This window comes from Carettochelys insculpta, chromosome 27, assembly GCF_033958435.1.
Source record: "Carettochelys insculpta isolate YL-2023 chromosome 27, ASM3395843v1, whole genome shotgun sequence".
NCBI classification, from domain to species: Eukaryota; Metazoa; Chordata; order Testudines; family Carettochelyidae; genus Carettochelys; species Carettochelys insculpta.
Genome location: NC_134163.1, coordinates 8,162,229 through 8,306,407, shown reverse-complemented (window position 1 = coordinate 8,306,407; position 144,179 = coordinate 8,162,229). Strand labels below are relative to the sequence as shown.

General features: G+C 48.7%; 3 protein-coding genes across 4 annotated transcripts; 2 read left to right on the top strand and 1 right to left on the bottom strand.

Moving 5' to 3' along the window:
- Positions 1-3,226: 3,226 nt before the first annotated feature.
- LOC142002330 (3-galactosyl-N-acetylglucosaminide 4-alpha-L-fucosyltransferase FUT3-like) lies at positions 3,227-4,415 on the top strand. Its single transcript, XM_074978347.1, is given in 1 exon segment — positions 3,227-4,415. A coding segment is annotated over 1 exon segment (1,089 nt). The 3' UTR covers positions 4,316-4,415.
- A 6,435-nt stretch (positions 4,416-10,850) lies between these two features.
- On the top strand, positions 10,851-11,939 carry LOC142002328 (3-galactosyl-N-acetylglucosaminide 4-alpha-L-fucosyltransferase FUT3-like). The gene has a single exon (XM_074978343.1). It carries the CDS (start codon positions 10,851-10,853, stop codon positions 11,937-11,939), a length of 1,089 nt encoding a protein of 362 aa, XP_074834444.1.
- A 32,484-nt stretch (positions 11,940-44,423) lies between these two features.
- On the bottom strand, positions 44,424-141,974 carry NRTN (neurturin). Of its 2 annotated transcripts, none has more exons than XM_074978435.1 (3): positions 141,352-141,974; positions 63,282-63,516; positions 44,424-53,410 (listed from the first exon to the last, which is right to left on the bottom strand). In XM_074978435.1, the coding sequence occupies exons 2-3, from the start codon at positions 63,487-63,489 to the stop codon at positions 52,962-52,964; spliced, it is 657 nt and encodes a 218-aa protein (XP_074834536.1). In that variant the 5' UTR covers positions 63,490-63,516; positions 141,352-141,974; the 3' UTR covers positions 44,424-52,961. The 2 variants fall into 2 exon arrangements, with proteins under 2 accessions (XP_074834536.1, XP_074834537.1); XM_074978436.1 differs by having other exon boundaries at positions 63,282-63,425; positions 141,352-141,371.
- Positions 141,975-144,179: the final 2,205 nt, after the last annotated feature.

The window sequence follows — 144,179 nt, the reverse complement described above, 5'->3', positions numbered from 1 at the left end:
CCTGATGTCTTCCCCAAGCACAGCTGGTATTGCTCCGGGTGCCTGCCCAGCTCATCTCCCAAGTGCTATCATGGTGGGTGGGCAAGGGAGTCAGACGGAAGGAGCTTGAAGGCCTGAGTGACCATGTTTCAGTTTTCAGGGAGGACTTGGCTGCCAACTGGAATCGACAAGGGTCGTGAGGCTAAATCTGCTCTTTAGCTTCGAAACTTGTTGTGATTAACAATGTCCCTGCCAGTCTTGGCAAGGGCTCCTCGGCAAAGGGGGGTTGTGGAGAATTGAGGGGAGGAGAATGGTAGCTCTGCAGATCACATGGGCCAACCTGAGTGGAGCTCCAAGGCCCGTCCCGTCCATCTCCGCTCTCTTGCTCTGCACAGAGCACGCAGGTACTCTAGAGGCCCTGGGGACCCAGCACAAACGTCATGCTCTGCCTGCCTCCTTCAAAGGGAAAACTGCTCTGATGTGAAGTAATTGGCAGAGCTGGTAGGTTTCTATTTTACATTGCTCCTCTTTGGAGGATGTCTTCAGGCCAATGCTTCTTTGCTGTGGATGCTTGGTTATCTCCAAACAGTTCAGTCATTGACACAGTTGTTATGAAGGGCTTGGAGTGGAGATGTTCAAAGCGAGCAGGACTGTTCAAGCTGCAGACACTTGAAATTAAATAAACAATTGGCCAGGAGGCGGGTAAAGTCCACTCCCCGTAGCTTTCCATTCCTTATTCTGTTTGCGTCACAGGCTTTCCCTTTCGCAGCCAGCCACTGGCACACATTTTCGCAGAGCCCTTATCATCGTCTCAGGAGTTGGTCAGGACAAAGCTGGAGGTGAGTTGCTTTTTTTCCATGGCTCTCTCGACAGAGTTGGGTGGCAAATTCTTTAACACTAGGCGGTCTGGAGCTGTGGTGGACAGGTTCTAGTCCCACTTCTGCCTGCAGTCTGGTCAATGGCCTTATAAAAGTGGTTTCCCCTCCGTCTCTGGTTAGTTGTGGTGTGAGTGCTTCAGAGAGGAGACTTTGGCTGTGTCAAAGAAATCCTGCACTCATTGCTGGGTGTGTTGTTATGCAAATGAATTTCTAAAAAGGGACTGGGTGAAAGGTGGAGTAAAGGGTGAGTAAAAAGTGGAAACGGGAGGTGCAGAAAGGAACTTTGAGGACTTTGGAGATCCTGTGTAACCCACTGACCAGCGTGTGTTACAGCCACATCCCTGGGGTTCTTCGGCGCCTGCTGTTTGCTCGGGAAGTTTCTGGTGTGTCAGTCAAAGGGGTGACAGTCACATCTAATCTGTTGGCTGCTCTCATTGCATTTAGTGTCAGGAGCCAGGCAAAACTGCAACCGGGAATTACCTGTGTCACCTGAAATCTTATTTCTACCAGCTGGAAATGGTTATTTCCTTTGTCTGTTTTTTTCAGCTGCACCATGGAATCATAGACACTTAGGGCTGGAAAAGACCTCAAGAGGTCATCGAATCCAGCCCCCTGCTTAAAGCAGAATCAACCCTAACTAAATTATCCAAGTCTGGATTTTGTCCAGTTGGGACTTAAAAACCTCTAGGGATGGAGATTCCACCACCACTCTAGGCAACTCATTCCAGTGCTTTACCACCCTCCAGGTGAAACAGTTCTTCCTAATATCCAACCTAGATCTCTCCCTCTGTAACTTGAGACCATTGGTCCTTGTTCTGCTGTCCATCACTACCGAGAACAATCTCTCTCCATCCTCTTTAGAGTCCCCCTTCAGGAAGTTGAAGGATGCTGTCAAATCAACTCTCCCTCTTGTCTTTTGCAAATGAAATATGTCCAGCTCCCTCAGCATCTTCTCATAGGTGATGAACTCCAGCCCCCTAATCGTTTTTGTTGCCCTCTGCTGGACTGTCTCCAATGCACACACATCTTTCTCTACTGGGAGCCCCAGAACTGGACACAATACTCCAGATGTAGCCTCACCAGTGCTGAATAAATGGGACTAGTCACTTCTCTAGCCACTGTAGTGTTTGGGGGGGAGACACCAAAACAGGCAGGAGAGAGCTGCATAGCTCCCCTTGTCCCCTCTCTGAATGGTGGGAACTACGTCGTTAGCAGTGCTGGGGTCAGAGTAACACACGTCACTCCTGGAGGTGAATTGCTCGTGCCCATGAGAGATGGGGCTGAGGGGTTGGAAAAGAGCAGGTATTTCAGTTTTTGCCAGGCAACCCAGTTTGCTCTGGGTAATTTCTAACTACCTGGGCAGTTTTATCCCCAGATGAAGTGATTACAGCATAGGCAAGTTGGGAGGTAACACCAAAGAACTGGTCTGCCCTTGGGTGTGAGTCCGTGCGTGATTCTGCTTCACATTGCCTCATTTGCGGTCTCAGATCTGTGGGGACACTTTCTATCCCACTTGCCCACTCCTGTCATTGTTCCCTACCCACCTCACGCTCACATTCAGTTATTGCTAATTACTAATGTGACAAGTGCAGTCACAGAAGACCCCTTGGGATGTTCCCGGGTGTCCACTCATGCCACTACCACCCACCTTCTTGCCTTCTTGGGCTCCCCGCTCTCCTGTCCTGCTGAGCCAGATCCTCTGGTCTCACTCAGCCAAGGCACAGAGTTCTGGTTATGGCCCACTGCAATGCAATGCAGACGCTGTTTAACCTGACCAAACTACGCAACTAAGCACTGGCCTGCTAACCCCAGGGTTGTGAGCTCAATCCTTGAGGGGGCCTTTTAGGAATCTGGGGAAAGTAAGATTAAAAAAAGAAGTGTCACGGATCCTGATAGGTCCCTCTGCAAGTGCAGGAGACTAGATTCGATGACCTCCCAAGGTCCCTTCCCGTTCTATGAGAAAGGTACATCTCCATACGATTATTACTCACTGCTCTAAATTTAGGCAGCCAGGTTCTTCAGATGTGAATTGACACCCATTAAAGGCCCTTCATTGGCTAAGCAGTGCTGTCTTCTCACAAGCCACACAATAGGGCAGTCCAACCTTCTGCTGGGCTTCACAGAGACAAACAATTGGAACACAAAGACAGTATTTACAACCTCAGCTACAATAATGATACATGCAGAAAAATAGGATGTACCAATCCAGCAGGTTATACAATTAAATACGATAGGGTACAAGGCACATTTTGTCCAAAGCATGTCCCAAATTTGAATTTTTGTATTCATGCCAACTTTTCCATTAAGCAAAAGGGTTCCTCACAACTAATCACTCCATCATTAGTGTTTCCTGCAGCTCCTGGCCAACGATGCTGCTTAAAGAGCAGAAGAAAAGCCCAGCCTGCCAGTACTTCCTCATCTTTATCCTCTCCCAATTTATAAGTGCATTCTGGTTTTTTTCCTACATTCGGCTCTCCACGGACCCAGGCCCACAGCTCCTCTCTGGCCAGTCCTCGGAACAAACAGCCCACAATGGAGACAACCCCAGTCATCCACAGGCTGGTTCGCAGCTGACCATCCTACTGTGGACCTGGCCCTTTCAGCAGCCTACTGCCCTGAGGAAATGCTCCGAGCTCCTTGGCATCCAGGACTGTCACATCACAATCAACCGCAGCTGGTACAGCAAATCTGATGCTGTGATTGTACATCACCGGGATGTGTGCTCCAGCCCAAAGAACCTACCCCAGGGCCCACGGCCCCCTTCCCAGCACTGGATCTGGTTCAACTTGGAGTCCCCAACCCATAGCCCTAACCTGGGCTCGATGGATAACCTCTTCAACCTCACCATGTCTTACCGAAGGGACTCGGATATCTTCACCCCCTACGGGGGGCTGGAGGTCCTCAGCCAGCCCCAGAACTTCAGCATCCCTGCCAAGTCCAAGCTGGTGGCCTGGGCGGTGAGTAACTGGAACCCAGCCTCCCACCGGGTGCAGTACTACGAGGAGCTGAAGAAGTACCTCCACGTGGATATATACGGCAAACATCACATGCCTCTGCCCCAGGACAAATAAGTCTCCACCCTGTCCCAGTACAAGTTCTACCTGGCCTTTGAGAACTCGCTTCATGAGGACTACATCACCGAGAAGCTCTGGAGCAATGCCCTGGGCTCATGGGCTGTTCCCGTTGTGTGCGGCCCCCCGCGAGAAAACTATGAGCGCTTTCTGCCTCCTGATGCCTTTATTCACATCAACGACTTTCCCAGTGCTCAAGGGCTGGCCCAGCACCTTCTGGAGCTGGACAAGGACCCTGTGCGCTACCAGCGCTACTTCCAGTGGCGAACATGGCTAAAACCATCAGAGCGACCTTTCTGGGCCCTCCACTTCTGCAAAGCCTGCCGGGTCTTGCAAGTGACAGAGACCTACCAGACACTTCCTGGTCTGTCCAAGTGGTTCCGCTAGGCCAGGAATACATGCTCCACCTGATGCGTTCAGGGCAGATCATTTCCTGATGCTTCACTTGCAGTTGGCAAAGACTGCTAGTTTGCTTTGTATAGGCAGATGCCCACATTTACTGCAAGCTGAGTACACTATGCACCAGGGAGTGGCTGCTCCACCCATCCTGGCTGACTAGCTTCAGAAATGCAAAACAAGGAAGCAATTACAGAACAAAAGGCAGGTTGTGGGAGTTAGGGGAGGGGACCATTTTGGGGGAGGTTTGGTTATAGCAAATCTAGAATGCTGGTAGTAAATCAGCTTCCGTGTGAAAGAACCAGGAAAGGTCTGCTTCACTTGTGAGACTCCAATAAGCTTACCAACTTTCTACTCCCAGAAAACTGAAATACTCCTCCCTACCCTTTGCCTCACCTCTCTGCTGAAGCCCTACCCTTTCTTTGGGGCCCCACCCCACCACTCACTCCATCCCACCTCCTTCTGCCGATCAATCTACCCACCTTCACTCACTCATTCACTTTCACTGGGTTGCGGTAGGGGGGTTGGGGATGGGGGTGAGGGTTTCAACTTGGTGTGCAGACTCTGGTGTGGAGCCAAGGATGAGGGGACTTTGGTGCAAAAGGAATCCCGTTTTGAACAGGCTTTCCTGCTGAAAACTAAACTCCTGGCACCCAGAGTGTCTGAAAAGCTACAAAGGTATTGTAAGAACCAGAGAGCAGGCGATAGGCTGATGTGGGGTCTCAATAAGAACCTTGGGTATTGCCTGGTGGGGGAAGTAGTAACGTAGCGATCAGAAGGCTGAGAGGCATAGATGACATTATGGCTTTGGCATGCCAAGCTACGCAATTTATGGGTCTGGTCAAACTACTCAGGGGCAGCTGGATGATCGATAAGTACAAGGATCAGAGTCAGTTCTCGGGTCCTGTTATGGTTGGGCAGGAAGCAAGTGGTATTATGGGTCCTGTGGCTATTGCAATTTAAATAAAAATAGTCTGAAGTCCAGAGGCTAGTTAGATGCTTGGAGACACTTGGAGCTGAAGAGTTTAAAAAGGCAAAAATAGGTGAGCGTGTCAATAGTGCACTGCAATCTGGAGTTTAATTAAAGAATGAAGACACTGCAATCTGTGGCTGTTCCCCAGCTTAATGCTGGAAAAAGTTACTTATTTGGGCGGTCCTGACAATAGTTCGGGGCCCTTTGAAGTTGTTTTTCAGAGGCGGGGAATTCCTTTTTGCCTATCTGGCTGTGCTGAGCCCCAAATAAACCAAACCATTTTGGCTCATCTACAACTTCGCTTGGAGGTCATTTTTTGCAGCAGGTGACCCTAGGTTAGAGGTAATAGCGGTGCAAGCCCAGAATACACGAAGGGCAGATGGAACATGCCATGCAGTGGTACTGTCCATATTACCAACAGCCCCTTTCATGCCAAAGTTTGCAACTCTAACATCAACACACTTTACTAAGTGAAAACAAGCTGCATTCAGCGCCCAGAGACCAGCTTGCCCAGCTGTCAAATACAGCCACTTGTAGGGTGTAAATTGACAGCAATAGAACTGTGCAAAGCAGACTTTAACAAGGCACAACACTGAATACATCTTATTGCCGTGCTAGTGGCTTTCAGGCTGGCCGAATGGAACGCCACAATTGTAAAGTGCCCAGCGCCTAAAAAATCAAACCAAACCAAATCGAAAAAGCCAAAACACTGGGGGCCTTGATTTTACCTCCAGGCAGGAAGCAGCGTGCAGGGGGGAGCAGACCTCAGCTCTACTGAATCATGTCCAAATTCGCAGTCCTAATCCAGAAAGCCCTTCACAGTCAGCTATACACATGCCCCCTACTGGTCTGTTTTTGGAGCTGCAAAGCCAGGTGGTAGCACATTTTTATGAGCAAGCCACACTGTCAAGGGAGCCGAGCCTGCACTAACTGCTTACCTGAACCAGGGTAGCTCACAGAGGCTGTGTCTACACTGGAGGGTTTTGTGACCAGAAGGGGTTTCTGTTGACATAACTGAGGGAGCGTCTGCACACAGAAGCTGTGTCTACACTTGTATTCCTCTTTCAAAAGAGGCATGCAAATGAGGGAAATTGAAAATGCAAAAATGAGCTGTAGATTTACATATCTGGTGCCTCATTTGCATATCTTCTTTCAAAAGAGCTTATTTCAAAAGAAGAAGAGCAGTGTAGACGCGGGTCTTTCGAAAGTAAACCCCGTCTTCAAAAGAACCCTTATTCCCATTGTTTTATGGGAGAAGTGTTCTTTTGAAAATACAGTTTCCTTTCGAACGAGCCATGTCGATATTGCTTTTCTTCCTTCAAAATAAGCTCTTTTGAAAGAATATGCAAATGAGGTGCCAGATATGTAAATCTACAGCTCATTTTTGCATTTTCAATTTCCCTCATTTGCATGCCTCTTTCAAAAGAGGAATGCACGTATAGACTCAGTGGCCGTTTCTACATGCTAATACACGGAGCAAAAGATGCTAATGAGGCGCGGATGCAAATTCCCTGTGCCTCATTAGCATAACGTCACGTGATTTGGAGTCTGGAAGACACTTCTTCCAGACTCCAAAACACCGTGCAGAAGCGCAGCCCCACGGGGGCTTCCGGAAGGAAGTCCTCCTTCCGGAGGCCCCTTCTTCCCAAAAATTTTCAGGAAGAAGAGGCCTCTGGAAGAAGGACTTCCTTCTGGAAGCACCCCCCCACCCCCGGGGGCTATGCTTCTGCACGGCATTTTGTAGTCTGGAAGAACGGTCTTCTGGACTCCAAGTCACATGATGTTATGCTAATGAGACATGCGGAATTTGCATCCCCGCCTCATTAGCATCTTTCGCTCCGTGTATAAGCATGTGTAGAAACGGCCAGCCAGAAAGCGTTCTGTCTCGACAGACCTCTGCATTCGTCTCGACAGTGTTATCCCTTGAAAATGTGAGGAATAATGCTTCAGCTGACAGAAACGCAGTGTATGCACTACTATCAACAGAGAGGGCTTCCGGCTCACCGGGCAGCCCTGCTTGCAGACCTTGAGGTCAGCCATTCTGTCGACAGGGAGGCAGGGCAGTCTGGCTGCTCTCTGGCAACACAGCAGATTGCTGTGTTGATCTGCTTTTGTGTGTCAGTGTACTCTGTCGACAGACCTTACTGTCGACAGATGCTTCTAGTGTAGACGTAGCCTGACTCTGCTGAACTGTTGTGGTGTTTCCCTGCCTGGGAGGGGGCAAAACCTAACACCCAGCTCTACAGGCAGGGACTCTCTCATCTCTATTTGTCCAGGGTTTAGCACCGTGGGACCCTGATCTCAAATGCTCTCATAATAAACATACACCTGATGTCTTCCCCAAGCACAGCTGGTATTGCTCCGGGTGCCTGCCCAGCTCATCTCCCACGTGCTATCATGGTGGGTGGGCAAGGGAGTCAGACGGAAGGAGCTTGAAGGCCTGAGTGACCATGTTTCAGTTTTCAGGGAGGACTTGGCTGCCAACTGGAATCGACAAGGGTCGTGAGGCTAAATCTGCTCTTTAGCTTCGAAACTTGTTGTGATTAACAATGTCCCTGCCAGTCTTGGCAAGGGCTCCTCGGCAAAGGGGGGTTGTGGAGAATTGAGGGGAGGAGAATGGTAGCTCTGCAGATCACATGGGCCAACCTGAGTGGAGCTCCAAGGCCCGTCCCGTCCATCTCCGCTCTCTTGCTCTGCACAGAGCACGCAGGTACTCTAGAGGCCCTGGGGACCCAGCACAAACGTCATGCTCTGCCTGCCTCCTTCAAAGGGAAAACTGCTCTGATGTGAAGTAATTGGCAGAGCTGGTAGGTTTCTATTTTACATTGCTCCTCTTTGGAGGATGTCTTCAGGCCAATGCTTCTTTGCTGTGGATGCTTGGTTATCTCCAAACAGTTCAGTCATTGACACAGTTGTTATGAAGGGCTTGGAGTGGAGATGTTCAAAGCGAGCAGGACTGTTCAAGCTGCAGACACTTGAAATTAAATAAACAATTGGCCAGGAGGCGGGTAAAGTCCACTCCCCGTAGCTTTCCATTCCTTATTCTGTTTGCGTCACAGGCTTTCCCTTTCGCAGCCAGCCACTGGCGCACATTTTCGCAGAGCCCTTATCATCGTCTCAGGAGTTGGTCAGGACAAAGCTGGAGGTGAGTTGCTTTTTTTCCATGGCTCTCTCGACAGAGTTGGGTGGCAAATTCTTTAACACTAGGCGGTCTGGAGCTGTGGTGGACAGGTTCTAGTCCCACTTCTGCCTGCAGTCTGGTCAATGGCCTTATAAAAGTGGTTTCCCCTCCGTCTCTGGTTAGTTGTGGTGTGAGTGCTTCAGAGAGGAGACTTTGGCTGTGTCAAAGAAATCCTGCACTCATTGCTGGGTGTGTTGTTATGCAAATGAATTTCTAAAAAGGGACTGGGTGAAAGGTGGAGTAAAGGGTGAGTAAAAAGTGGAAACGGGAGGTGCAGAAAGGAACTTTGAGGACTTTGGAGATCCTGTGTAACCCACTGACCAGCGTGTGTTACAGCCACATCCCTGGGGTTCTTCGGCGCCTGCTGTTTGCTCGGGAAGTTTCTGGTGTGTCAGTCAAAGGGGTGACAGTCACATCTAATCTGTTGGCTGCTCTCATTGCATTTAGTGTCAGGAGCCAGGCAAAACTGCAACCGGGAATTACCTGTGTCACCTGAAATCTTATTTCTACCAGCTGGAAATGGTTATTTCCTTTGTCTGTTTTTTTCAGCTGCACCATGGAATCATAGACACTTAGGGCTGGAAAAGACCTCAAGAGGTCATCGAATCCAGCCCCCTGCTTAAAGCAGAATCAACCCTAACTAAATTATCTAAGTCTGGATTTTGTCCAGTTGGGACTTAAAAACCTCTAGGGATGGAGATTCCACCACCACTCTAGGCAACTCATTCCAGTGCTTTACCACCCTCCAGGTGAAACAGTTCTTCCTAATATCCAACCTAGATCTCTCCCTCTGTAACTTGAGACCATTGGTCCTTGTTCTGCTGTCCATCACTACCGAGAACAATCTCTCTCCATCCTCTTTAGAGTCCCCCTTCAGGAAGTTGAAGGATGCTGTCAAATCAACTCTCCCTCTTGTCTTTTGCAAATGAAATATGTCCAGCTCCCTCAGCATCTTCTCATAGGTGATGAACTCCAGCCCCCTAATCGTTTTTGTTGCCCTCTGCTGGACTGTCTCCAATGCACACACATCTTTCTCTACTGGGAGCCCCAGAACTGGACACAATACTCCAGATGTAGCCTCACCAGTGCTGAATAAATGGGACTAGTCACTTCTCTAGCCACTGTAGTGTTTGGGGGGGAGACACCAAAACAGGCAGGAGAGAGCTGCATAGCTCCCCTTGTCCCCTCTCTGAATGGTGGGAACTACGTCGTTAGCAGTGCTGGGGTCAGAGTAACACACGTCACTCCTGGAGGTGAATTGCTCGTGCCCATGAGAGATGGGGCTGAGGGGTTGGAAAAGAGCAGGTATTTCAGTTTTTGCCAGGCAACCCAGTTTGCTCTGGGTAATTTCTAACTACCTGGGCAGTTTTATCCCCAGATGAAGTGATTACAGCATAGGCAAGTTGGGAGGTAACACCAAAGAACTGGTCTGCCCTTGGGTGTGAGTCCGTGCGTGATTCTGCTTCACATTGCCTCATTTGCGGTCTCAGATCTGTGGGGACACTTTCTATCCCACTTGCCCACTCCTGTCATTGTTCCCTACCCACCTCACGCTCACATTCAGTTATTGCTAATTACTAATGTGACAAGTGCAGTCACAGAAGACCCCTTGGGATGTTCCCGGGTGTCCACTCATGCCACTACCACCCACCTTCTTGCCTTCTTGGGCTCCCCGCTCTCCTGTCCTGCTGAGCCAGATCCTCTGGTCTCACCCAGCCGAGGCACAGAGTTCTGGTTATGGCCCACTGCAATGCAATGCAGACGCTGTTTAACCTGACCAAACTACGCAACTAAGCACTGGCCTGCTAACCCCAGGGTTGTGAGCTCAATCCTTGAGGGGGCCTTTTAGGAATCTGGGGAAAGTAAGTTTAAAAAAAGAAGTGTCACGGATCCTGATAGGTCCCTCTGCAAGTGCAGGAGACTAGATTCGATGACCTCCCAAGGTCCCTTCCCGTTCTATGAGAAAGGTACATCTCCATACGATTATTACTCACTGCTCTAAATTTAGGCAGCCAGGTTCTTCAGATGTGAATTGACACCCATTAAAGGCCCTTCATTGGCTAAGCAGTGCTGTCTTCTCACAAGCCACACAATAGGGCAGTCCAACCTTCTGCTGGGCTTCACAGAGACAGACAATTGGAACACAAAGACAGTATTTACAACCTCAGCTACAATAATGATACATGCAGAAAAATAGGATGTACCAATCCAGCAGGTTATACAATTAAATAGGATAGGGTACAAGGCACATTTTGTCCAAAGCATGTCCCAAATTTGAATTTTTGTATTCATGCCAACTTTTCCATTAAGCAAAAGGGTTCCTCACAACTAATCACTCCATCATTAGTGTTTCCTGCAGCTCCTGGCCAACGATGCTGCTTAAAGAGCAGAAGAAAAGCCCAGCCTGCCAGTACTTCCTCATCTTTATCCTCTCCCAATTCATAAGTGCATTCTGGTTTTTTTCCTACATTCGGCTCTCCACGGACCCAGGCCCACAGCTCCTCTCTGGCCAGTCCTCGGAACAAACAGCCCACAATGGAGACAACCCCAGTCATCCACAGGCTGGTTCGCAGCTGACCATCCTACTGTGGACCTGGCCCTTTCAGCAGCCTACTGCCCTGAGGAAATGCTCCGAGCTCCTTGGCATCCAGGACTGTCACATCACAGTCAACCGCAGCTGGTACAGCAAATCTGATGCTGTGATTATACATCACTGGGATGTGTGCTCCAGCCCAAAGAATCTACCCCAGGGCCCACGGCCCCCTTCCCAGCACTGGATCTGGTTCAACTTGGAGTCCCCAACCCATAGCTCTAACCTGGGCTTGATGGATAACCTCTTCAACCTCACCATGTCTTACCGAAGGGACTCGGATATCTTCACCCCCTACGGGGGGCTGGAGGTCCTCAGCCAGCCCCAGAACTTCAGCATCCCTGCCAAGTCCAAGCTGGTGGCCTGGGCGGTGAGTAACTGGAACCCAGCCTCCCGCCGGGTGCAGTACTACGAGGAGCTGAAGAAGTACCTCCACGTGGATATATACGGCAAACATCACATGCCTCTGCCCCAGAACAAACAAGTCTCCACCCTGTCCCAGTACAAGTTCTACCTGGCCTTTGAGAACTCACTTCATGAGGACTACATCACCGAGAAGCTCTGGAGCAATGCCCTGGGCTCATGGGCTGTTCCCGTTGTGTGCGGCCCCCCGCGAGAAAACTATGAGCGCTTTCTGCCTCCTGATGCCTTTATTCACATCAACGACTTTCCCAGTGCTCAAGGGCTGGCCCAGCACCTTCTGGAGCTGGACAAGGACCCTGTGCGCTACCAGCGCTACTTCCAGTGGCGAACATGGCTAAAACCATCAGAGCAACCTTTCTGGGCCCTCCACTTCTGCAAAGCCTGCCGGGTCTTGCAAGTGACAGAGACCTACCAGACACTTCCTGGTCTGTCCAAGTGGTTCCGCTAGGCCAGGAATACATGCTCCACCTGATGCGTTCAGGGCAGATCATTTCCTGATGCTTCACTTGCAGTTGGCAAAGACTGCTAGTTTGCTTTGTATAGGCAGATGCCCACATTTACTGCAAGCTGAGTACGCTATGCACCAGGGAGTGGCTGCTCTTCCCGTCTTGGCTGGTTAGCTTCAGGAATCTGGAATTGTGACATGCAGAACAAGGCAGAGACAACAGAGCAAAAGGCAGCTTGTGGGAGTGTGGGGGGAGGTCTGGTTTTAGCCAATCTAGAATGCTGGTAATAAATCAACCTCAGTGTGAAACCATGAGGAAAGATCTGCTTCACTCCTGGAGACTCCATTAGTGTTGCCAACATTTTACTCACACAAACTGAAACTCCCATATCCCACCCGCTGCCCTATCCCTCTTCAGACGGCCTACCCCTTCTGTAGGGCCCCACCCCACAGCTGACTCCATCCTCCCTCCCTCTACCAATTGCCCCACCTTCACTCACATGCTCATTTCCCCTGGGTTGGGGTAGGGGGTTGGGGAGTGAGGGCACCAAGTGAGGGGGTAGGCTGTGATGTTGGGCCAGTGATGTGAGATTTGGGGTCCAGGAGGGGGCTGAGGATTTTGGTGTGGAGGTGTTAGGGAAGGAGTATGGGGCCAATGTTCTCGGTTAGCCTTCCATCCACATTCAGATGTTCTCCATCTATGTGTGGGGTAATTTTATGTGAACTGAGGCATGTGCGAATGTGCACCACCCATCGAAACACAAAAGCCAGCTGTGGGTGCTCTGCCAATCAGCTGGGCAGCAGCTGAATGTCTCTTGAGGGGGAACACAAGTGCATAGTTAACAGGGAACACTGGCCAGCGTGTGTGGGTGAGAATTCCACCTGAGGCTGCAGCTTCAGGTGTGGGGCCATGGATGAGGGATTAGGGTTGCAGGAGGGGGGCTCCAGACTGGGGTTGAGGGATTCCAAGTTCAGGAGTCCCTGCACTCTGACTGGGACAGAGGGGTCAGAGTATGGGAGGGGGATCGGGGCTGCGGCGTGGAGTCAGGGCACAGGATGGGGGCCAAAGGTGCAGGATCCAGGCAGCACTTAAATCAAGCAATGCCCATAAGCAGCGGCATGTCCCACCTCTGGCTCTTAGGTGGCAGAGCAGACAGGAGGCCCTGCACACTGTCCCATCTGCAGGAGATGTAGCCACAGCTCCCATTGGCTGCAGTTCCTGGCCAATGAGACCTGCAGAACCAGTGCCCCAGTGGGGGTAGCTTGCAGTGCCCCTGGCTGCCCCTACACATAGTAGCTGGAGGGTGACATCTGGTAGATGCACAGAAGCACTGCAGGCTGGGAGCTGGCCTTAGTCCCACTGTGCAGCCAGCAAGATTTGTTAATCTTGTGGACTGAAGCTACCAGGGCCCCTTTTCAACTGGGTGTTTCTGTTAAAAACCAAACACCTGGGAACCCTCCACTCCAACCTGGAGAGCAGGCAATGTGCTGGTGAGGGGTAGCAGTGGGAACCTTTGGGGGTTGCCCGGAGGGGGAGATAATAGAGTAGTGAATAGATAGATGAGATGCACATGGGACAGTATGGCTTCCCCATGCACAGATAGGCACTTAATAGGCCTGGTGGAACCATAAAAGGGCAGGTGGATGAGAGACAGATGCAAAGATAAGGCTAGTTGCAGGGTTGCTTTCTGCTGGGATGGGGGCAAGTGGGTTTTCTGAATACTCCTACTATAAAAACAATCAGAAGTCCAAGGGCTGGTTTGATTTTGCGTTAACACTTGGGTTTTAAGAGTTTAAGGAAATGAAAAATGAGACAAGTGTCTCAATATTTTGTGGCGGTATCTGTAATTTAAATAAAGAATGAAGACTCCAATCTGAGACTGTTCCATTGCTCACCACTGAATTAGATTACATATTTTGGCCTTCCTTACGAGAGTCTGGGGGCTTTTGAAGGTTTTGGGGGCAGCAAATTTCCTTTTTGTCCACATACCCAGTTGTGCTGGGCATGAGATAGATCAAATCACTTTGGGTCATCTAGGACCTCAGATGAAGGTCCTGCTTTGCAGAAGGTGACTCTCAGGTTAGGACTCATTTGGGTGCAAGCCCAGGTCTTCAGCTGGTCTTTTGTCAATCCACAGGCGACATGGATTCGAGCAAGCTCCCAGCTGCATGTGGGGGAGGAGGGGCGAGGCTGAGCTCTCACCTCGCGTGCTGATGAAAACTAGCTCACATAACACTTTTGGCACCTGTGCCGGGGATTGGTGACCCCTGCTGTAGTAGCATTTCCAGAGTAGACCTAACATCAGCCCACCCCGCACACATACTACCAAAACCAGCCACTGCCTGGCTTTTCTTGTGAGAAAGAACACCCACACAGCATTGGGCCATCATGTCATCATCACATGGCTTAATGCCCATGGAAAAGTGCTCAGATACAATGAAAACCAACAAAGAATATAGCCTGCAATAGGAGCAAATTGCACCTGTGCAAACATGGCAGCTTTATCAGTCTGACTCAACCTCTCCTCAGCACTGCCTCTAGCATATATCACCAATTGAACTTCCACTCGTGGGCGGCAGCTGGAGTTTATTCTGTGGCAAAGTTCGAAAGTGGTTCAAACCTTCCTGCCAGGAGTCTGTGGACACCTTCCGACTCTCAGCGCCTTGTGCTGCCCCTCCCCGACCCCGCAGCAGGCAGCTTCCACTGGACAGACCCAGGAGGCAGAGTGAGAGGGGAGTCCTTAGACGCACAGCTCCTCCAGCGCAGCTGGGAGGAGCAAAGCGGAGGGAACCCTTGAGAGGTGCAGGCAGCTCTGTGACTTGCGTAGGTGAAGGGAGCTAGAGGAGGCAGTATGAAGGTCAGGGTTGATACCCCTTGCATAGCCCCATGAGTGATAGAGGCCATTTAAAATCCTGTGAGCGGTAGATCCTGTTACCTCCCCTCCATAGGGGTATCTGACCGTATTTTCACAAAGGGCCTCTCATATCAACTCCTGCCATACCTTCCCCTCCCCCTCACCTCCACTCCCAGCACCAGCAAAAGGCCTCTGGGTGTGTCACTCAGCTTCTCAAAGGTCTCCATTGCACACACACAAACACACGCTGGCAAATCAGGCAGGGCGGGAGCTGGCTTGAACGTGCCACTTGCCCAGAAAGGGTGTGTGATGGCACTCTCCAGGGCTCGCCCACAAAAAGGGTAGAGGCAGAGTCCTGCTGCCAGGGAATGGAGTTACTCTGTCAGCTTGTCGGGGAGAAGCTGAGCTATGGAGGCCAAGGGCCTGGAGTCCAGCCCTGTGGGAGTGGGGTTGCCATGGGAGTGTACTGGCCAGGAAGGTTGAAATGCAGCAATCCAGTCTTGCTCCATGAATCCCCTGGGATTCTCTCTCTGCAGGGTCTCCCTGCTAGCCGGGAGGGAGAAAGCCATCCCTGGGCTGTTCCCTGAAGAGTCTAGGAATCCCTCCTGCCCTGCATGGGTTACATCAGCCCCACCTCTGATGGGATTCTCAACCTCACACTAGGCGGTATGCTGGTGACAGGGGGAGGCAAAGCTGGGGCTAAAGGAAACTGGCATGTAGGTAACAGTTTCTGCTGGAGGTCTATGCACAGGGCTTACTCTGCAAAGCCGGAGTAGCACAAACCACTTCTAGTTCCAGAGACTGGCTGTCCTATCTCCTCTCAGCCATGGTCTTGGGTGGTGCCTTCACCTTGTTCCCTTGTGGCTGCCACTACTGAGCTCTGTTGGTATTTCTATCCTATTAGGACTTAGCCAGTGAGACAGACAAAGATCAGAGAAGCTGCTTCCTGCTTCGTAGCAACAGAGAGCCCCAGCCCCAGCCCCAAAAGGTGGCAGTCTAATTAGACAGTGCAGCTAATAGCAATGCAGCTTTTCCAAGGAGGGGTGACTCCTTATTCGGAAACTGAGGCACAGAGAAGGAAAGCAACAAGTTGGTGGCAGAGCCCAGAAAGGAAGTCCTGTTTCCTGGATTCACATCAACATAGGGCAGGAAGGGACCTGAGTGAGGAGTCATGGAGTTCATTGCCCCTTTTCCTCCACCCATAGACCTGAGTTCCATTCCTGTACCTTATCCACTGGGCAGGTCCTTGCAGAGTGGCCACAATCCCTCCCTGGACCTGAGGAGTCATTTTCAGTTGCAACTGTTTGACTCACTGGCAACTCCCCATCTAGCTCTACAACCACACTGCACATCCCAGGCAGGGCACAGGGATAAAATTAAATAAAGTGAGAGACCTGCAAGGACATCTGTCGCACGGGGCTATTTCGATTACCAGACAGCTGGATGGGCAGTTACCAGGGAGAAATGGCGGGTTTCCTCTATGAAAGCTCCCTTTGCGGCAAACCCTTGGGCTAGTATTGAAAATGACTGTTTATGGCCAGCTGTACATGCTTGATAGGAAAAACCCCACACTCTGTTGAGCTTCTGGGTGTCTCAGCCAGGATGGTCAACCAAGTTGCAGCAGGACTCTGGTTCCACCCCCACACTTCCTGGAGGGACCTAAGACCTGGGTCCTGCATGTGTAGATGGAAAAGGGACGCAAATGTGAGTCAGAGCCTGGGCTTAGTGAGCAGTGGAGACATACCGTTATCTTACAGTACGTCTAGCTAACAAACAACCCATGTGCCAATAAATCTCAGTGCCCACGCCTACTGTCTGTGGCTCGTGCTATGGCCTTAAACCTAGCCCTGTGGGCATTGCAGCCTGGACCAGCACTCTGGATTTCAATGCCCAACTCTACCACAAGCTGGAATGTCTATACATGGCACCTTCTAACACCATAGCACGAAACCACAGGAGCTTGAGTCTGTTGCCTTGGGCTCTGCCATTCGCTGCCCTAAGAGAGGGTTGTTTGCATTTTTTTAAGTGTAAACAAATGCGGCAGCCCCGACACATTTTGCCTCTGATACTTGGAAGGAAGCTCCCCAAAAGGAGTTAGATGCTACCTCCTAGAAGGTGACACCTTCATCTGAGCAAAAAAAAAAACGTCCAAGTGAATGGGGCATTTCTTGCGAGGGCTTGGCCAACAGTCTGCTTCAGTGGGAATGGTGATACAAGGATAACAAGGAGCAGTGAAAAGATCACAAAGGCTTCAGGGCACAGAGGGGCCCATTTCTCCTGTTCCACATCACTGTGCCAGATCTTCAGGGACCTGATTTCAGGAAAATGACACCAATTTATACCACCTGATCTGGCCCACTGAGCTATGTACACCATTTCAAATGGGTAGAAACCACCACTGTGACGGGGATACTTCAGTGCACAGAGTGAGCGTTACAGGAGCTGTCTCGTTGGCAAAAGTGGGCAAAAAGCCTGAGCTCATTTCTCGTGCTGAGACCTGCTGCAAACACCGTGACCTGATTCTCTGTTGCCAGCAACTCATTCAACACCTCTGTAACGTGAGTGTAGGATGCTGCTGTTCTCATTTGGTGGCACTTCACATCCACTTGGGTCCAATGTAAACAGCAGCACAAGGTGCGAAACAATGGAGCATCCTGCCAATGATAGCTCATTTCGCTCCTGACCGGGAGTTATTTTTAAAGGGTGAGACAGGCTCTCTGTGCAGATGTGGAGCTGTGATTCTTGCTGCAAACTCCAGATCAGCTTCTGCATAGGCACCAGCCAGCAGGTTTTTAACAGCTTCATGTACATCCATCCAATTCAGCCTATAGACACGGAGTCGAGATGCACTCACCAAGCCATTCCAGTGTGTATTTGGCCGAGGCTCTGGACCGTATTTGGCTGTGGAGTCCAAAGCGGCCAGACTAGACAAACTGCCAAACCCGCGTTTCAATCAGCGGCAACACATAGATGCAAAAGACAATCTATTTTTCCCAAGTGAAATTCTTTATAGCCTCCCATAAATCCAGTGCTGTGCAGTTCAACAGCAACTCTATAAATAGGCTCGGCAGAATTTGATTTTCCCTTTTTATCATTTCAACGAATTAACGTGCTTATTTTTAAGCATTTTTGACTGGTGACAGTTTTGCAGAAACACGTTTTGTTTTTTTTTAAAAAATCTATCAAGTTACATTTTCACAGTTACAAGAAACAAAGAGAGAGGGGGTCAGACAATAATTACTGAATGACAGCAGCCCTTAAGATTTGAAAAACTAACACCTTATAACTGTTGAAAAACAAACCGCCAACCTCACATGCCAACATTTAAGCTGTGAATCAAACACCCAATAAATTCTCAAGCACCATTTTTCTTACTTTGCTTATCTGTACGTTTCTATTATGTTTGACGGAAATATTTTCCCCCCATGGGTTCGTGTGTACAGGGAAACCAAAGTTTTGTTTATAGTCATTTACAGCTAAAAACCCCACATCCTGCCAAGGCTATATGTATAAAAATACCCTGAAACAAGAAACGAACGAATGGGATAGCTCAGAACTGCCTGTCAGTGTTTGCTTTCAACACTTCAGTGCACATCAGGCCTCTCCAAGTTGCTTTGCCTTTAAAGCCCCCTCATTTCCGAGGAGACTACGATTTGCAGGGCACGTTCAGCTGACCGGGTAACTATATTTTTTATACCGGGGTAGTGGCTGTAGGCCCCACAGCTCAAGGCAGGCATGCGGTGTGCAAAGGGCAAGTGCTTGGGATAGGGACCGTGTGTTCTCCCATGTCTGTACATCACCAAGCACTGCCCATGGGGCTGGCGACACACTCGGGGACTCGGAGAGAAGGGGGGAGACCTGGGCTAATCTCCCATTCAGTGCTGCCCAGATTGCGCCTCTCAGCGCTGCAGTGGTTTTTTAAAGGGGCTGGGGCTCTGGCCACCGCTGCTGTGGTGGTGGCAGTGCAGCCAGGAGCCCTGGGCTCTTTAAAATTGCGATGTCCCAAGGCAAAGCCCCTTTCTGCTCCCCTCCCCATCAGCAGCCCTGACTAGGGTGTCTGAGTGCACGGTGCAGCCCTGGCTCTAAATCAGTCAGGCCCCAAAGACTTGCTTACCAGAAAATATTGGTCCCATTGATTTCAACTGGGCTAGTGCCAGGAGGCAAGTCCGCATATACAAGCTCACTCACCACTGAGGTGCCTCCTGCTGGTTGTCCCGTGGAGCAGCTCTGGTCGCCAGCGCTCCCTTCTGTGGTGATGCCTCACCACCTTCACTTCTGTTCTAGGGTTCATGCCGGTCCTGGGACTGCGGTGTCCTCCTCGTAACATGGCCCCCCAGCTGGGCCATCTTCTGTGTTCCCTCCTGGTAGGGGACCTGCAATCTCTGTCCAGCTGCTTCCCTCAGTGCCAGGTGCAGTCCTTTAGCCTAGGGCCACTTCCCACGTGGCTCTAACACGTTCGTCTGACCTTACCTCAGGGCCCCAGCCTGGAGGCCCTAGCAGCCCGGCAGGACCTCTCCTTAGCCTCGCACACACACACACAAACCCTCCCTGTTTGCAACACTGCTTTGTCCCAGGGGCAGGCTCTCCTTCCTCCTGCTGCTACATCTACACTCGAAAATGAAGCTGCAATTTATTAAAGTTGATTTTCTACCCCTAGGGCTGCATCTGTACTATGAGATGAACTTGACATTGACGAAATTTGAATTTTTAACCTTGTTCTTATGAATTCGCATGTAAGTGTCTATAAACCTCCTGGAAATTCGAGCTGCCCTTTCTCCTGTCAAGTTTCTGCATCCCCCTTGCCTTAGCCAAGTTCAGCTGCTTGAGCGTTGCCCTGTAGGCAACTATCCCACAGTGCCTGAGCCCCAGTCGCTTGTGGGCATTTCATGTCAAAATCCCAGAATGCAAAGCCATGTCCCAGAATTCAGAGCACCCGTAATTGCATGAAAACAAACTGGAGATCGTGCTATTTTCTCCAGCATTGTCTACGGCACAGGACTACGGCAAGCGTGGATCCCCAGTTGTTTCAAATCATTGCACACACTGTTGTGGCAACTTCCCAGACAGTCACGCAATTTTAAGAGGCACAGTGATGGTTCAGGATGATGATGTAGTAGTAGTAGTAGTGGCATTCTTCAGTCCACGTAGACTATGGATCACGCCTAACACCTAGGTCCTGCGTGTGTGGATAAAAGAGGGTCTAGGGCTCAAATGTGAGTCAAAGCCTGGGCTTAGTGGGCAGTGGAGACATACCTTTGGCTTCGGGTTTAGCTAGACAGAAGACAAACAACCCACATGCCAATGTGTCTCAGGGCCCAGATCTACAGACAATGGCTTATGTTATAGCTCTAAAACTACCTGAGTAGACACTCTAGCCTGAACCGGCACTCTGGGTCTGATGTCCAGTGAAATGGTGCGTCAAGACTGTTCCCCACTCCGGCACTTCGAATGCAGAAGGAGGGGACCTGCAAGAGGTATTAAAAGTACCTTGCCACTGAAGGCTTGTGTTAAAACTCCCCCAGGTCCCAGCTGCCCTGTCCTTGAATTGGTAATGCGGCTACCCCCGGAATGCAAAAACCCCTTTGAGAATCCAGGAAGGTGCACATGGGAATTCCTTCCTGTGGGGTGTCTTGTGTTCTTTCCCCATCCCTCTGGTAGGACCTTGAAAATGTAATTTCTCTCAGTAGTTTGGCTTTGCAGTCTTAGGCACATGTACACAGAACGCCCTGCCCTTTAGGACGCAGGAATTAGATCATGGTCTTAAAAAGCAGTGGTGGGAAAAGTACCCAAAAAAGTCACTGTGGTAAAAGTACTGCTACTTTGAAAAAAATGCAGCTAAGTGAAAGTGTCCTTCCGGAAAACTACTCAAGTAAAAGTACATGTTGTGTCTTAATTGCACTCAAGTATTCAGAAGTAAAAAGTATGTCCTATGAAAATCTATGGTTAACCACCTGATTTATGATAGGGAATCATTATTTGTCACATGTGTGTGTGTATACACACACACACACACACACACACACGCTGATGTGAACAGATATTGTTTTGGAGTATAAGCTTTCGTGGACAAAGACCCATTTCATTAGATGCATCTGACAAAGTGGGTCTCTGCCCATGAAAAGTCATGCTAGAAAAAATCTGTTAGTCTATAAGGTGCCCCGGGACTTCTTGTTGTTTGTGTGGATACTAACACAGCTACAACTCTGTGTGTATATTATAGAATCATAGAACACTAGAACTGGAAGGGACCTGCCCTCACAGTAGGATCAAGCACCATCTAGATCATCCCTGTTGGATATTTATCCAACCTATTCTTAACTGTTTCCAATGATGGAGTTTCTACAACCACCATAGTCAATTTATTCCGGTACTTAATCACACTGACTGTTGGGAAACGTTTCCTAATGTCCAACCTAAACCTCCCTCGCTGCAGTATAAGCCCATTGTGTCTTGTCCTATCTTAAGAGGCTAAGGAGAAAATGTTTACAGAGCTCTTCTTCAGTCCTGGCAGCTACTCCTCAGAAGTGCAGGAATCCAGAAGTTTTACTTGATTGAATTTCTTCATGGCATAATTTTTAGGCTGCGGTGTCAGTTTTCCCATCCAATGACGAACTCTAACCCTATGGCTCAGCGTTGCAGGCTCAGTTCTCTTTTTATTTCAATTCAGCAAACTGGGACATGCCAGTTCTGGGAGCTTCAGGTTAACAAAACAGTGTTTTGCTGTTTGAAAGCACATGGACAATGTCAGCTACTCTGTGCATGGGATATTAGAATACTCTGCTTTAGTCGTGGGTTCTATTGCTTCTAGTGTCACTCAAATAAGAGGCTTCAGTTGAGCCTTTGATGATTGTATTATAATTTAGGGCACCGTTGCTGGGTGCTGAATTGCTGTTGGATCACCTAAGCTAATGTTCATAAATCATAACCACCTATTTTGCCAGTGGTCCTGAAGCCTGGGTGGCCGATGGCCCTTCAAATTAGGTTTTCCAAATAATTCACTGTGCAGTTTCCTGACCACTTCTAAGGAAAGACGGAGATGTTTCTAGCTTCAGGGAAAAGGAAGAAGTCCACACTTAGCAGGACCCCAATAACGAACAATAACACAAACTGCCCTCTTTACAGCTCTCTCCATTATGATCCATCCAAAAAGCTTGACAATGGCTAAGCTGCTGATGACCTGTGACTGTTGTTTATACCATGGCTCACTGTTACCTGTTCTCCCACCCCTGTCTGTCTGTCTGTCTGTTCTCCCTCCCCTGTCCATATTTCTTGACACAACTCGCAGTCAACCTGTAGAACTCACTGCCAGACAATGTTGTGAAGGCTATAACTTTAAGAGAGTTCAAAAAAGAGCTACATAAATGCATGGTGGTTTGGCCCATCAATGACTATTAGCCAGGATGGGCAGGAATGGTGTCTCGAGCCTCTGTCAGGGATGAAAAAAGGCAACAGGATGGATCACTTGATTATCTGATCTGTTCATTCCTTTGGGACCTCAAGCATTGGCCACTGTCGGAAGATAGGATATCGGGCTAGATGGACTTTTATTCTGACACAGTGTAGCCAGACATGAACCCCCCATATGGCCTTTTCTTCTTCTCCCCCGCACTGGGAGAGACAGAGAGAGAAACAAAGAGGGAGACAGGCGGCCTTTGATGTCCTGGGAACGCAGGTGTGCTGTCTCGCCCAGCCTCTCTACTATACACAAAAACCAGACAGTGAATGGGCTAGCTAATGGCCACCCTTCTGGCTGATCTCGGTGATTGACATGCCTGATCACTGCCCCAGGAAGAACGGGGAATCTCCGCCCATCACTTCCAAAGGTGCCCAATTGTCCACAATTCACAGGTGCAAATTGAGCCTTGCACCTTCCCTGGGAAACCTGGGGTTCAAACACATTCCTCCCGATTGGCCACTTGAGACCAGGAAGAAGCCTACGTGACAAAAGGGGTATAAGAGAGGTTTGGCAGCCCACCCCCTTTGAGTTCCAATCACCTACACCTGCTGGCCAGGTCTGGAATTCATAGAATCATAGAATAGTAGGACTGGAAGGGACCTCGAGAGGCCATCGAGTCCAGCCCTCTGCCCCTACGGCAGGACCAAGCACTTTCTAGACCATCCCTGAAAGCCATCTATCTAACCTCTTCTTAAATATCTCCAGTGATGGAGATTCTACCACCTCCCTTGGCAATTCGTTCCAGTGTTTGATCACCCTGACAGTTAGGAACTTTTTCCTAATGGCCAACCTGAACCTCCCCTGCTGCAATTTAAGTCCATTGCCTCTTGTTCTATCCTCAGAGGCAAGGAAGAACAAGTTCCCTCCCTCTGCCTTATGACACCCTTTTAGATACCTGAAAACTGCTATCATGTCCCCCCTCAATCTTCTCTTTTCCAAACTAAACAAGCCCAATTCTCTCAGCCTTCCTTCATAGGTCATGTTCTCTAGACCTTTGATCATTCTTGTTGCTCTTCTCTGGACCCTCTCCAATTTCTCCACATCCTCCCTGAACTGCGGTGCCCAGAACTGGACACAATACTCCAGCTGAGGCCTAACCAGCGCAGAGTAGAGCAGGAGAAAGACTTCTCATGTTGTGTTCACAACACACCTGTTTGTGCATCCTAGAATCATGTTTGCTTTTTTTGCAACAGCATCACACTGTTGACTCATATTTAACTTGTGGTCCACTATAACCCCTAGATCCCTTTCTGCTGTACTCATTCCTAGGCAGTCCTTTCCCATTCTGTATGTGTGACATTGATTGTTCCTTCCTAAGCGGAGCACTTTGCATTTGTCCTTATTAAACTTCATCCTGTTTACCTCAGCCCATTTCTCCAGTTTATCCAGATCCTTTTGAATTATGACCCTATCCTCCAAAGAAGTTGCAACCCCTCCCAGCTTGGTATCATCTGCAAACTTAATGAGTGTACTTTCTATGTCAATATCTAAATCGTTCATGAAGATATTGAACAGAACCGGTTCTAAAACAGACCCCTGTGGAACCCCACTAGTTATACTTTTCCAGCAGGATTGAAAGCCATTAATAACTACTCTCTGGGTACGGTTATCCAGCCAGTTGTTCACCCACCTTATAGCAGCCCCATCTAAGCTGTATTTCAGTAGTTTATTGATAAGTATGTTATGTGAGACCGTGTCAAATGCTTTACTGAAGTCTAGGTATATCACATCCACCGCTTCTCCCTTATCCACAAGGCTTGTTATTCTATCAAAGAAAGCTATTAGATTGGTTTGACATGATCTGTTTTTAACAAAACCATGCTGGCTGTTCCCTATCACCTTACCACCTTCCAATTGCTTGCAGATGATTTCTTTAATGACCTGCTCCATTATCTTTCCTGGCACAAAAGTTAAGCTGACTGGCCTGTAGTTTCCCGGGTTATTCTTGTTCCCCTTTTTATAAATGGGTACTATATTTGCCTTTTTCCAGTCTTCTGGAATCTTTCCTGTCTCCCATGATTTTCCAAAAATGATTGCTAAAGGCTCAGATACCTCTTCTATCAGCTCCTTGAGGATTCTAGGATGCATTTCATCAGGCCCTGGTGACTTGCAGGCATCTAATCTTTCTAAGTAAATTTTAATTTGTTCTTTTTGTATTTCAACTTCTAAACCTACCCCTTTTTCACTAGCATTCTCTATGTCAGGCATTCCTTCAGATTTCTCAGTGAAGACCGAAACAAATAAATCATTAAACATCTCTGCCATTTCCAAATTCCCTGTTACTGTTTCTCCCTCGTCACTGACCAATGGCCCTACCCTCTCCTTGGTCTTCCTCTTGTTACCAATGTATTTGTAAAAAGCCTTCTTGTTTCCCTTTATGCTTGTAGCTAGCTTGAGCTCGTTTTGTGCCTTAGCCTTTCTAATCTTGGTCCTGCACGCTCGTGTTGTTTGCCTATATTCATCCTTTGTAATTTGTCCTAGTTTCCATTTCTTATACGATTCCTTTTTTAGTTTGAGATCATACAAGATCTCCTGGTTAAGCCAAGGCAGTCTTTTGCCATGTTTTCTATCTTTCCTACGCAGCAGGATAGCTTGCTTTTGAGCCTTTAATAATGTCCCTTTGAAAACGTGCCATCTCTCCTCAGCCGTTTTTCCCCTCAGTTTAGCTTCCCATGGGACCTTACCTACCAGCTGCCTGAGTTTACCAAAATCTGCTTTCCTGAAATCCATTATCTCTATTATACTGTTTTCCCTTCTACCCTTCCTTAGCATTGTGAACTCTATGATTTCATGATTGCTTTCACCCAAGCATCCTTCCACTTTCAAATTCTCAATAATTTCCTCCCTATTTGTTAAAATTAAATCTAGAACAGCTTCCCCCCGGTAGCTTTTTCAACCTTTTGGAATAAAAAGTTGTCTGCAATGCAATCCAAGAATTTATTGGACAGTCTGTTCCCTGCTGTATTGGTTTCCCAACATATACCTGGATAGTTGAAGTCCCCCATCACCACCAAATTCTGGGCCCTGGATGATTTTGTTAGCTGTTTAAAGAAAGCCTCATCCACCTCTTCCACCTGGCTAGGGGGCCTGTAGTAGACGCCTAGTAGGACCTCATCCTTGTTTTTAACTCCTCTGAGTCTAACCCAGAGACTTTCAACCCATCCATCTCCTACGTCCATCTCCACCTCTGTCCAGGTGTGTACATTTTTCATATACAAGGCAACACCTCCTCCCTTCTTTCCCTGCCTGTCCTTCCTAAGCAGGCTGTACCCTTCAATACCAATATTCCAATCATGAGTATTATCCCACCAAGTTTCTGTGATGCCAATGATATCATAGCTGTATTCATTTATTAGTACTTCCAATTCTTCTTGTTTATTTCCCATACTTCTAGCATTTGTATATAGGCATCTCAGACATTGATTTGGTCTTGCCTCCCAGTTTTGCCCTGAGCCTCTTTTTACTCTCCCAGTGTATCCCATACTCCCTCCCATTTCAAGTTCATCTCCCAGGTATCCATGCTCTCCACTTACCTGCAGGCTTTGCTCCCCTGCCCCCGTCGAACCTAGTTTAAAGCCCTCCTCACAAGGTTAGCCAGCCTGTGTCCGAATATGGTCTTCCCCCTTCTCGAAAGGTGAATGCCATCTCTGCCTAGCAGTCCTTCCTGGGAAAGGATCCCATGGTCAAAGAAACCAAAGCCTTCCTGGCAACACCATCTACGCAACCAAGCATTCACCTCCAGGATACACCTGTCTCTGCCTGGGCCCCTATCTCTGACAGGCAGGACTGAAGAGAATACCACCTGCGGCCCAAACTCCCTGACCCTGCCCCCAGAGCCCTGAAGTCACTCTTGACCTGCTCAGCGTCACACCTCGCAGTATCATTAGTGCCCACATGGATGAGAAGCATGGGATAGTAGTCAGAGGGCCGGATAATCCTCGACAATGCCTGCGTAACGTCTCGGATACGGGCCCCCGGCAGGCAGCACACCTCCCGAGCGGAAATGTCAGGGCGACAGATGGGCGCCTCCGCCCCCTTCAGAAGAGAGTCTCCAACCACCACTACTCTACGTTTCCTTCTTGCACGGGTGGCAGTAGACTTCCCAGCCTTGGGGGTACGAGGCTTCTCCTCGTCTGTATGGGGTAATTCTTGGTCTCCTGTATCGAGTACAGCATAACGGTTTTCCAGTACCACAGTGGGAGGGTTCTGAGCAGGGGTGGAACACTGCCTGCTGCAAGAAGTAACCAGCTGCCAGTGTCCACCCTGGTCCACCTCCTCCAGTGGTTTATCAGCCGTCCTGTGCACTGGGACAGTTACCTCCACAGTCTCCACCTGAATACTATCCAGGAACTGCTCATGGACTCGGATACTCCTCAACCTGGCCACCTCCTCCTGTAGCTCCCCCACCTGCCGCCTGAGAGATTCCACCAGCAGGCACCTTCCACACTGAATATTCCCCTCAGCCTGGGTATCGGTAAGTGGGAACGGCAAACCACAGTCCTTGCAGAACCACACCAGGATCTGGGTAGAAACATCCATGGTCAGGCAGCCTGTCTGGCTACAGGCACACGTGGAGGAGACAGCAGTAGCGCTGGCACAGGTGTTGCGGGTCTTCCTAACCATTATAGTCCTCTCTGTCACACTCCCTCTTAAACTGCCCTGTCTGCAGCTCCCTGTCTGCTTCGCTCCCCTGGTCGCTCCTGCCTCTGGTTTTTAAGCCTGCTGGCCTCTCTCAGGCCCTCCCCCTATGAGTCACACAGGGGAAGGCCGATCGAGGGAGCAAAGGTGATGCAGGCCGTCCCAGCTGCCACTGAAACTGAAACTCCCCCCACCTGCAATCCAAGGGGCAGTTCAAATGCCAGCAGGTAAAGCACACGCTCACTCACCCAGGTGGAATTGGAACTGACTCCCGAGCCTGGGGATGCCTGGTTCGTATCTACTTCTTCCCGAGGGACTGAGAGAGAGATTCTGGGCCACACCAGATCTATGAGGCAGGGGTAAAAATTACACCTGTATCACACTTCTTTCTTATAGGAATTGAGGGAAAGACTCTGGTTCCACCAGGTCTAAGAGGCAGGGGTGAAAATCACACCTGCAACGTGCCTTTCTTGTGTACACACTAGTTGTATTAGTTTAAGCTAGTTAGTTTTTCTAGAACTTTTCTTAAGTTAAATTGTATTGTTTCCCCTTTAAAAACCACGGGTGCTAACTTGTACTTTAATCATTTGTCTTAGTTAAATTGTTTCTATCTTTGTATAAATAAAAAGTAATTGTTAAAGCCTCTAATAAGTGTAATTTTCCTCCTGCTGCTGTACCCGAACTAAACACAAACCAAAGAACCCAGCCTGCCCTGGCTGCTTAGCGTAGCTGCTGGTGAGGCATCACCCCCTTTTGCCCCACCAGACCTGTAGCTGGCACCTGGGCATCGGCTCACACACAGTATGCTTGAACTTGAAAAACTGTAATTTCTCCTATAATAATAATAATAATAGCTAGTGAGCTATTTCAAGCATCCCATAAAATAATCTGTGGGTATCAGGGCTGCCTCCCCACTTGAACGCTCCAAATACCTTGCCTGTAAAAGCTCCACAAGGTCACAGATTCCCTGACCATAGGGAGTAGCTGCCGCCACCACTCAAGTGAAAAACAAATATTTTCTTCAGGAAGCCACATCTGTGAGTTCTCCTGGGAGGTACCCTAAACTCTTAAGAGCTTAGAAACAAAGAGCTGATAGCTGCCCTTTCAGTCTAAGGCATGAGTATACACAGACCCTTCTCAGGGCACAAGAATTAGATCACTTGCTTTAAAAAAAGGTAATTTAGTCACAAAATAAGAGAAAATAACTCAATCATCTTGGGTACAGCAAAGAGAATTTCTTCCCTGGGATTCATCTTAAAAGTTACAGAGTACAGGGGAAAAATCAAGTCATTAACCAAAGCAACTGAAAAGCAAGGTCCACACCAGTTTCAGAATAATTATAACCTGTTTAGGAGCAATCATTTCTCTCTGCATCAGCCACACAGACAAAAGCCCCTCAGACTGCAATTGCTCCTGGTTTAAAAAAAAAAAAGGCAGAAAAAAAAGCAGTAAAGTAGCACTTTAAAGACTAACAAAATAATTTATTAGGTGAGGGTTTGTGGGACAGACCCACTTCTTCAGACCATAGCCAGACCAGAACAGACTCAATATTTAAGGCATAGAGAACCAAAAATATTAATCAAGGTTGACAAATCAGAAAAAATTATCAAGGTGAGCAAATCAGAGATTAGAGGGGCCGGGGGCAGGAGTCAAGAAATAGATTAAGCCAAGTGTGCGAAAGAGCCCCTATAATGACCCAGAAAATTCACATCCTGGTTCAAACCACGTGTTAATGTGTCGAATTTGAATATAAAAGAGAGTTCAGCAGCCTCTCTTTCCAAAGTGTTGTGAAAATTCCTCTTCAGTAAGACGCAGACTCTTAAGTCATTAACAGAATGGCCCACTCCATTAAAACGTCGGCTGACCAGTTTGTGGATCAGGAGTGATTTTATGTCTGTTTTGTGTCCATTAACTCTCTGTCTAAGAGGGTTTGAAGTCTGTCCTGTGCCAGCAATGCCCAGATGCAAGAGAGGCTGCTCAATGAGAGGCTGCTGAACTCCCTTTTATATTCAACTTTGACACATTGACATGTGGTTTGAACCGGGATGCGAATTTTCTGGGTCATTATAGGGGCTCTTTTGCATACTTGGTTTAATCTAATTCTTAACACACACACACACACCCCACCTCCACTCTCTGATTTGCTCACCTTGATATTTTTTTTTTTCTGATTTGTCAACCTTGATTACTATTTTTGGTTCTCTATGGCCGTGTCTACACGTGCACGCTACTTCGAAGTAGCGGCGCCAACTTCGAAATAGCACCTGTCACGGCTACACGTGTTGGACGCTATTTCTAAATTGAAATCGACGTTAGGCAGCGAGACGTCGAAGTCGCTAACCCCATGAGGGGATGGGAATAGCGCCCTACTTCGAAGTTGAACGTCAAAGTAGGGCACGTGTAGACGAGCCGCGTCCTGCAACATCGAAATAGCGGGGTCCGCCATGGTGGCCATCAGCTGAGGGGTTGAGAGACGCTCTCTCTCCAGCCCCTGCGGGGCTCTATGGTCACCATGTGCAGCAGCCCTTAGCCCAGGGCTTCTGGCTGCTGCTGCTGCAGCTGGGGATCCATGCTGCATGCACAGTGCCTTCAACCAGTTGTCGGCTCTGTGGATCTGGTGTTGTTTAGTGCAACTGTGTCTGGGAGGGGCCCTTTAAGGGAGCGGCTTGCTGTTGAGTCCGCCCTGTGACCCTGTCTGCAGCTGTTCCTGGCACCCTTATTTCGATGTGTGCTACTTTGGCGTGTAGACGTTCCCTCGCAGTGCCTATTTCGATGTGGTGCTGCCCAACGTCGAAGTTGAACGTCGACGTTGCCAGCCCTGGAGGACGTGTAGACGTTATTCATCGAAAGTCTAGTTCGATGTCGCTACATCGAAATAAGCTATTTCGATGTAGCGTGCACGTGTAGACGTAGCCATAGCCTTAAATATTGAGTCTGTTCTGGTATGGCTATGGTCTGAAGAAGTGGGTCTGTCCCACGAAAGCTCATCACCTAATAAATTATTTTGTTAGTTTTTAAATTGCTACTTTACTGCTTTTTTGTTTTGATAGTATATAGCCTAGCACGGCTTTCTCTCCGTTGGTTCAAAAAAAGTCTCTCTTCCTCCCTTTGTCTTACCTGACCATCTCATGTTAACCCTTTACAGGTAGTCATTTCATGTCAGTGCAATATGGGGCCCTCTGCAGCCCTGATTAGTGGGGATTGGTAGGTGCTGCAGAATCATACCACATGTTCCTGATGCTGGTGGGCAAGGACTCAAGGGGTTGAGAGCCAAGCAATTTCTTCCAAGTAGGGAAATGGCCTCACTGGGGCCTTATCTAAAGAGATAAGGAGAGACCAAAGTACAGAACTGATACTGCGTTCTTATCAGGGATTACATCACCCTGCTGGGTGGAACCTAGTAGGAGGGGCAAGGGGAGGAACAGTAACTTCCATGAATGTTGTCACAGACAATCCCCATCCTCTGGGAGATGGAAGCAGCAGTCATATGCAAGGTGGCCTGGTGGGGGGGAACTAGCAGCTTGTGAAATGTTTGAACTGATACTTTTTTGGGGATGGGTGAACAGTACCGATTTGGCACCATCAAAATATTTCATTCATTTGTGGAGGGGGTCATGAAATTCTTTTGATTGTTTAAAAACCCCAACACATTTACTTCAACGTTTTTCAATTAAACATTTTGATTTTTTTAGTTCAAAAACTTCTAAGTTTTTTCAAAAATTGTAAATCTTTAAAAATTCACCCAAATTTTCTTTTTTATTATTTTTCAAAATTGACAGTGAAATAAATTAAAAAAAAACCTATGCTTTGCACAGTTCTAGTAATGCTGCAAACCAGGCAGAGTTCGGGGTTTCTCTGGGGAACCCAAGCCTTGATCCCACACAGCCTGGGACACTTGTGCAGAAAGCCGGACACTCTGTCCTAGGATATAGGGAGTCAACCAATTTCACCCAAGGAAATCAACCAGCAGCAGAGTTAAAACAATCCTAAGGAAGTGCTTTACACAACACACAGTCAACCAGTGGAACTCATTGCCAGGGGATATTGTGAAAGATGAAAGTATAACTGAGTTAAAAAGAGAATGTGATAAGCTCTATAAGAACAAATCCATCAGTGGCTGTTTACTAAGACAATTAGAGATGCAGCCTCATGCACTGGGTGTCCTTAAATCTCTGACAACAGAAGCTAGATGTGAATGATGGGGTTATGAGCTGGTCACTGCTCATTGGAAGCATTACCTCATGGTTAGGGGGCTAGGCCCTCCTTAATGTGGAAGGGAGTTGGTGGGGGAGCCCAGGCCCTCCTAGTCTGCTCGGATCTGACCCAGAACCCTGTAATGGTTAGCAAAGGTCCAACACCCAGGAGAACCCTCAGACTCTCCTAGCATCCTTTCCTACAACCTACTCTCTTGTCCAAGTTTTGCAATCTCTTGAGACAAAATAACCACCAAAGGTACTCACTGTGCCTGCAGTCTGCCTGGGCAGGTGCCTGTTCTCCAAAGGAAGGATCCTGCAGTACCCATCTTCAGGAGCTAGCTGGCAGGGCAGGTCCATCTCCCCGCCTTCTAAGTCCCCTTTGAGTAGTCTGGCTTCTGTTTAGGCTTCCCCTGCATCTGGAGCATGCTTTGCAGGTGTGTTTTGGTGGGAGGTGTATTGTTTGGGTCCAGAGTTGTCCTTCAAACTCTTTACACCAAGTCACAGAGGGGTCACTGGATAATTGCTCTCTTCCTTTCATTCCCTCTGCAGCATCTGGCACTGACTATGTCTGAAGATAGGATGCTAGCTTAGTTGGCCCATTGGTCTGACCCAATATGGCCTGTCTTATGTTCTTGCCTGCCAATGCAACTGGCTTGTTAGGTGTCCTGTCACTGCATCTCCACTTCTGGTTTCTAGTTTGTGATCCTTCCTCAGAGGTGCCATTTGCAGGGCTCCCCCACTCCCCGAGTCTCATCCCTGAGGTCTGCTCACAGCGCACACCCTAGCCCCAGACATAGCTCAGGTATGGATCTGGCATCTCTTAAAGCTCCTCACCCAGCCCCTCTTCCAGGCACGCATCTCTGCTTATGCTCTTGCTGTTGCCAGGAGACACTGGTAACGTCACCCCCTCTCATTCTCCAGCCTTCAGCTCTCTTGGGGGTCCCTGGCGTAAGTGCTCTCTCCCACTTCAGCTTCACCCCTCTCTGGCCTAGAGGCCCCCCCTCCATAGAATTGGACAAGACCTCAGAAGGTCACTGAATCCAACCCCCTCCTGAAAGCTGGACCAGTCCTAACTAAATCGTCTCTAGCTGGGACTTAAAGCCCTCTAGGAATGGAGATCCCACCACCTGCCTAGGTAACCCACTCCAGAGCTTCACCCGTTCTCCTCATGAAATAGTTTTCCCTAATATCCAAACTAGACCTCCTCCACTGCAGCTTGAGACCATCTGTGATCTGTCACCACAGAGAACAGCCTCCTTCCACCCTTTTTGAAACCCCCTTTCAGGAAGTGGAAGGCTGCTGTCAAATTGCCCCTCCTTCTTCTATTCTGCAAACTAAACAAGCCCACATCTCTCAGCCTCCCCTCATTAAGTCACGTGCTCCAGCCCCTGAATCATTTTTGCCACCCTCCAGTGGACTCTTTCCACTGCATCCATGTTCATTTTGTAATGGGGGACCTTGACTAGTAGAGGATGGTTTCAATCCATTGACCCCTGGGTTATGGGTTTAGCATGCGCCTGCCTACCACTTTCACCAGCCCAATCTGGCTCCACTGCTTGCTAGGGAGCTCCGGCTGCTCCTTTCCTCCAAGAGCATCTTCTCCCTAAAGCACTCAGCCCAACTTTGCTGAGCTCTTTCTGCCTGTCAAGCCACCCTCTGCTCTTGACTCTCCCTCACCATCGGGCTGTCTCTCACATGAAACTCCCACGTGCAGCCACACCTGCTCGTTACAACCAACGAGAGCGCACCTGGCTGAGCAGAGGTGAGGAGGGCCTGGTTTCATTTCCCACAGTACACCACAGATTGGAGGGCTCAGCGCTCAGATCCTGGAATGGAGGACACCTGGGTTCTTTTTGTGTGTGTGTGTGTATGTGTGTGTGTGTGTTGCTGTTTTCTCCCGCCTACCTTTGTCTTGTTTGCCTATTTAAGCTGTAGGCTCTGTGGGGTAAGGACTCTCTCATCTGTATTTATTCAAGATTTAGCAACCCTGCTCTAGGATGAAGGTGGGTGCTCTCTTAATGGACTTACACCTGGCATGTTCAGCACCACTGATACGACTAGGGAGACAATAAACCAAGAGGTGTCCGAGATTCACTGCAAGTTTAACTAATCCCAGAAATCTGATGCCAACTAAGTGAACTAGACAACAGCAGCTTTTTAGTGACAGACACTAGCCTAAGTAGCAGACAGACTAAATAGCATCCATGTTTCTGTCTGAGAAGCAAGCGTGAGGCAATAAATGGCTTTCGCAGTTGGTTAAATGCCAAAGCAAAGATGAGCCTCCAGTGCTGGAAGAGAATCTACATGGTGCAAAAGAGGAGGAAAGTCCAGCAAAACGTCACATGCAAAAGAAAAACAAGGTGTCCTGGGCCTGGTGGAAATAGCAAATATGTGCTTGTTTGTGCTTTCAAATTTTCTACTTGCACCTCTTTGGGGTTGGGCTCAATTGATTTAATTTGCCTCTGTGTTTAAGGCTGGAAGGACCAGCACAATCGTCCAGTCTCAATGCCGCAAGACTGGAGTGTTTAAAACCCATAAAGCAGGCCAGGGCAAATCCTGACATTGACTTGAACATTGCGACATTTTTCAAAATACACTCTGGAAGACTTTTAATTTATTGCCCGGTGGCAAAGCTCAAGTTCAACATTTCAAGCTTTTCTCTGCAACCTGGAGGGTTAAAAACCTACTTTGTTTTTAAATGACAGCTGAAATGCTCAACTAAGACTCACATGCTGCTAGTAGGGGCTTTAAGAAAATCACCGAATGTCAAGTGGCTCCCAAGAAAATTGCAAGCACTGGTGAAACTGCAGTGCAGCTTCCTGCGTAATGCAGGCCAGACAATTTCACCCAGCTAGAGCTGTCCAACCTGAAGCGAATGACTTACTGTGATGGTGAATCTGCCACATCCTTTTGTGGCTTCACCATTTCTAATGGCTAATTACAATCCCTTTGCACAGCATTTGCGTTTTTCTGCCTTCAACTTCCAGCCATTGGCTCTTTGCCTGTTAGCTTAGAGCACCTTCTAGCGTTGGATAGTTTTAGTTGGCTCATTTTTATTTATCGGCTGGGATAGGGCACAGGAGCGAGACGGGTGTTTTTTAAAAGTGCCTTCGGTGGGCGTTTTGGAGGTTGAAAAATGAGGCCTAAGGACAAGGTAACATCACTGCCAAATAAGCCTGTCGGCGAGAAAAATGTGCCAGAAACAAAAAGCTAGTGAAGAAAGGGTGGTGCCCAGTGATCGAAACTCTCATGACATGACTAGAAGGCTGGGTGAGACCTGCCTCGGAACTCCAGCTGAATGTCTTTGGGCAGGATTCTGTGGGCTGAGAAACCCAAACACAACGGCTCTTCTGCCTAGCTTTTATCTAACTTTGGCTGTTAGCACTAACCTTGGATGAGTGTAGGATGGTGTGCCTTGGGTAGAGAGTAGCACTTGGTAATAAGGAGGCATTATTACTAATAACGGTAGGCACATTAGTAAGAAGAAGGTGGTCAGGGTGGGTGTGGTGCTTTTAGTGAATGAGGGAGGTAACCTAGTGAGAGATGATGTAGGAAAAGCTGACATATTCAATGCCTTTTTTGCCATTGTCTTACTAGAGAAGGTCAGCTGCCAGAGGGCTGCACGATGTAGCATAGTGTGGGAAGGAGAGGAACAGTGGGGAAAGAGCAGGTTAAGACAAGAGCCATTTAGGAGAGCTGTACACACACAAGCCCATGGGGCCAGATCAAATGCATACAAGGGTGCTGATGTGCCTACAAAGCCATTGACCATTATCTTTGAAAACTCGTGGTGATCTGGAGAGGTCCTGGACGAATGAAAAGAGGCAAATGTGATGCCCATCTTTAAAAAAGGGAATTATGTGAATGGGGTTCTAAAAAGGATGGAGAGAGGCCGTTGAAAACGGTGACAAATGACAGGAAGCACAACGCTTTCAAGCTGCAGTGTGGGAGGTCTAAGCTGGATATTAGAAAAAGCTGCTTTGCAGTGGGGTGGCGAAGCACAGGAAAGGGTTACCTAGGGAGGTGACAGAATCTCTGTCCCTACAGGTTTTTAAATCCCTGCTTGGCAAAGCCCTGGCTGGGATGATTTAGTTGGGACTGGTCCTGCCTTCAGTGGAGGGTTGGACGCGGTTATCTCCTGAGGCCTCTTCCAACTCTATGATTCTATGACAATTAAAAGTGAATGACCCCTCTCTTTCCCATTTTAAGACAGTGCTCCCAAGTAGGGCGGCTGACATCTCCATCTAAATACATTTTGGGTGGAAAAATTGGGGTTCTTTTTCTTCCTGAGAAGTATCCAGTTTCCAAACAAAATCAGGAGTTTTTCCATCTACAAACAGAATGCCTGAAAATGGAAATATTTTAATGTAAAAATACTGCTGCATTGCCTCATGGGAAATGTAGGCTGGTTGTCCCATGTCCCCATTTCCCTTGATGGGCTGGGTGCTCCTATGGGACTACATCTGCCATAATGTACCACCTTCCTTCTGTAAGGTGGGAAATTGTGGTGCACCCTGGGAAATGAAGTCCAACCATTGAGCAGGGTCTGTAGAAGCAAAATGGATGCATGGGGCAATCCCACTACAACTCCCAGGAGGCACCACAGCAGCATTTCCAAATCAAAATATTGTGGTATTCAAATTTTTGGTGAGAAAAAACAACATTTTCTGCAATACCCCCACCTCTGCCAATTCTCCCCATCAGTTCAACACTTGTAGTGGAGTTCAGTGCAGGCTAAAACCTTGTGTTGTGGTGAAGAAGGACAATCCCCAGCTTTGCAGCCTCTGGCTCCTTATTGGAAGGCGATGGGGAAAAGGGTTGTACGTCTGAGGGGCGGGGGCTGTCCAGATCTCCATCATCTTTCTTACCTTCAACAGGAGCAGAGCCTCTTGCCCCTCAGAAAGTGGCTCCATGAGCCCTGACAGCCCAGAGGTGGTGCAGAGGCCTCTGCCCTCCAGGTCAGCTCCCACAGCCCATAGATGGCGTTGCAGTCTGGGACGTCCTGCCTGAGCCACTCACATCAGCGGTGATTTCTTGACGCTATTGTGCACATCAGCTTTTTCCAGCCAGCCTGTTCCAATTTGATCATTGAAAATCAAATCCCGCCTCCCCTCCTGTTTTTCACGCAGGCTGGCAGGGAGATTGCAGCCTTCTCCTGTATCCAGCACGCGCACACACACACACACCGCCCCCCCAAGAGATTTATGAGTCTCCGAAGATGGTTCATAAAATATTTACAAAGTGTAGCTCACATGTGAATGATGAAATCCCCCACAAGCCAGCAGCCGCTGTCAAGAATCTGGGTGGCAAGTGGGGAAATGTAAACAGACCTTTTTCCATTCCCCAAAAATGCTATAAATCCTCTGGCTTTACAGCTTTTCTTATTTTTCATCTAAAATCCATTCTCCCACCTCCTGGCCAAGTATCACAGATTAGCTGCAAAGTGGGGGGGTGGCTCAGTCTCCACCGTTTAGATTGGGGGTATTGGGCAAACAGATTCTTATCTACCCTCACCCAGGTCCTGGCCGTTTTTAGATCAGCCGTTAATTAAATCACCTTTGCAGGGGCGAGTTAGGCCATATCTAGGCTAGAAATTCTTTTTGTGGAGGAGCTACTCCAGCAACCTCTCCTAGTATAAGTGCATTTGATACCAACAGAAAAGTACTTCTGGCAGCCTGGTTTACTCCAGTGCCCCAAGAGACATCAGTTGTGACTACACTTTCAATGTTACTGTCACCCACGTTGTACATTCACCTCCCCGAAGAGGAGGAGGTAGGCTGCTGGAAGAATTCTCTCATTGACCTAACTCCAGCTATATAGGGACTTACCTCAGCTTATCTAGGTTCTCATGGACTGTGAAAAGCCCAGTCTTGAGTGACAGAGAAGGGATCAATCTAATTTTCTGGTGTTGACCAGCCCACATGCGGTAACATACAGTTATACCAGTATAACTACACGTGCATTAGGGTTTTAGCAGCATGAACATAAGAATGGCCATTACTGGGTCAGACCAAAGGTCCATCTAGCCCAGCATCCTGCCTGCCAACAGTGGCCAGTGCCAGGTGCCAAGAGGGGGTGGACTGAAGACAGTGATCAAGAGACTTGTCTCCTGCCATCCATCTCCAGCCTCTGACAAACAGAGGCCAGGGACACCATTCCTACCCCCTGGCTAACAGCCTTTTATGGACTTAACCACCATGAATTTATCTAGCTCTTCTTTGAACTCTCTTATAGCCCTAGCCTGCACTGCCTCCTCTGGCGAGGAGTTCTACAGGTTGACTGTGAGCTCTGTGAAAAAGAACTGTCTTTTATTAGTTTTAAACCTGTTACCGATGGCTATGTCAGGGCGTGGCTACGCTACAAAAGTAAATCAATATAACCTAGGTCAGCTGCTTGGGTATGTCAACCCTTTACTCCGTGGGTCAGCAGCGTACATCCCCCACCAGGACACTTGCACCATTTGAACCATGGGGCATTGTGGATTAACATCTGTCAACCAGCAACAATCGACATGAGCAGCACAGTGCCTGCATTGATCCTGCACTGACCTGACTACATTGCCATCACCTCTGTCCCTCTTAGGAGGAGGAAGTTATGATATTTCTGTAGTGGGCAAAGCTACGCCAGTGGGCAGGACATTTGAGCAGAGATACGTTCCCAGTTAGGTTGACGTAAATGGCCTTGCATCCATCTGACGCTGTACTGTACCCAGTGCTCACTAATGCAAATCACATGACTGGCCAGCACAGTTGTCTTGGTTTAAGAATAAGCCAGGCCTAAGATGGGCTGTTGAGTCCTGCAGGGTAACAGACAACAGATAACATTTTCAAATGCACCTTAATTACTTAGGCCTGGGCTATGCACAGATATTGACTTAAACCCTTGTACTCTGAGTGGAGCACAGGTCATTTACAAGCATCCTCCACTTCACTCTGTCTTGGGATAAAACTTCTAGCTCCTCCCAGGAGTACCCCAGTTGTTGTCCTTCCATCTCAGGAGATCTTCTCCACATCGTCCAAGGTCTTCCTCTTTTGCATCTTCCTTGCGGTTTCCATTGGACTATACTGGATGAAAGTTTTCTGAGAGTGTGGCCTAGCCAGGTCCACTTTCTTCCCTTGATTTGAAACGCACAGATATTGCATTGGACTAAGTAATTAATATAGCGCTGGAGGTGAGTTTTACTGATCCGCAGGGACAACCTCTAGTGTAGATGTAGTTGCAGTGTTATAAAGGTATCTGATACCAATGTATAATATTGCTCTTTCCACACCATAAACTATAGTGGGCTAAACTTCCTTATACTGGTATAACTTCATCTGTACTACTGAGTGTTGTACTACGTTAACTATACTGGTGTAGTTAAAATGATTTGAGGTTTGTATGCAGACAAGGCTTTTCACAGGGCTTAAGCCTGGGTTGCATTGCAAAGTCCTCCCACCACAGCTCCAGCAGCACCCAGTAGGTGACAAAGCTCTACTAGCAAAATGCCCAGTGTAGACACGACCAGGCCGCAAGAGGAGGACTCCTGCTGATTTAGTTCATGCCACTGGGGGAGGAAGTGGTACGATGTCAGCAGAAAAACACCTTGTGATACAACACTCTCTAGTACAGATGCAGTTCTACCAGTATAAGAGCTTGTCTACACTAGCCCCATCCTTCAAAGGGAGCATGTAAACCAGCCCAAGCGGTGAATAGCAATGAGGTGCTGTGCTGCATATGCAGCACCTCATTAGCATAATTCTCACCTCACAAACTTCAAAGCTGCTAACTTCCAAGCGCTGTACCCATGCATGCTTTGGTTAAATCCCTGGAGACGACCCAGCTGGGGGATGTCAATACAGGGAGGGGAACCAGAAAAATCAGAAAATCTCCAATCCCGTTAGCCTGTTTTGGAGACCAGTTCCAGGCAGCGGGTGATGTCCCTGCCCTGCGTGATGCCTCATGCAGCTGACAAGGGCCTGCTGGGTGTTAACAAAAGAGGTGGAGTCAAAGCCCTAGTTTGGAGCAGTGGTTTCCCAGGGAGGTGTCCACACACTGCGGGGAAATGCACCCCAAAGCAAGGCCCAGGCACTATGGAAACCCTCTCAGCTGGGACAAAGTGATGCACAGGGATCGGACTGGCCCTAAGCACTTAGGTAAATCACCCCCAGCAGCACAGAGACATGGATGACCCTGGTGGCCTGTTCTTCACAAAGTGTTGGTTAGCAGAGGGACATGGGCTTGTTCAGTGTGGGGGCAACAGGGCATTATTACGCCCGAGCACTGAGTGGTGAAGAGGGAAGGAAAAACATGATGATGAGGAACCACCTCCTTGAAAAGGGGAGGGGCATTGCTTTTTCGGCTCTGAACGATCAGGCACATCCAACCTTGGCTACCTTGCACCTGGGGCAGCTGTTTAATGCAAAATACTACTCACCTGGGAGCATCTGACACCCACTTTCACACTTGCTCTGCCAAGGTGGAAATGGTGGCACTGGGTGCAGAGGGACAGAGAGGCAGAGGCATGCTTGCTGTAGGGTCCTCTGATGGCCACAAGGCAACACTGGCTTACAGGCGGCTTTCGTTGGTTCTTAACCACAGTACTAGCCCAGCCGCCTGAGTGATGTGCACCAGGGCTCCCCGTGAGTTTGTACAGTACCTAGCTCCGTGGCACCTCGCTACAGCTCTACACACCCCCACCCCTAGATAGGACCCCATCCTACTTAGCCATGTGAGAAGGGAAAGGTGATCGACACTTGTTCATATCCCTTTTGGGGTCAGGGCCCCCAGGCCAAGACTCCTTCATCGAACTAATAGAGAACACAATGCTATCAGCAGCTGTCTGAGGGGTTCAGAGCTATTTTCTGTCAGTTTGGCCTCTGCAGGACTATGTTTTACAGAACTGAAGTTTTCCGTCTTGTTTCCAGCTGTTACTTCGGTCGATCTGGACACCACACGCAGGCAGTAGGGCATGATCTTTGGCCAGCAGCTTGTTCGTCTAGCCTAGCAAAGCGTGCATCAGGAGAAGAAAACCGTGTAGCATGCAAGCTGGATACACTGGAATAGAAAGAAGTGCTTTTTCTCACTCAGAAGCATCTTGAACTTCTTTAAAAAGAACAACTCACGCACAAACGGGGACTCTGTCAGTTGGTCAACATTTGCCCGGGGCAAAAAGCTTCAAAGATATCCTGCCCCTCGCAGCTGCCATGAGGTCAGTTCTCAACTGGTTGCTAATTTCGTCTGTGTAATAGCTTGTGTGATGAATCACATTCAACCCACAGATTTTTACAAGAGCTGAGCCCTCGTGTATCCTCTTGCCTTCAGCGAGTGCTGCAGCTGCTCAGCACCTTGGCAAACCAGGCCAATTCTATTTAGGTTCCCAAGTGCGGCTTCAGGAGCCTGTTTGAAATACGGAGAACTTGGCTCCAGATTTCATCCGACAACTAAGAGCTCAGCAAAACATTTTGGATGGAGAACTGCAGCACTGGGACTGGCCGGCACGATTTGTGAATTCATGTCCAATTTCTGTCCAAAACTAAGGGGGTGGATGAGAAGAGATTCATAAGGGGCCTTAAGGTATCATGGGCTATAACACTAGAGGAGATGCACCCTTTATATCACTTGCCCAGTGGTTAGGGCACTCCCTTGAGATGCCAGAGACCCAAGTTCAAGACCACATCCTGGAGCTGGAGTGCAGCCCTGCCCCCTCCCAGGAGGCTGATTGTTAGAGTTTGGGTACAGGAGGAACCCTCTCAATCTTGCTTGTTGAAGTTTGAGTTTGTATAAAATACTTGACTATAGAGATTTGGCCAGAAAGCAAGGGTAAGAATCACTCACTAGCCTGCTAGCCAGTGGGGGACCTCACCCGTGGCACGGATCTTTGGCCCATCCCCACTGTAGGAACTAGTTAATTATCTATACTCAGTGGAACAGCCTCAACAGGAAAGTCTGACAGCAACCCAACTTGGATTAGACTAGTGGTGAGCACCGCCTCCTCAGAGGAGAGACATCTTGATGCCAAGTCCCTGCTCAAAGGAAGTGTTCATGTCTTAGGACTTCCACACCCCATGGTAGTGCTGTAGCTATTGAGTAGAAAGGCATCGCCCCCTCCCCCTCCTTGGTTGTGTGACCTAACCCTTCACTTCCTTTGCTTTTAGTTCAGAGAAGATTAAAATGCATGAAAATGAAACAAAGGGTTTCATCCAGAGTTGTATGAAATGCACCATTTGATCCTCAAACAAAACTGTACTGACTTTTTCTATTTGCTAAAAATGCTGAAAAATGTTGGCTTTGAGTAGACCAGAATCAATTTTCTCTCATCTCGGTTGAACCTCTCCTGTCCAGCACCCTTGGGACCTGGCTGATGCCAGGCGAGAGAATTTGCCAGGCAACAGGAGGTCAGTATTTTCTAGCACGACTAACACTTCCAGTGTTTACTGGGCTCTTAGAAGATTTTAGATAACAGCTAAATAAGAACACTGAGAGCCACGACCGGTGGCTGTAAAGAAACTTTATGGGACTGTGTAAAACTTGGCCACACCCATGATAAGTGGTCATCCGGCTAACTAAAATCATGCCAAATTACAGAGAGTTTGCCAGACGAGAGTTACAGATTACGGAGGTTCAACCTGTATTTCAAAACTGCCAGCAAACTGAGAAATCAGTTATTTCTCCAGCTCTTTAACCAACAACTCCAAAACTCTTGGTTTTCCAGTACTTCCAAAGAGTGAAGCCAACTTTTTTCAATATTTACTGAAAAGTATCCTGAATAACACCAGTGCATGGTAATTTTCATGCATATATCTCCAAGACCTTTCTGCAGAATGGTCAGTATTATTATCCTCATTTTACAGATGGAAAAAAGGCAGGGCAGAAATTTTAAATGACTGGACACGTTGGGTAACCTTAGGCAAGTCAGTAGCAGAGTCAGAAGTGAAACCCAAAAGTTTTAGTTTCTGTACTTTGTACTTGTACTGCTGCTCAGCCACAGCATAGACAATTCCTACACTGATGGAAGGGATATTTTCTGTCGACATAATTAATTCATCTCTCTGAAAGGTGGCAGCTAGTTCAATAGAAGAATTCTTCCATCAATGTTCCTGCCCCTGCAGAGCTAGGTGACCCTATGCATGGCACTCACAGCAAAAGATTTTTACAGCCCTGAGCAATGAGGCTAGAAAGATCTAATTTTTAATTGCAGAACAGCCTCAGTTCTGTACGCTGTCCACTGGACGATGCAGCCAGAGAGAGAGAAGAGAGAGAACTACTTGCGGCACCGAGACTGAACAAATGAAAGAACTCCTTAAACACTATTACAAACTAGGACCCGGGTTCTCTCCTTCTTTGAAACCTTTGCCCTCTGGGCCAAGTGAGGTTCTTGGGCACAAAGCCTACAAATATCTAGAGGCCATGCTACCACAAAGGCAGCCTTGGTTGGCTTTTTACCGGCTACAGAAGTTTTAATGCGCCATTGATTAGACAGAGACAAAATCTGAAATAAAATAACTGGACAGAAATCAATACAATCCTCACTTTATTTTCACCTTGTCTTGAGTATGTAACAGCATCACACCTGGCTTTAGGTTTGTCTTTTTATTAAAAAAAAATTCATACTGCATTTTACTCAATGTTCAGAATAAATGGTAAAATGTAATAAACGTAAACTGCACTGGCACCATTTTTGCTCAATAAATAAAAAAATGCATTATGTAGACTGCACACTACAGCATCTAAATAAATAACATAAGTTACTTCGAATAAATAGAGATCATCTCAAATACAGATGCATTGCATCAACTTCTTGCAGTTGGTCATTCAAGCCCAACAATGCGGGAATGGAAGTAGCTGAACAGATGAAATTGACCAGTGCTGGAGAATGGACCATAGTTGCTAGGAAGACCCCACAAAAATAACTTGCTCTTATGTAATTTACAAAAGGGAATGAAATACTGTTTCCCATTCCAATTGTGTTTCTTTTGATTAACTTGAAACTACACTCCTATTTCAAATTGGGACCAGGCCATAACTGTGTTCCTCGTCCAACCAATAGTGAAAGTATTCAATAACCCTGTTTATTAAGAAAACAGATTTTTTTCCTCCCTAAAAATAATTTGTCGTCATAAATTAGGCAAACGATTTAACATAAAGTTTCTGGAGCTATTCAAACAAGGAATGGTGTGTTTGCCAAGGTTTTACTCAGATGAAAATAATGAAATTCGTAGAATCCTAGGGCTGGAAGGGACTTCAGGAGGTCACTGACTCCAGCCCCCTGCCTAAAGCAGGACCAACTTTAGCTCTGCCTTCTTGCACGTTACACCACTGCAAATCAGACATGACTCCATCTCAGCCAGTAGTGTGACCGCCACTCTATGTGACAGAAAGCCTCACTTCCTAACCACCTCTGTACTTCACAGTCCTTGCACTGGCCAATGCTATGGATGTCTCGTGAAAGCACACCAAATTCTTCTGTAGCTCATTATCAGACAGAAGAGGATAAAATCATCCACCAATTCTTATGCTTGATCACAACTGCCAGAAAAAAAATATATACATATACATATATATATTTTCATGTGTCATTGTGTCTGGAAAGCTCGTCATTTTTCAAACGCTACCCAGTATCTTTGCTGCCCTTTACTGATGGCTAATAGTTAAAGCAAATGGCCAATCTGCAGCATACAGATAGGCAAGTGGCAGGAGAAAAACATAACAGATGTTGCCCATCGCTTATTGTTATGAGCAATAATAATTCATGGGGTGGTGAGGAAATAGCCAGACGACAGATTTGGGTGTCACATTCAAGCAGAGAATTTTCCATCCTTTTGCCCTTTCTGCGTTTTAGACATTCTTTGGGAGAGCGAAATCTCTTATTGCAGCCGAGGAGCTGCAGAAGCATTTGTCAAATATGAGGCAGAGAGCCTATTAAAAACAGATTGCAGTGAATAAGCAATGGAGGAGCACCCAGAACGTGCCTGATTGAGCAACATTATTATGCAACACAAACAGGACTTACAGTTCTCTGTGTAATGATCCCAAATACAGCACTGAAGAGACACACACAGATTAAAATCCTTGGGCAAGAGGCTCAATCTACACAGGGAGGGAGCTTGCATTCCGAAATCCAAACCTGAACACTCACAGTCAAAAACGAAATCAAATCAAACCCAGTCAGCAGGCTGCACTGGAGGTACGCCACCACAGAGACCTGGCATTTGAGTGCCCTCTGCTGTGCTACTGAATCATTGTCTTAGTTCTTCTCTAGCAACCGGGCTGTGATTTGTGGAAAGAGGATTTATTAACACACATCCTGCCTGCAAACATCTGGCCAAAGCGCCAGAGGTTGATAGCCAGAAGGACGCGGCAGTCAGCAAGGCTTTCAAAGGCTTTATTGGGCATTCGCATGTATCAGAACATTTTCGTCAGCTTCAAGATGAGAAAACGCAGCCTCGGCCACTGGCTACAAAACCGAGGTGAAAAGCACAGCTGTAGCACTAAGTTAATGGATAGCATCAGCACCCTCTTCGTTTTCTTTTGGTGACCCCTCCTGTCCCAGTGATTCCACGCCAGCCATTCAGAGAGATTTCAAACCACTTCATTGCCCTGTAGTACAAACTATGGACAAATCCTGCCCTTGGACACATAAGTGACATGCAGATATCTGAGGAGGGAACTTGATCCAATGTATAGAAAGATTTGCTCCCATACCACCTCCAGAATGCAGCCTCCTCTGGGGTGAAGCACACCAGCTGTTTAGCAACACCACAGACAGAAAATGCAAAGTGTGTTTCCAGAGGAGACTGCAGGGGGGAGAGTATTTTTGAGGCTGGAACCATATTAACCACCCTTTATGTTAGCAAGGAGACCAGAGGTGCTCTGCTACAGCTCTGGTCCCAAAGAAACTGAGCTAGGCTCAGGAAAAGTGACTCCAAGCTGCTGCTTCCCTGTTTCTTTGCAACAACAGTGCCAAAGCCCAACCAGGGGGAGCCATTTCTTTCTCACTGCACCTGCAACTTTCACCGGGTCCCATCCATCACCTCCCCTTCTGGAGTTATGTGAGATCTGCCACCTTGGCTGGCACACTGGGGGCTGAACTGTGGAACCTGCAGAGCTGAAGCTCTGTAGCTGGGTCTGGAACAGACACATTCTCTGTGGATCAAACCCAGAGCAGGACTTGTTGCTCTTACTGGGCAGGGAGTTTGTCACAGCTCTACATTAGTGGCAGCAAGAGCTCCGTGCACAAAGGGAGAAGAGCTGTATCACCATATAGGAAACAAAGTCGTACTCCAGGAATAAACTCAACAGGTCCAAATCCGATCTCACTCAGAGTGTCTACACTGTGTAGAAGATCAGCCCAGCCAAGGTCGGTCTTCTGGGGTTCAATTTCACACACCTGGTAGGGACGTGCGAATTGAAGTTTCTGGCGTCTGCAGTCGACCCGGTACTCCTCGATATATATGCGAGGATGGCCAGGTAAGTCGATTGTAGACAAGTCGATTCTAACTACACAATTGCTGTAGCTGGAACTGCGTATCTACGATCGCCTTCAATGCCTAGTGTAGACCTGGACTCAGACAGGTTATAACACTGGGTTTACATTGCCCACACTGTTTTACACTCCTGTTTTACACACGGGTTGCCAGCCCTCCTCCAGGACTGTCCTGGAGTCTTTGGGAACTAAAGATGAATCTTTCATGAAAGATGATGTCACAGGATGAAACTGCCAGGAAGATTTCCAACCAAAACTGGTTTTACACCAGCAGAAGCGATTTCAGAATCCAGCTTGAAAGGTTATGTCGTAACTAGCCAGCCCCAGTGCTCTGCTAGAAACACCGCAAAGGGAGGATCTCATTGGTAAAGGGGGTGGGGGAAGAGATAGCAGGTCAGGCCCATTCAAGGTGGCGCAGGACAGGCCCCTACAATTACTAGGGATTTCTAAAAGTCTTGGCCTTTGAGTCTGATTCACAACTCCCTTAAAACATGTGTCACTCTATAGCCGTGTCTACACGTGCACGCTACTTCGAAGTAGCGGCACTAACTTCGAAATAGCGCCCGTCACGGCTACACGTGTTGGGCGCTATTTCGATGTTAACATCGACGTTAGGCGGCGAGACGTCAAAGCCGCTAATCCCATGAGGGGATGGGAATAGCGCCCTACTTCGAAGTTGAACATCGAAGAAGGGCACGTGTAGACGATCCGCATCCCGCAACATCGAAATAGCGGGGTCCGCCATGGTGGCCATCAGCTGAGGGGTTGAGAGATGCTCTCTCTCCAGCCTCTGCGGGGCTCTATGGTCACCGTGTGCAGCAGCCCTTAGCCCAGGGCTTCTGGCTGCTGCTGCGGCAGCTGGGGATCCATGCTGCATGCACAGGGTCTGCAACCAGTTGTCGGCTCTGTGGATCTTGTGTTGTTTAGTGCAACTGTGTCTGGGAGGGGCCCTTTAAGGGAGCGGCTTGCTGTTGAGTCCGCCCTGTGACCCTGTCTGCAGCTGTGCCTGGCACCCTTATTTCGATGTGTGCTACTTTGGCATGTAGACGTTCCCTCGCAGCGCCTATTTCGATGTGGTGCTGCGCAACGTCGATGTTGAATGTCGACGTTGCCAGCCCTGGAGGACATGTAGACGTTATTCATCGAAATAGACTATGTCGATGTCGCTACATCAAAATAAGCTACTTCGATGTAGGCTTCACGTGTAGACGTAGCTTATTGGTGTCAATGTAATCCAGACTCTTCCCCCACAGGTCCCCTGACTTCAATGAGAACTCAGCATGAGCAATTCCCACAGGAGCAGACTGGAAGAGCCTTCCCTGCACAAAGAACTCAAGCTTTGCCCCTAACTTGAGTCCCATTCACACACAAACCGCTTTCCCTGGAGTACGGCGGTGCATTTTGCTGCTGTTGGCTGCTTATTGGTTACCTCTCAAGAGCGCACAGCTCACCAGTTGCTAATGCTGCGGCCATTATGGTCACTCTCCTCTCCTCCAGCGCCTTCCCATAATTCCCCATATGTGCAGCTGGAAGTTCTCCCAGAATGCACTAGGAAATTGTTCTTAGAGCGGCTTAAGGCATTGCAGGATAAACTGCTGAGACATCTCACTGTGAGTACAGTGCCCGTGGGGACACAGCTGCCCAAGTGTTACCTTACAGTGTGGCTGGGCTCACTTAAGCCTGGCTAACACAAACGGAGCTAATTGGAACGTAGGTCACAAGTGGAGTTGTTTGGGGATTTTTTGAGGCAGGAGGCTCTCTGAGGTGATGTTTTCATTCAGGCCAGTTGCTGTGGCACAATAGCAATTGTCTGGGTAGTGCTGGTCAGACTGTTTGCTGGGAATAAACCTACTGAATGTTTGTTAGATTTAGCACTCCTTGCCAAGGAATTAATCCAGATCTCTGCACCTCCAGTCATCACTTACAAACATGTACCTTTCACAAGACTTAGCTCTGTAATAGCACTTTGCACGCCCAACCAAACACCCACTGAATCCAGGGGAAAACTCCCACTGGTCACAAGGGAATGCATGTTGATGCATGAAGAACAGCCATTTCCCACTCATTCAGATGACCAAACCTTGGTCCTACCAACAGTCAGGCCTTGCAGCTGTAACAGGAGGGGGTGAAGAGCATGAGCTATCTGGGTTCTGAATGACTGCACCCAAACACGATGGCCATCTCTCATATTGCACCAGTTCTTCTGTCCCTGACAACTTTCATAATGGCTTATTTTCCTGCAAGCCTGAAGGAAACGAAAACCCTGAAGAAATGAGCACTGATCTTCCCTAAGGCACTGCCATGGATCCTGCCACATGCCAACATGCTGCATTACCATCTGTTTTCTCATCTCCGAAAGTGGCATGCAGCTCACACACACAATGGCCTGGGACTTGCATGGTGACTCTTGACCAATGCTAGAGTATCGTGTTTCTCTCAGATGTAAACAGCAGCCTACAGCGATTCTGATCAAATGCTAATCTCACACTTGTCTGCAGTGAACGGTCATAAAAATCACGTGTGTCTTTGATTTTCGTCTCAACTGGCTGACATTCACAACTGGTTTATACTTCAGCATTGTCCACAAAGCGAACAGACTGAATTCTCCACTCACTAATGCCACTTTCACACTGATGCATCTCCATTTACCCTACACAGTTGCTCCTATACGTGGAATTGTGTAAGGGTTGGGAGGACCGCATAAGTCATCGCTGAAATTGGCACATCAAAGAAAATGAAAAGCCAAGGCCAAGACTCAGGTGGAATGGACTTAAAGGGGTCCAACTCGCCTCGCGCATAACAGTGCAAGCCAGGAACAGGGCCACTACACCACAAACTTACGGTGGTGTCAGGGGCCACAGAAGCAAACCAAAAGGAGAATTCTCATGCATTAAGAGGTGGCATTTCTGTACAGTCACACAAATGGGCTTTTATCACTTCCGAACGAAGGGCAGCTCTGGTTTGGCTTAGCAGAGCCAGTTGTCAAAGAGACCTGACAGTACACCGTGTTCACAGCTCCATTAGGTATGCGCCATAAAGCGAGCTACGTGTGAATCTGGGAGAAGTAAAGCAATGTAAACAGCCAGCTTTTGCAAACTGACCGGCGGTTTTACGCGTGTGTAAAAATCCAACAGATGGCCTTTATTCTTCTCTCCTCCTGCCAGTTTCTCCATCTGGGCTCCTCTTTCAAAGGCCAGGGTAAAGTCTAGGATTCAGAGCACAGCCGGCTTTTATATGACAGTCGGGTGCAAGTTAGTGAAACCCTGCTGAATGGCTATGTTTATACTGCTTTGATACACGTTGGCTCTATTCAGCTAAGACCAGCTTTTGGATCCAATGCACAAAAGCCTGACCTTTGGCAAGGGTCAGAAACCTATACTCTTATGCTCCACATTACATTTGTCACCTCTTGGAGACACACACATGAGATATTTGGGTTATTGTTCACATGATGGGCTGGGATTTCCAGCTCGCCCTTTGCAGTTCTGGGGCACTGGGCTCCCATCTCCCATTGGCTCCTTCACTGATCCCGGTCACAGCTGCTAATTATCCGTGTGAACAGGGAGGTTTGCTCATTTCACGCGGTAAAGAGAGAAACACATTATTTCCCTGACTGCCGTGAAAAACAAACAAGAGGGCCAGATTCTGATCTCAGCTACACCAGGATGGAGTGTCCAGATTTACATTGGTTTTATCTGGGAGCCTAGTCTGGCGCACAGTTTGACAAAAGAAGGAAGTCAATGTAATGAAAGAATTCAAGGCCCAGTACATGACACCAATGCTCTCCTTCTGTTTATTATTTGCATTAGCTGGGAAAAGAGCCAAGAGGAGAAAACTAGCTATTCCCGGCAACAAATACAGCCTGCAAAAGTACTCTGTAGTCTCATTTATTTCCTTGCATAGTAAACAACACTGACACGGCTGTAAATGCTAACCATAGACAGAAAGGGCCTGGTTCTTCTCTCACCCATGACACAAGCTACTCTACCCTGATCAAAGTCAATGAGAATCACACGTGTCCTAGTCGTAGGAAGTGCTGGGCCTTACCAGAACACACAGTTCAGTTCATCGCATGCTCATACGTTCGGCCAACTGGGTGGGAAGTGCTAAAGCCAAGTCCTCCCAGGGCTCAGACTCATGTGATTTTGCTGAACATCTCCTGTTGCACTCAAAGGCCATTGTCAGTCGGGTGCTTAAGAGTCCTATGGATTTCAGCCCCATCTCATCTACAGAGGTGCAGCTAGGGCAGCCAGCTACCTGGTTTTCAACTGGAAAGTCCTGTTGGAAACAGGACCGGATAACCGGACAACAAAAATTCTGCTAGTGAGGGCAAAGGAGACGGGAAGTCCACCTAATCGGCTGGGGCCCACCTCCTACCTGCACTGAGCAGCTACAGATCCCAGCCCCAATTACACAGGTGAGTCCTTCCTGACTCCAGGGAGGTGAGGTGGGGGGCAGAAAAGCAGGAGGTGCACAGGGGGACTCGAACCTGGGATCTCTGGAGCTTAGAGCAGGAGCCTCTACAGTTTGAGCTAAAAGCCAGCTGTCGCTCAGCTAAGGCCGTAGAGCACACTCATTCTCTTTCTCTCTGTAAGTCGGCTGGGTGCCACTACTGGGGATGCATGTAGGTGTGTGGGTTACACAAACAATGGGGAAGAGGGACAGAGGATGAAAGACGTGGCAAAGGAAGTGGGGATCCCTGGGTAAAGAGGCGGGGCAGGGGAGATTCTTGCACTCCTGCTGGAGTGTCCACTTTTAAAATATTACCAAGTCAGCAACCCTAGATGGACCTGTAGACTTCATGAACCTGTAGACCTCCTCATGAACCTGTAGACTTCAGCTGCTTCTGGACTGGGATCCAGCCCTTTTTGGTCAGTCATTGACCTGCTAGGATCTTATTGCTGATATGTATCCTAATTTTATCACTCTAGTCTTCCACTGTATCACAGCCCAAAGCCTCCCTAGCCTACAGACTACAACGCCGTTGGATGGAAACACACACCACCCATACGCCAGAGTGTTTCTAAACCATTTTACAGAATGCACTGAGGACAGCTTGGTCGTGTGAGCTGGTCATCTGCCACCAACCATGGTGGAGGAAATGGAGAGCTAATTCGGTATGTTAGGCTGGTATGAGCCTTAAGACAACAAGACGATGAGAAAGACTATAGGAAAGAGAATGTTCCCATGAGTGCGTAAACACAAAGCGGCCCGTGATCAACACTGCGAACAGCTCTGAAGGCCCAACTCCAGCTCTTGTGAGATGGGAGGCTATCGGCTGCTCTCAACGGGAATTGGATCAGGCCCTAAAGGGAGAAAACACCAAACCTTTGTCCCATAAAAAGCCCCAATGGAGGTAGAGTTGCGTATGAATGCATATGGGAACCTCAATCCCTTAGGGCTGGTCTACAGACAGATGTTTGTACTGGTGTAACCATATGGATTAATTAGGTTTTTTTTTTTTTTTTAAAACTTGAAGAGTTATACCAGCACAGACCCTCATGTGAACACAGTTATACTGGTATAAGCGTGCTTCGTAGCTTATTTATTTTCCCTATGCAGATATAAGCATCTTTGTATTAGTCTTAGCATGTCCACACTAGAGATGTTGGACTGACTGAATGATATTGGTAGAGTTAACATGGTGTGCAGACAAGCTCCTACATTCTTTTGCAAACCCAAGTCTTAGGCCAGGTCTACACTGCATATCTGGGGATGTTGTTATACTGACCGTAGCCTCCTGCGTAGACAGTGCTATGAAGCAGAGGTGGCATTATTAAACCAACAGACAAGCTTTCTGCTGTAAGCTACGGTGGCGCAGCTGCACGTTTGCAGTGTAGACCTGCCTCAGCACATAACGAAGTCCACAGGCACTGCTGGAGTACAGGAGCCAGTCACCGTATTACAGCAGAGCCCCTGCAAAGCCAGTCCAAAATGGTTTATTTCAGCAGGATAGAAGGAGTTCCAAACGGACAGCAAAGGAGGTGCTCAAAGCAATAGAAACATGGGAATCTATTGCTCCTTTCTCAACGCTCACGTTTCCCACGTAGGAGATCAGAACACTTAACTCCCATTAAAATTAAGGCAACTTTGCAATTCTCATTATCCCCCCCTCCCGGCCCAGTTAAACCACTAACGGGACTGGTATTTTGGGATACCTGTCCTGGCCCAGACGAGTGAAAAGGTTGGCATGTTGGGATGGAAGCAGACAACAGTTGTCCATTGACCTCAGGGCTGGGAAGGAATGATAGTACAGGTTGAACCTCTCTAGTCCAGCACTCTCTCGTCTGGCAACATCTGCAATCCAGCATGATTTTAGTTCGCTGGATGACCACCTATCATGGGTGTAGCCAAGTTTCCCATGGTCCCATCAAGTTTGTTCACAGCCATTGGTCCTGGCTCTGAGTGTTCTGTGCTGTTATTTAGCTGTAATTTACCCTTAGAGGTCTTCTAAGAGCCAAGTAAGCAGTGAAATGTTGGTAATACATTGACCTCCTGTGGTCCAGCAAATTCTGTTGTTCAGCACCAGTCATGTCCCCAGGGTGCCAGACTAGAGAGTTTCAACTTGTATTCTGTATGTCTGCAGTAGCCGCCGATATTTATATCTCTAGCTCTCTCTATATTCCTGCATATTTACAGAGCACGAATATACCGCATGTGTACAATAAAATAAGGGTAAGATACGATGTCAGGATATAAAAGACTATTTGTTGACTGTTCCGTCATATAACCGCACAGAGAAAGGTTCCTGCCACGTAAATTCCTTGCCCTGGCACAATTCTCCTTCGGCCGCAATCCATCGTGGAGGGGGGCCTCTGAGAAGAGGCTTGAGCGTCCATAGGACTAGGAACGTGGACACCAATCTGACCCCTCCTTTCCGACTGGATCCCAGTTCCGGAGCTGGCCCTTCAATTGCATCCAAAGACAAGGACAACTGGTGCCTTGTGGACTTGGAATCCTGGGCCAGCGAAGCTTCCCAGCTAAACCCCCTGGTGCAAGCGACAACATAAAAGCACGGACGGGTGCCAGGCTGCTGTCACTGATGGTGGCATTGCTGAGGGTGAGGTGATTCCTCCTACCTCTCCATTCCCCAGCTCCTCCTCTTGCAAGCATCCCAACGTCCAGGGGCACTAGGCTGGTGGGAGGAGTGTGAAGGCACCTGTCGAAGAGTCGAAAGGCTCCTTGATCTTACTCAAAACACAACCCAACATGAAGAGTTTCCCAGTTGCCCCTAAAGTCCAATCACAGAGCTGAGGTAGACTTGGAAACAGTTGCCTTCTTGACTATCTCTGGGCCTGGGTCCCTCTTAGTTCCTTTCTCTCTCAGAGGGCAGCAATATCCCTTGAGGCCCTTGCACTCTTGGCTCGTGCGCGCTGCCTTACAGACGCCAACCTTCCCAGGTTCCCTCTCCCTGCTTCACACACAGCCACATTCCTTGGCTGAAAGCTCATTGACAGTGTAGTAGCGGTTGTAAGTGTCCAGGAAGGAGACGTCGTCGTCGTAAGCGAGAGGCCTGCAGCAAGGCCGGGCTCTTACCTTCTCCTTTTTGATCTTCTTCTTGAGCCTCATGTTCTTCAGGGAGAGGTCGTAGTTCCTGACGGCCGTCTCGCAGGTCCCACTGCAGTAGCGAAACAGGACGATCTCATCCGACTCATAACCCAGGCCCAGCTCACTGACGCTCACCTCCAGCTCCTTCAGGGCGCAGGGTTTGTGGCGGGCTCGGGCTCGCTTCATGCGGTTCCCCAGCTTGGGGAAGAGGGGCAGCTCGTGTCCCCCGGAGTTCATGGACTGGCTGTACCTCTCGACCAGTGTGGAGATCAGCTGTTGGATTTCACCCTCCGTGTAGCTTTCAAACAAGGTGCTGTCTGCAACAGAACAGGGAGAGGGGTTAGTGAGCCAGGTGGCAGGGACGGAAAGCTCAAGCCAGAGGAGCTTGGTACCAGATCTCAGAGGGATCTGGCCATCCAACTCCTTTAGAAAATCCCAACCCTAAATATGTCTACAGACTGTGGGTAAACAGGCCAAAAATACGGATGTCTTGAGTCCCATTCACTTTAAGTTCCTAGATAATTAGGTTCCCTGCTCCAGGCCCCCAGACTGCAGGCACAAGCAGGAAAGAGCCTGTAAAAAGGATGGGCTTTAGGAAATCAAGGAGCCAGTAATTTGCAAAGCCCCTCTGCAACGTCTACTATATTCTACACAAGTCTAAGCTTCCATTAAACACACCAGATCTCCTGCCTAACATTTCCCCTTGTGAAGCAATTGGCACATGCTTCACCCACCTCAGGGAAAACTGGCCTCAGCTAATCTCCAGCACCATCAGAGGCTGGCATTCACTCTGCCCCCACCTTGCCTGCTCCTCAGAGGTCAGATAGGCCTACTTGACTTAGCAGAGCAGAGGCCTGATCTACACTACGGCTGAAAAAGGTGACTTTGACTATTGCTATTAATCACCAGTTTAAATACTCAGGTGCAAGAGGGGTTTGGGCCCTGCCTAATGCACCCTTTAACCAGGGAAGCCAGGACCCTGCCCTTCGCAGGCATTGCTTTGATGATCTAGTTGGGTTCCCCGCATAACACAGGCCAGAGACCTTCCCACAGCAACCCCTGCCCTGAGCTCACTGCCCACTGTTGAACCGGGGTGCACCCTTCAGAAACAGGTGTCCTCCTGAGACAGGTGCCCGCAGTTCCTGTCTCTGCTGTAGGCAGAGCCCGAGCGCCTTCTAAAGCAAATTTTCACTGCCACACTGTGTGTAAACAGGGTAGGGGGAGTCTGCCCCTTTCTTGGTGCTCACGCAGGAAAAGCCACTGCAAGGCAACAGCTTTCAGATGCCCCCAGCCTGGTCCCCTGCAGCCGCCAGTGCCCCAGGCCACTTTATTCTCACTGGAGTCCTTCATCAAGCCTGATGGAAACCATCGCAGCAGAGACCACCTGCACCTTGGCTTACCTCATCCGTACTGAGCAATTAGCCTGACGCTCAGTATTTGTGGGGACTTGGGCAACGCAGCCTTTCTGGAGGCTGGACATTATAAGACATACAGCATCCTCAAAGCATCCATACAGCATCCTTGCAACCAACTGCATGCCCAGGGTGTCCCATGCTATGTGCAGGCCCTTGGGAAGGTTTGGTGGGGACACACGTTCCAAAGATTGGTCCCAGCCAGCCATTAGCCAAAGCCGCAAGTTACCCTCTGGGTCCATGGGGATGAAAAGCCAGCAGAGCAGCACAGGAGGTTACAGAAATCAGCTGCTCAACATCAGCTTGGCCCCTGACTCCAACTTCCCGGTGCCCATGGAGAGGGGGCTTCCCTGGGGCTGAGATCCACAGCTGGGATGATCAGGGAAATGCTTTTCCTGGCAGCAACCCCAGGATCAGCCCCACTAGGCAGGACAGAACCTGGTTTGCATAGCCACAGGGGCCCTCTGTGGAAACTGGGTGAGAGTTAAAAAACTACAGGCACAAGTCAGATTGTAAGTGTCTTATTGAAATGGGATGGAAAATCCTTCCTTCTCAGAGGGGAGCTTTAACAGGGGCTTTCGCTGGGAGGACATAGGCCAGGGCCCAAGTGACAGGGTGGCTTTACGTACTCTTGGAGGCTTGGCTGGCAGACCAATACCAACAATGCCAGCCTCTCCCAAGCCCTGGCAGATGTAACTTACACTGGCCAAAGAGCACATTTCTTGGTATCTCTTCAACCAGCTCCCATGCTGGAGTAAGCAGTAGTGGAAAAAGAACTTAAATGGGTACAATGGTGTCTACTGTGTCTGTAATAGGGCTTTTGCTGGTGAAACAGGAGTAGGAAACAAACGAGTCACTTCCCCAATGGACAGAGCTACGCCAGCCGAGCTCAGGCCTTACAACTTTTTCGCATTTCCAAAGCGATACCACTTTGTGCTGCGTGTCTATAGCTTTCCTTGATCTAAGCAGCATGTGACTGGGTGACAATTTGGATAGGAGACCTCCACGTGCCTTGGCCAATGGCAATTCTCTCTGAGTTAACACTGATTGCTTTTACAGGACGTCTGAAACTCCAGTCTCAACCACTGGCGGCAGTTTCTGTAAGAATTAGGGCTGAGTTAACTCTGGCGCCAAATGCTGGTTGTGGCAGACCACAGGCAGCACGCTTCAGGAGCCTGGTGGAAGGCAAATATACTGGGAGCTGGGTCAGTGCCTTTTTCTTTGCCACCTAGGCTCACAGAGTGCGGCCCTGGAGCCAAGGCAGACAGCTGGGACTTATTAAGAATCAGTCTGCAGTAACAGGGCTAATCAGACACCTGCTACCAGTTAATGCCTTCTGGCTCACTATAAAAGGTCCCCCTCCGGCCCCCGATGCAGAGATAGTGCCTTTTCAAGTACCTCAAAGAGGGTTACAAGGAGGAGGGAGAAAAATTGTTCTCCTTGGCCTCTGAGGATAAGACAAGGAGCAGTGGGCTTAAACTGCAGCAAGGGAGGTTTAGATTAGACATTAGAAAAAACTTCTTAACTGTCAGGGTGGTTAAACACTGGAATAAGTTACCTAAGGAGGTTGTGGAATCTCCATTGCTGGAGATATTTAAGAGCAGGTTAGACAGACACTTATTGGGGATGATCTAGACAGTGCTTGGTCCTGCCAAGAGGGAAGGGAACTGAACCTCTTGAGGTCCCTTCCAGTTCTAGTGCTCTATGATTCTATGAGGGGGAAGGAAATGAGGACAGGACCAAGAACAGATTCTGGAGGACTGAAGTTTTGGAAGAGAGAAGTGGCTCAGCCAGAGATGGGGGAAGGTGTCAGAAGGAAGTGATGGGAGAAGTGGTCCAGGGAAAGGTTACTGTGTTTGGGGCAAGGGAAAAGTCCCATAAACTGCCATTCATATGGGCCCCTGGACTGAAGCCCACAGTAGTGGGTGGGCCTGGGCTCCCCCACCCTTCCCCTAGAGAGTTGCCTAGGTGGAAGGAGAGGGGCATCGGAACCTTGTGAAGGGGCTTGCTTCCACTCGTGGGAATTGCCTGTGATGAGAATAGCTTGGTAAACAGAGACCCTTGCCTCTGGGAAGAACCAAGGCAGTGGAAGGGCCACTGTGAATCTCTGAGGCATCCAATAAAAATCTGCCCAGAAGCAAAGAACCCATACGGGGGTTGTCAAGAGTCTTGTCACACAGTTCATATAATTATATTCTGCTTAGTGTAATTCCCTCCACAGTTTCACTCGAATGCAGCAGTTTGGATTGTGTCTTGATCTGCGAGGGAATGGAGCTGGGTGCTCTTAGCTGCTGTGCCCTACCCCAGAAGCAGCTGCATTTCACGGGTAGGCAAATCCATCTCAGTATCAGTTAATTAATGGACACCTGCAAAACACATTGTGACCCTCAGCTGAAAGGTACATTAGAAGTACCAAGCATTCTGCTGGTTTTACTCAGACCTCCTTTGCATTGCTTTCAGCAGAAGTGAAACCTTAGTGAAGTTGTCAGAGTCTGGCCCACTATTGCTACTGGTAGTAAATTATTTTTAATTCTTCTACTGATCAAAGAGCACTACAGTCCCACGTTCCCTAGATGTCAGAACTGTCTCTTTTGCCTCCAGCTGACGTCAGTACAAGAAACTGATCTCCCAGTTTGCAGAGACGAGATTTCAAACAATTTTTCCCCACTAGGACAAAACCAAGGATGTTCAAAACTGGTTTTGCAAAGCCACAGGATATAAGAACCATTCCACAGTCCCCCCCATCAAGTCCTAATTCTGCCCGATTCAGAGTAAGGGCTATGAACCTAAGTCTTTCGTGTCCCACATGAATGCCCTCACGCCTGGGTTAGGGGCTGGTCTGTATGAGTGCACTTGCTGTCTATTTTGGTTACCTGCTAGATCTGAGAAAGCCATTGAGATAAAGGAGCTTTTTCCAATGAAAACCCATTATCAGAAAATTCCAAACCAATAGAGGATATTTCTAGGGTTTGGAAAAGCAAATTTAGGTTTGATTGTTTGGTTTCGACCTGTAACACTGTAGCTTGTGTTCATGTTAACATGCACACAGGTGTTTCTACACTAAGTAGAACGGAGCACTGCACATTTTCCAACAGGATTCCTTTGTTGCTTTTCCTTGGACACTCTCCACGACACCCTGGACATCTCGGCTGCATCTACACGTGCACGCTACTTCGAAGTAGCGGCAGTAACTTCGAAATAGCGCCCGTCACGTCTACACGTGTTGGGCGCTATTTCGAAGTTGAAATCGACGTTAGGCGGCGAGACGTCGAAGTCGCTAACCCCATGAGGGGATGGGAATAGCGCCCTACTTCGACGTTCAACATCGAAGTAGGGACGTGTAGACGATCCGCGTCCCGCAACATCGAAATAGCGGGGTCCTCCATGGCGGCCATCAGCTGGGGGGTTGAGAGATACTCTCTCTCCAGCCCTTGTGGGGCTCTGTGGTCACCGTGGGCAGCAGCCCTTAGCCCAGGGCTTCTGGCTGCTGCTGCTGCAGCTGGGGGTCCGTGCTGCATATACAGGGTCTGCAACTAGTTGTTGGCTCTGTGTATCTTGCACTGTTTAATGAAAGTGTGTCTGGGAGGGGCCCTTTAAGGGAGCGACTTGCTGTTGAGTCCGCCCCGTGACCCTGTCTGCAGCTGTGCCTGGCTCCCTTATTTCGATGTGTGCTACTTTGCCGTGTAGACGTTCCCTCGCTGTGCCTATTTCGATGTTGGGCTGAGCAACGTCGAAGTTGAACATCGACGTTGCCAGCCCTGGAGGACGTGTAGACGTTATTCATCGAAATAGCCTATTTCAATGTCGCAACATCGAAATAAGCTATTTCGAAGTTGGGTGCACGTGTAGACGTAGCCCTCGTGAGCTATAGATCAATCCCAATTTGAACCTGTTGCGAACCTAGTAGTTGCCCAGGGCCCCAGGTCTGCATCTCATGTAGACCCTCTCCAAGCCTCCATACCCTTTTAAACTGACTTTCTGTCATAGTGAAACGGGGGCAGAGTCCAGAGCCAGTGGCTGATGGCAGAGTCCACAGCTGCTGATTTGGTTAAAAGTTCCCATTATTACGGTTAGATTGAGGCCACTGGGAACCCTGGGGCCAATCTTGCAGCCCATCCAACGTCCCATCCAGTTGCAGCACCTTGGCCACCTAGGCTTGGTCTACACCGCAAAGTGAAGTCAGGGTAAGCTGCCTTGCATTGACCTAGTGTGCAAATTTACACTCCAGTCCGTTTCCCATCTCCGTACGCTCTCCATTAGCCAACAAGTAACGCAATCCCCAGAGCAGCGTTGAGCCATGATCAAGGCACAGAGGTGGATGCAGTACAAAGGCAGACACTGTGTTAACAATGTTATCCAGCAGCTGTCCCACAATGCTCGACACGGACGCTCTGGTCACAGATGTGAACTCCACTGCTCCGAGACCCCTCCTCCTTTGGAACCCTGGGCACTCTTGCAATTCCTTTTCCTGATTGTCCAGCTTGGCAAGCACACCTAGCAGTTCTCCATCGTGTGCAACGGCCTGGCCGACCCTGCCAACTACGCTCTCCAGAGCCTGGTGGGAGAAGTGGTTGGGCAGGCGCAGCTCTGAACCAGCTGTAGAAATATCGCCGTCTACAAGCAGGTTGCACCGGGGTGGGCTACCACAGAGCCCCTGCAGCAGTACCGCATGAAAGCAAAGGAGATGAAGCTGGTGAGTGAGGTCAGGAACTGACCCCGGCAGAACACTCAGTGTTCCTAATGTGCCTTTCACCTGAGGATCACAGTGTGTGTTGCAGGCACCCCAAGACCCCAGTGCAACCTGTTTCTCCCCCACCCTGCATTGCCAAGACGCAGTGCACTAAATGGTGGTGAATTGCAGCCTGGGATGCCTGCAAGTTGCACCATACTGGGCATTAGAACATAAGAATAAGAACATAAGAATGGCCATACTGGGTCAGACCAAAGGTCCATCCAGCCCAGCATCCCGTCTGCCGACGGTGGCCAATGCCAGGTGCCCCAGAGAAGGAGAACAGAGGACAATGATCAAGTGATTTATCTCCTGCCATCCATCTCCTGCCCTTGTTCTGAAGGCCAGGGCACCATACTTTACCCCTGGCTAATAGCCATTTATGGACCTAACCTGCAAAAATTTATCGAGCTCTTTTTTAAACCCTAATAGAGTCCTGGCCTTCACAGCCTCCTCGGGCAAGGAGTTCCACAGGTTGACTGTGCGCTGTGTGAAGAAAAATTTCCTTTTATTAGTTTTGAACCTACTACCCATCAATTTCATTTGGTGTCCCCTAGTTCTTGTATTATGGGAAAAGGTAAATAATTTTTCTATATTCACTTTCTCCACACCTTTCATGATTTTATATACCTCTATCATATCGCCCCTCAATCGCCTCTTTTCCAAACTGAAAAGTCCCAGTCTCTCTAGCCTCTCCCCATATGGGACCCATTCCAAGCCCCTAATCATCTTAGTCGCCCTTTTCTGAACCTTTTCTAATGCCAATATATCATTGAAACGAGCTCTCCTGGAGAACAAGTTCAGTGAGGACACATGGAGCCACGTATGTCCACACAGAAAACATATGAACTGGAGTTGGCAAAAGTCTGTCGTGTGGACATGCCCTGAGGTCCCTGCGCAACAGAGACACTTACAGGCTTAACAGAGCAATTAACTTATTATGGTGGAGACTGTTAATGCTGGGGGCAAGAACTGAATTAAGACAGTTACTAGCTCCGTGCAGGATGGGGGAGATTGGCAGGAAGTGGTGGGGCAGGTGGCAAACGAGGTGGGTGTGGTGGAGAACGCTCGGTGGTTGAAAGCTCCTCCTAACATAGGCTTTCACCGCCGTGCTGGGAAGCCAGAGGTTACGGATGCAAGTGGGAAAAAGAAACCGACAGCGCGAATATTATGACTATGAGCTCCCCGGAAATGGGCCAGCCCCACAGCACTCTGGATAGCAGAGGGAGCCATCAGTGATAGAAGCCTAAGCAAATCACTGAGCCCTCCTTCAGCCTTGCTGAGATGGAGCCAGGCCGGGCAGGGAGGTTCTCCAGAGTGAGTCCCAAGGAAAAGGCGCTGTTAAGCCTTGGATGACTTGGAAGTGTCCTCTCCCTGCCTCTCAGCTCCTTGGTCGGAAGGGATCCGGTCAGTATCTTTTCCACGCTGGCTCCTGCTGGCTGCCTCCTGCTCTCCAGGCCCCTCACTGTGTCGTGTTTATTTTCCTCCCAGACTTTCACAGCTTGCCACAGCCCAGGCAGCCTCGCACCGCCTGACACTTGAAGTGCTGCTTAGAAAATCCCCCAAACATTTGGTGAAAAAATAAAACAAGCTCCTGTTGCCTTCATGATTTCCAGATGCCTCACAGTCAGCCACATCAGAGACGCCAAGAAGGATCACTGCTTCCTCCAGCCAGAGGGGAATAAGTAGCAAAGGGTCAGGCTTGGACAGGCATCACAGGCCATCAGAGCATGGAGAAGAGGGCCAGGAACACAGAGGTGTGGTACCAGTTGGTGGGGACCACCCTGCTTGTGTCTCGGGCAGCTGCTCTGTAGCTATCAAGAGCCCCGTTGTTATTTAATCTGCCAGTGGAAGCAGGACTGACAGCTGGAATTAAAGGAAATGATTCCTGTCCTCACCTAGTGTCACTCAGCTGAAGCCAATGGAGCTACCCCCCCTGTGTCCAGCTGTAAGTGGGAGGACGGTCAGGGCCGTAGGAATTAAACTTACGTGAGAGTTCAAATTCAACCCCAAAGCTCTAACAGCATTAAAGCCCATCATCTGCCCTCAGCGCCTGACTCTCACCTTCCTTCAATAAGATCATAACCTAGTCCTCAGAGCAGATGGCATCTTCTGTTTCCATACCCAGACCTCAGTCCAGAGCGGGGGTACAAGAAGCAGGAAGAAGGTGTGAAAAGCAGCAAAAGGCACATCAGTGACCCAAAGGTCATTGCCTCAGCCAATTTCATGCCACTGCCCCAAAGCACGGACACGTCAGAACTCTGCACAGAAACAGCTGAACATTCTCCTTTGTGTTACTAAAATGGTCTGACTTTCCCTTTGCCTCCTGCTTGGAAACGGCTGAATCGTTTTCAATGAAACTAACCAAAACAATTCAGCCGGTGGCAAGAAAGCAAGAAAGGAATATTTCAGCCGCAGCGGTTTATGTCAGGCAAAGTTCTAACCAGTGGAAACAGGGGCCCTCTTAGAATGCGCCCTGTTACCATGACTATCAGCACTGGACTTTCTATTTTTGCTTTCGTCGCCTCTAGGGGCAGAACTTCAAAGTTATGAACACCAGAGTTACAAACTGATCAGTAACACCCACACCTCACATGGAACCAGAAGTGCACAAACAGGCAACATCAGAGGGGGAAAAAAGCAAATTATAGAATCACAGAATCCCAGGGCTGGAAGGAACCTCGGGAGGTTATCTAGTCCAGCCCCCTGCTTCACGCAGGATCAAACCCAATGAAGTCATCCCAGCCAGGACCTTGTCAAGCCAGGACTTAAAAACCTCTAGGGATGGAGAATCCACCACCTCTCTAGGCAACACATTTCAGTGCTTCACCACCCTCCTGTGAAAATAGTTTTTCCTAAAATTCAGCCTGCTCCTCTCCTTCTGTAACTTCAGATCATTGCTCCTTGTTCTGCCATCTGACACCACTGGGAACAGCTTCTCATCATTCGCTTTAGAGCTCTCTTTCAGGAAGTTGAAGGCTGCTATTAAATCACCCCTCAGTCTTCTCTTCTGTAAACTAAATAAGCCCAAATTCCTCAGCCTCTCCTCATAGGTCACACGCTCCATCCCCTTAATCATTTTCACAGCCCTCCACGGAACCTGCTCCAACACATCCACATCCTTTTCATACTGCGGGGGGGCAGGGGGGGCAAAACTGGACACAATATTCCAGATGTGGCCTCACCAGTGTCGAATAGAGGGGAAAAACAACTTCTCTAGAGCTGCTCAAAATACTCCTCCTAATGTACCCCAACACAGCAATATGACCAAACCATAAGGCGAAGCAGCATTTCTCTTCTGCATAGTACAGTTTCAAAGTTGAATTAAGACTATGTTTGGTTGTAAACACTTGACAGAACAACCGTATCGTCGTGTTTGGTGTTAAGAGCCTCCGTTCCTGAGGTGTTCATAACTCTGAGGTTCAACTTGAAGTTGGAGGCCTCTCAGAACACGAGACCCATGGGGCTGCATTTACACTGCAAAGCAGTAGGGCTTGAACCCTGAATCCCAACTGGGCTCACTCACATCAATGCGGCAATAAGAGACCCATGGAATGGCTGCAGCTGGCCTCAGTTGGCTGGCAGGGGTTTGCAGGACTCAGACTGACAAGCTGGGGAAGGGTCCTCAGAGCCCAGGCTCCAGCCCAAGCCCAAATGTCTATGCTGCTATTTTCAGCCCTGCAGACAGAGACCAAGTCAGCAAACCTGAGCTCTGAAACTTGGTGCTGTAGAATTTTATTGCACGTTCCATCCCAGTAGCACCCTGAGACCCTGGGTCCAAGCTCTGGCTCACCATGACTTGTGTGCAGACAGAAGGGAGAGGGGTTAGACTTCCAGCTGGGAGCTGGAGCCCTGGACTCATGCAGCAATGTGGACACACCCTGTGTAGACAATGTGGACACACACCGTAGCACTGTCGCTCCATTATCTCACCTGTTGCGTCTATCGGGGACAGGGAAGAAAAGCTCTCCCCTAGCACTGCCGGGGAGGAGCTGCCCTCCCCCGGCTCTGAGCAGATGTATCAAGGCAAAGCATGCTAGGGCTTACATTGTGAGATCAGTGAGTCACGGTGCTCCAGGGCTCGCGGGTGTCTCCGCTGACCTGCAGGCAAGGCAGAAGAGGAGGCTGACCTTGACGGCGAGGAAGGGAAGGGGCTGTATTTCCGGCTTCTGTTGAACATGTCTCTACAAACTAAAATGGACAACATGGAACTGAGGAGCATCGAGGCAATGGCTGCAAACTTCCATACCTTCATCTTAGAGCAAGTCAGAACATTGAAACTCTGCAAAACAGGCAAAACAAATATCCTTATTAAAGACCCTCCACCTGGGCCCCCGGTGCCTCCCCCGCGGACAGGTCCCCAGGCATGGCGGGCATAACGTGGGCTGCTGAGCAGCCTTTCCTGAGGCTCTCAAAGCAATCACACACCTTCCTCCAGCCAGACTCGCCCCCTCCCTAAGGGAAACTGAGGCACAGAGCAGGGACGTGACGAGCCCCATGCCAGGCAGGGCCTCAGAACCCAGGAGACATGATTCGCTGCCCCCTACTCATAACAGCAGAGCTCTCTCGTCACTTTCCCATCACGGCAGCAGGCTGCTTGGCTTGTGGGAGAGAGGCCATGTACAGAGTCCGCACTAAGGCGCAGTCTGTGCCGGGTGCTCGTGAGAGCGGATGGGGGAAGCCTGGGAGGGTAGGACACAGGAGCTGCTCGGCTGCCGTGGGCGAGAAGGCCATGCTGTCTACAGAGGTGATGCACTGCACAAGCTTTGTACATGCCAGGCACACCCTCCCACTTGCCAAACCATCGGAGCTGCCTGGATGCTGGAGAAACCTCAGCTGCACTTTTCAAAAGGCAGAACACCCTCTGCAGCACGTTCTCCCCCAGAGGGATTCTGAAAGAGGTAAGAAGGGTTCTACCTGGGGTTGCAGGTGATGGACACGTTCTCCCCCAGAGGGATTCTGAAAGAGGTAAGAAGGGTTCTACCTGGGGTTGCAGGTGATGGATCCTGTTCCATGGCAGGCAATGCAGTGTAACCTTATAAATACCCATAATGCAGCGCCAAAAAAAATCCTCCAGTCCAGCCAGAGTAGCCAGGATATGACTGCTAAGCAAGATGGCTAAGTCTGATCACTACCTCCAGCACAAGACGGGTACAGAAGCTGCTGCCAACCACCACCCAGGGAAGCAATTCACACTCCACTTCTTTTACAAAGACCTTTCTTTCACCTGATCCCTCCTTTGCTCTGCACCGCTTGAAGTCATTCGCTCCAGTGCAAAGCAAATGTCATTCCAAGCCACTAGCACTTCACGCCTACTTCGTACCAGTATTACCGGTGATCCTAGATGCCCCTGGAGAATAAGTTCTCAGCTTCATCCCCTTCACTGCAGGGCCTACAGCTAGGCAGGAAATAGTTTTCCTGACCAGTGAGAAGTTTTGAGATATCAAAAGAATTCCCCAGTCAGCAGTGGGAAGACTAATCAAAATTGTAAAAATGTTGGAGAACTGACAATTTAAAAAAAAAAGGCTTAGGTCAATTAAAACTTTTCAGCAATTTTGAAACATCTCATGTAGAAAGTTCTGAAACATTTTGTTTTCAAGCTTTTTTTTTTGTTTTGTTTTAAAAACCTCTTACTCATCTGAATATCTTAACATTTTTAGTCTCGGAGTCTGTGACTTAAAAAAACAACAAGCAGTCCTGTGGCACCTTAGAGACAAACACACTTATTAGGCCATGAGCTTTTGTTGGTAAAATTCACTTCATCATATTTCAGTTTTCAAGATACAGATTCAATTCAGATAACTTGAAGTTTTCATGTAATAAATGGTCAAATGAGACATTATGACAATTTCAAAACACATTTTCCCCCCAATAATTTTTCAGGTCATAGAATCAGAATAATAAGGCTGGAAGAGACCTCCGGAGGTCATCGAATACAACCTCCTGCTTCCAGCAGGATCAACCCCAACTAAATCATCCCAGTCAGGACTCTGTCAAGCTGAGACTTAAAAACCTCTCGGGATGGAGATTCCACCACCTCTCTAGGCAACACATTTCAGTGCTTCACCACCTCCTGGTCAAGTAGTTTTTCCTAACATCCAACCTGCTTCTCTCCTTCTGTAACTTCAGACCACTGCTCCTTGTTCTGCCATCTGTCACCACACAGAACAGTTTCCCTCCATTCTCTTTAGAGCCCCCCTTCGGGAAGTTGAAGGCTGCTATTAAATCACCCGTCAGTCTCCTCTTCTGCAAACCAAACAATCCCAAATCCCTCAGAGGTCATGTCTCCAGCCCTTTAATCATTTTTGTTGCCCTCTGCTGAACCTGCTCCAGCACATCCACATCCTTTTTTATGCTGGGGGCCCAAAACTAGATGCAATACTCCAGATGTGGCCTCACCAGTGCCGAATAGAGGGGAACAACAACTTCTCTAGATCTGCTCAAAATGCAGCCCAATATGCCTTTCACCTTCTTGACTACAAAGGCACATTGTGTTCTCATATCCGGCCTTTCATCAGCCATAATCCCTTTCGGCTGTACTGCTGCTTAGCCAGTCAGTTCCCAGCCTATCACAATGCTTGGGATTCTTCCATCCCAAGTGCAGGACTCTACACTTCTTGTTGAACCACATCAGATTTCTTTTGGCACAATCTTCCAATTTATCCAGGTCACTCTGGATCCTATCTCTACCCTCCAACATAGCTACCTCTCCCCTATCTTGGTGTCATCCACAAACTTGCTGAGGGTGCAATCCAGTCCCTCATCCAGGTCATTAATAAAGATGGTGAACAACACTGGCCCCAGAACCAAGCCTTTGGTCATTCAATTTGGCAAAATCAGACCTGTTTTGCCATCAGTATCTGTCTCAAATGGTTGACATTTTTTAAGCAAAAACCAGCTTGTTGAAAAAATTCTAACCAGCTCTGTGAGGCAATGTCTATACTGCAGCCCTACTTCGAAATAAACCAACCGCTATTTTGAAATGATTGTGTAAACGCTAGGATAGTTATTTCGAAATAATGGCTGTTATTTCGAAATAACTTTGCTGCACAGACATACACTCTGTCTTAGTCTGCATGACAGAATTACTCTGGTGTAACTAGAACTGAATAATCCACCCCCTGACCAACGTAGTTGTACTCACTTAAGTACTGGTGTAGACAGCACTAAACCAGCGGGAGAATTCTCACCAACAGGAGAGCTATCTCCTGTCGGATAGAACATCTTCACTGGGGCATCACACCAGCACAACTGCATCGGTGCATCTGAACTGATGTTGTATTTTAAGTGAGATCCACCCTGAAACAAGTTTTGCTGCAAGTTTGCCCTGCAAAGACAACTCGGCAAAGGGAGAGTAAGCTAGAGTCTGTTCTTCCTTAAGCATTGTCAACAGTATAGCTGCACATCTACCAATGTAATATATGCCATCGTGTGCCAGCAGTGCCCCTCTGCTATATACATTGGACAAACAGGACAGTCCCTACAGAAAAGAATAAATGAACGCAAATCGGATATTAGAAATGGCAATGTCCAAAAGCCTATAGGAGAGCACTTCAATCTCCCAGGACACACCGTAACAGATTTAAAAGCGGCTATCCTACAGCAAAAAAATTTTAAAACCAGACTCCAAAGAGACACCGCTGAGCTGCATTTCATCTGCAAATTTGACACCTTCAGCTCAGGATTAAACAAAGAGTGAATGGCTAGCTAAATACAAAAGCAGTTTCTCCCCTCTTGGTGTTCACAGCTCCAGATCAACTTGCTGGTAGTAGGCCTCACCCAGCCTGACTGAGTTAACCTCGTTATCTCCAGCCTTGCTCTGGCCTGCCTATTTATACCTGCCTCTGCAAATTTCCACTACTTGCATCTGACGAAGTGGGTCTTTGCCCACGAAAGCTCATGCTCACACATTTCTGTTAGTCTATAAGGTGCCACAAGACCCCTCATTGCTTTTGCAGATCCAGACTAACACAGCAACCCCTCTGATACTTGTCAACAGTTTACAACAGTGGTGGGCAAACTTCTGCCCATTGCGGTTCTGAGTGTGGCCCATGAGACATTTTGTTTACCCCTGTCCACATATAGGATTGACAAACCAAACTGAGTAATTGGGAAACAAAATGGCAAATGGAATTTAATGTGGATAAGTGTAATGCACATTGGAAAAAATAACCCCAAGTATATATTCAATATGAAGGGGGCTAATTTAGCTACAACTAATCAGGAAAGAGATCTCAGGGTTATTGTGGATAGTTCTCTGAAGACATCCACACAGTGTGCAGCGGAAGTCAAAAAAGCAAACAGGATGTTAGGAATTATTAAAAAAGGAATGGAAAATAAGACAAAGAATATTTTACTGCCCCTCTATAAAATGCCGATACACCCACATCTTGAATACTGTGTGCACATGTGGGCTCCTCACCTCAAAAAAGGTATTTTGGCATTAGAAAAGATTGAGAAAAGGGCAACTAAAATGATCAGGGGTTTGGAACGGGTCCCGTATGAGGAGAGGTTAAAGAGAATGGGACTTTTCAGTTTAGAAAAGATTGGGGCGGGGGCGGGGGGAATATGATAGAGGTGTATAAAATCATGAGTGGTGCAGAGGGTGAATAAAGAAAAGCAATTTACTTGTTCCCATAATATAAGAACTAGGGCACACCAAATGAAATTAACGGGCAGCAGGTTTAAAACTAATAAAAGAAAGTTCTTTTTCACGCAGTGCAGTCAACCTGTGGAACTCCTTGCCAGAGGAGGCTGTGAAGGCTAGAACTATAAGAGAATTCAAAGAAGAGCTAGATAAATTCATAGCGGTTAGGTCCATAAAAGGCTATTAGCCAGGGGGTAGGAATGGTGTCCCTGGCCTCTCTTTGTCAGAGGCTGGAGATGGAGGGCAGGAGACAAGTCGCTTAATCATTGTCTTCAGTCCACCCACTCTGGGGCACCTGGCACTGGCCACTGTCGGCAGATGGGATGTTGGACTAGATGGACCTTTGGTCTGACCCAGTAACGGCCATTCTTATGTTCTTATGACAATCACTGAGCGACTCACCCCAGCCCCTATCCCAGCATCGGCCAAACAGAGGTGAGGTACACGCAGTTGGATCAGACTCAGTAATGGCCATTCTTATGGTCTTATGACAGACTCTGATGGTTTCCATCCAGGCAGGTTTTTTCCTACTGCTATTACTAACGTGACCCACGTGAAAAGGGCACGTGAGGTGAGGTGCACGCTGACTGCACATACAATTGCCTGAGAGTCATGTGCTCCCTCTGCATCCAATCAAAGCACTGCTACAGTTCAACCGGAACGCCCAGCGCCTTCTATTTACACAAGCACAGTTAGCAGAACTGCCCTATCCCAGGAAACTGTCTCTGTTACAACCACCTGGGGACAAAGGGGGCCACTCACATGGCCCACTCACCAGCCTCAGTTGCCCATCACTGATTTACAAAGTTCCAAGCAGTTACACCTGTGCCAACTCCCTGAGGACAGTTGGGTTCCACAGAGTCATCATGTGCCTACATTTCAAGGCTGGGGAGGCCCATGGGTAACAGAAGGGTAATTTGTCAAACAAATGTTTCGTTAGTGGAGCTGATGCACAGGAAGGAAAGAATCTCCAGGCAAGCCTATACTGCAATTTATATAAAGTGCACATCAGCTAACTTGGGTTGATGAGGGCTCAAGCTAAGAGGCTGTGAAGTTGTGATGTAGACATTCAGCCTCAGGCAGATCGCAGGTTAGGGACCGTTACACCCATGCAGAGTGGGTGCATCATGGTCTCATTCTGATTAGAACTGGGAGACACTTTGGAGGAAACTTTTTGTAGCGAACAATGTAGCTTCAATGACATTGAATGCTTTCAGGAATCTCTTGGCTCAGACACAACACAGAAAAGAATTCCAAAGACACTGAAACATTGTGTTGTCTAAACAAAGAGCTTTGATTTTGCTGCTTTGAAATGACTTTGTCACAAACTGTCTTTAATTATTAACAGAGAGATAGCTGTGCTAGTCTATACACTATCGAAACAAAGAGCAGTCAAGTAGCACTTTAAAGACTAGCAAAATAGTTTATTAGGTGAGCTTTCGTGGGACAGACCCACTTCTTCAGACCATAGCCAGACCAGAACAGACTCAATATTTAAGGCACAGAGAACCAAAAACAGTAAGCAAGGAGGACAAATCAGAAAAAGATATCATCTGATGAAGTGAGTCTGTGCTCACGAAAGCTCATGCTCAAAACTTTTCCGTTAGTCTTTAAGGTGCCACAGGACCCTTCGTTGCTGTTACAGATCCAGACTAAAACAGTTACCCCTCCGATACTTAAAAAATCAAAAATTTGGATTCTGGCAAAATGAACAGGTTTGTTCAATCCGTGGAGATTTTTTTTACTTCAGACTTTTCCCAGTTTGATGAAAAAATTGCAAACGTTTTCATCTTTGGCCTGACCCAGAATGACTCCCTCTCCTGTTCTGTTTTTTAGAACACCCAGTTAACCAAAAACAATCTATTTGCTCCGCTGTAATTTTGATCTTGGACCTCTTGCTTTGCTTTCTCTTTGTCATGGGTAATTGACAAGAAAATGGGGACGTCACAGGAGCCTTGGGGAGACAACACACACACACACACACACACACACACACAGCCCCCACCACAATGCCATTTTTACAGCCCCTTTTCAGAGCCGTCCCACAGCTGAACGGGAAATGAGATGAATCCAGGTGTGTCACATTCCAATTGGCAAGGGCCCTGCACCGTGTTGTGCAGCTAGCAGAGAGTCTTGAGTATGTTACCAACAATTCTTAATAACTGAGTAATAATCATGGACCAAATTGCACTGTCCTCACAGAGGTCTGATTTTCATTGAGCCTAACTCCCCTTTACACCTGATAGAGAAAGGGGTCTTCATAGTGAATGTAAATGTAATATAGATCCATGGGCCTTGGGTATAAGAGGCAAAGGGTGGCAATGACTCCCCTGGGTCTTAGTGATGAACCTCTCTCCTCTTCCTATCCCTATTCTAACCATTCACAAAGGTTCCCACCGCAGGCTGTTGCTGCTTGCGGGCTGGTGACTCTTCACCCAAGTGGCTCTGTTAACTCAACAGCAAAACTCTTCCAGCTTGCCAGACCTATTAGCATAACAGTGAACCTGTGGAAGGGCCATTAAGTGGTAATGAACTCATTTCACACGCATGTGCCAACCCCACTTACTGACACAAACAGTGGTGCATTACAACAAAAAAGCAGTCAAATTGCACTTTAAATGCTAACAAAATAATTCATTAGGTGATGAGCTTTTGTGGGACAGACCCACTTCTTCTGCATTACTATGTCCACAGGACCTTAGCTTGAAATTTGCTTTAAATATTTCATTAATTTGTGGAAGATTATAAAATCACATCTCTAAAAATCCATGCATAGATATTTAGATGCACAAGCTATGCTACTTTAACACCGTAAATGCTTGGACCTTCAGACATATAGTTGTTTTTTTTTTAAATAAATACTTCAAAAGACCACCCACATCTAAAATACACATTTTAATTTTAATTACTATAGTACAAAACCTTGCTTCCAAAAAGTCTTCCTGTCTAGTCTATCCATTCCGACTCTCCTTTCAACCCCTTGTTGAATGAAGCCCTTAAAGGGACAACAATCCTTTTCTTCCAGATAGCTAAACAAATGGAGTTTCCCTTTTATTTCTGATTATTTCAGGAACTCGTTTTAAGCTAACCAAAATCAGTACCTTACTAACATATAAAATCCTTTGACATGCCTAAAATATTTGGAAACATATTTGAACATAAACATATAGTGAAATTTCATAAACATCTCTTGTTATGAAAGCCACACAAACTAAACTAGCAGTCCCTTTTTTTCTGAAAGCAATGAACTTTATTACGAACACACTAAACTCCTCTGACTCATTAATTTAAAATAAAGTCTTTGTTTCAGCGAGTTTTAAATATGTAGTACTCTGGTGTGGTTACTTTATAAAGGCTTAAGAGTATATTTCAAACATAAAATAGGCTTAGAAATACTGATTAAGAAAATGTAAAACAGAGAAGAGCTGCGCGGCACCATGTGGTCTATTTTTAATACTGTATTCAGCAGGACAATGGACTTGCCCTTACTATGAAGTTTTTGCAAATAAATCTCTGACAAACCTCAGGGTATATCAAAAAAAACTGCAGCTGACTTTTTTTTTATTTCCAAATTTAGTGCTTTCAGTTAAGTACCTTCTGCAGGTCCAGTCCACACAATCTGGCATGCAGCGGAGAACCTGCTCCGTTAGGACGAAATTTGAGAAGAGCATGTTTTGTTTTGTTTTTTTTTAAACAAACGTCATTTGCTACACTGAGATCCAGGGATTTGGTGGGTGAGCCGACAGAAGGAGGAGAAGCGGGGAGTGGGTGATGTAGTGGCCAGGATGTGGGGCCTGGACAGATGAAGGGTGGAGTATGGGCTCCCCAAGTAGCAACTTCACCCACCCCCAATGCATAGATCCAAACAACTCCTTCTTAATGGCTAATGGCTTTTGCACCAATGAGAATCAGAAGCCAGTGAACCTCATAGGAGTGTTGTCTGCCCAAAGCTAAGCAAACCCCAGGACTTGGCCCAATAATACCACCAATAAATTATGCATTGGGCGCCCCGGGCCAACCCACAAGGTTTCTGGGCACCTACTGTGCAGTAATAGGTCTCATTAAAAAGCCGCAGCACCAATAAACAAATGAGAGCGCAAAACAAATGCAGCTACCCTGAGCTGGCCTCCTGCCCTCCTCCCACGCCCGCCACACACACAGCTACTGCCCCGAGCCAAGCCACCCCCAAAGCCATGTCACACTAGTGCAGAAGAGACATCTCCTCAGCCCGGCCCTGGCTGGTGGTGGACTCTGGAGGCAGGGCACGTGCTGAAGGGATGAGAGGAGTCGAGGTCCTGGTCCCACGACCTCCACTGTCCAGTCTCCCTACAGTCAGCAGCTGTACCTCGTGTGATCAGAGCTGCTCTTACTGGGCACAGAACTGGCAGCCTGGCGCTCACAGCAACAGCTGCCTGGGGAGAATCAAGGACACTCCCTACTCTGCCCTTGGACTGATGTGTTTACATGGAAACAGGGACCCACACTGGACAGAGGACTAGAAGCCATCCGAGCTGCCACCAGCAGCGTGATCTCTCCTGCAGGCGGCTCTGCCCATGAGCTCCTGGCAGACCACAGCGGGGTAGCACGCGCAGGCCGAGCCAACAGCATTGGAAGTTCTGAAAAGGGACACGAAAGACAGCTCTGTGGTTATCCCTGCCCGCGAGCCCAGAGCCCAGCGTGCGCTGCGCAGTGAGACTTGGCTGAGATGCCAGGTTCAGTCACCAGGTACAGCTACACCAGAAAACTAAGTCAACTTACCGCCACCGCAGGAATTACAGGGGAGGTGCATGTCCCCGCCACCCTCCCTGGGTTGGTGCTGCAGGTCCTCACCACGAGCGCTTCCCCTGACCTAAGAGGAGCAGCGTGTGGGGCTGAGACCTCCATGAGCAGGTCTCTGCTGGGTGCCCAACTGGCACCTGGACTCTTAGCTCTGCCGGCCACACTGCTCTAGTTAAACTGCTGCAAACCAGCTGCGACCTCCACAATCATCTTTGCCATGGCTCTAACCACATCACCTCCCTCCCCTTTTCCAGTGTCGTCATCACTTCCACATCCCCCACCCCTCCCCGTGCACTGGGGCTTGCTCACCCACCACCCTCCTGCTCCAGCCACGTGCGGTCTGTTCCACCCCTGCCTCCTTCAGCCAGCACCTCTAGTCACACAGCCAGCCTGCAGGAGAAGCAGGGACAGGCTAATATCCTGTCTCTCTGTTGACCCAGTTTAGGTGGCTATGTATCACCCCTCACCCTGGAGAAGTGGGTCGTGCAGCGTTCTCTGGGCAGCTCTGAGAGCCGCCTAACCCCAGCCCTGCCTACGCCCAGGCATCGATCGGCACAACTGGGGCGCTTGGGGGAAGGAAGGGGAAGATGGTGCAGTGTAGGGATGCAGGAACTTGGGTACTTCTGAAAATGCTCTTCATACTCATGTTAATGCTCAGCTGGCTCTTCCTATGCGAGCCACTGCCCTGCTGTGGTACCCGCCACTCATGCTCAGGGGCTGGATCACAGCATCTGGTCCTGTGGCCAGTGCTTGTAGTTCTTCAGTGCATCTCCCCAAAATGTGGGATTTCACATTAAATTACAGTAGTTATCAGCTCCTCCTCCCTGCAACTGCCAGGCCCTGGGACACCTGGCAAAGTGCTAATCCCTCTTTTCTCCGTCACCAGCCAGACTCAGTAAAACCAAAGAAATGCTCGTCCCCTGCTCTGGAGTCACTTGATTATTAATGTTATCAGAAGTGACGGCCCCTTGTAGGCTGGATTGAGGATGCAAAGCTCACCCTGTGCCCTCAGCTGGCTCTGCAGGAGAATCCACTGAGCAGAGTAATCAAAGGAGCCAGGTGATTTTTTTTTTTTTTTGCAGGTAATAGGAATATGGGCAAAAAATGCTTGAGTTCCTATACTGTGTGTGAATTTCGGTTGGACGCAATAGACGGCTGACTCAAGGCTGGTTTGATCTGGTTGCATTTCATGTCTGCTCTGCAATCTGCTTGCATGAAGGCAAACGAGCACTAAACGTGCACAGCAACTGAGAGTTAGGCCTTTAGCAAGGGTAGTAAGAGTGGGGCGGGGGTACTGACACCCCACAAAGTAACAGATCAGTCCCCCAATGTATTTCTGACACCCCCCTCCACCCAGCATCATGTGAAGGAGAGAGCACCTTGGAACCCAGCTACGTCCTGAAGGTGGGGGTGGAGGGGGAGACATGAACAGGATCTGGAGGAGGGCTGCAGGAGCCACTATGGTACACAGTATCAGGCCAGCCGCTGGGGAGCAGTTAGGACTCCCCTGACCAGCCTGGTCCCACATTTCAGCTGCCACAAGTCCTAGCAGAGACACCCAGCCCAGGAGAGGGGTAGGAGCATATGTAGGGCCCTAACAAATTCACAATCCTTTTTGGTCAGTTTCACAGTCATAATAAATGTCATGATTTCAGCTGCTGAAATCTGAAAGTTCACAGTGTTGCAGTTGTAGGAGTTCTGATGCAGAAAGGAGTTGTGCGAGGGGTCACAAGGTTGTTGTACGGGGGGACTGCTGTATTGCTACCCTTACTTCTGCACAGCTGCCACCAGCAGCACTGCCTTCAGAGCTGGGCAGCTGGAGAGCGGTGACTGCTGGCCAGGAATCCAGCTTGGAAGCCAGAGCTACCACCACCAGCTGCGCAGAAGGAATGGTATGGTGCAGTGTGATCACTCTTACCTCTGTGCTGCTGCCTGCAGAGCTGGGCGCTTAGCCAGCAGGTGCCTCTCTCTGGCCCCCCAGCTCTGAAGGCAGCAGTACAGAAGTAAGGGCACCATGGGTATGGCAATGCCAGCCTTCCTTCTGCATGGCTGCTGGCAAGTGCTGCCTTCAGAGCTGGGTACCTGGCCAACATGACAGCTACTACTCTCCAGCTGTCTCACTCTGAAGGCGAGGTAGAAGTAAGGCTGGCAATGCTCCTAAAATAACCCTATGATTCCCTGCCACTCCTGTTTGGGTCAGAAGCCCAATCGGAGAAGGCTGGTTTCTGCTGTGAAATCTGTATCGTCTAGGGCAAAAACTCACAAAAGGCCAGATTCCATGGTAGGACACCAGATTTCCCGGCCTGTGACACGTTTGGAATGGTTGTTAATTTGGTAGGGCCCCAACTATCCGCTGCTTGTGTGGAATGTGTGCTTGTGTAGGGCACAGGACAGGCCACTGGCACTTGGAAAGTGGTCAGGCATTAGCACACAGGGCACTAACCTCCAAAGAATTATCATAGGAACCACAGTATGAGCTATCATGAAAGCCCTTCCCAGCCTGGAGATGTCTCTCCCCTCCTCAGTCTCTCACATCTCTTGCTCTGCTCCTTATCCTACTGACCCCAGGCCTTACACTCTGTTGATCTTGTACCATGTGTGTGTAGTGGCCACAGTTTCTGTATGAGGAGAGATTTGAAAGATGGAGACTCTTCAGTTTAGAAAGGAGCTGTGGGCTGGGGGTGGGGATGTGATGAAGGTCTACAAAACATGACTGGTGTGGAGCAAGCAAACAGGAAAGTGTTATTTGCCCCTTCACGTAACGCAAGAACCAGCAGTCACCCTATGACATTAACGGGCAGCAGGTTTCAAACAGACAAAAGGAAGTACGTCTTCCCACAATCCACAGTCATCCTATGGAACTCATTGCCTGGAGAAGTTTTGATGGCCAAAATTATAACTGGGTTCAAAAACACACTTAGGTACATTCCTAGAGGATAGATCCATCAATGGCGATTCGCCAAGGTAGCCAGGGACACAACCCCATTCTCTGGAAGTCCCTAAACCTTTGACTGCCAGAAACCGGGACTAGATGACAGATTGTTTCCCTGTTCTGTTCATTTCACCTGGAGCCTCTGGCACTGGCCACCTGCAGAGACAGAACTGTGGGCTGGCTGGACGACTGGTCTGAGGCCAGGTGTACAATAGACATTAAAGTTGATTGTAGACACGCAATTCTAGCTATGGCAATTCCGCAGCTAGAATTGACTTACCTGCCATCAACTTACCTGGATGTCCACACAAAGGGAAGTCGACGTGATCCTGAGGAGTAGAGAAGCCGACTGCCAACCCCAGATAGTTCAATTCCATGCGTACCTACTAGGCGCGTGAAATCAAACTGTGGTCAGAGTTGCTCTTCCGCGTAGTGAAGACCTACCCTCAGCCAGCATATCCATTCTTATGTACCCTTATATTCCCCAGGAAGGCAGGTTCATAAAGCTAAACTGGCCTGTGACTTCCTCTTTTTTCAGCCCTTAGCAAACTCCAAACCCATCTCCGCTTACAGCACACTCTCCCATCCAGGCACACAGAAACAAAAGAGGGAACTTTGCCAAGCGGGAAGAAAGTGAGTGTAATCGGGGAAAGATGTTTATTGTAAAATGGAACGTGACAGATTCTTCTTTGTTATTTACTGAAGTCACATTAACTATGGAGCTGGGAAGCTGCTACCTTGCCAACACCACTTTATTTTACAGGATGTAAATAATTACATGTTAACTAACAAACTAATTATATGCCCTGCAGGTTCCCGGATAATTGTATAACCCTGCCAGAGTCTAAATGTTTTAAATGGACTGTAAACAAAGCCAAGGTAGAAAAAGAAGAGTTTAACCATATAAGGAAGTGAGAGTTTTTAATGCAGCCGCGGCACAAAAGGGGTCTGCCAGCACCAATCGTGAAATTTTGCTTCCATGCAAAGGGACAGCACCAGAATTCTACAGCTCATAAAGGAGCCACTTAAGACCCATCTCAAGAGGTTAGAAAGAGGTGTATAAGGCGTGCACTGGTCCTCTGCACAGTATTACCGGTAGTTTGTATTACCGCAGCAGCTGTATCCGCAGCTGAGATCGAGGCACATGCCACACTATAGCTAGACAAGACAGAGCACAGGGTGGGGAAAGGAAAGGCTCATGCGCTCCCATTTTACAGAGAGGCAAATTTCACCTGGCACCACCATAAGATCTATACCAGTGATTTCGAGCAGCATGCCCCTCCGAGGAGGAGGCAGAACACACCCTACAAGTCCAGACAAAACAACTGGAATGAGCAATCTGCGTGATGAATTCCCTGAGGCTCAGAGAGGTTCCCAGCTCAGCGCTAGCAGCTCGGATGGACACAAGGACAAACTGATGGATGTATGTTTCGTAAGCGTCAAAGGACACAAACTAAACAGACAAAGAAAGGACGGGAAGGGCAAACAACTTTCCGATGCCCATTAGGTCAGTGGTAGAGGTGGGACCTTTACCCAGGCCTCCTGACTTGCAGTTCAGGGCCTCTAACACTCCCCACCACCACCTTGTTTGCTCCACATTCACCTGAGGATCTCAAAGCACTTTGACCGCTAGCATAGACTCACACTAACCTGGGCCCTCAAGTGGCAGAGAGCCTGGACTTCTCGGCTGCAGGTCTAAGTCCCCGTTGTGTACAACTGCGCTGTGCCAACTACTAAAAGCTCTGTTCTTAGCACTGGAAAGTGCTCATTCGTTTTAACAGCAGCAGTGGGCTGCGAGTGACACAGCGGTTGCTTAGCCAGCTAGCTAAAAGGCCCTCTGGATGAGCAAACCGGGACCAAAAGGCTGGCCACCAAGCTAGGATAAGAAACCCACGTGTGATGGGGAGAAATCGAAACCTCATAGATAAATCGTGCACCAAAGTGGGGAGCCAAGCCTAGAACCCCCGGCCTTGCCAACTGAAACCAGAGGCTTCTGCTCAGGCGGAACAAGAGCTCTTTCCGCTTGCTTTTGCCGTAGGGCTAGGCTGCCGCCACCAGAGAGCAGCACGGCAATCTTTCATCACAAACAGCTAGTCAGTCAAATAAGCATCTCTTCATGCCCAGAGCCAGACTAAATAACTTAACTCTTGGCAGCGGGGAAATGAAGCAGCGCTTCAGCACCGTGTTCAGGGCAGGGGAAAGGAAGAGATCAGGGCGTGACAGCAGACGGTGGTCCAGGCCAATAAATGTGGAGGACGAACATTGCCAATACACAGATAATTCTCTTGGAAAGGCCCACTGGTGACTGCTTCTCTCGCGCTCAGTGTGCACAAAGCCAGCCATGCATGACGACAGAGCTAGTGCCAGAATATGCCCCAGGCAGCTGCTTAACTTAGGGAGTCATTTTAATAAGAGAGGTGAGGAAAGCCACCCTGGACCACAATCCAGTCACATGGCGCACGTTAAACACCACCGAGACGTGCTAGCAGCTGGGTAGGTGATTGTACAGGACACACTGGTGTGCCACAGAGGGTGGCCCTGGTGATGCTGGACTTCCTCTGACACCAAGCTGATGGCTATGTCAAACAGTCGACACAGAGCAGCAGTAGGGTAGAGCAGTGCCTCTGAGTCAAACAGAAGCATATTCTACTCCCAGTCGTTCTACCGCTTAGCCCTGGGAAAGGCTCCTCAGGAGGTGACAGTTCAAGTTTCTACTCCACCATGGACTGGAGCTGGGGCAAGGTGTCTGGGCTGAGAGCGGGTTCTCCTTCCTCTCAGTGCATGGAACACTTTGTAAGGGGTGCTGCGTGGGGTAAATACGTTAAAGATGACAAGGAGCTCACATGCTATGGTTAAGAAGATCAAACCAAAGGTCCCTCAACCTCTGTGTTCTCTGTTCCAACAGTGACCAATGCTAGGTGCTTCAGCTGGAAAGAACAGAGCAGGGCAATTATCGAGTGATCCTTCCTCTGCTGTTCAGTCCCAGCTTCTGGGCAGCCAGAGGTTTATGGACACTCAGAGAAGGGGTTTTTGCTTCTGACCATCCTGGTTAATAGCCACTGATGGACATATCCTCCAGGGACTTATCTAATTCTTCTCGGAGCCCAGTTATAGATTTGGTTGTCACATCATCCCCTGACAATGAGTTCCGTGGGCTTGTTGGGTGTTGTGTGAAGATGCACTTACTGAAGTTTGTTTTAAACTAGCTGCCTCTGAATTTCATCAGGTGACCCCTGACCCTTGCATTACATGAAGGCTTAACTAATGCTTCCCTTTCTCCACCCATTCATGATTTTACAGTCCTCTATTATATCCCCCATGAGTTTTTTCTCTTTTCTAAGCTGAACAGTCCCATTCCTTCTGATTGCTTCCTGTAAGGGACTGTTCCGTACCCCTCATCTTTTTTGTTTTCCTTCCCTGCAATTTTGCCAATTCTAACATACGTACTTTGAGATGGGCCAAGGGCAACTATACACCGAATTCCAGGTGTGGGAGTGCTGTAGATTTATAGAGAGGTATTATCATATTTTCTGTTTTCTTATTGATCCCTTTCCTAATGATCCCTAATAGCTTTTTTGACTGCCACTGCACATTGTGCAGATGTTTGCAAAGAATATCCACAACGACTCCAAACTCTCTTTCTGATTTAGACCTCAACATTTTGTATGTAGATTTGGGATCGTTCTTAGCCCATGTGCATTACTTTGTCTTCATCACCATGGAATTTCATCAGCTGTTTTGTCACCTCGTCACCCAGTTCAGTGAGATCCTTTTGTAACTCTTCACAGTCAGCTCCAGACTGAACTATTGTGAGCAGGGTTAGGCAAAGATTTTTGCCCAAGGGCCACAGCATCAGGCTATGGAAATTACAGCAGGCCATGAATGCCCACAGAATTGGGGCGGGGGTGTGGGAAGGGCTGAGAGTGTGAGTTCCGGGGTAGGGCCAGAAATGAGTTCAGGATGCAGGAGGGGGCTCTGGGCTGGGGCAGGGGATTGGAGAGTGGGTGTGAGGTACCTGGCCAGAGATGCTGGCTCTGAGTGGAATGAAGGTGAGTTGGGGTTGATCCTGCTTGAAGCAGGGGGGCTGGACTAGACGACTTCCTGAGGTCTCTTCCAGCCCTAGGATTCTATGAAGGGTTCGGGGTGTAGGAATGTGCTCTGGGCTCAGACCAAAGCATTCAGAGAGCATGAGGGGGGATCAGGGATTCAGGCTCTAGCTCATGCTTACCTCCTCAAGCAACTCCCAGAAGCAGCCAGCATGTCACCCCTTCAACTGGTTCCTCCATTGGCACTGGGCACTGCCCCATCTGCAGATGCTGCCCCTGCAGCTTCCATTGGCCAGGGTTCTCAGCCAATGGCAACTCAGGGGGATGGTGCCTGGGGTGTGGGAAACAAATGGAGCCCTCTGGCTTCCCATACATACAGGAGCTAGCGATGGTCATGATGCTGCATCTGGGAGTCATGTGGAGCCAAGGCATATGGGGAGCAAGGCAGCCCCAGATCCCACCTCCCAGGAACTCGAGGGCTGGATTAAAACAGCATGAGTGTCAGCCCAGAGCCCTGTGAGACTCCACTGCTCACCACTGTCCAGTCTGAAAACTGACCGTTTATCCCTACCCTTTGCTCCAAAGCTTTAGCCACTTGCTGATCCAAGTGGGGCCCTTCCTTCTCCTCCCCAGAGTGCCTACTTAAGAATGTTCAATGAGAGACCTTGCCAAAGTCATTCTGAAAGTCAAGTACGCTCTATCCCCATTGTCTACATGCTTGTTGACACCCTCCAATAATTCCAATGGATTGGCGAGGCATGATTTCCCTTGACAGAAGCCAGGTTGATTCTTCCCTCAACATTTCATGGCCATCTATGTTACTGATCATTCTTTTCCTTACTACAGTTTCAGCAAATGGCCTGGTACTGAAGTGCCATTGCCAGGACCACTTCTGGAGCCTTTTTATTTAAAAACAATGTTACAATAGCCATCCTTCAGTCATCTGACACAGAGGCTGATTTAAGCAATATATTACATACCACTCTTAGTAGTTCTGTAATTTCAGATCTGAGCTCCACCAGAACCCTTGGGTGAATCTCATCCAATCCTAGTGACTTATTGCTATTTAATCTATCAGTTTGTTCCAAAAGCTCTCTCCTGGTACATCCATCTTAGACAGTTCCTCCGCTTTATCACCAGAAAGGAATAGCACGGGCATGGGGATTTCCCACCCATCCTTGGCAATAAAGACCAAAGCAAAGAATTCATTTAGGATCTCTGCAATGGCCTTGTCTTTGTTGAGTTCTCCTTTAGCACTTCAATCATCCACTGGCCCCACTGACTGCTGGGCTGGCTTCCTGGTTCTGATGCACTCAAAAAATATTTGCTGTTCGTTTTTGTGGCTTTAACTAGCGGCTTTCAAATTCTTTCTTGGCTTGCCTTATTATACTTCTTTTGACTTGCCAGAGTTTATCTGCTAGGATTTTACTTCCAGTTTTAAAGGATGCATTCTTCACAAAACATTCCTACTGTGGATGAGCTTATCCTGGCAAAACCCTGAACTTTTGCTGGTATAGATGGTTCCAGCCTCCCTGCCCCACCACGCCCCCCTGAGTAAAATATTTCATGTTGGCAAAAAATGGAGTTTTGTTGGTCCAGCTGCACCTATAAAACCCGTAAGAACAGTCTTTACCTCACAGGGATATTTTAAAGCTTTATAAAAGTGTTTGAAACTTGGCTCTCCTCTCTGTCTGAATCAGGCGTGGCTTCCCTGGCATTACACAGAGGTTAAACAGGCGTAAGTATGAGGAGACTCTGGCCTGGTGCCTTTCAGATTTGTCAATGAAAGGTGCTACAGGAACATAAAGCGGGGTGAGATTGATATGTTAGTTTCAGACTTGATGCAGAGATAAAATGAGCTAAACGTAAGACGCACGTTTTGAGCGTCAGCTATTCTATGGCACTCCAGAGAGACGGCCCTGGATTCTGCTAAGGTCACATGTCCCCCTGCATGCTTTATATCAAACTGCACTGTACAATTGTGAATGTTATTGGGAAGATAATGTTGTACTAATTCAGGCGTCTTGTTTGTCTACTATGCATTTTAGAGAGTTTGTCTGTTTGATCAAGAACGCCTCCTAATTGGTAAGAGCTAAGGCCACCAAATTCATTATGCAGCTTCCTCTAATACCTTAAAGGCTGTGTCTACACTAGCCCCAAACTTCGAAATGGCCATGCAAATGGCCATTTCAAAGTTTACTAATGAAGCGCTGAAATACGTATTCAGTGCCTCATTAGCATGCGGGCAGCCGCAGCACTTCGAAATTGACACAGCTCGTCCCGACAGGGCTCCTTTTCAAAAGGACCCCGCCTACTTTGAAGTCCCCTTATTCCTATGAGCAGATGGGAATAAGGGGACTTCAAAGTAGGCCGGGTCCTTTCAAAAAGGACCCCCATCCGGACGAGCCACGCGGCTGCGAGCCACGTCAATTTCAAAGTGCCATGGCCGCCCGCATGCTAATGAGGCGCTGAATATGTGTTTCAGCGCTTCATTAGTAAACTTCGACATGACCATTTGCATGGCCATTTCGAAGTTTGGGGCTAGTGTAGATATAGCCAAAGCAATGTAGGGTTTTGGTTGTGCCAGGAAAACGGAATGGCATCTCGTAAAAATCAAACAGAAAAGAGACAGAATCATCAAATCAAGCAGAGTCACCAGAAATGACATAAGTGTTATAGAATTATATCATAAAATCATAATCCTAGGGCTGGAAGAGATTTCATGAGGTCATCGAGTCCAGCTCCCTGCCCAAAGCAGGATCAACCCCAACTAAATCATCCCAGCCAGGGCTTTGTCAAGCTGGGATTTAAAAACCTCTAAGGATGGAGACTCTACCACTTCTCTAAGTAACACATTCCAGTGCTTCACCACCCTCCTGGGGAAATACTTTTTCCTAATATCCAGCCTACACCTCCCACACTATAACTTGAGACCATTGCTCCTTGTTCTGCCATCTCTCACTGCTCAGAGCAGTCTCTCTCCATCCTTTTTAGAACTCCCCTTCAGGAAATGAAAGGCTGCTATCAAATGGCCCCTCACTCTCCTCTTCTGCAAACTAAATAATCCCAAATCCTTGGCTTCCCTTCCTAGGTCATGTGCTCCAGCCCCCTAATCATATTGGTTGCTGTCTGATGTACCCTCTGCAATACATCCACATCCTTTATACACCGGGAGGCCCCCAAACTGGATGCAGTACTCCATGTGTGGCCTCAGGAGTGCCAAATAAAGGGGAATAATCACTTCCCTAGATCTGCTGAAATACTCCTCCTAATGTACCTCTGTGACAATGCTTGAGATTCTTCTTTCCCAAGTGCAGGACTCTTCACTTGTCCTTGTTGAACTTCATCAGATTTCTTTTGGCCCAATCCTCTAATTTGTCTAGGTCTCTCTGGACCCTATCCCTAACCACCAACACATCTACCTCTCCCCTTAGCTTAGTGTCATCTGCAAATCTGCTGAGGTGCAATCCATCCCCTCACACAGGTCATTAACAAAGATATTGAACAATACGGGCCTAGAACTGATCTTAGGGACATTCCACTTGAAACCAACCACCAACCACGCATCCAGCTGTTGATTACTACCAGCTGGTCCCAACCATCTAGCCAGCTTTCTATCCACCTTACAGTCCGTTTGTCCAATCCAAACATCCTTAATTTGCTGGCAAGAATATTGTGGGAGACTGCATCAAAAGCTTTGCTAAAATCAAGGTATATCGCACTCACTGACTTCCCCGGGTCCATACAGCCAGTTACCTCATCACAGAAAAACTTCCTGGATTGAAAAACCCATTGAAGAGTGTGGGTCTTGATCCCACTACCATTCACACGTGAAGCAAGCACATGACCCTTTGAGCTAAATCCCCATCTTCCAAATATTGAAAGAGACTGAACCAGGATAATCCAGATAAACAGAATGAGCTGGGAATAGGACTGCTACTCAATAAACCTTACAGAAAAGAGATAAAGTGGAGAAATTTGGAGTGCTCTGTTTTGCTACAGCTAAATCAGTGCCTGAGGTTTGGCAATTAGAAATTGGAATCCCAAGTGACTAGAACCCTTTTTGTTAAAGCCGGTGATGGATATGATTGTACAGGAATGTAGAAAAAACACTTGATGGAATTCCCATTTAAAAAAAATTACGAAAAAAATTAAATGGAAAATTATAACTATCCTTTTTGTCTTTGAAGAACTCCGAAATTAAAATTAACACTATGTTTGTGAAAAATACAATCATTTAGGTAAAGCATGTACATCTTCTTTTTATTCAAAATCAAATGAAACAGAAAGAATTGCGTTAAGGACATGAGCAATACCAGGTAAATCTGCCAGTACTTTACAAACTGAAAGACATGAATCCAGGTCTTCCATTGCTCCAGGGGAACACAGTGTGTGGCTAACAGGGCCAAGCAAGGTGAGCTAAAGGGATGGCAATTGCATTGGAAGGGAAGTGGTTCCCATGCAAGGTGATGGGAATTTGCTGGTTGAGGGATTGAGGGGAAAGTGAATGTTTACTTCTGGATTTGGTTCATTGTGCAGAGATCTTAGATGGAGAGTTGGCTGCTTTACAATGTGGTAAATGCAGCATAAGTTGTGATTAGTGGGGCAGGAGCTAGAGAAGCTACCAAGGAGCACAGTCTCACAGTCATGTTTCCTCTGAAGCCAGCTGCAGAGCACAGCAGGTCTCAAACTTCATTGCCCCACAACCCCCTTCTGACAACAAAAGTTACTGCACAACCCCAGGAGGAGAGACTGAACCCTAAACCCTCCAGAGCCCTGAAGCCCCAGGCAGTGGGGCCAAAGCCTCACTGCTCCATGTGTGTGTGTCTGTGTGGGGAGGAGTTTGTAACGTGAGCCCCACTGCCCAGGACTCATGCCCTCAAGCATCAGCTTCAGCCCCAAGCCATGGGGCTCAGATATCGGCTCCAGCCCCGAGTCCCAGCAAATCTAACTCTAAGCCTGGCAACCCCATTAAAACGGGATCCCTCCCAACCCCCTTTGGGGTGACAAGCCCCAGTCTGTGAACTGCCGCATGACACTGGGTTGATATTGCTCCCGATAAAGAGCGCCACCTTCTGGATGCCCAGACCTGCATCCTGCGTTGCCTTTCTTTTCTGCAGAGATCTCTCCAGCAGCTTCCAGGCCCTGCCGGCAGCTTGTAGCTTGGGAGAACTGGCACAGTTTCAGCACAAGGGGGCATGGCTGCGGGCCACATGAATGCTTGCAAAGCAACGATCTCAAAATACTTCTCCAGAACAGGAACTAGTGAACTGTCAGCGACGCAGAGGCCCAGAAATAGACAAAGGGAGGCAAGTGTCCCTTTCGGGCAAGGATAAGCTGCTTGTTTAAAGACTTGCGGTGGGATTCGCACCAGGGATCAGAATGCTGGCAGGCGCAGAGGAGCCCCCGGAGGTCACCATCAAAGGAACGGAGTGTTCAGCAAGAACAGAAGGAAGAGAGATGAAAGAGTCAGCTATCTGCAAAGGCTGCATGGCGGAAAGGCAGCTAATTCCCCCCGCTTCCCCACCCGTAACAAGCCAGGGCTCAGGGGAGTGGGAAGCCTTTGTAGAGGTAACCCGAACACCCTGGCTTCAGGAAATCAGACACACTGCAGGAATGCGCCTAGGTAGCCTTGCAGAACACAGAGGCAGGCGTTCCAGGAGAACCGATCTGTTCAGATTACTAAAATGTGGTATATAGCAGTAGTGCCTAGTACCACCAGTCTTAGAACAGGCTCAGACTGTGCTAGGTGCTGTACAAATATAAAACAAAAAGGCAGCTCCTGCCCCAAAGAACAGGTTCTTATCTCGTCCTTGTCACTGTGGGGTCTGCTACTGTTTGCCATGTGGGAACCATACAACAAGAGGTTTCTCCAACACATTGCAAGAACATTCTGACTGACTCAGTGAAAGGCCTCCTGATGCCTCATGCTTCAGCTCTAAGTGGTCAAAGCAGGCCAATAGCCCTCTTCCCCTGCCCCGAGGTCTGTGCTCAGCCAGTAGCCATGGTGCGCCTTTACCTTCGTTTGCACAGGGGGTGTCTGTGGCTTACGCCAGGGCAATCTGGGGCAATGGCAGTGAAGCAAGGAGGGTTTATTCTGGGTTTACACAGGAGTCTCTGAGATGATAATCTGCATGTGTCTCCCTCTGAGGGGGACGGGTCATTAAAGCAGGCAAACTCCCAAGGCCGCAGAACTTTGGCCTGGAGTCCCACCATCTCTGCACAGAGCCAAGCACATCCAGTGGTTCCTGGAGAGGTCCTTCAATCTTGTCTACATAGAGAGGGTAAAGATTAACTTTCATAGTGGATTAATTAAACTTCCTTAAAGCCCCTGTGTGGACATGCTCATTTGGAATTAAAGTGGCTTTAGGAAGATTAATGCAAATTACTGAAGATGGGAATTTAAAGCAGATTAGTTACTGATCTGCTTTGAAGTCACTCCTTTAGTTTATTTGCATTGACTCTCTGAAGTGTTTATGTGTAAACAATCCCTCCTTTTTGTCCGATCTCTCACAAAACAGAACCTTAGGAAGCAAACTCTGTCTGCAGAGTAATTTCTGGTACATCCTCGACCAAGAGAAACCAGGAGATTTTCAGGCCAGTTTCAAGATGAGTGATCTTCTGAAAGGCCTTGAGTAAGCAGCTAGTCTTCAGTTTCACCATGGTCCATGTGGTTTGTCCATCACTAGTCAGAATGTCCAGTGAGTTTAGCCCAGATTTCCCTAGCTAAACATTTATTTCTCCCACGTTTCACCTTGCGCACCAAGAAAAGCACCAAGTCTTCCTTCCACCTCCGTACTTGCCTTCCATCCAACCTGCATCACAGGCAGTGACAGCCACCTTTGAGAAAACCCCTGGGGCTCTCAGAAGGATATTAGACACACAAGCTGGGATTTCAAAGATGCCCGAGGCAGTTAGGTGCCAAACTCTCATTGAATTCCAATGGATAGGGGGACCCAGGTAGAGATGCTCCAATTACTGATTTTTCAAGATGGCCAGCAAACCAAATACAGTAAATTCTTTGATACCCAGCAGCCCAGGGACCGGGAGGCTGCTGGATAATCAAATATGTGGGATATTTTTCTAGCAGCCTGTCAGCCCCACAGAGAGGAAAAGTTCCCACAAGAACCAATCTAAACAGGTGGAAAGAGCAAAGATGAATTTTTCCATTGGAAATCCCGGCCCAGAAGAGGAATTAATTTGGAAGTCAATTTGCAGCAATTAAATATTTAGCTTGTGTGATGAGCTCACGTGGCTCTGACTCAAACAGGCTTCGATTAAAGCGGACAGCGGGAGGGAGGGCACAGCTGCCACCGCTCCACCAATCAGCCACAGAGCATCAGCAAGCTCAGGTGCTGGCACTCCTCACAATGGGCAAGAGAGAATTTGCTCTGGCCTGAGGGAAATTGCCCCCCATTGGCTGGAGGTCCAGAGCACAGGGGCTGCTCCAGGAGAGAGAGCGACTGATCCAGCCACAGGGGGAGCCACTCTGGGCAGGGCGCTGTGTGGGAAGTCGCTCTGGGTGGGAGAGCAGACGAGCCACTGGCCACATGCACACGGGACGGAAGGCCAGTTAATGGAGAACTCCGGTGGTTTGAATGCTGGGTAAAACAGAGTCTGCTGTATTAAAATATTTAGTGCCTGTCAGCAAACTGGAGTCAGGCCAGGAAACACGCTGGGTACATGTGCACTGCAATAAAAGCCTGTGGCACAGACCCTCAGAGCCTGGGTCAATCGACTCAGGCACGCTGGGCTAAACATTGCAATGGAAGTGTGGATGTGGGCTGGAGTCCAGGTTCTGAGACCTGCTCTCCCCCCCAGAGCTTCCGAGCCCAATTTCTCCATTTCAAGTTTTAGTTCTGCAACTCAAGTCATCTGACCTAGGGCAGCTGTAGGTGTTCTCCTGCCAGGCAGACATCCCCCAGGTGACTTTCACCCAAGAAGGTGGGACGCATGTCTGCACCATGGAAGATGCAGAGGTGAATTCCAGTCCAAAACAAGTGCTGGAATTTCAGATTATCCCGCCGCTACGTGACAGTTCTAAACCACAGACCATGGGTTGTTCAAGAAGATGCTCTTGCTGTCTTGTCAAAGCTGTTCCACTGTGAACACACACTTAAATAGCCATTGGGGCAGAGGAAACACTCTAGGATCCAGTGATTAGAGCATTTACTGGGAAGGAGGCACTGTGGTCAGAGTCCTCCTCTGAATCAGGCACAGAGAAGATTGGAACCCCCAACAACAACGCCCCACAAGAATGCCTCCATCAGCTGGCTACAGAGTCCTTCTTTCACTCATTGGACCGGTGAATAGGTAAGTAGTAATATGAAGTGGAACAGCTTCAACAGGAGAAGCTGAGAGTCAAGAGGGTCAGCCCAGTTCCAGTCACCAAATGAAATTAATAGGCAGCATTTTTTTTGTTAAAGTACACTATACACTGGGAACCCCTGTGGAAATCCTTGCCAGAGGCTGTTGTGAAGGTCAAGAGTATGATAGAATTCAAAAAAGACCTAGACATGTTCCTGGAGGACAGGTCCTTCAACAGCTAAGCTGAATTGTACAGGGATGGTGTCCCTGGCCTGTGTGTGCCAGAAATCGGGAATGTTCAGAAGTCCTTATTCTGTTCATAACCCTGGGTATCTCCTTAGGGAAGGAGAAGTCATCAAGATGTGGAACTAACCATACCTCCCGTAGACCGAGGTGAGGCTGGGAAGCAAGGGCAGGTCTGTTCCACTCATCCTGAATCAATCCAGATACTGCTTGTGGGGCAAAGGGCAGGAGAATCTGGAGTGGAAGCAGCTCTGGGTGGATGACCGGGATTCCTAATTAAAAACCGCATTGTGAAATGAGAAGCAAAGTCATGGAGGCTCTTTCCCTCCACACTGTTTACCTATAAAAAGGCTTCCTAGCTGGGAAGAGATTCCTGGAAAGGCTCAGAATGCTGCAGCACGTTCGTAGACGGCTGGGCACCATGCTGCAACATGATTCTGGAGTGCAGACAATATAAACAGCACAGGTGGTGCAGGAGAGAGCGGGAGGCAACGACACTAACCAGAACACTGCAGTCCGTTTGAAGTTCCCTACAGACGTTGTGCCAAGGCAGCTGTCGTAAACCACCAGTTGCTCCTGCCGGGATCTGCAGACCCCTTCATGCTCCATTCGGACCTCCTTGGGGAGTCTGAAAGCAGACAGGTTGAGCACTCTTTCCCAAAGGCCTGCGGGGGTGCTGACTTACAACTGCTGGTTTTACCTCGCTCTTAGAACTTAGGCTCTATCCCCGGCACTTGCCCCCCGGGTGAGGGGCAAACAGCAAGTGCAAAATTATTCCTGTGTGTGCACAAAGTTTTGTTTTGTTTTGAGATGCATGGCCAGACAGCAGCAAAACATGTGGGACGTTGAAAAAGAAGGGTCACAGTAACCAGTCTCAGAGCCTGGGATAACTGACTGGTGCTTGCGGGTCTCGCACTAGGAAGCTAAAAAAACCAGTGTTGACATTTGGGTTTGGGTAGGAGCCTGGATTCTGAAATCCACAGTGGGGAGCCTGGGCTCCTGTCTGAGCCCCAAAACCCACACTGCTGTACTTTCAGCCCCATTGCGTGAGTCCCAGGAGAACGAATTAACTGACCCAAACTCTGAAACTCACTGCCCCAGGGTTTTTTGTTTATTTGTATTTTGCACTGCGTAGACATGCCCTTGATCTGCCCATTTGGCTGGAAAGTAAAGGCTCCTGTTTTATTTCACACACACAAAATTTTAGAACTATTTCAGCCAAACAGCAGCACTAGGAAGGATCTGGTTTTTTGCTTTTGTTTCTCGTGCTCTTCTGTATTCAATCTGTCTATAAAGGAGAAGCCGTCAAGATGTTTATGGGAGTCCCAGAGTAGGGGGTTTTAACAGTTTTTCCAAACCCTAACAGCAAGGGAATTGTTTTCATTATTTTATGTCTTGATATTTAAGGAGAAGCAGTTGTTTGGGGGCCGGAGACATGGAATGCCAGGGTAAGGCAGTGGGTTTCTAACTCTCAAATTTTTGGATACCAAGGCCAGCTTGCTGCTTTCCTAAACTGTGCCAGGGAGATCTCAAGGACCAGGGCCACTGGACAAGTCCTTGAGAAACAGCAGTCAAGTGCACGTCAGGAAAAGGATATTTCTCACCGATCCCACTTCTCTGCCCACCCACTATTGCTGTGGGCCAAAAGAACTACCAGACTAGAGCAGACCCAAGGTCCAGTGAACCCAGTAGCACGTCTTGGAGGCCACGTCTATACTGCAGGGCTTTTCGGAACTAATTTATTTTGACCTTCTAACATCAAAATGAGTTATTTCTGAAAAGAGAATTCACACAGAATTGAGCGTTCACACTAGAGAGCCCAACTGCAAAATAAGAGCGATGACGGGATGCTTCCCTGGAGGCCATTTAAGTCTTAATTACCTCTGCTTAGTACTCACTGAGTCAATTTCAAACCTGAAAGGTGCAGGGTGGGGGTGGGGGGAGGTGTCAGCAAAAGTTGTTTATTTTGGTGGAGTTATTATTTCGAGTTAAATGCCCTGTTATTCCAGAATAACAAGCTTTGCAGTGTGGATGTAAGAGTCCTTCTACTGGAAAAAGGTGTTTTTCCTGGTTAAAAAAAAAAAAAAAGAAAAGAAATGTAAACAAGCCCTGACAGTGACCAACACCAGATACTTCTTAAAAAGATGGAAGAAACTTTGTGAGGCTGGTGGATTAAACCACCCCATAAAAGTCTCATCCTGATTCTTGAATAATATCAGCTTATGTCCTGAAGCACGACGTTTTATCTCCCTTCCACGCCTGCAGATTTTTGAAGCAGTGACTGTGATACCTGGATCCTCTGGAAGATCTCTTCATAGTCCCAAGTCTTCCATTGACCAAACTTTCACAACCACTGTCAGAGCATATCTAAAATTCGTTCTCCAAACGGAGCAAAATGCAAGAGGAATAGGAGAAAGGTAATTAGATTCTCATTGTTGTCAAAACTGGCAGCTGCATCACAAGAAGGGGGAGGGAAATTCCTTTGATATTAACAAGGTCCTGTGAAGCCAGGATATATGCAGGGCACGGTAGTAACAACTTAGCTCCCAATTCTGCAAGACTTCCTCGCAGTGAGTAGTATGTTGAGGTCAAGGGAACTGTTTGCATAAACGTTGCAGTATCTGAGCCCTTGGTCCTCCTCCCGTATGGAGCAGTGGGAAGCTGTCACATTGCAGAACTGTTTTCACACCACCCTTCCAAAATATTTTGGCGCATTAATTCCTCGTCCCGACAGATAATCAACAGCTGAAAGGAACGTTACCAAGGAGTGGGATTGAAAGGCTGTCAGATCATCTTCAGGCAGCATCGCCTACTGGGTAGTGCTGGCCTGGGCAACAAGACAGGTGGGTTCTATTTCTAGCTCTGCTGCAATCCAGCAGCATGACCGGTTGGGAGTCCCTTCTTTTTCACTTCTGTTTCTCCTCCCACACTTTGACCAACTTGTCTGTTGAGACTGAGACTGCACCGTCTCTTGCCATGTGTTCATATCGCCCTTACCACCATGCAAAGCCCCAGCCGGCTTGTGGCTTCTCAGTTATATGGTAATACCCATAAAAACCGCCTCCCAGGCCCGGTGGCAGATGCGGCAATTGGAGTGCTACCATAGGTCCATGCCAGTGACGCTAACCAGCACCACGTCCATTCCAATAACTTCCTAGACCCTATACACCATCACCCCAGTAACTCAGTACTAGTCCAACAGTAGATTTACCACAATCCAGACATGATTTTAATCTCCACTGGGCAAATCAATCATCAATGGGGTCTGGAAGACAACTTTTCTATTTATGAAGCCGGAATCGTTGGCCTAAAGCATCTGCCTTGTCTGTGACCTTTTAAAACTAATTTCCCACTGTAAGTGCGCAAGATCGCAAACTTACATAACGATGCTTTCTTTCTTTCTTTCTTTTGTTTAGATTTTCCTGCACTGGGGGAGCCACAAAGCACCTGCCAGCCACCGGGGGATGTGAAATACACAGAAAAAAAATATCACGGCATGATTCACTCAGCTTCTATTTGAACTGTGCTCTCAGGCTGTTCATTGCCACTTACAACTTTCCAAATCGTTTTCGGTAACAATAAATACTATGAATGGCAGGGCCTCAGTTACCAAACGAGCAAAGCCCATATCTGGCTGGGAAGTGCCGTTGCCAAGAGAGTCCAGAAAGATCACAAAAATGACGGGTGCCAACAAAGCTGATGATTTATTTCCAAACCGCCCACATTAACCCGTGCCCGAGGGCAATCTCGCACTTGGAACTCTGCAAAGCAGCTTTCTCTCCCCGTTGATCCCTGCAGCCCAATGGCCTTGCCTTCATCTTCTATGAGTTGAGTCTCAGATGTCCCCATCAATCTGAGGCCCAGTTGCAACCAGGCATTGTGTTAACTGACAGGTGATAAAAATGGAAGGCATCGGCCAAGATCTTCTAAAGAACTAGGTTCCCATGTAGGCAGCAAAATTAAGTACCCAGCACCTGCCATTGTCAATGGAGAATCCACCAGCCTGAGGTTGCTGATTTTGGTGGGATGTGTTCTTGGAGGTTTCAGCATGTGACATAATCGTAAATGAAACAGTTAATTCCTGGAGAGTCCAACCAGGAGCAACCCTTCCCACCACCCTCATTGCCTGTGGGAGCTGCTAGTTGTTGAGCCCTGTCAGAAATCAGGATCGTTGCTAAGAACTGCCATCCCAAAGATATCAGCTGTAACATTTCCCAGATGGCCATGTCTACACTAGCGCAAACCATGCAAATGGCCATTTCGAAGATTACTAATGAGGTGCTGAAATGCATATTCAGCACCTCATAGGCATGCCACTGGCCGCAGGTCTTCAAAATTGCCGCTTTTTGCTGCCGAATGGCTCGTCCAGACAGGGGTCCTTTTGCATGGCCATTTCAAAGATTTGTGCTAGTGTAGACGTAGCCTATGTGTTTAATGCGAGGAGTGGCAGAATTAACTGGTATCCTACTGGAGAGCGCACTGCTGGTGTAGCAGCCACCACCTGCATGGTGACCCAGAATCTACATTTTGAGAAGACTGCTGGCTCCTTGACCTTTCTGCTGAGACTGCCAACAACTGAGCCAACTAGCATGGGCGATGCTCTATACCATAGGTGTCCAACCTTTTGGCTTGCCTGGGCCGCATTGAGTGAAGACAGTCTTGGGCCGCGTACAAAATATATAATATAGTTAATGTATATAAATCACATAATAATGTTAAAAGTTTACAATCTTGTGGAGCCGCATTACTAGCTGCCCAGGGCCGCATGCGGGCCACAGGTTGGACACGCCTGCTCTACACATTAGCTCCTATTTGGAGACCCACCAACCTATTCTGTGTGGGTCTTCAAGAGCCAACAGTTTCAGATCCCCATTTACCAGTATGGAGAGCGAGGGGCCCAGCTGCCAAACTGATCCAGCCATCAGATCAGGCTCACAACACATTTCTGCTCTCCAAAGTCATAGAATCATAGAACCCTAAGGCTGGAAGAGATCTCAGGAGGTCTTCAGGTCCAGCCCCCTGCCTAAAGCTGGATCAACCTTAACTAAATCAACCCAACCAGGAAACTGTCAAGCTGGGACTTAAAAACCTCCAGGGATGGAGATTCCACCACCTTTCTAGGTAACACATTCCAGTGCTTCACCTCCCTCCTGGTGGAATAGTTTTTCATAATATCCAACCTAGACCTCCCTTTCCCATCCCCACAGCAATCTGAGACCATTGCTCCTTGTTCTGTCATCGTCGAGAACAGCCTCTCTTCTTCCTCTTTGGAACCCCACTTCAAGACATTGAAGGTGGCTATCAAATCACCCCTCACTCTTCTCTTCTGCAAACTAAATAAGCCCAAATCCCTCAGCCTCTTCTCATAAATCATTTTTGTTTCCCTCCGCTTGGACCCCCTCCAATGCATCCACATCCTTTCTATACTGGGGGGCCCCAGAACTGAACGCAATGCTCCAGATGTAGCCTCATGAGTGCCGAATAAAGGGGAACAATAACTTCTCTAGATCTGCTGGAAATGCACCTCTTAATGCACCCTAATATACCATTAGACTTCTTGGCTATAAGGGCACACCGTTGCCTCATATCCAGCCTCTGTACTCGCCAGGTCCTTTTCTGCTGCACTGCTGCTTAGCCAGTCGGGCCCCAGCCTCGAACAAGTCCCCTGCCTCCTCCCCTTCCTAACCTAACCGCTGTGCACTGGCTGTACGTCTCACTCAAGCAAATAAAGGGTCACCATTGAAAGGAAAAAAAAAAAAAAGCCAACAGGACAAACATCGGAAAGCCCTGAGCATTAGCCAGCTAAGCTGCACTGACACACTGAGCCAAGTTTCTCAGCAACTGGAGAGTTCGCATCATTGTGACAAACACTAATGAGAAGTATCGACCCTCTGGGCACAGCAACACCTGCTGGTGAGGAAATGTCAAGCTACCAGGCAGCCCTTCACCCTGTCCTGGAGACACGCACTCCGGCTTGGCCACTGCTGCAGATGAAAGACACTGGGTGTGGTACTGGCTGATCTGTTCCAGGCCCCCTTTGAGAGTTTGTATCGAGTATCCTGTTGGTGCCTCACAGTCTGAAAGGGAGATTCCTCTAGGGCAGAGGTTCTCAAAGAGGGGATCAGGAGTGGCCTGAGGCTGAAGCCATAGTCCTTGCCCTGGGCAGCAGATCTCAGATAACAGGTCCCTGGGGCTATGGTTCCTCATTCCCTGGCCGGGACAGTGGGGCTCAAGGTTTGGCTTTGGTGGCCTGGCTCAGGGCATCAGTCCCCATTCTAGGACCTGGTAGTAATTTGCATTGTCAGAAGAGGAAGTTGGTGCACTGAAGCTTGAGAACCGCTGCTCTAAGGATTCCTTAATAATAATTATTAATAATTAATTAAATATTAATTAAATAATTAATGATTACATTTAGCACTTAAATGCCCCTATTGCAAAGCCTTTAGGAGCCCTAGACATGGCCCCAGCCCCACTCTGCTAGCTGCAGCACAAACCGACTAAAAGACATTTCCTCCTCCAAAAAGCTTGCAAGCCAAGAGTAAGATGAGACCCAGCAGGTGGATGTAAACAGCCAGGGAAGGACAAGAAAACAGTCAGACAGCACATGTACATGTAATGGGACGTGGTCTCAACATTCTACCCAACATCTAGACTTCTGTACACGTGTCAGCAAAGGAGAGATTCGAAGCACAGAAGAGCTTTGTGGGTGTTTATGGGACCTCCGCCACAGCACGAAGTGGGGCATTTGCAGACTCGACAACTGGGTTATAATGGGTTGTTCATTAGCCCCATCATAAAAGTGGGAGAATCAATGCTTCAAGTGGGAAAAATGTGACTTGCCCATGAGTTCTGATCAGAGAACACAGCTCTCCTGCCAATGAGCCTTACCCGCTGTACCATGGCAGGGACCAGAGCAGTGTTGCAAAATTATGTACATATGATATGGGATTTAAGAAGACAGCCTCCATCCCAATCCAGTTTCCTGAATTACACTCAGGCACAGCAGAATTCATTTTGGTTTTTTTGGTTTTTTTGTTTTTTTTTTAATAAGTTTGACATATAACAACACTGTTTATTTTCAGGCACTTCTTTCTATTCAAATGTTTGCAGTTACGTAAAGGGGTGGGTTTTGTGCAGATTTTTTTTGTTTTGGATTGCTCTCAATGTAAATTTTCACTGTTGTGGGAAAGAATTTTTTAAATGGTTGTAAGACTTTTAAACTCAAGAATCAAAAGCTCTGTAATGATTTAAACAAAACTGCTCAACATCACAGGCCACATAAATACCCTTAAACCATAATAAATTCTCAAGCAGCATTTCTCTTACTTTGCCTATCAGAACATTTTGATCAATCTCAATGGAAACATTTTCCTGTGAGTTTACAAGGGTCAAATCAACATTTACCAATAAAAATAAAATCCTTCCCAGCCAAATTACACAAGAGCCTTCAAAACACAGCCAGACTGCCAAAATAGGAAGAGATCTCACTTCTAACAGGAGCACAGAGTGACTCTGGCATATCTGTTATAGGGTCAGAATAGTCATGTATACTTTAAATCTGTTTCAGAAAATAGCATGACGAATACAGAGTGTTGGGGACATGCTTAGGAGATGAATGACCCTTCTAATAGCTGTAAAAAAAAAGTGCTGAAAATATTATTCCAAGGATGCTATGAGCTGCCACGGACTTCATGCAGTTATTTACAGGCGAGAGAGTTGTAGCTTTACGATACTTTGTTCCTAGGGAGAAGCAGTGTGGTCTATTGGCCTGCCCCACTGTTGAGGTCCCTGCGTCAGGGCAACCACATCTCATTTTTAAAGAGACAGTCCTGTACTTAAGTTAGCCTGCACGTGTCCTGACATTTTTTTTTTAAATGGGCAAATTGTCCTGTAATTTCTGTCTCAGTGGTCACCAAGTGCAGTTCCCCACTCAAAGAAGAACCAATCCCAACTAAATCATCTCAGTTGTGGCTTTGTCAAGCCAGGATTCTAAACCTCTAGGGATGGAGATTCCACCACCTCTCTAGGTAACACATTCCAGTGCTTCACCATTCTCCTGGCAAAGTAGTTTTTCCTCATATCCACCCTAGACCTCTCCCACTGCAACTTGAGTACTGGTGGGTCCTGCTGCCGGCTGGATCCCTGCTCTCCAGTCACCCTCCCTTCCGCAGCAAGTGGGAAGTTCCAGTGGCTGACAATAGGGTTGGGTGTGCGAGGCAGGTGGGTGTGGAAGATGCAACCTGGGGGTTCATCATCGCAGCTCCCACTGCGTGGCGGCTCTCCGCCAGCAGGGCCTTCCACCCCCTAGCTAGCCAGGATGTTGGTAAGCTAAGTGCTCCAATCAGAAGTTAGTTCACCATGCTGAGCTGGGAGTGGGACGTCCACGTCAGGTGTCCCATATTCAGCGTACGGAAATATGGTCACCCTGTCCCTGACAGACTTAGGTGCCAGTCTCAACTCTGCTGTGTGACCATGTGTGTGTCTTGGTCGACATCACCAGTCTTGGCTAGATTGCTAACTCCTTGGGGCAGCAGATGTTTGTGTAGGGCCGGGCACAGTGGGCATCCAGGCACTGCCATAATACAACAAATCACACGAATAAACCTACAGCGCTGATGGTACCATAGGAGAGCAAGCTAGCTTCCATTCTGAATCAGGTACCGGCAATAAAATAAACAAGCTCCATACTGACTGCAAAACCAGAGCGAATTGTTAGAGTATGGTGGTAGCAGCTACACACTCCGGTTGTAAGCCAGCATTGTGTTAGGTGATGCACAAAAACACAACAGAAGAAATCAAAGTGTTTCTTTTCAGACTGGTTGGCTGGTTTTCGGAGGAAACAGTCACCACATTCAACCTGAAGAAATGAAGAAATGAAAAGTTTGGTGTCCCCACATGGATTTTCAGGAAGTTTACTTTTTTGTTCATTTTATTTTTATTTTATCAAAATATTTCATTTTGAAATGACCAACATTTTTAATAGACCAGAAACAAATATTTTAGGGGGTTTTTAATCATTTCAAGTCAACTGTAACTATTTCCCTCTCATGGTTTTCATTTACATTCAGATTTTTCAGGTGTTTTCTTCCCTATCTTATGTGTGTGTTTTTAAAAGTGGCTAAATTTAAAGCGAAGGCATTACTTCCAAGCAAAGAGCCAAAAACAAATTCTTCAAAAGGAGAAAAATCTTTTTTAAATGGCATCTTGTCCTGTTTGAAAGGCCTCAGGGGAGATAAAATGTACCAGACTCGTTGGTAAATTATTCCAATTGTTAATTACCCTCACTGTTAAAAAAGCCTTATTTCTACATCAACTTCCAGATACTGGATATCGTTCTACTTTTTACTGCTATACCAACATAAATAAATCAATAAACAAACAAACATCTACCCTCTACAAATTCTCTTCCCTATATAGGCTGCATTCAAATCACCTCTTTACCTTCTCTTGGATAAACTAAACAGATAAAGCATCTTTCACATTTCAGGGCATGTTTTCCAGATTTCAGATCACCCTTGAATATGAGTCGGAAAAGAAGGCCCATTTTGTCAACAGATGTCTTTTGAAACTCTCACAATATCGAATGTTGTTCTTAAAGCCCCAGCTCCAGGAGTCTGATTACGTGAGTTTTTCAGCTTCTTATTAAAGATGGGGGGGGGAAATGCAAGTTTCTGTGCCTCACCAATAGGGGGGAAAAAAAAGCATGCAAACATGAATCCGAAAGACTTACAAAACCGAAGGCAAACAGAAACCTAACATGAATTATATTTTTAATCTCTCTTGATTTTTAAACCAATCTCGTAATTTTCAGGGCTTGGCAAAATTTTTAAATGCCATGCTGTAATAATTCATATGGACAAAAAATTATCACTTTCATGGTGCCAACAATCTCTCTCAAGATCAAGGCCTTGCTAGAACATCAAAGAGAGTTTCCACCTGCCACCCTATTTATTTTAGTGCCTTAAATGGGAGCTGAGCTGCTTTGAAATCCTGGCCCTTAGTGACTCACTCAAGAGGCATTAAACAATTTCCACCCAGGATCAACAGACTAGTAAAATAACTCCAGCATTTGCTGCGAGGTGGCTCCTCGGAGCTGCAGTCCCTACAGCAAAACCCGTCTCCTGTACAGCAAGGTCTAGCAATAGAGGGTGAGCAGCATGCATGATGCAGAAAGGACCCAGTCTGAAAAGCCCCATAAATTAACAAATCACAAAGACAATACCAAGATAGCAGAGAGAGTCTGTCAGCCAACAATCCAAAGGCAGCGAAGTGCCAACGCTGGAGTGGATGGCCAGGCCTCCCAGATGGGAGCTGCATGCAGTTCAAAGAAATACATTACTAGGAACGAGGGAAAAAAAAAGTTCCTTCGGGAGTACTGGGGGAGGAGGGAGAGGAAGCAGGGGAAAAAAGGCGCGCTTCAGAGACTAAAATCTCAAGTTACTGACCCACTTCTGGGAAATTAATTGCTTATAAAAACCCCTAAATTGAAAGGAAAACCAAGCAAATCCCGAAATGAGGCAAAAGCTGCACAATGTGAAACATGACCAACACATTGACCTACATTCTGCTGCAGTGCAAAGCAAACCTCTGCGGATCAAAACTCCAAACCCCCAAGGTTCCCCCAAAACAAAAGCATGAGGGTCTTTTTATAAGGTTATTAGCACCTCTACCTAGAGTTGGTCAGGTCCTTAACTCTACAAAGGTTGTTCACACACTTTATCTGACTCTAGGCTCCCCCGCTTCCACTCTTCTGATCTGCCCACCTTGATTATACCTTTTCTGATTTGCCTACCTTGATTACTATTTTTGGTTCTCTGTGCCTTAAATATTGAGTCTGTTCTGGTCTGGCTATGGTCTGAAGAAGTGGGTCTGTCCCACGAAAGCTCACCACCTAATAAATTATTTTGTTAGTCTTTAAGTGCTACTGGACTGCCTTTTTTTCTGTTTTGTTTTGTTTAAATAAAAGGAAAATATACCTTCCTTATTTAAAGGATTGTATTTTTCAAAAGCACAGTGTTATATATATGAAGTTAATTTTTATTTTGGATTTTTTAAAAACAGGGAGTGTTTAAATTTTCCCATTTAATTATTTTTTAATAAATTTTTTTAGAATGGGAATTCCATCAAGTGTATGTTTTTATCCCTATAAACTCTTACAATTTGCTAGGTTTTAACAAAAAAGGTCTATAGTCAATGCAATTTGCAACATTTTCTTCCAGATTTCAAACCTTGAGCATTGACAACAGAGCGCTACTCTACATTTCAAAACAAAAAAGCAGTCAAGTAGCACTTTAAAGACTAACAAAATAATTTATTAGGTGAGTTTTCAAAAGCTCATCTAATAAATTATTTTGTTAGTCTTTAAAGCGCTACCTGACTGCTTTTTTTTTTTGGATAGTATATAGACTAATATGGCTCCTTCTCTGTTACTACGCTACACTTCTCCATTTTCTCTCTTTTCTGTAAGGTTTATCGAGATGCAAACCTATTACAGGTTCATCCTATTTTTCTGGCTCATCTTGGTTCAGTCTCTGTCAACGTTCGCTTGGATATGTCGGATTTGACAACTGCCACTCACTCTGGTGATTTTGGCTCTCTCGGAAGTAATCACATTTCAGGAACTTCTCGCTTCTTTGGCACCACTAAGCTCTCCTCTTGCTTTAAGTTATGATAAGAGAAAGCTGTATAGCGAATTTGGCAGTCCACCCTCTTACGGTTCGGGAGGCCTTCTAGATCAAACAGACTAACTTTAAAATATATAGTAAGCAGATAGTGGGTGGTTTTGCTCTGGCTTGATTCTTCTGCCCCACTGTGTGTGTGTTTGCGCCCCCGTTGCGCATGGGCTCCATGAGGACAGGCCCACTCTCCCAAATATGCGCAAAGAGTTGCCAACTTGCTACTATCTGAAAACTGGATCCCATCACCGACATGACCCTCTCCCAAGCCCTGCCGTCACCTCACCTCCTCCCGCATTTGCCCCTCTGCCCATTACACGCTCAACTCCAGCATGTGCTGCAAACCCCAGCTGGCAGCGCAGGTCGGAAGAGCGCTGCAGCCACCCCGGAGCAGCCAGGCAGTGCCGCTGGCAAACTCAGACATGGCCCTAGCAACACGGCAGCCTTTGAGCAGGGCCCTTCCCCACCCACTCGAGCCCTCCCGGCTTTGGAGCTGCCTGAGAGCACAGTGATGGGAAGTGCTGGCTCACAGGGCAGCTTTCATTCCTTCTGGCCCTTTACCCTGCTCACCCGACCAGCTCCCGCTTCGGGGCCGGGCATCAGATCAGTACCCCCCCCCCCCCGACTCATGGTGCCCCCTCAGCACATCTGACCAGACACCAGAAGCGCCCCAGTCCGACCCGACTATCTGATCAAAAACCTATTTAGTGAGGGTGGTGATTTGGGGCTCCCCCTCCCCAAGCTGGAGCTCTCTCCCTTACATCTGCCCAGCTGTTAATTCTCTGGCACCCTTCCCCATATCTGCTCCACCTGCTCAGCTCTGCCTAGGGGAAAGCAATCTGCCTGCCTGACCCACCCCCTGCCAAACCAGCCCACATTATCCCCTGAAGCTCCACCTGTGCACACAGAGCAACCTTCGGAGAGGCACACCCATAACACAATATGTGGAGATACACATCTCAGAACTCGGATTCATCAAGTTCAGTCCTACCCTCTTAGCCGGGCTAATCAACATGCCTTTTCTTAGCAAATCTATTTGCCCCAGATCCCTAAATGGCCTCCTTGAGGATTGAACTCACAACCCTGGGGTTTAGCAGGTCAGCGCTCAAACCACTGAGCTACCCCTCCTGCCATATTTGGAAGATGCGGTACATAGGGCTGCCAATGTCCTAACCCACCCCGTCCTACCCTTTCTCCAAGGCTCCACCCCCACTAGCTCCATCCCCCCTTCATCCCTTTCCCCTGACTGAGGAAGGGCGTTGGGGTGCAGGAGAGAACTCTGGGTAAAGCCAGAAATGAGGGGTTCCAGGTATGGGAGAGGCCTCTGGGCTGTGGCAGGGAGTTGGGGGCAGGGAAGAGGGGGGCTCCACCGGCGGTTTGCGGGTCTGGGATAGGCCCACACATGAGGGGCTTGGGGTGCACAAGGAGGATCAGGGCAGGTGATTGGGGTACACATTCCCAGCCATATTTACTATGGCTCCCGGGAAGTGGCTGGTAGGTCCCTGTGGCCTGTAGGCACAAAGAGGCTCCACACGCCACCCTCCCATTGGCGCTACCCCTGCAGCTCCCATTGGTTGTGGTTCCTGGCCAACTGCAGCCTTGGAACCGGCTTTCAGAGCAGGTGCCTCCCTGTGCTTAGGAGCTGCAGAGACCTGGTGGCCACTTCTGGGAGCCACGCAGAGCCAGGACAGGTAGGGAGTCTGCCTTAGCTCTGGGCCATTGCTGCACTGCTGCCCAGTTGGCAGTGTCAGCTGAAGCCACCAGGGTCCCTTTTCAACTGGGCCTTCTGGTGGAAAACCAGCCACCGGCCAACCATAACAGTACACAGGGATGTGCTTCCCCCAACCCCAGCGCCAGACGTCTCTTGCAACCCAGAGGCATACATCACCTGGGTCTCTCAAACCAGGCTGCAGGCCTAGACATACTCATGCAGCCACTGCTTCTCTATCAGGACTCTCCCTGTGCCCTCCAGCCTGAAGCCTCCTCCCAAGAGGGATGCCAGGGAACAGCCAACCACCTGCATACATGACCCTACTCAGCCCTGGTGAACAAGAGGTCCCTGATGCAACAGCAGCGCTGCCTGCAGGGTGAGTAGTGGTGGCCAGAGGGAACCAGGCTACCCCCGTGGTACCCACTCTATTTTGTCTCAAAACGCGCCACATTTGGCGTGTTTTCTTGACGCTCCAGCAGACGGAGTCCTGGGATTACACATCAGTCTCAGCTCCCATTTAGAAATGAAAAGTCAGCTTCTAACCCTTGGAGGACTGGCTTGAAAATGAGAACAGAGTGTAACCCTAAAGGCTTGTAAATTGGAAACAAAAAGAGCTCCAAAGGCTACTGGTCTTTAACTGGCATGATTGATAAGGCCTGCACTGAACCACAGAGGGGCCCAGCCCATGATTTTTTGATCTCCTGGGGCTTGTTGTACCACTCCGCATTCTTGGAAAGAATATTTTAGACACATGGACATGGCAACCTGTTATTTTTTTCTTTTTCATGTTCTTTCTCCGACCCTCTCCACCTGAGCCTAAGCAAACCCAGCGCTCGGTGCAGAGCAGATGGGTCAGCTTTATCCCATTTGAAGCAGACCCAAAAGCTCTACCCCTCAAGTCTCACCGGTCCCTGGTTCCTCTCCTTGGAAGCCAGACTGCCTAAGAACCACCCCCTTTCCCGCCCTCCACCCCCCTTCTCCAGGGAAGCCATGTGGATGACAACAAAAGCCCTTCTGCACCGCCCCCTGTATATTCCGCCGCCTTGTATCTGGTGAAGGCACGAAATCACAGCAGCTAAACGCGTCCCAGATTCGCAGGATCACAGACAAGAAGGAGACCACAACTATGTGAGGGGATTTCTAGCATTCCAGGCAGGATGGAAATGCCATCAGCAGGCCATGCTAACCACCAGCTAGCTGTCCCATTCCCACCCCAACAGGAAATTTACATTCATCATGAATTACAGTGGGATTATTTTACATCTCAGAACAGCTGTGCCAATGCAACAAGGTCCCTGCAACATTGGAGAAGGTGGCTACTGAAGCACCCGGTCAAGATCCCCCCTGTTTGCAGCATCCACCAAGCACTAGTCTCCCTCTGCAAACATCCACCTGGACGTTGAAATGGATGCGCCGTGACCCTGTTTCTTGCCCCGTCCATGTTAGTGCCTCACGAGTGAGTTTCTGAGGGGAAGCATTAGCAGAAGCAGGGAATTTTAGCCAATTTTATCCAAGTCTGGAATTTGCAGTTGTGATTGTTGCCTGGGAAACCTGGCTGAAAGGCCACCCTTCGCCTTGTGGGCTCATTTGCACCAGTACACCAAGGCTACGTCTACACGTGCAGCCAACATCGAAATAGCTTATTTCGATGTTGCGACATCGAAATAGTCTATTTCGATGAATAACGTCTACACGTCCTCCAGGGCCAGCAACGTCGATGTTCAACTTCGACGTTGCTCAGCCCAACATCGAAATAGGCGCAGCGAGGGAACGTCTACACGTCAAAGTAGCACACATCGAAATAGGGATGCCAGGCACAGCTGCAGACAGGGTCACAGGGCGGACTCAACAGCCAGCCGCTCCCTTAAAGGGCCCCTCCCAGACACAGTTACACTAAACAACACAAGATACACAGAGCTGACAACTGGTTGCAGACCCTGTGCCTGCAGCATAGATCCCCAGCTGCCGCAGAAGCAGCCAGAAGCCCTGGGCGAAGGGCTGCTGCCCACGGTGACCATAGAGCCCCGCAGGGGCTGGAGAGAGAGCATCTCTCAACCCCCCAGCTGATGGCCGCCATGGAGGACCCAGCAATTTCGACGTTGTGGGACGCGGATCGTCTACACGGTCCCTACTTCGACGTTGAACGTCGAAGTAGGGCGCTATTCCTATCTCCTCATGAGGTTAGCGACTTCGACGTCTCACCGCCTAACGTCGAAGTTAACTTCGAAATAGCGCCCGACGCGTGTAGACGCGACGGGCGCTATTTCGAAGTTGGTGCCGCTACTTCGAATTAGCGTGCACGTGTAGACGCAGCTCAAGAGTGCAAAGGGTGTGAAATGGTGCTTTTCTGATTTGGTGTTGGACTGGGAGAGCCATTGACTGAGCGCCCCCTTGTGGCCTTGGATCACCTTGCAGACGTCTGCCTCTTTTTGCCCCCTCGTCATAGAATCATAGAACACTAGAACTGGAAGGGACCTGGAGAGGTCATCGAGTCCAGCCCCCTGCCCTCACCGCAGAACCAAGCACTGTCTAGATTATCCCCCTAGATGTCTGTCTAACCTGCTCTTAAATATCACCAGTGATGGAGATTCCACAACTTCCCTAGGCAATTTATTCCAGTAATTTTATTCCATGCAGTTGTGATATTTTCTATGGCCATCTCGACATCATAGTTCTTCCACAACTGCTTAATTGTGGGTTTGTCTCCTCTGTCTGATGCAGCTATGAGATAGTAAGCTTTAAATGTAGCAATGGCACCTCGATCCATTGGCTGAAGTGTGGAAGGGGTATTCGGAAACACCACTCAAATGTTATTGCCACAGTCTTTGACACGGATAGTTCGACCGGGTGCATTATTAAGGCTCAGCAGACATGTATTATCCCAATTAATTATTTTCATCACAATATTTAGAGATAAATGATAAAAGGTAGCTTGTTATGTAAGCAGCAAAAGCCCATGCCTTTCCATTCGCACATCAGACTACAGGTAATGGTGTCTTGTTTAAGCCTTGAAGCACCCTCAGATTGTCCACCTCCTCAGAACCGCACACGGGTAACACCACGCCCCAGGGTAAGGCTGGTTTCATAATAGAACCATTCTTTATCCATGGGGTCCCAATGTGAAGTCCATCGCCACGTAATGGCCTGTACTTCGCGCTGGTGCCTCACTGCCAGAACTCTCCTCCTCACAGACTGTCCTCCCAGACCTTCCTGGCTGGAGCTCAGCCTTCCAGCATGAGCCTCTAGCCACCAGATGCACATCTGATGAAGTGAGTCTGTGCTCACGAAAGCTCATGCTCAAAACTTTTCTGTTAGTCTACAAGGTGCCACAGAACCCTTCGTTGCTGTTACACATCCAGACTAATACGGCTACCCCTCCGATACTTGACAGCCTTTTATTGGCACAATCCATTCATGTCCTAAATCAGGCCTTGTCCATAGGCAAAGTTCACTGCTTTCACCTTAAAATGGCTTAAAAACAACTCTAGTTATAGAGGTGCAGAATACAGCATGGAAACTCGGTCTGATTTAAGCTTGGTTTATACCAATTGAGGTGATCTGGTTCTTCACCAACCAGTGACTGAGTTTACATGCAGCCACTTGATTTTGTTATGTTGTGGTCTGCTAGATTAAAAAGGCCTCCCATTTCAGGTCTATTCTCCCTGTGTAACTAGTTATCGACTGTGACCAAGCTACCTTTTTACTTCCTTTTCAAGAAATTAAGCAGATGTTGTGCCTTAAATCTCAGCACAAGGTGCGTTTCTCACACCTCTAGTTGGTTCTGTAGCTCTTTTCTGAATCCTCTCCAATTTTGCAACATCGGCATCTCAACTACAGACACCGAAAATGGACAGAGCACTCCAGCAGTGATCTCACAGGTGCCATACCAGGGACATTATACCACTGCTCCTACTCCATATTCTGGTGTTCATACATCCGAGGGTCACACTAGCCCTGTTTGCTGCGGCGTCGTGGTGTTCGTAAGAGATCTATTTAGGGTGACTGTACTTCCCTCTGCCAAACATGGGACACCTCATAAAACTGCTCAGAGTTCTGCAAGTTCAGTGGAAATTGGTAGGACCTATGTAGTACAAAATGTTCAAAATAACATTATTTACTGAGTGCCATTTAAGAGACATATTATGTGTTTATAACTAGCAGGTTAAAAAAAATGTAAAATTTATATTTTAACTGAACTGAAGTTAGCCAGAAGTTTATAATGAAGAATGCTATCTGCTCATCGCTTTCGTCTTGTCTTGTAATCAGGTGTATATGACATTACAAAGTCAACGTTTACCAACTGCAAGAATGTACATGCCATGGAAATCTGGGAACGGGACTGTAGCCCCACAGGTGAGGCTCCCAGCTGCCCCACACCACAGGGAGCAGGGAACGAGATTGTAGCCTTTCCCTGGGGGAAAGGCTCCCCAGGTGTGGTAGGTGGCTGCCCCACAGGGGGTTCCTGGCTTCACAGGCGGCTTCCCTGCAGTGCAGCAGGGATGGGGCTCTCTCCCCACACAGGTCTCCCTGGCTCTCAGCAGCAGCCCCAAAGAGGGGCACTAGGTCCCCTTAAAACCTTAAACACGGAGCAAGTGGGGACACACTACCCTGCCCCAACATACCCTGCCTTACCGTATGGCAGGGACCCAAGCTCCCTCTCCTGCTGCTGCCTGCACACCTGGCCTGGCCGGTCAGTACGTCCAGCCAGTGCCTGGTATCTGCAGCTGTGGCTGCTCCGTCTTAGGGGAAGGGCAGGTCAGCAGGGGTGTGAACACGAGACAATCGTCTCTTTTGTTAAAATAAATCGGAACGCCTTCCTGGTGCCTGAAATATGGGACTGTCCTGGTGAAAACAGGACAGACAGTCAGCCTGGATATATGAAGACAGACGTACATATGATTGTATAGACCAGTGAAGGGCAACCTAGGCTTGCGAGTGGACCACGCGAGTGACCCTCCTTCGCCTTAATGAGCCACAAGATGGTAGTAACTGAGGCAGTCTCCTGAGCTAGGGTAGTTTTGCTCACTGCATTTGCCCACCTAGAATTTGTGGGCTGTAAAGCACTTCGGCTGGAGGTGGAAGGAGCGCACACCTCAAACAGTCACAGTTGTGCGTAATCAGCACGCACCTCACTTGGCCTGCCCTTGCTTTCCACGCGTGTTGCTTTAGTAGCACCGGCAGGAAAAAAACCCCGAGGATGGAAACCAGCAGAATCGGGCACGTGGGCAACGGAAAACAAAATCTGTCGCAGGCCACACACAGAACCCCCAATGGGCCGCCGGTTTCCCACCACTGGTGTATACACAGCATCTGACTGTATTAAGATGCATCATGCTTGGCTGTGCCCAGTGTCCCAAGCGATCCATATCAGGCTGCCCGAGTGACTTGGCTCTGTCACAGTTCACCTCCTCTGCAAACTGTATCAGTGAAATTGATCTTCTAGTTCATCCACTGTAGAAACTTTCTCCCTGCTGGGGTTCAATTCACCCCTGTGCCGAGGTACCAGCGGACGACCTCCCTCCTTTCAAGTCACACTTCAGCCTTCAAAGGAAGACTGCAGAGGTACACGGCCCCACGGAAGTGGATTAATGGGGCACAGGCAGGATCCCAATGCTCTTGGGGGAGAAGATGAATCATAGACTCATAAAATCCCAGGGCTGGAAGGGACCTCAAGAGGTCATCGAGTCCAGCCCCCTGCTTCAAGCAGGATCAACCCCATCTAAATCATCCCAGCCAGGACCTTATCAAGCCAGAGCTTAAAAACCTCTAGGGATGGAGAATCCACCACCTCTCTAGGCAACGCATTCCAGTGCTTCACCACCCTCCTGGGGAAATAGTTTTTCCTAATATCCAACCTACACTTCTTGTTCTGTAACTTCAGACCATTGCTCCTTGTTCTGCTCTCTGACACCACTGAAAACAGTTTCTCTCCATCTTCTTTAGAGCTCCCCTTCAGGCAGCTGATGGCAAAAATCAGATCCATTTCAGAACCAGGGTCATATTAAATCCTCAATTGCCTGCTGGATTTGGGGGAGGTGCCAGCTGGTCAGAACATTTCTCCACTTTGGAGACCGTTGGGGGCGTGGGGGAGGCTAGGCCCCTCTTTCACATCCTTTGACTTTGTGTCCCTGCCAAAAAAGCAGACAAGTGCCTAACTCTGAAGAGGGGCCTTTGCACAGAGGCCCAGCCTCACTACCTGGGAGGCAGCTGGGCTGCCTTTACATGTCTTCCCTGGAGGTCCAATTCTGGTTCTTATTTCACTAATCTGGCAAAATATGCAGCGGACAGAGTTAGGGAGGGAATCTCACTGCAGACTCTCTTGTCTGTATTCTCACCCCAATGCTGCTCAATTTCCTCCACGAAGCAACACCTGCCCTTCTTCGTAAAGCTTACGAGACCAATGGAACTGGCAGGAGGGCTGAGCCAGAGAGAGGAATAACCCCGTGCCTAGCATTCCTTCACATCGCTGAGGGCACAGGCAGCTGGCCCCCTTTAATGGGCCATTTCCTCATATGGCTGGCCCATATGGCCCTCACACTCAAAGAGAAAGGCCTTGGTGCACTGTCTATGTCCCTGTACATCAGAGGAGAAGATGCACCTAGACTAGGACGCTGGCAGTAAGGTCCAAGAGGCCCACAGGCAGTTGGCTGGGACTCAGAAGAGAACGGTTCTCATCCCCATTGTCTCCTATGTGACCTTGTGCAAGTCACCTCCTCTCTCTGAGCCTGTTCCTCTATTCACCCTTGGTCTGTCTGACCTTTGGGGCAGGGACTGTGTTCCAGCACAGGGCCTAGCACAATGGGCTGATCGTGTTTTATTGCCCCTCAGTGCTACTGTCATGCAAATACATGCGATGCTGTCGTCTCCCCATGTTTTGTCCACCCCTCACTACCTTTGGTCCATAGCTGGACAAGGCCAGCATCGCTAGTTGAGCGGCTGACCAACAAGGAAAGGGTTAAAAATGTGGGCATGGGTCATTCAAATGCCAAGGCTGGAACCAAAACCACTAAGCCCCTGGCCTGTGAAGTTAAACCCTCGCGTGCCACGTGGGCTTGGAGGAGGACTCCATCACGGCCACTGCACACCGCTCATCTTGCTTTTCCACCCCTCTGGAAGACGCTGAGCCACAGTTACTCAATTGTATCTTTCCTAGCCCCCACCACCTGGCTGCCACGCCAATGACAGTGATGACAGACTGAGGATCACGCCCTCCCTTGTCAGGATACGATATAGAATGGCCAAGACAATATAGCTCCTGCTGTCATTCAGATGTCACTACCAGGAAAGCACAGGAGAGGAGAGAAGACATATCTCTGCGTGTGGTGCAAAAACAAGAAGTTTGCTTCAGAGAATGCTCTCCCCTCAGGCATCTGCATTCTCCAAACACAGATCAGATCCGGTGCCAGCGGGTGTTACTCAATAGCTTCTAGCTTTGGCACGGTGTTATTTACAAAGGAGCTTAGCCACGGAGCCATGAAGGATTGTGGTAAGTTGCAAGGTAATAAGCCACATAAGCTTGTTGAGTGCCCTTGGCTGATGGAAGGTTATCACCATACTGCTGGGTTCAAGCATTCTGCATCCCACAGGGCTGAGGAACTCCCAGCAGGCCCAGCCAAAGCAGGAAGAGACACCAGCTTTGTTAACATGCTGAACCCTCAGGGGTCTGAAGAGAAGGGGCCAGAGAGTTAGGCTGCTGGAACAGTAAACTGAACGAGTAGCATGAAACCCAATCTGTCATCCAGATGATTCTGGGAGGCTCAGGGAAATTCACTAGCCCAGTGGGTTCCAAGAGATGGAAGCAGCAAGACAACCCCCGTCCTGATATATGGCTTCCCTGTTGCCAGACAGCAAGAGGAAGACCACACACATCTGAGTGCTAGGAGGTTGGGATTTGAACTAGAAGCCCGTAGACGCGACAACCCAAGTGTTAAAGTCACTGGCTTATAGTTAGGGTGATCTAGTTATCACGTACATTGCAGTAGTTCCAAGAGGTTAAAGCTAAGAAAACAACCCTCTCATACTGGGCACTGTACATCCACAACTTAAATGGACCAGTCAGACTCAGTGGGAAGCTGACCTGAGTCAGACCATTTTGTGTGTGGACAGAAGGAAGGTTTGGTCTCAAACCAAAGTCAGAGGTTTGTCTAGTCCAGGGAAATGAGTTGTGTTTGGAAATGCACATGATTTTAAGTACACTAAACCCTCAAGATATGCACAATCGAGTTGCATGTGTCTCGGGTTAATGAGACTGCCGTCCCTGACAGGAGCAGGGAAACTAACTTCTGACCCCTGGTTCCTGGCTTCCCTCCACTGGCTGGAGCCAGGAAACTGACCAAAGCTGCTGCCCTGGTCAGTTTCCTGGCTCTGCAAAGGGAGAGGAGCCAGGAGACAGGCTGTTGTCTGGTTCCCAATTCCCTGCAGCTTTGGGATCCGGGAAACTGACCAGCTCATGGCTGGTCAGTTTCCTGGGTCCCCCTAAGTGGCGGGGAACTGGGAACCAAGCAGCACTGCTTTGCTTGTGGTATCCAGGAAACTGACCAGCACATGGCTGGTCAGTTTCCTGGTCCTGCAACCAGCCCGGAGATGAAAACCAAGGAGCAGCCTGGTTCCCAGCTTCCTGCTGCTTGCCTGGTGGGCTGCACAGTTTCCCAGCTCCTGCAAGCCCAGGAGACTCCCCTCGACTTGCATGAAAACTTGAGTTAAGCAGGGTCTGCAGGAACACAATCCCCACAGAACTCGAGGGTTTACTGCAGGCGTGTCCAACCCACAGCCCACAGGCTGCACGCGGCCCTGGACAGCTAGTAATGCAGCCCCACAAGATCGTAAACTTTTAACATTATTATGTGATTTATACACATTAACTATATTATATATTTTATATGCGGCCCAAGACAATTCCTCTTCACTCAATGCGGCCCAGGCAAGCCAAAAGGTTGGACACCCATGGTTTACTGTATAGTACCTTAACAAGCATTCACAAGTCACAGCTGGAGTGTAGAGCTAACCATAACCTGAGAACATGTTATTAAATGTGTTAAACTGTGTCTACATTAGGTGCAAAGTCACATATAAAAAAAATATCACATTAGCCATTTGCAAGCATGACCTACTTTCCTTATCCAGATGCAGCTTTTGTACTTGTAGAGCACTGAGCACAAAGGGAACCCAACATCAGACCCTAGCTGTCACCCTAATGCACAAAAAATATAGCATTCCAACATCCTGTCCACAGTGATGGTCATTTTGTTGCCCTCCCCATCCCTCCACGCCAAGGGCTGTCAGATGATAACATTTCATACTCTTTTCCATCATCTTAAAGTTCCTACATGTGACAACATGTTCCTGACTCCAGACCAGCAGAAACAGTTTGCAAGCCATCCAGGTCAATTTTAGCTGCATCACATAGGGCAGGCAGGCCATTTTTTCCACGGAAAGTGTCATTTTCAATGGAGCAAAAAAGAAAAAAATGGTAAAAGTCACAGGACATTAAATTTCCCAAACTTATTTGAATGGCCCCATCAGTCAGGGGATTTGTAAGTGCTAGAAATGCCTCTGTGCAGAACCCAAAGGAAGAATTTCTATTGGCTTATTTGCTTGTTAAAGTCTTCTTTGAAATACCCCATGAAATAAAAGAATAACTGTTGTATAACTTGGCCATTGGGAGCAGTGAGTAACAGAGGGGCCAATGGAGTCGCACAGCCTAGACTCCTCCATCTGACTGTCTTGTGTCCAGGCCTAGCAGCATTCTCACTTCCTCCAGATGTCCAGCCCCTGGTCCAGAGATGACCCATCACCTTCTGCTTCCCAAATGCCTGAATCAGCAGATTTCACTAGAAAAGGACATTTCAGAGAGGAGGAAATACCAGGTGCATTCTCCTAGTCCCAAAGGGAATGTATACCCAGCAAAGACATGTCAACGTACTAAAAGAGAACTTCAAAGCCAAGTGTTAGCCACATACCTGATCTGTAGCAGCAAGAGTCCTTGCTCCCCAAAGGGAACCACTTTAATGACACCACCCCACATCCCAGTCTCTGCAGTTAGGCAGGGGAAAGATCCGAGACCAGTGAGGGAAGAACAGAGAAAGCACTCTGCTCCTAAAACTAAATAGGAAGAAGAGGCTTTCAAAGTCAGGGGGTCCTTTCAAAAAGCCCCTGTCTACGCGGGCAGTGTGCATTCCAAAAGCGTTGCTTCCGAATCGCCCAGGGCTGCCATTATGCTAATGAGGTACTGCATATTCATATCGGTGCCTCATTAGCATCTTCCAAACTGCCTCATTAACATTAACACACCCCGTATGTCTACACAGCAAAGTTATTTCAAAATAACATCCCTTATTTCGAAGTAACTTTGTTAGCGTCTACACAACGTAACGGCTATTTCAAAATAATTTCCAAATGGTGTTTGGCTCATTTTGAAATAGGTAAACCTACACAAGGAATGGAACCTATTTTGGGGAGACAAGAAACAGTGTCTATTTTGAAACAAGCCTAGTGCGTGCACCTAATGGCTCTTGTTTCAAAATAGATCCTATTGTGCATAGATGCTCTATTTCGAGAGCAATTTCGAAATGCATGTTGTGTGTAGCAGCATTATTTTGAAATAAGCTATTCAAGAATAATTCTCCCAGAATAGCTACTTTGAAATAAGGCTGCTGTGTTGACATACCCCTGGTGAACTCAATATGTAATTTTTTTTTTGGACCTCTGTACTTACAGATGTCCGTCTGTACTGGAAATGCTATTGATCTGATGAAGTGGGTCTGTCCCACGAAAGCTCATCGCTGAATAAATCATTTAGTTGGTCTGGACTGCTATTTTGTTTTGGTATGAAGTTACTGAGTTATGGTATGTATGCATCTTCATGGGAGCATTTAAGAGAGTCCCCTCTTATGCTGGTGTAAATCAAGAGGAAGATCAAGAAAGTTAGGTGAGATTAGAATCAGTCCCATCATTTTATTTTACTGATAGTAAATTCACTTTCTTCTCATAGGCAACAGGATAGAAGTTACAGGTTTTTAGCACATTATGGCTACGTCTACACGTGAAGCCTACATCGAAGTAGCCTATTTTGATGTGGCGACATCGAAATAGGCTATTTCGATGAATAACGTCTACACGTCCTCCAGGGCTGGCAACGTCGATGTTCAACATCGACGTTGCGCAGCACCACATCGAAATAGGCGCAGCGAGGGAACGTCTACACGCCACAGTAGCACACATCGAAATAAGGGTACCAGGCACAGCTGCAGACAGGGTCACAGGGCGGACTCAACAGCCAGCCGCTCCCTTAAAGGGCCCCTCCCAGACACACTTGCACTAAACAGCACAAGATACACAGAGCCGACAACGAGTTGCAGACCCTGTGCATGCAGCATGAATCCCCCGCTGCAGCAGCAGCAGCCAGAAGCCCTGGGCTAAGGGCTGCTGCACACGGTGACCATAGAGCCCCGCACGGGCTGGAGAGACAGCGTCTCTCAACCCCCCAGCTGATGGCTGCCATGGAGGACCCCACAATTTCGAAGTTGCGGGACGCGGATTGTCTACACGGTCCCTACTTCGACGTTGAACGTCGAAGTAGGGCGCTATTCCGATCCCCTCATGAGGTTAGCGACTTCGACGTCTCGCCGCCTAACATCGAAGTTAACTTCGAAATAGCGCCCGACGCGTGTAGCCGCGATGGGCGCTATTTCGAAGTTAGTGCCGCTACTTCGAAGTAGCGTGCACGTGTAGACACAGCTTATGTGATCTGAATGCCAATTCCAGTCTCCATGCCAGTTCCACACTGTCAGTACGGCACGTTTTTACCCCGGGGTTTCACACTTAGTTTCTTTTAGCTGAATAACATCTGGGCCTGACGATTTATGCTCCAGCTTCACAAGTTCCTCTGCAAGTCTCCACCACAGAGATGCCTTCTGACACAGTACATGTTGAGCTTTAGCATCAAACAAGCTTTAGGAACTACAAAAACCCTCCCCAGCTTCCAGGAGAGAAACTGATAGAAAAAAATTGTGTACCTTTGCTGCCACTTTAACACCCTCTGACTCCTTCATCTCAGCTCCTACTTCCTTCCCCAACCCTGAAGGCAAGCGCCGTGTAGCTCGAAAGTTTGTCCCTTCCACCAGCAAACTGGTTCAGTAAAAGATATTATTTCACCCTGCTTGTCTCTACCAACTCAACCTGACAGTGCAGGGGCTCACCAACCAATCACCTACCTTAGGATCTCCAGCTGTCTACCCTGCCTATTGGGGCCAGCCGCCATTGTCTGATTTCTTCACATGCTGATTCAAGGGGATAGTATACCACTGAGACGGGAGAACTGGGCTCGCACAACACTTAAACGTCTAATAAGTGAAACAAAAAATAACACCTGCCTCCCCCAATCCCAGAGCACGGTCTCTTCCAAGCCGTCATCCACCAGAAAGCAGCAGTTTTTGCAGTTCACTTTTAAAGTCTGTGCCCATCATTGTGAAACAAAAGTGCCTTGGGCCAGACAACAAGCCAGTCATCCTGTTTCACTGCTGCAGGGAGCTCTCAGCCTTTCCCCACTACAACCACACCCACATTACCACAAAAGTGCCAGGATCCCTCCTCCCCAAACTTTCTGCCCTCTTCCCCGATTCCGCTGCAGACAGAAAGAATCTGGCTGCAACCTCCTGCAAACTGTTTCCAATTCTCCCATTGAGAAACTTTGCACGATTCCAAATATTCCAAAACAGACACCTAAAGTTGGGCTCCTAAATTTGCATTTAGACACCTAAATAAGTGGTCTGCTTTACCAACTCAAGAGCTCCCAGTGAGGCCTTTAGGTGGATGTATATAGAGACATATGGATGTAGGGGCCTGACTGACTTTTTTTTAATATGGGGCTTAACCAGCATTCCTATAAGCTGAGCGCTTGGCCAGTGGTCCAAGAGAGATTCAGGTACTGCCCAGTTGATTAGCAGAGCACCCAGTGTTTCTATAGGCAATGCACATCCACACATGCCTTAGTGCACATAACACAATGTATTCTGTGCACGGATGGGAAAAATTAGTGGGAACGCCTCTCAACTCTCTGCAAAGCTGCAGCCCCCAAACTAAAATCACCTCTACCAACCTCACTGCATTGGATCTGTAGTTCTGGGCCACAGGGCAAGCCCAGAACTCAGTGCTACTCATGGTAGATGCTGGTATTAACAAGTATGTGTTACAAAACAAAGCAGGAACTTGTGACACCCCTGCAAGCCAGGCTAACAACAGCGTTTGGAACACCAGTGGAGAGGATGTGTGGGAATCGCAAGGGGAACCACCTGCTCTCAGCATTGCCAGGAATCTAAGGCCATGGCTAGGCTACAGCTGCACAGCTACTGGGCTGCAGCTACACTGCTGTAGTATAGCTCCCTCCTGTGGAGACCCAGAGGTTCTTTTCCCTGTTGCTTAAGGTAATCCACCTCTTGGAGCAGTGCAGCGACAGAAGGTCAGCACAGCTAACATGCTCAGGGGTTGTGACATTGTCACAGACCCTGAGCACCACAGCAACTCCAATCTAACTTTTAAACGTAGATGAGGCCTAACCCTGCAAACAGGATGATACACGTGGAGGGTTACAGGCAGTATATCTGACATCCTTCCAGCCTGCATGCCACAAGGAAAGCAATTTGTAGCCCTGCCCTTTCCTTCCTAATCCTTTCTGCTCAGCAGCTGCCGGCTCAGGAAAGCTTCTGCCAAGGAGTCAATTGTTTGGCTCAGCTCAGGATTGAGAGACCCGTTAGAGATTGGCAAATCCAATTTGTGCTAAGCCCTTCCAGCGGATTCTGGCCTGAGCACAGCCTAATATCATGGTTGCATTCATCAGCCTGCTCCTGAAACAAGTGGAGACACACTGAACCACTTAGGGGCAACACAAGAGCTCACAAATGAGAAATGCCTTGCAACGCCACTCGGGGACAATGCCTTGAAAAGAGACCACGGCACTAGGAAAGGTAGGTCGGGAGGTGAGAAATAAAGGGCTGCTTGGGAGTTTGGAAGGTCAGAAGAGCCAGAGGAGGAGGCAGCAGTCATTGGCAGAAAGCTTCATGACCCGCAACGGTTTTCCTACCTGCAGCGTGTCTGTGATTGTAGTCTAAGACCTCTGCCTGGAGCCGCTCAGGATAAGGCTTTGCAAAAACCCCATCTCTGAGAAATCACTCCCTCTTCTCATGTCATCCACGAGCTGGTGGCAGTAGTCTACGGATGTGCAGTTGCCTGTAAGGGAGACTTCCAAGCTGCAGCGTTGCCTGCTTGTCCTCAGCCTACTGGTGTTGTGCTTTCATATTTTAGTGAAACTTTGGAGACTGACTCTTTATGCTCTGATCCCTCCCACAGAGCCACAACTACAAAAATCATCAGGCAATATGGGCTAATAGTGGCAAGAATCGAATCTACAGCCTTGGGTCTCAGAGAGCAGGGGCTGCTACTGCTTGAGTTTTAGGGACCCCCCACTTTCTGAATACAAAGGCTCTAGCGGACTCAAATGGACTAGCCACAAGAGGGTGACAAAGCCACATGGATGCTACAATTGTTGGTTCAGCCATGCCCCATGCATTGCCTTTACACTCAAAGATACCAACTACATAAAGGAATAACAAGCAGTCCCGTGGCACCTTATAGACTAACCAATATTCTGGAGCATAAGCTTCCATGGGCAAAGACCCTCTTCATCATCTGATGAAGCGGGTCTTTGCCCATGAAAGCTTATGCGCCAAAATATCGGTTAGTCGACAAGGTGCCACAGAACTTCTCGTTGTTTTTGAAGATACAGACTGACTTGGCTACCTCTCCAATAAAGGAATAAGACCAACAGCTCTTGCAGTGAGAACGTCATGTAACCTCAGCGGCTTTCCCACCCTAGGGGGTGCCGAAGCCCTGTCTGGCATGGCTTCCGGTGGAAAACAACATAAATCCTGAGAAGCTGCCATATGGGACAAGCTCGAGAGTAGTCAAATGGCTCTGCTGATAAGACAGGAGACCGGTACGCTGGGGCTCAAGGGACAGCGTTCTGATCCTCCTCCTAATGAGCCATCCTGATTTGCAACATGTGGCTTTCTTCCACACGGACGGCAGGCCAGCCAGCCAGCTTGTGTGACTCCAGAGTCGGGAGATTCCACTTCTTCGGGCTAGGAGTTATGAGAGCACATGACCTCCTTGAGCAATGCTTGGGGAACTGACCCACTCCAGGTTTCAAGGTGTTCCCAGCAGTCTCTGGCCACAGTGCTCCTTACCCATAACAAAACCACTCCTGAGCACGCTCAGCACCCATGGCCTTGCTCCAGCAATTTCCAGGTGACAAAATTAACATGCTTCTCAGTTCTGAGAAGCCACAAGTGGCCTCTGAATTTTTTTCCCCATCCATGGGCAGAATAAATTTTGTTGTGTGCATCAAGACGTGTGGATGTGCATCATCAGTAGAAACACAGGGTACCAGCTGTGCATGTTCTGCTAACCAGCTGGGCAGCATCTGAATTCCTCCTGAGGGGCCACCCTAGCACTCAGCTTCCAGGGAACACTAGAAGCCACCCTGTGACAATGAACTCATGGGACCGGTATGGGGGCCAAATATTACTCATTAATTATAATTATTATTATTACTGTTCCCATTACATTTATTATCTCTCAGGGACTCCAGGTCAAACATGAGCCATTTCCAAGTTAAGGGATGAGGTTTTGTTCAAAATGCAAGTGTTGCCAATTCACTGCAGGAGCCAATCACCTTCAGGTATATCACTTGTCACCTGTAATCAAGAGTCAGGTTTTGCTCTCAGTAATTGACTGATTGGAATTTAGGCTCCAAGTGTGCCAAATACGTAAAGGCCTTTGGGGACCCCAAAGGGGAACGAGACACCTCGTGGGAAGCTCTGAACTATCTGCGGGAAGTAGACACTAATGTGCTTTTGAAAAATCCCACTAAGCACCAACCTTTGGTATCTTCAGGGGCCGAAACACCTTTAACAGCCTGGCCCAAAGCTAAAGCATTTCAGTACGTACTGAAGCCAATGGGACTTCAGCGCGTGCCGAATCGAGGCATCAGTAAGCAATACTGAAGACACTGCATAAAAGAAGAGTGAGGGGTGATTTGACAGCAGCCTTCAACTTCCTGAAGCGGGGCTCTGAAGGAGCAATGGTCTGAAGTTAGAGGGAGAGGAGTAGGTTGGATATTAGGAAAAACTATTTCCTCAGGAGGGCGGTGAAGCACTGGAATGCATTGCCCAGAGAGGTGGTGGAATCCCCATCCCTGGAGGTTTTTAAGTCCCAATTCGACAAAGTCCTGGCTGGGATGATTTTGTTGGGGTTGGTCCTGCTTTAGACAGGGGGCTGGACTTGATGACCTCCTGAGATCCTTTCCAGCCCCAGAAGCCTATGATTTTATGACCTACGACCCATCTCACTCTTACTTAGCTGCGGTATCTCTGCAACGATACCAGGAGTGGAGAGCAATGAAGAGGCAGTTATGGTCAGCCCAGCGGGCAGCTCAGATTTGGACTCACACAGGAGAGAAACTGATCCAGAAGAAGGGTCTGTTTTTATACCGTCCCTCTCGGAGCAAAGCTGCACTTGAAAGTCCTGGATCAAACTGAAAAATGCGCCTTCACATCTGCTCCAGAACACGTTCCGTATGTGTTGCTGGCCTCCGTCTTAATTACATCTCAACCGCTCATATCAGAAAGCTGTAAACTGTAAATATGCTCCTAAACCCCAATCCAGCCAGGCTTAAGTCTGTCCCTGCTTAGTTAGCAAAACACTTAAACATATGTTTAACTTGAAGCATGTGCTTAGTTAAGGGTGTTGCTGAACAAGAATGTGCAGCTGATAGGTTCCCTGTACCCTTCATGTTTTATGCTGGTTCCCCCGATTCCTACTCTGCACCAGCTGTGTGCCTTACAGAGTAATTTTCGCTGAGTGTCCTGGCCACATTTTTCCCAGCTGAATGTGAGTTTGTTGTTTTCTGCCCATGTTACAAATCTCTCTCTCTCCTTACCCTGCTCCTCCCAAATTACTATCAGCTGCAAGCTTCATCAGCATGTTGTTTACTCTCTCTTCCAGATCATTCATAAGCTGCCTCCCAGTGCCTTTCAGACAGCTATGTACTGTTTGGCAGTACTCACATATGCAGTGTGCCAGAGAGAATAACTGCGTAGGTGCTGGCATATCCGTGCCTGCATACCGAACCTCGCACCCCGATTCTGCTGTCCTCATTTCAGGACTACACAACCCACATACACCTAGTGTGTTAATTAACACATCGGTCGCAGGCAAGCCCATGTGAAAAGAGTCGGTAGGTCTCACTGGTAGCCTTAGTGAAAGCCATGATCACGTCTGCATCAGAGGACCAGGATGAACCTTCATCAGGCTGCTGGAGACCTCTCCAGGGCTCTGGCATTAGAGAGCACCCGGAATTTCCAGCAAATAGCACTAGCTGCTGTACGGCAGCACAGTGAAAGAGCTCTGCCCCCAAAGAGCTCCCAAGACAGCCCACGGAAGCAGAGACACTGAGGCTACATCTGCACTACGAGATGAATTTGAATTTAAGGCAGTTAGCTTGACTGTCTTCACTGTATATACCATTAGCTCGATTCAGGGAGCACTAATATCGATATTATAATATCGCTGAAACCGGCTGGGCGTAGCGCCGAGTTCCAATCTAAAAGTTCAAATGAAGGCCAGGGTGGAAGCACCACTTCTTGAAATCGAAGATATTAGCCTCCAGAGATGTCCCATATGTACCCCACAATGCCCCACAGGGCTCCGCTCTGGCTGCTGCTCTCCAGGTGCCCAGGAATTAGGTAACAGAAAGACTGTGAATTTCAAATCGGGACTCGGAAGCCCAAGGCAGTGGGCTCACGTTTTTATGAGAGCCTGAGAAACGTCCGTCTTTGCTACTAGAGCTGTGAGCGCATCTACCCATTACAAATAGCCCCTGCAGGGAGTTTGTGGTTTTGTCTCTGCACTTGGTATTTTTTCCTGCACACCCAGGGGCGCGAATCAGGCCCCCACCAGCAGGAAAGCGACTTAAAAATCACGGTGTATGTTTTTAAAAGCAGCAACAGTCGGGTTCTCTAACCGCTTGCATTTCTGAGCCGCGGGGGCACGCTCAGAGGAGGTTTTCAGGCCCTTCTCTGCAGCCTCGAGGGCAAGAAATTTAATTCGGTTTGGAAACCAAAGTGGCACATCTTCCCTACTCACATGACTCCCAGCATTGAGGCGTGAAGAAGAGCACCGGCCATTATGACATCTGACAACCCTGGATCCCACTGGCTGACTGGGGTGCTTAGATCTGGGTGGGTACTTTAAATACTTGGAGTATATTTGACCACGTTTATTATTTCTATTGCATCAATGCCCAGAGGCTCAGCTGCAGTCAGCTCTAACGAAGCCCCATTATGCAAGATGTTGCACTGACATACAGGGAGGGACTGCTTGAATTTACATATGCAAACTATATCTGCCTTTGGGGCGAGAACTGTCTTTTTCTTTGGGTTTGTAGAGCACCCAGTAAGTACATGGCACCTTCCTGGTCTGTGACTGGGGCTCCCAGGTAAATAAATATTAATATCACACAAGACTTAGATAACATTTTTCAGTAACTAATCTCGTTAATTTACAAAGGGCAGGCAATATTTTCCCATATTGTGGGAGAGGAAACTGAGGCACAGAGCCATGTGATTTGCCCAAGGGCATCTGTGGCAGATTCCGGAACAGACTTCAGGTGTCTTGACTCTCATAGGCTCCAGCCAATGGACGACATGGGCGAAAGTCCACGAGGGGGAACAGAGAGTACAGTAAGAGAAGACATGAAGCTGGCCCAGAGACAAAGGCCATCAGACCTTAGCCAGGGGCGTCTGGCAGGAGTAGAGACTTGGGAACAGAGGGGAATCGTCTGACCACTGGCTCTCTGCACACTAACCAGTAACATCTGGATACCAGCCCACCCCAGCTGACTTAGATGCCTCTGTTGAAGTGCTGCATGAGAGGGGCTGAACTCTCCTCTGATCCTCCAAGCGGCCCTTTGCACAGAAACAGCAGCGTCCTACATTAAGGGAACCTTTGCTGTCAGGGCTCTGGCCCCAGTTCATCAAGGTACTTAAGCACTTCAGTGGGGGCTACTCATGTGTTTGAAACAGGGCTGTCAATTCCGACGAGGTGCAGAAAACCGGCCACTGGCCACTTCCCCACCAAAAGAAAGGGTCCTAGTGCTGACTGCAGCTGACTATTCCCCATACCTGGAGTTGCCTCTTGCTTGCCAAATGCACAGGGAGCCTCTGCATGCAGCTTCGAGGTAGCCTCCTATGGCCCCTCCTAGGAGCCTCTGACTCCCTTCCCCGCAGTCTGCTCCCCACCCTCCTTGCTGGTAAGCCTTGGGTCCAAGCCAATCCTCAGCACCAATAAAAGCTGCAGGAGTTTCAGCAGGTCACATATCTGGGTCCTGCTCAGGCCAGGTACCAGCCAAGTCCCAGCTAAGGGACGTGCATTCCTAGAGAGCTACACAGCCGCATGTGGACGCCGTTTACAAGGAACATTGGTCTCAAGTGAAAAACAAACCCAGCATATTACATTTCTGCACCAGCAACTGGCAATACAAAAACCAGCCAGGCTGGTTGCAAACTGGCCAGGTGACAGCCCTCAGCTGAAGGTGGACCCACGCTTGCGAAACACAGCCCTCCATACGCAGTGTTGAAATGACTCGCGTCATGTGTGCGTCTTATCAAAAAATCCATCAGCATCGCTCAGGCACATATTAGACGAGTGCCCATGTTGATAACAATGCATTTGGGAGTGTCACAGACTGCCACTTGCCTGGTGCATGTGCCTATGAGAACTCAGCCCCACTCTTAAGGTCTCGAAGATACCCCTTACTCTATGGGATTGACCATCCTGCGGCAGAAGACCAAGATCCACAACCCTGCAGCTGAGCTACCAGAACCCTCAGGAAAGTGGGGCTGAATGCTCTGCAGAGCAGGGCTGCAAGAGGAGTTCACCTGGTCACAGCAAACCATCATTTTCAATGAACAGGCCTCGTGGCCTCTTGCATGAGGCTCGTCTCTCGCTTATGGACACTGAAATCTCCCAAGCCCGTGTATTGCCTGAACTGCTGTACAGGTGAGAAACCCAGCCCCCTCTTACAAGCATTTCACGTGTGGTTAGAGGCATTTGGTCACCCTGATTCCTCAGCGTGGCTGGACTTTTTGCAAAACGTCAGAGACTTGAAAAAAACCTGCTCTCCTGTTGGTCACTCGGATTCCAAAGCAGAGTTGCCTGCCATCAGCGCGGACAAAAACATCCCAACACAACACGCCCTCAAGTTCTCCATCGACACACGGAGAAGAGTGTCCGCCCTGACCCTACCTCTCCCTGACAGTGGGGCTGTCCCAGAGATCCATGGGTCAACCCAGACCTGGGAACATCACTTCACAATGCCTGGTGCATTGCCCTCAATGGTGGTTATTCTGGAGCAATGGTCCTTAGTAGCCTCGGTGTGTTTCATAGGCAAAATGAGACTTACTGCTCACTTAATTCCCTTTTAGACCAACCAAGCCAAAGCTCTGGGGCTGGAGTTCCAGACTACAACCCCGCCCCCAGTGCAGGTTCCAAAGATAGCCCAGAAGAAGAGTGGGGTCCAGGGTAGATATAAGCCACCTCTATGCTGTGTAGAGGAGGCAGAAAAAATGGCCCCAACGTGAAATGGAGCAATACTGGAAGCAGCCAAGAACTCACCCAAGATAACCTGATGTCAGGGGCTGTGCGGAAGGCTACAGCAGAAGGCTGCTGACACCTGCCCTGTGCTTCTGCCCCAGAGAAACTCCCCCATGCCCCCCCAAAAGCCCTTTTCCAGGGCCCATCTACAACTGTACTGGGGCAAAGCCAGAATCCACCCCATCTTGCCACCCTAATACCAACCACACCACATTATAGAAGTAGGTTCACACTAGGTTCACATTATAGAACTGGCTCAGACATCCTGCACTAAGAAACACTCAGCGGACGCTTATTGACAATAGGGCAGGCAGGTGTGTACTCTGCCTGCCAGAATCAGCCCTAGCAAGAGCCTTCAGCCTTGCACAGGCTACTTCCTCCAGGGCTACGTCAACATGAGCACATTACGTCGAAGTAGCCTGTTTCGAAGTAAGGACATCGAAATAGGCTACTTCGACGCGTATCGTCTACACGTCCTCCAGGGCTGGTGCCATCGACGTTCAACGTCGAAGTAGCGACAGAGAACGTCGAAAGGAGCCGCCCTGGAAGGAAGTGCAGAGCGTCCACACACACAAGCGCTCTCTGTCGAAATAAGTGGCCAGCAAAGCCCCAAGCCGCTCCCTTAAAGGGCCCCTCCCAGACAGATTCGGCCTGCACAGCACGAGATCCACAGAGCCGACAACCGGTCGCAGACCCTGTGCACGCAGCATGGACCCCCAGCAGCAGCAGCAGCCAGAAGCCCTGGGCTAAGAGCTGCTGCACATGGTGACCACAGAGCCCCGCAGAAGCTGGACAGAGCGTCTCTCAACCCCTTAGCTGTTGGCCGCCATGGAGGACCCCACTATTTCAAAGTAGTGGGACGCAGATCATCTACACACACCCTACCTCAACGTTGAGTGTCGAAGTAGGGCGCTATTCCCATCTTCGGATATGAATAGCGTTTTCGACATCTCGCTGCTTAACGTCGATTTCAACGTCGAAATAGCACACGGCACGTGTAGACGTGATGCGCGCTAGTTCGACGTTGTACTTCGACGTAGCCGGCTAGTGTAGACCCACCCCAGCAGTTATTCTTTCTAAGCCCCACCCTCACCCAGGCCCCGCCCACAAAGCGACCTTGCTTATAAAGGCAGCAGCAGCCCAACTATACCAGCAAACAAGGCCTCTTTCTCGCCCTGTGAGGACCAGCCATCAAACCCTGTGGTTTGTTGGATCCCCTCTTCCCCAGGCATGAGACAGGGATAACGTTCCTGGCACGAGGGAGTCACCCTCGCTTGGGCAGGATCTGTTTATGGCCTCATGAGTTCCTCTGCCACGTGCCATATCCTCTCTCTTGGCACCAGCCTGTCCAGCCAGTCCTGCAAAGCTGCTAAGCCTCAAAAATGTCCTCTTAATAAGCGAGCGCCACTTAGCTAAGGCAGCAGCTGCCCTGCTCAACTAGAGTCTAGCACTGACTTGGGGCTGATGCTCAGGGAAGCTACTGAAATTATTCTGCATGTGTAGGAGAAGGTGCCTGGGGCCGACAGGAGACTAAACACAAGCCCCTCTGATCCAGGTCTGGAGGAGTACTGCACCCCCATGCGCTGAACTGGCTACAGGGTGAGTTAGAACCCAGGATCTGATTTAACTTGGACTGAAACCTGTCCACTCTCCACTGAGAGCACAGGCCACATCCCTCAAGCACTGATGGTTCTCCAATGCCCATCCCACAGTGGCCCTGAAGCACAGAGCAGTTCTCCCCCAGCTGATCTGGAAAAAATCCTAGAACATCTCAGCCTGAAGAACTATGGGCTCTGCCCTCAGACACGCATGGGCAAGTGCAGGAAGAGTGAGGGCAGAGTGGCATGGGTCTGGCTTTGCTGTGGGCATGGGCACACCAGGGGCTGGGCCAATCTGGCTGCTCAGACCTGGGGGCCAATGACCCAGGCTAATTGTGCAGTGTAGCCACAGCCTCCCACAGGGCCAGACTTTCCATTGCCCCTAGGAGAGGGCAATACCCCTCCTACATCCCAGCAAGATGGACTTAGATAGGAACTGTGAGGCTTTACTAAAGGCTATTTAAGATCCAGTGAGGCCCAAATAGTCACTGCGGCATGGCACAGAGGCTGTATTCAGCCACAGCTTCCGGAGAAGTCGCAGACGCGGCATACGCAATGGAGAGAGAAAACACAGCAGCAAATACAGGAACAGAGACCAACTCTAACTAGAAAACGCTGGGTCCTCTGTCTCCACTCACAGTATCTATGCACTGGGGGCAGTGGAAATCTACAACCTCCCTTTGCTCCCCCTCTCTGCCTTTGCCTGTGGAGTTTCATGGCACCTAGGCACGCTGATCTCAGCTCGGTCCTCCAAACCCTCCTGCAACAGAAATCACTGCAAAGAGACAAAGCTCCCTCACAACCTCCGGGGCTGCACAGATGCAGCTAGAAGCAAAGGTTTTGCGGCAACTGGGTGGTGGGGACCTCAGCTCCATGGAATTTCCAAGGGTTGGGGCCTAGGAATTCATAACTAGAGCAAAGCTACCGCTCCACTATAAGGTGTGAGCAGTAAGGCTAGGAAAGGTAGGGCATGTCTGCATTGCAGCTGGGTGGTGTGGTTCCCTGGAGGGCAGGCGTTCTCAGGCTAGCACCGCGTGAGCTACCATCCTCAGTTCAGCAGCAGGGTACCAGAGGCTCGGACTAGCTGCCTGAATACATATCTAGGTTCTCCAGCAGGGTTCCCATGCTGCCCTACCACTATTTTGTGTGCATCTACCCTTCCCAGGAATCATCTCTTCCTGCTGTGGCATAAATACACACGGGCACTCTAGGTACGTCTACGCAGCAGTCAGGAGGTATGATGACAGCAGGTGCAGATGTGCGTGTGTGTGTGCTAGCTGTGATTTTTCAAGTGATGTCTGTAGGTCATCCAGGTTTCAGCCCCACATGACAACACTGGGCGAGTAACACCTGGATGAACCCAGCCTCCACAAGATTCTGAAGACCACATGGGAAGAGAGACACACACCAGTATCAGTGCTCTGAAAGAGGCAAAGACCAACAGCATCGAGGCAGTGATCACCAGTCAGCAATTCTGGTGGACTGGTCACGCTGTCCAGATGCCTCACTACCGCCTCCCAAAACAGGCCTTGTTCTCTCACCTGAAAGAAGGGTCCATGAGGCTGGAAGCCAATGGAAGCGTTACGGGGACCTGCTGAAGGATAACAGGCAGAAGTGCAGTGTTGACATTGACTTGGGAGGCACTTCCCAGGATCGCTCAAAATAGAGAGAAGTCCTATGTGATGGTCTCCAGCATTTTGAACTTGCCCACTGACAAGCTGAGGAAGACAAGAGGCGCAGGAGTCATGGTCAACAGCCTCTTGCTGTACCTGGAAACCTCTGTCCACACTGTAATAGAGCTTGTGGTTCAAGGACAGGCCTTATCAGACACTGAGGCTCCACAGCTCCCATGGAAGATGATTATATTCAGCAAGAAGGGAGCGCCATCAACAGCTAGGCTGGAATAACTGCAGCAGTGAAGCCAGAGTTGCTGGAGTATGTACCCAGTCCTGGGCAGGTGAGGTTAGTCCATGCTAGTTAGAGCAAAGCTAGGCTGGTATGTCTAGACACACTGCAATCACGCCTCCCAGCTGCAGTGCAGAAGCCCGATAGAGAGAAATCCTCCCATTTGTTTTTCTCCGACCCCTCTAGGCATTAGCTTCAGGTTCACAGAAGAATGAAAGTTACCGGGGCACAGAGTGGAGGGATTCAAAGCTGCACCCAAAAATCTGTTAGAAAACAAACAAGCAGGAGCTGTTCTCCAGGCCTCATCAGACCTTGCTGCCTTTGGAGCTTTGGCTCAAGTAAAACAGCTCCCGTATTGTATAGGGCAGGTTTAGAGGTCAGCAACAGCCAGCAATAAATATCCTGCTCCTTTCCAACAAGCCTGAGGAGGCCACAGCCAAGAACAACACTATTAAGGGCAAAGAAGCCACCAAACGCTATGCAGATGCTCAGTTCCTCCACAGCAATGGAAGCCCTTGCTCCCTTTCCAAACAGTTGCACATCTCAGCTCGGCAGGAGCAAGAGCATCACAGGCAGGCGCATTGGTTCAGTGGAAACAGATGTGAGCACGAAGGGGTTAGTGTTATCTCGTCCACTGAGCTGCTTAATTTGATGTATTTCCTGGACTAGATTCTCAGCTGTTGTAAAGCTGTACAGCTCCACTGAATTCACACTCGATGGTGGTGTATGGAAAACTGTGCTCGAGCAATAAGCTCTAATTTAAGAGTCAGGAGTATCCTGGACCTTCTCGCAGGCTGCATAAGGAAGTATGTGTTCTGGGTCTTTTGCAATCATTTTGCAAACAGCCAGCCTAGATCAAGGGAGTGGGGGGAAAAGGGGTGAGTTATGCCTTGTTGATTAGAGAGCAGCCTGCTTTGTCTCCATCTGTTTTTGTTTCCTGTGCAGTTGGAGTTTGGATCCTAAGAAATAAAATGGCATTGCATCGCCAGTTTCCAGGAAGAATAAAACTTGTTATTTTCATCTAAATTCTTTATGCCTAGGGCATGAAAATGACAATGATGTACACTGGCTGGGAACTGATGGCCGTTTCTTTTTCAAATGAGTGGCGGGAGAACTTGGTTTGATCCAGTTTCAAGCCTCCTTAGCAATGCTGGATTAAGCCATTAGCTAACTAAGCTGCATCTTATGACCTCAAAATATGGGGCCCCTCTGAAAAAGAAAACAAAAACCTGAGTCTATTTAAAATGTTCTCTGAACCAGTTGAGGAATAAAGGAAATAGGGAAAACCAAGATTCTCTCTGAATGCTGACAATTTCATTTGATTCTGGCAAAAATATACACATTTGGCTATACAACTCCCCTTTCCCTTCGTTATTGACAGGCAGAAGGCCAGGGATTAGGGGAAAAAATGATAATTGGACTTGTAAAAATAGTCTTTGTTAAGTAAGTCTGATATCAGTCTCCTCAAGCAGTGTTTTGCTGGCCAGCTGCTACAAGTCAGATTCTTACTGTGCCTTCATAACTTATTTAAATAAATAAATATTCTCACTACTGAGAAAAAAACCCGCGAGGGCGGAGACTGCAGTGCTGTGAAGCAATCCTGCCAAGTTCATGCTCGTAGGGGACTCTTTCTAGGAGTGATGGCACATAGAGCTTCCCCATTTGTTGTTAATACAGTAAACTCTTTGATATCTGGCAACCCTAGGACTGGAAGGCTGATGGATATTCAAATATTCCAGTTAATGGAGAGCTGCTGTGGGGGAGGCACAGGCAGCAGTCAATGCCCCCCCATAAGAAAATTCGGCTCCTCCCAGCCCTCCAGTGCCAGCTCCCACTCAACTGCTGTCTCATTTACCTTTTGACAGGGACAGCAGGAGCTGCTTGCCAGGCGGCAGACACAACTGCACCTCCAGAGCCGCTCAGCCACGGAGCCTCACGAGGAGCCACCTGCGGCACAGCCACGGAGCCTCACGAGGAGCCACTTGCAGGGCAGCGGAGCCCCACAAGGAGCCACTTGCAACACAACCACAGAGCTCCACAAGGAGCCACTTGTGGCACAGCCACGGAGCCCAGCGAGGAGCCACTTGTGATGCAGCAGAACCCCACGAGGAGCCACTTGCAAGAGGCATCCATAGAACAATGTGCCCATGTGGCAGGAGGAGCCTGGGGGGGCTCCCACTCAGCCTGGAAGTCTCAGAAAAAAAGAAGAAAAAAAAAGGAAGCCGCGTTTGCCAGCATTATGCCAGTTATCTGAGAGTTCAGGTCCATCAAATAGCAGATAAATAAGAGTTTACTGTAGCCAAAAGCTTTTGTTTATGGCCCTGTAGGCTCACTCAAACAGCACCTTGGCTCCTGTTTCAATGTTTTCTGAAGAGTTAGCGCGTTCTTTCATCTTCTGATCTTCGCAGAAGTAAATTGTGCATTTTAGTGCACATATCACTTTCTGCTTCATGTGTGCTCCGTGCTTCACGGGACTGAGTTTGCAAGACTTATGCACTTAGGTTGAGTGGATTTCGAGAAGGATAAATTTGCACTGGGTTCCATCCATCAGTTCTGGGAATCTTCCCTGTATTTTTATAGCATGGCAAAAGAGCAATCCTAACAATTCATTGCCTAGTAGCAAAATTCAAACTGAAATAAACATTCATAAATATATTTTATGTGTAGTCTGGATAAACTTTGTTTTCCATAACGAAATTAACACTTTTTTTCACTTATTCATATGGAAAGGAGGATACTTTTCCTTATTCACAGTGTTAAAATTAAAGATCATCTCGTTTTCCTGTAAGAATAAAATTTTTCGTGTTTACATATTCAATATCCCTTCTGTGAAAATAATAAGTTCATTTTTAACGGTATAGGTCTCTTATACATGACTTTTTTACCACTATGGTCGGTGTGCTGGTGATCCTTTTTAAGTCACTAATAGTCCTACTCACAACAACTTCATTAATAAATTAAGACACAGAGCTTTACTGTTGAGGTGCTGGTTGGTAGCATTAGCTGGTCTTTTGTTAACCCACAGGTGGCCTGGCTTCCAACAAGCTTGTTGCTGCCTCGGGGAGTAGGGGCAGAGCGTGTTGCAGGCCTCAGAATGTCCTGATCTGGCCCTGCCACTTAGACAAAATGAAATTGATGCCTCTGAAGAGGCTAGTTTAAGGCCCTGATAAATCTTGAAAACTATTGCTATGTAAATTGCTGTAGCACCTAGGAGCCATGTAGAAAGGCTTCACTGCCGTAGGTGTTGTAAAAATGCAGAATGAAAAAGACAATTCCTACCCTAGAAAGCCTGGAACCTTGTCCCAGGCCCCCTGCACAGGAATCAATTTCACCCACACTTTGAACGTGAGAGTTTGATTCATGTTGCAGTAAGACACAGGCTGGGGTGAGAGGAGTAGAAAAAGTGACAGGCGGGAGTGGGGGGGTGAGACAATGAAAAAGTAGACCGAGAAGCAGAGGACAGAGCAGAGCAAAGTGAAAAACAAAGACTGGGGTGAGGATAATGAGTCTGAAAGAGAGAAAATGCCTAATTAAAAAAATAAATAAATAACCTTCTTGTGCCAACCTCAAATTTATGGGATTCTTCTACCCATTTCCCAGTCCTGCCAATCCACAAATGTTCAAAACTCACAGTCTAGAACCCCCACCTCCAAAAAGCTTTTATCATTTTAAAGAATAATAAATGCTACATTCCTTTTACTCATCTTCTGGCTTTTGAGCCTTAAAAAAGGGAAATGTTTTCAAGTTTTTTCCTGCATCAAAATGGCTAGAAACATCCCCCCCCCCACCCCCACTTTTTTATTTTCAACATTAAATATGATTTTTTTGCAATCAAGGGACTCTGGGAGTTGGGGCTTTAAGGAAACCACCAGCTATCATGAGACTCACAAAACAACCTTGCATGAATCAGCAACATCACTTGCTGTTAGCTCAATGACTTTTAAGAAAAATCAGAGACATCTTTAAGCCAGCATCAAAAACCCTGTTCATGATTCCACACACTGGAGTGAAACATCAATCATCAAATCTGAGCATACACAAGAGGATTGGTTTTTGCATGGTTTGCTTAAGCTACCACTATCGCTCTGAGCTGACGGTGGTTAAACACTGGAATAATTTACCTAGGGAGGTTGTGGAATCTCCATTGCTGGAGATATTTAAGAGCAGATTAGACAGACACCTATCGGGGATGATCTAGATGGTGTCTGCTCCTGCCAAGAGGGCAAGGAACTCGACTCGATGACCTCTCGAGGTCCCTTCCAGTTCTAGTGTTCTGTGATTCTATGAGGTTCCAACCAAGCAAGCTTGAGACATATTACTATCTAACATGTATATTGCAATAGCTCCTAGAGGCCAGCATGGCTGAGTCCCATGGGCTGGGTGCTGTACAAACATATAGAAAAGGACAGTGCCTGCCCAGAACTGCTTATATAATCTAGGGATAGATTTTTCAAAATAGCTTAGGGCATATTTTTCAGATGTTCAGTATCTCAAAGTTGAGGCCAGGGTTTCAGCTCCCAACCCGTCAGAATCTGCCCCATTAAGGCAATGTGGGGAACTGTACCAAATGAGTACATTCTTCAGGGTCACACAGGAATGTGGTGGGCAAGGAACTTTACGGCCACAATGATTCATATCCTGTTGACTCCAGTGACCAGTGTTACACCCAGGGATGGGAAATCAGAGACCTTGATGAAAGCCACAAATCCCCTTTTAAATATATTTGGGCTCCCAGATTTTTATTGGGGAAGCATAATGAATAATTATTGCCATGCCTCTCATGCGTTATAAAAATTGGCTTATGAATATGCATAACTCAAGTGTGCTCAAATACCTCACATAACTTACCATTTTTAAAGTTACAGTTTGCTGAAAGTGCATATTCCATATCTGAGAACTGGAAGGGACCTTGGGAGGTCATTTAGTCCAGTCCTCTGCCCTCTTGGCAGGACTGAGCACCATCCCTGACATCTATTTGCCCCAATCCCTAAATGGCCTCCTCAAGGATTGAGCTTGCAGCCCTTGGTGTAACAAGCCAACATTCAAACTACTGAGCTACCCCTCGCCCCAAGCTCAGTCCTTGAAGAGGCCATTCAGGGATTGGGGCAAATAGATGTCAGGGATGGTGCTGAGTCCTGCCAAGAGAGCAGAGGACTGGACTAGATGACCTCCCAAGGTCCCTTCCAGTTCTCAGAGATGTATGTATGAACAGTCACTCCATGGCTTCATTCCAGTGCTCAATATTCCATATTTGTGCATGTATCATTCTTGTATGCGAAGGTAGAAATATGAAGCATGGGTGTGTTTACAATTCTAAACATGCCAAAGAGGGCTATAACTGATGCTCTGGAAACTATGTGGCTCGGTAATCAGGTCAACAACCTGTCAATGGCTGCGTTTTTCCTGTAAGCCCAACTGGGGTTGGTCCTATGAAGACGTGTAGCCAGGCCACATCATGCTGAAATCCATTTTGGTGAGAAAAATTTGAACTGAGAATAAAGAATTCCTGCCTTGGTCAAAAAGCACATTAGGGAAAATTTCCTAACTGTATTGGAATAAATGGCCTAGGGTGGCTGCAGAATCTCCATCATTGTAAATAGTGCTTGATCCCGCTGTGGGAGCAGGGTACTGGCCTTGATAACCTCTTGAGGTCCGTTCCAGATCTAGTGTTCCATGATATGACGGGGGGAAACGAAACAACAGAGGGAGTGGCCAGATGCAAGGAGATTCCCACATACCACTATTGATGCCTGCTGAAAACTTCGAAGACTTAAAAGGGGAAGGAGCTAGCGCAAGCTAGGAGGCTGCCTATCTTGAAGAGATGATTAGAACTATTGTTAGGGTAAGAATTTGCATGTAACAATTTTTAGTGCATTAGGCTGAGCTGGTGTGTTTTGTTTATTTTGGTTCAGCAACTTGGTTTGGTCTGTCTGTTTTCACTTGCAGTCACTTAAATGCCACTTTTTGTACTTAATGAAAACACTTTCGTTTATTACTAACCCCAGTGTAAATAACTGTTATAAGAAAGGGGTGATGGGGAACCACTGTGCTCATCTCTCTACCATTGATAAAGAGGGAGGACTCAGGAGCTTTCTCTGTGCAATACTTTCATACAGAGTAAGAGGGATTTATTTGGGGGTTTGGACCTTTCGGGGGGCTGCGTTCCTGGGTGCTGTTCACAGCCATCCAGCTGAGCCTTGCCAAAGCATAGCTAGTTCAGCATCTGTTTTGGTCCACTGGGGAGCAGTTACCCCAACTCTGTGCATTGGCTGGGGGAGACCAGAGCTTCTGACGCAGCAGGACAGGGTGGAAGGACTCCCAAAGGGCAGTAGGTGGGCTCACTGTCATAGCCAGCACAGCAGGGCCTGCCAGAATTTGATTTTTTTAACATAATTTTGACAGATTAATATTTTTCAGCATTTTTGTCTATTTAAATTTTCCGCAGGTGCACAATATCATGAGGGGAGGGAAGCTATGTAATGGCAGTAGACCTGACGACTGAAAAGCTTTATAAGCTGTTAAAAACACAAGCTGTCAACATCTTGAGTCAAAATATACAAAGTAAATTCCTTTGAATCAACAAATCAGGCCTGTTTTTACAATTCATTCATCAGTCCATCTGGACCAAGCCAAAGTCACAACTCAAAATCCCTGGGATTTGACTCTACCCAGTAATGCTGTAAGTGTGGCAGTACCAGAATATGAGGGAGACAAGTTGGGCAAGGTCATATCTTTTACAGCACCAACTACTGCTGGTGAAGGAGATGAGCTTTGGACACGCACAGAGCTCTTCTCCTGGGCTGGAGCTTTACTGTGATTAGTTCTCAAACAGCATTTTTTCTCCTTTGCCTGCCTGTACATTTCAAGAGCTACTAATCTCTGCTACATACTTGAGAGAGTTTGTCTGTCTGCCCATCCATGAGTCTGTTTGTTTGAGAGCTCCTCCTCAACGATAAGAGCTAGGACCACCAGATTTGGCAGGCAGCTTCCTCTTAGCATAACTAAAAACAAGGTCAGGGTTTGGTTGTGCTGGGACAATGGGATGGGCATGGAATAGGATTGTTGCTTATTGAATGGAAAGGGAGGGGTCTGGTAGCAGGGACAGTTATACTCTAGAATGGCCACAGGAGGGCAGCAGGCAAGAACATGGCCTGCAGGTAGCAGCTGCTGGCCACCCCCACCGCTTGCTCTGAGCCCCTCCCCACACTTCCAAACTCCCTGCCTGCACTGGCACTCCCTTTCCCTGACTCCTGCATTCCCCACCCCCCCCTCAGCCCCCTGCTCTAAAGCAATGCCAGGTAGATCTAGTGGAAATTGATGTGGACTGACAATTACTGATGCCAACGGAATCCTTACAAACCTAGCCATGGGACTCCCCCATGTTCGGGCTAATCCTGCTCCCCGCGTCCCAGTCTCCTGCATAGCACTAGCCTAACAAAAGCCGCCAGCACGGCCCTGCAGAGCAGCAAGGCAATCCCGTGTCTCAAAAACAGAGCCTGATTAATGACAGCCGCACTCGGAGGATTAAGTGTATTTAGACCAAAAAGCTGAGCCCAGCGTTGCTGCAAAGGGAGGAGAAGCCCTTGGCACCCTCCCCTTCATGCACAGCTCTGAAGCAGACTGGAGGGCCCCGGAAGGAGGGCTGCAGGCTGCCACCTGCCTGGGATCAGGCTGCCAGGGGAGGCGTCCCAGCAGCTGGATTTGGCACATGTGCTTCAGGTTAGACAAGTTATACAAGCCTGAAGCCATTGCAGACAGCGGATCATGCACCAGTAATAGTTATTTATATTACCATGACATCTGGAACTCTCCACTGAGATTATGTTTGATGTCATACTAGCACTGGGCAACCTAGGGCAGGGAGTGGGCGTTTGAGTGGCCTCCTTCATCTCAATGGGCTGCAAGATGGGGATAACCAAGACGGTCACCCAGGATAGGGCAGTTTTACCAGCTGTGCTGGCGTACCGAGAATTTGCAGGGTGTGCCGGCAGGCCCATAGCAGCGCTGTGGTCGGCTGCAGAGGGAGCGCACAGCTCTCATGGTCAGTGCTGTGTCAGCACACGCATCACATCAAGAGCCCCTGCTTTTCATGCCTGTCATGTTAGTAACACCAGTAGGAAAACGACTACACGGCTGGAAACCAGCAGAATCTGGCAACCCTGCCTGTGGGCAACAGTGAACAAAGCGTCTTGTGGGCGGCACACAGAAGGCTGATGGGCCACATGCAGCCCGTGGGCCACCCACCACAGCTTTTTACACCTAGGAGAGCCCAAAAGCACACAAAATCCAAACCAGAAAAGTTTCTGTACAGCACCTGACACCGTGGGGCCCTAATCACAGCAAAGGCTCTAAGCAGGGCTGGACTCCAGACAACAACAAAAGGCACCAATGGCTTGCACCAGATTTAAGGCCCCATCTCTTGTGATCTAGCGACGGTGTGAAGTACATGCCCAGCCATGCTGAAATCCTCACATGACCATAGGCAGTGGCGCAGGTGTCTACCTGTGTGTATGTTTAAACTGAGCGGTTTGCTCTAAAAGAAGGCAAAAGAGGGAGCTGCACGTCCAGGCTGACCTTGGGGCAGCTGTTCACTGAGGCAGGCCAGAGGCACCATGGTGCGGTCCAGACATGAGAGGGGCTGAGATGCAGGGTCCTTCCCTTTTGTGGGGAAGACAGTCAGAGAAATCCAATCCAAAGCGGGCTTCAAGCAAGGACCTCTGCATGCGGCTATAATATTCCTCCCTCCCACTGACACGGGCACTGAGGAGGCAGAGTTCCAGCCTCCCTAGGTACCCAGCCTCCCTCTGCTGAGCTTGCATTTGGGTAGCGAAGCCCTGCTGCAGCCCCTGCTGTTAGAGCATCATCGCTGTTGGCACCCAACCTACCTAGGTCAAAACTCACGAGAGAATGCAACATGGGTAAACCCACTGCGTCCCAGCCCTGAATGGAACAAGTACAGCTTTCCATCCAGAAGGAGCTATGTAGATGCCAGGACCAGAAGGATCTACCACGATGCTCAAGAACCTTCTGCCTAACACAGACCGCAGAACTGCCCCACAAGAATTCCCAAGGCAGATACTTTAGAAAGAACTATCCAATCTTGATCTACAAGAAAGATGTGGAGAAATTGGAAAGGGTCCAGAAAAGAGCAACAAGAATGATCAAAGGTCTAGAGGACATAACCTATGAAGAAAGGCTGAAAGAACTGGGCTTGTTTAGTTTGGAAAAAGGAAGATTGAGGGGGGACATGATAGTGGTTTTCAGGTATCTAAAAGGGTGTCACAAGGAAGAGGGAGAAAACTTGTTCTTCTTGGCCTCTGAGGACAGAACAAGAAGCAACGGGCTTAAACTGCAGCAAGAGAGTTTTAGGTTGGACATTAGGGAAAAGTTTTGAACTGTCAGGGTGGTCAAACACTGGAAGAAATTGCCTAGGGAGGTTGTGGAATCTCCATCGCTGGAGATATTTAAGAACAGGTTAGATAAATGTCTATCAGGGATGGTCTAGACAGTACTTGGTCCTGCCATTGGGCAGGGGGCTCGACTCGATGGCCTCTCAAGGTCCCTTCCAGTCCTATCATTCCATGATTCTGTGATTCTACAAATTGCCAGTGATGACAAATCCATCCTTTGGTAAATTATGCTAATGGCTAATTACCCTCAGTGTTAAAACTGGACCACTTATCCCCCACCTGGACATGTCTAACTTCAACTTCCAACCACTGGCTCGCATTATGTCCTTCTCTGCTAGGTTGTACTGTGAGGCCAGAAAGAAGCCTTTTTAATGAGGCTTTCACAGTGGCAGTTTGAAAATCGCTCAGGGGGCTGGAAGGTTAGAGACAGCGATGGCAGGAGTGGATCAGTGGCCAAGAGACAGATGAGGACATCAAAAGAGGATGAAGATCGCTCTTTGGCACCAGGCTGGAGCTGGTGACAGAAACAAATGAACTGAACCCACTCATATCATGCCCACACCATCGGTGTTGTAAGTACCGACAGGGGCTGGGACTCTCAGGAGCGGCTAGAGATTTGGGGTCCCTGATCCAAGACATTTTAAGAGAACATATTTTGGGGGGGCAGGGCTTGTAGCTCACTTTCTGAAAAATGGGCCACTTTAAGAGCTGGCAAGGTGGGTACCCCAAATCACTAGACACTCCCAAGTAACCTTTCCCAAGATCTACAGTAAAAAGGGAGCATGATGGTCATGGGCTTGGGGCCCTGGGCAGAGAGTCACGGCCAAGGATCTGTTCTTGGATCGCCCACTGAGTCCCTCAACAACAAACCACTTCACTTCTCTCTAAAGTGACCAGATGTCCCAGTTTTATAGGGACAGTCTTAATATTTGGGTTTTATACAGGTGCCTATTACCTCACCCTCCCAGTCCCAATTCTCACCCTTGCTATCTGGCCGCCTTACTTCTCTGTGCCTCAGTCTCCATGCCTGTGAAATGGGAATGACATTTCTGCAATGGGACTAATCACATGAACAAACGCAATACTGGGGTGATGGGCAACACCAAAGAGCCTATGAACATCCAGAACCCACTCCCCACTTCTGGGATGTGCTCAGAGCATTAGGCAGGAAGTCCTGAGACCACAGTGCATCCAGACAGCAGGTCTGGGCATACATATGCTGCAAATCGCAGCCCTATCTTTGCCAGCTCCCTCCTGCTTGTCTCCCAGACCCTTACACTTGCTCTGCTCACCCCTCTCTAGAACCCCTCTGTTCTTCCTCCCCACAGTGCAGGCATTGCTGGAGATACACTTCAAGGACAGCCTGATTAATTATCTTTGTTGGAGAGTTCTCCTGCCTAGCTACATACGGGGATACAGCTGAAAGGGTTGGTGCGAGAAGTCCCCATCAGAGACATGCTGTTCGCAGACGATGCTGCTGTAGTGTCTCACACAGAAGACCAGCTTCAAAAACTGCTGGATCAGTTCTCCAAAGCGTGCAAGGACTTTGGGCTTACCATCAGCCTAAAGAAGACAAACGTACTCAGTCAGGATGTTGCTGAATCCCCATCAATCAGCATTAACAACTATACGTTAGAGGTCGTCCACGAGTTCATTTACCTCGGGTCCACCATCACTGACACCCTGTCATTGGACACTGAGCTAAATAGGAGGATGAGAAAAACGGCCACAACTCTGTCCAGACTCAGCAAGAGAGTGTGGAATAACAACAAGCTGTACACTCACACCAAAATGCAAGTCTACAGAGCCTGCATCCTCAGCACCCTCCTTTATGGCAGCGAGACTTGGACCCCGTATGCCTGCCAGGAAAAGAGGCTGAACGTCTTCCACGTGCGCTGCCTCAGGCGCATCCTTGGAATATCATGGAAGGACAGAGTGACCAACACCGCCGTCCTCGAGCAAGCTGGAATCCCAGCCATGCACACCCTCCTCAGGCAGCGTCGACTCCACTGGCTTGGCCACTTCCACAGGATAAACGATGGAAGGATTCCAAAAGACATCCTGTATGGTGAGCTAGCCTCTGGCAAAGGACCTCCCGGACGCCCCCAGTTGCATTACAAAGATGTCTGCAAGAGAGACCTCAAAGAGGTAGACATCGAGCTGGACAACTGGGAAGAACTAGCAGACGACCGCAGCAGATGGAGGCAGGGGTTACACAAGGGCCTTCAGAAGGGCGAGATGAAGATCAGACAGCTAGCAGAGGAGAAGCGAGCGCACAGAAAGCACAATAAGGACTTGCCAGACACCCACTACATCTGCAAGAGATGCAGCAAGGACTGTCACTCTCGTGTGGGTCTTCATAGTCACAATAGATGCTGTAAATGAAGCCCTCAATTGAAACTATAAAGGGCGCGATCCATAGCCTATGCAGACTGGAGGATGCCTACTGGTTGCTTGTGATTTATTTTGGTATTATTGCAACATGGGGGAGCCCAGCCGTGGACCAAGACCCCACTGCGCTAGGTGCTGTACAAACAGAAGAAGGCAACTTTCTCTGCCCCAAGGATCTGCACAGTGTTGACCCAGGCCATATCAGATCCATTACACGTGTGGCACTCACATCGTTCAATCATATTGAAATATCGATGGAGGTGCAACAAAAAGCCACCACTATCCTTGGGAAAACCGCTAAAAAATAAGCAGCCTGAGCCCTTCTGACTGTGATGCACTGAGAGATTTGGGGGCAGTTTTTCAGATGCCGTAAGTTTGGCGTAACTCTATGAAGTCAGTGGAGCAATGCTGTCTGAGCATATGGCCCTCAGACCCCAAACTCCTGCTTCGGCTCAACTGTCCCCTTAAAACATTCTCACGAAATGCCAAACCTGGCAGGTCTCATAAAGTCGTCAGCTCTGCTGCTAGCCCTGTGCCTAATGCCTGTTGCCTTTTCTAACCAATAATGTTAAGTAACCAAGTTGCCTGCCTCCTGCAGTGACTCCTATGGTGCATGTTACATGTAGGTATGGGCACAAGCACGGAGTACAGCTAGAAAGCAGCTCCCTGAAATCAGTTCTTCATGCTTGTCAGTCTGCTTACTGGAGCCTACTCCTGGCTTACCAGGGAGGATTTGCTGCATTGGGGCAGTCAGTTTTTGCAGGGTGTGGAATATTTGAAAGGAACAGAATAAAACCAGAGGATCAACATCCCCACCCCCCCAGCTCCCACACACAAAACCAAACACCCACAGGCGTGGAGATGAACGAGCAGGGCTGAGATTCTGTCCCACAGGAGGAAGAAGAGACATATCACAATCTGTGTGACTCTTGCATCCCCCACTCTCCCCCTACACCACCTAAACACACTTTGAAAACATGCCCTCTGCGGGGTGATGTTAAAAATGGGGTTTGTTTAGTCTGGGGAAGAGAGGACTGAGAGAGGACATGATAACAATTTTCAGGGACATAAAAAGTTGTTACAAGGAGGGAGAAAAAAATTGTTCTTCCCCCGTGAGGACAGGACAAGCAGCGATGGATTTAAATTACTGCAAGAAAGGTGTAAGCTGTAAACTTCTTGCCTGAGGTCACCCAGGCAGGCAGTGATGGAGCAGAGAACAGAACTCCAACCTACTGACTCCTAGGCTTCCATTTGTGACTAATCTCACTGCACTTCCATGGTAGTCATCTGATTTTCTTCTTGTCATAAGCAATCTGCTCAATCCATTGAGGGGCTGGATCCAGAAGCAAGATATGACTTATATCCACCCAGTCTAAAAACTACCGTAGACAGGCAAAACCTAAGAACAGCCATAGTGGGGCAAACCAAAGGTCCATCTAGCCCTATGTCCTGTCCTCTGACAGTGGCCAATGCCCGGGCCTCAGAGGGAATGAACAATACAGCCACCAAGTGATCCATCCCTTGTAATCCGCTCCCAGCTTCCCGCAAACAGAGTAAGGATGCTTAGAACATGGGGTTGCGTCCCTGCCCATTGTGGCTAATGGACACTGATCCTCTATGCACTCTATCCTCTATGCACTTACCCAGTTCTTTTCTGAACCCTTTATATTTTCAGCTTCAAAACATCCCCTGGCAATGAATTGCACAGGCGGACGATACACTCTGTGAATAAATATTTCCTACTGGTTGCTTTAAACCTGCAGCCTATTGATCGGTGAGGAATCACAGCAACTAGAAGCCTTTAAACATTTTTACATCCCTCTTCAGCCCCAGGGACACTGGGAAAGTCCCTTGTCTTCACGCAGAGGTAAAACTGCCCTGACAGCCCCTGCTTAGCTCCACGGCTACGATGATGACAATTCAGACAGGGCTTAGAGCTGGCTAATAAAACTTGCGAGGAGATGACAGGTTTGTGAAGGGAGGCAAAGCCCAGATGCCGATTCTTCCGTTTCTTAAAATAATATTTAGACAGGACACATTTCCCCCGCTAACAAGAACAAACCCTGCCATGACCAGCTCTGGCTGTGTTTGTGTTTCTATGCAATGGGATGGTTTCATACTTAAAGACAAACTGCCCCCACTCCAGACAGAAAGGACTTGTTGACACCAACGCAGCTGCCTGCATGGAGGTTTTGGAGAGAAGGAGACAGGCATATATAGGGGACATGTGGGAGGAGAAGCTGTGCTAGGCATGGGTCTGGATCCTACTCCTGTAGAAGTCATTGGTCCTGAGTCTCCACTGTAAAACTTCATGAAACACCCACTTACTAAAATGACACAATCACCCCGATTTAGGGATGCACTGCAAAGCCAACATAAGATGCAGGCCAATGGAGAATTAGCTCCATCAACTTCAGGGGGTTTCACAGCCAGCCAAGGATCAGGACACTGGAAACGTGCTCTACCAAACGGCACTATAGCAAAGTCCTTCATTTCGGGCAGGCTCTAGCAGTCAGACGGAAGCACAGTCCTGAGTCCAAGCTCCGATCAGGCCACATTCTCCCTCCCTCCACCTCCACCCCACACTCAGAAGATGCAGCAACTGTAACTGAAGGGCTAGCTTCGTCCCATTGACTTCCATACAGGTCTTGCCTAAGACCTGCAGGATTCTCCCCTCTTCCCCCACTCCACTTACAGGCCCGATTCAACTGCCTTTGCTCACGTTGAGCAGTATCTCCCTAGGGGCCGGATCCAAAGCCCACGAAGGTACAGAAGAACCCCAGGGTTACAAACACCAGTGTTACGAGCTGACCAGCCAGCCACGCACCTCGTTTGGAACCAGAAACGTGCCATCAGGCAGCAGAAGAGCCAAAGAACTAATGCCAGTGCTGCCCTGGGCCGAGTTGCTGTCAGCCACCAAAGCAGTAAAGGGAAGGCTGCCTGTTTCCCCTACACAGTAAAGTTTCAAAGCTGCTTGAATTGAAAGCTCAGCTGTAAACGCTAGAAAGAGAGCGCACAATGTGCCATTCGGCATTACGAAGGGTTCAGAGGTACGAACGGCTCCCGGGGTGTGCGCACCGCTGAGGTTCTGCTGTCATGGGGGGATTCCTTTGGAGCCAAGTGCAACTGAGGGCAAGAAAAGGGGCCAGGCTCAGGCCAGCGGCCCCACTTCAGCGCTCAGGCGGGTGCTCTTACACGAACAAGTTGCGATTGTTTGACTGCTGCTCTCTGAGGATCCAGCTAAGTTCCAACACCCGCCCCCCTGCGTAAAAAGGTGGAAAGCAGCCAGAAGTCCCCGCACCGCAGCCGGCCTCTGCTCAGGGTCACTCCCTGCCCTTGCAGTGATTAGTGATCCCAGGACAACCTGCCCTTTCCCCTCGCAATGCACCGAAAGCATAAAACATGTTACAGCCATCTGGAAATCCTTGTTTAAGAGGCATCAGGGAACCCACCTAAGCAAGGCAACCGGCGAGAAATGTTTTATTCTAGGCATATGTAAAAGCAGCAGCAGCAGCAGCAGCAACTCCTGGTTTACCAGCCTGCCCTCCACAACGCCCAGGGCTGAAAGGCTCTGGGAGACTGGGCGCAGATCCCCTTAGCTTCCCTCTGAGCAAAGGGGGCCAGGGACGCGGGTCAATCAGTCCTTCGACTGTCCAGGGGCTGCCCCACCCCGCGCTCACTTGGGAAGGGCTCGGGACGGGGTCGGGGGTTGTACCCGCTGCCCTGTGGGCGCTGCAGCCCGGGGCCGGGGGGCCGGCCAGCCCTACCTTTAAGCCCGGCCAATCCAGACTCCTCAGCTGCGTCTCCGGCTGGGTCCCCGGGGAGAGCAATCTCCGGGCTCCCGGGCCATGAAGCGTAGGGTCAGGTCCCCCGGCTCCACGCCCTCCATCGAGGCCGCGCGAGGCCGATTAGCTCCTCTCGCCGGGCTGCAGCAGCGGGCGGGCTCCGGCCGGCCTCCGGCTCGGGTCCAGCGCGTCCTCGCCGAGAAATCCCATCGCGCCCACGGCCAGGTAGCCCAGGGGCGGCCGCCCGCCCGCCGGGGCAGGGGACCGGGGCTGGCCGGCAGAACGCGGCGCCTCTCCCGGGCTGCTGCGCCCCAAACACGGCGCACGTGGCTGGGAGCCGGCGGCTGCCCCCCTCCCACCCCGCTGCCCCAGGCTGCCACCAGCGTCCTCCGGCCCGAGCGCTCCCTGGCGGCCGGGCGGAGCCCGGGGCGAGGCCCGGCACCCGCGGAGCTCTGCCCGGCTGCCTCGGGCGCCTCCCTGCCGGGGAGCGGGCAGCTGCCGTACCCCGCGCCCGGCTCGGCCGGCCGATCCGCTTGGCCCCGCTCGGCGCCGGCCGGCCGCCCTGCTCCGCACCTGCCCCGCGGCGCCGTCGGGGGACTGCGCGGGCCCGGGGCGGGGGAAGCTCCGGCCACTTCTCCGGGCTCGGCAGAAGATGCGAAGGGAGGAGCCGGGGCGGGGCGGAGCCGGGTGGCGGGTTCGGGGCCGGCTCCTCCCAGGGTCGGGTTACCGCTCCGCCGAAGGGGTGGCGAGAGCTCGGGAGCCGGGCAGCGGCGGGCGAGGCTGGGGGAGCAGCCCCGGGACTCTCTGGGGCCCCGCGCTTCGCTCCGTGAGCGCAGCTGGCGCCAGCTTCGCCGGCGAAGGCAGCGGATCCCAGCGTGCCCGGGGCCGGGCGGGCAGCGGGGCTATCCCGGAGCCAGCCGGGCTCAGCCTCAGGCTGCCCCCAGCCAGGTGGGTTAGCCGGCGCGCGCCCCTCGGGCCGCCTGGGGTGTCTCCCTGGGGTCAGCTGCGCCCAGGCTGGAGCGAGGATCCCCCCGCCCAGTCGGGGCCGTGCAGAGGTGTCAAAGGCAGCGTGCGGGGAGCTGAGAAGGAGCTATGCTGCAGCCCTCCTGCTTAGCCCTTTCCCTGCAGCGCATCCCACCCCCTGGGGCCCTGCAGACTGGGAAGGCGTCTTTGGAAGAGGCGGTTCTCAAACGTGGGGGCTGAGACCCCTCAGCGGTTGCAAGGTCAGCTCCGTGAGCTGGCTCAGCCCTGAGCCCCCACGACGTTACAGTCCCGAAGCACCTTTAAGATTTACAGTTGCATTTATTAGGTAATGAGCTTTGGTGGGTAAGATCCACTCCGTCAGAGGGAGACCAGAAGGGCTTTGCAAACCACGAGACGGGGCCTCTGTCCGGGCGTGCTGCTTTCTGTATTTGGCCTCAAATTTGCCAAACCCATATGGGGAGAGGTTAAAGAGACTGGGACTTTTCAGCTTAGGAAAGAGGAGACTGAGGGGGATATGATAGAGGTGTATAAAATCATGAGCAGTGTGCAGAGGGTGAATAAACAGAAGTTATTTGCTTGTTCCTGTAACATAAGAACTAGAGGCCACCAAATGAAATTAACGGGCAGCAGGTTTAAAACTAATAAAAGAAAGTTTTTCACACAGCTCACAGTCAACCTACGGAACTCCTCGCAGTAGGACTGTAAGAGAGTTCAAAGACGAGCTAGATAAATTCATGGCAGTTAGGTCCATAAAAGCCTATTCGCCAGGGGGTAGGAATGGTGTCCCTGGCCTCTCTTTGTCAGAGGCTGGAGATGGAGGGCAGGAGACAAGTCACTTAATCATTGTCTTTGGTCCACCCTCTCTGGGACACCTGGCACTGGCCACTGTTGGCAGGCAGGATGCTGGGCTAGATGGACCTTTGGTCTGACCCAGTAATGGCCGTTCTTATGTTCTTATGTTTGGGGTCCTAGGGGTGCAATTACTTGAGGTAATTCACTTGATGCACATAGATGAATAATTCCCTTTGACCCCATTCTCCCTATCCCTGTACTTTGAGCCAATGCAAAGTGAGTGCAGAACACCAGCATTGTATTTTGGCAGCATTTTGCACTGGCCTTGAGGACTGCAAAGGGCAGGGTAGTGGAGAATCAGGCTGGGATAGCGCAATGCAATGCTGGTCGCCCCATTGCACAAGGGTATTGCAGAATGAAAGGCCATGCAAAAAAGAGCAGCAAGAATGATCAAGAGCCTAGAAGGCCATTTAAACCAATCTCTAACTATTAGAAAGGACGGTGAGACTGAATATGGGGGCAGATTTATTCCACGTCTGCTACAGTGGGATTTTTACACCTTCCTCTCATCCTGGCCAATAGTAGAGACAGGGAATCAAGCTCTGATCCGGTTTGGCAAGTCATGTGTTCTTACTCATGGATGTCATGCATAAAGTTATGCGCACCCATAAGTGTTTGCAAGTTTGGGGGATCTTGATTTCTGCCCACAGGTTATTTTATTTTAAATAAATGCTAGAGGAGAGGTGGACATACACTATTCCTATTGTAAAAATTCTTGCCACACTTTTTTAAACAGGTCAGCAGCAGAAATTGCTGAAATTGGGAACTTGGCCTAGATGTCATTGCTGTGTTTAAGTGTACATTACTTAAAATGGAGGGGACAGCAGGCCCAGGTGGCAGGTATGAAATGGGAAGGAAAGAAGCAGTAGAAGTGGGATAAAGGAGAGACAGGAAAAGTGGGCAGCTGCAATTTTCTTCCTGGAGGTGGGGGAGCATGGGGCTGAAAGAAACCTACCATGGCTAATCTCTTCTGG

Excerpts from the sequence above, each read along its gene's own strand:
- LOC142002328 (XM_074978343.1), top strand. The coding sequence starts at position 10,851 with ATGCTGCTTAAAGAGCAGAAGAAAAGCCCAGCCTGCCAGTACTTCCTC.
- NRTN (XM_074978435.1), bottom strand. The coding sequence starts at position 63,489 with ATGAAGGTATGGAAGTTTGCAGCCATTGCCTCGATGCTCCTCAGTTCC. Across the intron at positions 53,411-63,281 it reads TGACTCACTGATCTCACAAT|ACAGCACCTTGTTTGAAAGC; the intron begins GTAAGCCCTAGC and ends GTTCTGTTGCAG.